At 40.4% G+C, this 144,179-nt stretch overlaps 1 protein-coding gene and 1 long non-coding RNA gene across 2 annotated transcripts; both read right to left on the reverse strand.

The window, feature by feature from the left end:
* Nucleotides 1-21,097: 21,097 nt before the first annotated feature.
* On the reverse strand, nt 21,098-23,763 carry LOC135980838 (uncharacterized). Its single transcript, XM_065581069.1, has 2 exons — nt 22,838-23,763; nt 21,098-21,582 (listed from the first exon to the last, which is right to left on the reverse strand). Exons 1-2 carry the CDS (start codon nt 23,382-23,384, stop codon nt 21,098-21,100), a joined length of 1,032 nt encoding a protein of 343 aa, XP_065437141.1. The 5' UTR covers nt 23,385-23,763.
* A 7,228-nt stretch (nt 23,764-30,991) lies between these two features.
* Nucleotides 30,992-87,820, reverse strand: LOC135980839 (uncharacterized). The gene is made up of 3 exons (XR_010597735.1): nt 87,612-87,820; nt 49,734-50,129; nt 30,992-31,410 (listed from the first exon to the last, which is right to left on the reverse strand). It is a non-coding gene; the product is annotated as an uncharacterized LOC135980839 (long non-coding RNA).
* Between the last annotated feature and the right edge of the window lie 56,359 nt (nt 87,821-144,179).

Here is a 144,179-nt window from a genome sequence, read left to right on the forward strand (position 1 = left end):
GTATCTTTCACTTCCATGCCCATGCCAGTGATGAAGGGACTTGTCCAAGGTCACATCAGCGGTAGAGCCAAGAATAAAATGCAAGTCTCTTTTCCAGTGTTGCTCCCTCTGGTACTTATTACTATAGAATTACAAAGGATTAGTAAAATGGTTTTGCAGGATTCTAGGCTTTGATGAAACTGCTAAATGCTTGCTGTCTGATTAGAGATCCCCTTACTTTAAAGGGACTAAAAAGAGTAGAAAAATCCAAATTGAAGTCTAAAATGAGTATTTGACCAAGAGATTTAGTTCTTTTTGAGAGCTTAACATTTTTGTGGCGAGAGAGAGAAAAAAATCACCAAGCCATCACCAATGAAGGAAAAATGAAGAACATGCATCTCAGAACTACGCTTTTATTGTTTAGGATTCAGATTTGTTATGGTTTGTTGAGTCTTGCAGAAAATGAAGCATGAAGTGTGAAAAAACACAAATCTTATTTATATGGTCATTATGTATAAAGCATAAAACACAGCAAATATTCACTCTGCCAGTTTTTAATCCAGAAAAATAAATGGTGGGCTTATTTACCGCAATCTGAAGAATATTTTGCCAGATTTGTTGATCTTTTATGTTACAAAAGAATAATGAGTTTTAAATATTTCCCCTGTGAGAATGTGTGCTGGTTCATTTCCTGAGATCATACCAGTTTAATTTCTAGCAATTCATTAAATCTGAAAGGTAGTGGAGAATAAGAATACTAGTTTTAGTTGTAAATTAAGGGAAAATACATAGATACATCTGAGATATATCTCAGTTTGTGAATACTAATGTGTTAAGGCCTTTTCAAAACTCTGTGGGCAACATAACACAGATTATTGGGCAGAATTTAAAAAGACTTATTTGGGACTAAGTATAAAATAATTAATAATGAAATTGCTTGTCAACAGCTTCTGATAAGCAATCATTTAGAGAATGTATTACAATATGAGATTCAAAAATACTCCCATTCATCTCCAGTTGTGAAATGTAAGTTAAGGAAACAAACAAACAATACCCCTCACCTCACCCACCAAAAAACCAAGGAAAGTAAATGTATATTTTTTTTATTTTGCAGTTAAAATTTCACAGCTAAAATCCCCCAAACCAGGAAATAGAAATGTACATGTTTCAATAGTAATGTTAACATTAACAACTTTATTGCACACCTCTTATTTTGATATGTAAAAAGTAATTGTCCAACACTGATTTGTCACTTTCATCTTGTGCCAAATTCTAACATGAGATCTACATGTGCATAGAAACAAAAAAAAATTGAAATGAGATTGGTTCAAGGGTACTAGCAAACATGTTTTGAATAGACTTGGACTATTCAACTATAAATCATTGCACTGCAATAAAAGTATCAGAAATCATGGCACATACACAAGGTATTGTGCAAGTGTGGAGCAGAAAATAGGGTGGATGGGCCAAACTAAAATAAGGTCATCCCATTAGGGTTTGCCTAAGCAGCAGACAGTTCTGTTCATCCATAAATCATTCCACCTCTGACACGTAATAAAGCATACAAATAGATGTATGGAAATGATTCACCTAGGGCACATAGTTTGTAACAGATGATGGAATGAACCATCTGTTGACTCTTTAGAAGTTTGTAGGTTCATGCTTCTACCTAATTACACATACAGAGATGGCTGGGACTGGGCAAAAATCAGCAATAAACTTACACTAATTTTGCTTTTTTATATTTGAATTATTTTTCTCTAAGAGATGCATGTTTGCCCATTGATAAACTGATTTTTTTTTAAATTTTGCTCTGATTTTGAAAAGAATACCAGACTTTTTGATTTCTAATTTCTGAATTTACCCTTGTTCAGAGTAATTAATGATGCACCTGTCCCAAAATAAATTACAGCTATTTACCTATGGAGATAAGAGGGAATAATATTTTTCAGTTATTTTGATAATGTTCATAATTAATCATTCTTTATGGCTAGAATGTTCAGAATTCACTGATTCTGATCAATGATACATCTTAATTAATAAGCTAATTTTGCAAAGCCCAGACTTTATGAGTTGGAATCCAATTATTGGATTCTAGAATTAGAATTCTATGATCAGAAGAATTTTAAGTAGCTCTCCTGAAGGGAGCAAGTAATGTAGACAGCTTTTTAAACTTAACCATGTGTGCTTAATTCTTTGGAAGTTCAATAAGGAAGAAAAAAATAGAATGGAGTAGGGAATTGGGTCCCAGATCTACACTCTTAAAATTAAATGAGAGACTTGTCATCATCTTAATGGGAGCAGGACAGGATCTACAGAGGAGTGGTCTACACTGAAAACTTACATTGGCATAGCTATCTCTCTCAAGGGTGTGAAAAATCTCTACACCTGAGGGATGTAGCTATGCTGACCTAACCTCCAGTTTACACAGTGCTATGTCGATGGAAGTGTTCTACTATTGACTTAGCTACCACCTTTCAGGAAGGTGGATTAACTACAGTTGTGGGGGAACCCCTCCCATCACTGTACTGAGTGTTTAACTGGAAGGGCTACAGTAGCACAACTGCAGCACTACGATGGTGGGATAGCTGTATTTTAAATGTAGGCATGACGAGAGTTGAATTTATCCCTGGTGTAACTCTACTGATGTGAACAGAATTAAACAATGTATGAATTTGCCCATTGGTTTTAAAATGTTGCCAAAATCCATTGCTTTTATAAGAATAAAATATCTTCTAATGTACCTTGTGTGAGCAGAGAAATGACGTAGTCCTAAATATCTGCTTTTCAGAACAATTTCCTATTACATTTTCTAGACTAGAACATTTTCAAAACATGATTCGATGAATGTCCTGTAACTGTTTTCTCATCCTCTCTCATAACAGTGCCAACAGTCACCGCTAACAGCAACTGGGGTCAGGGTCTACCTGAACTCCCCCATGTACCCTCCCCACATCACCTACTCCAGGTAGTCAAGACTTTGGGAGCATATGGCCTCATGAGGCCTCCCCCTTTTCTTTTATGAAACACTATGTGGCTTGAAGACTTGCACAGAATTTCCCAGGGGAAGTGAGTGTTAGAAAAGGTACCAGAATCCTCCAGGAAGGAGAGATTCAAGCTATTTTCAGTAGTGCAGGAGCAGGCACAAGAAATCCACTGATCTTCCCTTTGTGTAGAAAACATAAATATTTTTCTTTAAACATGAGATAGATAAAAGGGAAAAGTGGAGAGTCGTAAAACTCAAGGTGCCTCAAGGTGAGCTTCATCTGTGATATCTTTCTGTTGCTTCATGGGTTCTTCTTTCAAGTGATAAGCCTACACCTGCATTTTTCTTAGAATAGAATCTTGCAGTTCACCCTGCTTTTAGAGTGGGTTACCAGGAGCCCACACCTGTTGACCTACCATATTTACCTCCAGCAGGCTCAACTGGGTTTGGCCCCTCCTATGTTAGATATATAGATATGAACATTAATAAAATTAATGCAGATAACTTCCACACTTTTCATCTTTGGTTAAGGTGAAAATGTAAAATGGAAATGAGGGTCTTCATTGCATTAATGGGTCCACAGCTGAAGCAAATACATAACTCCTCCAATTTCCTAATGTGTATATATGAGACTACATAACAAAACAAGTCTCTTGTTAAGATGGTCCACCAGCTCTTCTGTGCACTCTGAAAACCAACAAGGCCCATCAGTGTTCAAGAACAGACCAATAAAATAGATTCTATAAACTGAAGGGTACAAAGGTGAGCCCTGAATTCTTATGAAGGCAATGGGTCAGACCATGCATGACAAATATGTGGTGACCACACCCTCAGTCTCCACTTATAGACTGCAAATGAGATCTGGATTATGCTCAATTATGTGTAAATGTTCCACAATATAGCTGGGATAGTCCTGTTTGTCTTGTTAGCCTGTATATACTGAATTAATCTTACAATTGTAATCTTCATAAATCTTGAAATCATCCACAACATTAAGTATTGGTGACTCCAAAATCATGCCTGCTTGGACAGGAACGGTCAGACAAAGTGGAGCAATGTGTACACTGCTATATTTCCCTTTTTCATTCTACTGAGAGGGTGAAATTCTCGACCCTTTGAATCAGTGGCAAAATTCCCATTGATTTCAATGGTGGAGCCAGGATTTCATTCGTGGACATTCATACTAGATGGACTCACTCAAATGTATCCCGTTTTGGAGTGGATGACCTTTGCAGTGGAGGTTAGATTAAAAATAAACAAACAAACAAATAAGTGACAGCAACAACCATGTACCTGCCTCTGTCTTGACTCATGTTGAAATGATCCATCTGGAGACAGCTAGACCAACAATGATCCAGCATCTGCATCAAGGATGATCATGGTAATAAATGCAAATGTCAGGAATTGTGTTCTGGAAGGCAGTAACCTTACACTGACCTTATTTGTTCATATTGCTACTGACAGGTCATTAGGACAGTTCAGTGCTTCTGTTTCTAGAGCTCCATGGGTTATTAGCACTTGCAGAGAATGTAGGCTGCTAATTCAGCAGACCTCGATGTTACTAATAAGGAAAGACTGCAGGCAGGGTTCGGTGACAAAGGCAATCGGCCAGGTTCATTGCCCTCAAGACACAGTACTAGCACCTTGGCTCCATGGTTACAGGTGCACTAACATATGAGTGCCCAGTGGCAAGGAGTGGCTCAGTCAGCAGTGGGAGTCTCTGCTGTCAACTAGGCCACACAAAGGTGAAGTATCCCAACATTTATAGACTGAGACAACTTATGTACTACCTTGCGTGTTTCATGACATCTGTTTGTTACCTCCCCTTACTCCTTACTCCAGATGTCTTGGGCAAAGATCCCTGTTCATCACTTCTGTCAAATCCTCTTATCTTGTGTTGTGTTAGGATGTACCTGGAGTAATATTTTGGAATGTGTTCACAGACATACCCAGTATCCGTAGCTTCTTAGGAGCGCCTATGTTTTAGCAATACTAGCAGTGCCAAGTTAGTGTATTGGACAGTGAACTTGTAAGCATCTGTTTTAACACATGGCCTGACTTTGGTTCATGGTATGGCCTGACTTTGCTGCTTACGGTTTAGGCCTCAGGTCTACACCGGGCCCAGTGCTCTAGGTTCTCTCTCTCTCCTACAGTGCAGACTGAAATCCATCAGGGGATCAAGTAAACTGTACATTAGTCAGGGATGGCTAAATTGTATCTCCCCAATCCAACAGTTTTCTCTCTAGATTCCATCTCCAAATGATTTATATTTAAAATTAAATGTTCTGCTGCCAATTTCAGTGCATTGTCACCTGAACTTATGGACCTTCACTAATGTTCTACACTTTTCTGATGTCTGAAGCAACAAAATTTTATACAATGGGAAAGAACATTTCCCAGTTGATGTACCCTTAGACTATCAAGGCTAACTTGCTGCTGACTTAGGGTCAAAAAATGGTAGGTAGCAGCAGCAGCAGCAGATCACCATGAAGCAATTACAGCAGTTACTGCTGAGGACTAAAATTTGCCATGTATGCTTTCCTATGACTTCTAACAACACCACTTCTTTTCAAATATCTAAAATGCCAATGCAGCGTTCAAAAATAAATCTCTCATGCAGTTAAAAAAATAAACATGTTCATTTATTATACCTGTTAGGAGTCTTCAATACAAAAGTAAAGTCAATTCAGAGAAAAAGAAACAATGGTGTGCACAAATAACAACATAAAACCAAATTTCTCAGGGAAGCTAGGTGATTTTGTTAGGTTTGTAACACACAATAGGTAGTAAGTTCTTACAGAAACCAGATATTTTAAGTCAACAGGAACTTATTGCCAGCTTCCAGTGAAAAAGGTATTGTATTGAAAGGAAGATGCAGGTGGCATTGTGTTTGCCAAAATAAAAATAATTTTGAGCAGCTTTTTCAGTTTCTAGTTTATCTAATTCCTTTTTGTTAAAACCAATGACATTATGATTAGTTCATACGGTTCTGGAGTGGGTCTTTATTAAGGGGAAGTCCTTAGTCCTTCCATATTATAACAATAGTTATTATAGTTCTACTTTGCAGTCATATAGCACTTTTCAAGGCTCCAAGTTCATGGCAAGTCACTGATTACGGTGGCTGACTAAACTACAGAAAAATATGCAACAAAAGGCTTATCTCACTTCATCAGATACTCTGGGAAACTTCCATCTGGTATATGGTCCCAGCAACACCCAGCTGTGGTATGGTAAATTAGCACAGACTAAAGCAGCCACAGTGGGTTAGCATTGGGCAGAGAATCAAGGAGCCAATGTCAGCTTCCTAACAGCCCGACATCTCTGCTGAAACCCAACTCGGTAAGAAACTGATAAGCCAGGAAAAAGAAAATTGAATGATAACAAAGAAAAATAGTGAAGACAGAATGGCAGAGAACTTAATTATATCTAGCTGATAGTTGAGGCCACTCTTGGAAGTCAGGTGAGTAAAGGGAGAGCAATTCCTGAACAAATAATATTTGAGGGGAAAAAATAAAGATAGTGTTGTACTTACCGCCTTACTTAATGACATGAACATTTAAATGGTCCCAGCTATGCTTTCAAGTTAACAGCTCATTAAAATGAGTGAATGTGTTCAGAATTAACTATTAGGTACTAACTATACTCTACCACCCTGGTCAAACATGGCAATAATTTAAATAAAAATAACTTTTTTTTTCAAACAGCTAGACATTCCATGTCATGATGAAACATTGAAGTCAATTGGAATAAAAACTGTTGGACAAATCCTGAGGTTTTCACTCAGGGTCATAGGGGAGGAGAAACCAACATGTGCAGATCATAAAGGCACAATTGCCTTCAGTGTAAGTTTTGGCTGAGTAAAGCAGTGTAAAAACCTCCGTAACAATGCGGTTCTGGCGGGAGTGCCAACTGAGAGTGCCAATTCAGGACAAATCACTTAAAACAGGGCAGTTACAGCCCTAGGCTGGGGTTTTTCCACCTCTAACACAAACCAAACCAGCCAAAGAGGACGTGGGTCTCACCCCACTGGCTAACCACAAGTCACACAAGCAATTTCCTTGGACACTCCAGTTTCCCAGTATCACCATCAGTGCTACTTGTAATGAGGACAAATGGTTATGAAAACCAATACCGCATTAAAAAAAAAAAAAAGGTTCTCCTGATCCCAAAGGATCAAGCCCCAGACCCAGGTCAATATACAAATCAGATCTTACCCACAAATCACGCTGTTGCCAATCGTTTAGAATCTAAAATCTAAAGGTTTATTCATAAAAGGAAAAAAAAATAGATGAGAGCTAAAATTGGTTAAATGGAATCAATTACATACAGTAATGGCAAAGTTCTTGGTTCAGGCTTGTAGTAATGATGAAATAAACTGCAGGTTTAAATCAAGTCTCTGGAATACATCCCTAGCTGGGATGGGTCATCAGTCCTTTGTGTAGAGCTTCAGTTTGTAGCAAAGTCCCTCAAGAGGTAAGAAGCAGGACTGAAGACCAGATGGAGGGAGAGGCATCACCTTTTATATTCTTTTTGAGATGTAAGAACACCTCTTTGTCCTTACTGTGGAAAATTACAGCAAAATGGAGTCAGGAGTCGCATGGGCCAGTCCCTGCATACTTTGCTGAGTTGCAAGGTGTATCTGCCTTTTCTCAATGGGTCCATTGTATAGCTGATGGTCCTTAATGGGCCATCAAGCAGGCTAGGCAGAGCTAACATCAACTCGTCTGGGAAGTTTCCCAGAAGCATAGCATAAGTTTGAAATACAGACAGTATAGAGCCAATATTCATAACTTCAACTACAAAATTGATACACACATATAGACAGCATAATCATAACCAGCAAACCATAACCTTGTCTTAGACACCTCATTTGACCCCCTTTATACAAGATTTGGTGCCACTACAGGATTTTGGTTGCAACCATGTTCTATATGGTCCCAGTTCAAATCAATAACATGACAACCTCAATTTGCAAAATTTGTTTGTGCATATAGGTGTATGTGTGTCAAAGATTCAGGGAGTAGAATGCACTGCACCCATAACTGTTCAATGGCTCTTAAGTAATTAATGTTAAAAGGAGTGTATGATCAAATTTGATCATACTCTACAAAATTATATTATGAATAATTTTCCCCTGTAAATTGTCTCTTCATCCTAAATCTTCCATCTTTCTGCATTTATTTGATGGCCATATGCTGAGTCATCTCCAAGAGTTACACATAATCCACCTGACATCAAGATTTAAAGATCTTGTTCACATCTCCTTGTCGAATAAGTGGAAGAAATAAAATCCCAAATATGAACCTGCAAATGTATTTGTTAATATAGCTCATGTCTGTTTCATTTTTAGGGAGAATACATTTCTCTATTCATAAGAGATGTGTTCGGTGTGCTGGGATATATTCTAATTCCTGTACTGTTCTCAGAGATGACAACAAATCTTTTCACACATTAGTTTTACTGCTAAAAATAAAATGGAGGCCTTTTGCCTGCCAGAATTCCCTCTTTATATCTTTCTAAAAAAAGTAATAATCAAAAGGTGAAAAAGTACATTTAAAAATGTGTCATTGTTGTATAAGGATCTATTCCTGCACCACTGAAACCAGTGGAAGTTTTTCCTCATTACTGAGTTTGGGAGAGATGGGAATATGTCTCTTTATTCATAATATATGTGTGCCATTATTTTTAATGTCACATGACACTGTGCCAGTGTCAAGACATGACAAGTTTTTTGTATTTTCAGGAAAACAATAAGCAAAAAGATACAGATTCACATATCTTAGTTTATGACATTACTATCTGATCTCATTAAGTATGGGAGATGTCTAGATTCGTAATCACATGAAATTATATGGGACAAGCAGGAATCTTTGCTATTGCAATGCTTCCATATTCATTATTTGAGGTATCACAAGTGTCAGAGCTAACTACACACATCACACAGATGATGCTTCTTATGAGAGCATGAGGCCACCAAAAAGTTGTCTAATTATTGAAATTGGTGAACTGACTAACATCAAATAAGAATCAAGTCAACCCTTCATGCAAAATCTGAACACAACTTTTTGGAAGTTTTAAAAAGTTCATTTAGTTTTGTGTTTCTCTTATTGCTAGCCTCTGCATTTCAGATTTAAATATGAAAAAAGAAAAAAAAAACACTTATACACTTTTTGGAATTTGTGAAAGGGTAGGGTGAAAACACTTAAGGATACACTGTTTTAAGTCTGCTGTGTCAGAAACTGGATACATATATATCCATTTTTAATATATATAATTTAAAAAATTAAATGACTCTGCTCCTTTAAATAATCACAAAGGTATATAGATTATGTGTAATATTCTACTCTTACATACATCTGTGCAATTCACAGAGTGTTACATAGATGCAAAGGAAGGTTGAATTTGGCCCAAGCTCTTGGTAACTGTCATAGTAATTTACCAGCCTGAGATCAATCTATATTAGTCTTCCCTTTACCATGACAAATGACAACAACTTTTTTTCTTTTTCTTTTCCACCGCCCCCTAAATTAACAATATTCCTCATCTGTCGAAGGGGGAAAAAATCTTGTTTTGGCAAATAAGTGAGTAGAATATTGCAAAATGATATTAGATCTTGACAGGTTTTGCATTACAGATTATACAACATAAGTGTTTGTGTTGAATCCACCAGAGAGTGGGTTGGTTAGTCCACAAACTTAAATAGGGGACCTTTCTGAGCAGTACTTTGACATCATAAACAAATGGGCAAGAGAGAAGTCTACCCGGAAAAGTGGGCTTAATCACTTCTATATTGTTGGGTGTTAATACCAATACTTCAAGCACTTGTTTGCTTCCTTCCACACAAATTTACTTCTTACTCCTGGGAGAATTCTGCACCACTGCACAATGCAGAATGTGCAGAGAATTAATATTCTGTGCAGAATTTCATTTTTCCCTACAGAATTGGTGCTGCAGAGCTGCTGGCAGCCACTAGGGACCACTGGATCCAGCAGAACCTGATTCTCCAGCTCACAAATACAGGAAACTGCCAGGGGGAGGGGAAACTGGAGGGTTTCTGGAAGCTGCAGTTTTCAACTTGTCCTGAAGGAAGGAGGCAGTGTGCAGGAAATTCCATACAGGTCTGGCAGCCAGCATCAGGCTGTTTCTCTCTCTCTAGATCAGGGATCGTCAACCTTTGGCACGCGGCCTAACAGGGTAAGCACCCTGATGGGCCGGGCTGGTTTGTTTACCTGCCGCGTCCACAGGTTCGGACGATCGTGCCTCCCACTGGCCGCAGTTTGTCGCTCCAGGCCAATTTTAAAGTACTGTACACAGAATATGTAATTTTTGATGCAGAATTTTAATTGTTTTGGTGCAAAATTTTCCCAGGAGTAACTATGTGTAATATATCTAAATGTAAATGTATACACCTAGGAACAAAGAATACTTACATGATAGGGGACTCTTTCCTGGGAAACAGTGACTGAAAATCATTTGGGGGGGGAGGTGTGCGGAAATTCTTGAGTGGGCACAGAGAGGTTGTTTTACCTCTTTATTTGGCACCTGTGCAACCACTGGTGGAATAATATACCCAATTCTGGTGTCCACAATTCAAGAAGGATGTTAATAAACAAGAGAGGTTCAGAGAAGAGCCAAAAGAGTGATTAAAGGATTAGAAAACTTGATTTATAGTGATAGACTCAAGAAGCTCAAAGTACTTAGCTTACAAAGAGAAGATTAAGGGGTTGATTAAGGGGTTACAACTATTTTAAATGGTCTCTTCAGTCTAGCAAAGAAAGGTATAACAGGATTCAATTGGTATAACAGGCCGGATGTTGAAAGTAGACAAATTCAGATGGAAATAAAGATTACATTGTTAACACCATTGAATTAACCATTGAAACAATATACCACAAATGGTTGTGGATTTTTCCATGACAGACAATCTTAAAATCAAGACTTCATGTCTAAAAAATTTGCTCTAGGCATTTTGGGGGAAAGTTTTATGGTCTGTGTTACACAGGAGATCAGACTGGATGATCACAGTGATTTCTTTCTGGCCTTGCAATCTATGAATCAGCTTCTCTCCAGATGTATCTTTCTCCTCCTCCTGCTCAAATGGGTGGCAGAGGAGGAATTGTGTCTCTGAATCACAGTTAATCCTCTCCTCTGTTTCACACAGTTCTTGCCCTCTGATTTTATTTTAGACTGCAAGTGATTCAGTATCCAGCATGTGTAGTAACAAATTGGTAACCCAAGCTCTTTTTTTAATCTTATTTTCTTGGAAAACTGTGATGAATGTGACTTAGGTTAACCCCATATTTAGTTAAGAAATACAATTAGAGTGTGACCACAGAAATATTCTTATGTATCAGAATCTGGCCCTTATTTATACTTATTAATGGCTCTTATTAAACCTGAAATACCTGGCACAAAGGGTTATACAAATATTAGGGATAGTATAGATATTAACCATATAATATTGCCATTTTACTATTTTTAAGGCCTTTGTTTCACATATGAACTATGGTAGCTTGAAGAGTAAGCTGGTGATAACTGTGGTCACTTGTTCAGATGGTATTTGAGCTATCTCATTATTATTTATTAGACGAAGACTTTTATTTTCATAATGTACAATTTATTGTTTGCTGATTCTCTTTTGGCATTGGCTTGTGCAGCTGCAGAATAGAATTCAATTTCCTCTCAGTCCAGTACAACATGCAATTTAAAGGGTTTCTGTTTGTGTCAAGGGGTCTTAAAAAGCAATCTCTTTGTCTTGGACTTTATTCAATGCATTTGGAGCTTGCACGCTTCCTGAAAGTAGCATCACTGCTGATGTGTGTGACAGATTGCATTTTGACAGTCCACATTCCCCTTGGACAAAGTGATACTTTTCTGCATCTGAGGACGAGCTTGTAGCTCTTTGAAATATACTTAGACTTTTCATTATGCATTTTATTTTCTTGCAGTTTGGCTATGTTTGGCTATTTCTTTCCAAAAAGTTTATTCAAGCCCTTTTCTCTGAGACTGGTGGTTTTAAATACAGTAAGTCACTTCTGAAATCCAACTGCTGTTTTTTTTTTTAATAATTTCAAATTTCTTGTCTACATAAACAGTTTTTTCCCCTAAGGTTACACCACCATTGAGTTGTATTATGTAGGATATTCTGCCTCTCCAAGTCATCCTCAGTGTAGTAGGGTTGTTTAATAAGGAACTACTCATTATAATATTTCTAACCAAGAACATAAGAACATAAGAATGGCCGTACTGGGTCAGACCAAAGGTCCATCTAGCCCAGTATCTTGTCTACCAACAGTGGCCAATGCCAGGTGCCCCAGAGGGAATGAACCCAACAGGCAATGATCAAGCGATCTCTCTCCTGCCATCCATCTCCATCCTCTGACAAACAGAGGCTAGGGACACTCTTCCTTACCCATCCTGGCTAATATCCATTAATGGACTTAACCTCCATGAATTTATCCAGTTCTCTTTTAAACACTGTTATAGTCCTAGCCTTCACAACCTGATCAGGCAAGGAGTTCCACAAGTTGACTGTGCTCTGTGTGAAGAAGAACTTCCTTTTATTTGCTTTAAACCTGCTGCCCATTAATTTCATTGTTGGAATGATGGACTGTTTATAATCTTGTATGGTCAAGTGGGCTAGTGACCAGTATAAGACAGACATTTCTTGGGGGGGACAAGGCTGGGACTGAGGGATATGTGGGTGTCATCCTGTATATTATTCATGGAGGCTGGGTATAGTATTTATGTACTCAGCTGGGAGTGCTTTGCATGGTGGTGGCTATGAGAGAGCTCACTAGTAAAATAGTGTAAAATGCATCCCAGGCTGGAGAGGTAAGAGGACACAGCAGTTCAGGTTGCATCCTGGAGAATGGACTCACAAGTGCCAAGTGACTAGAACATAAGGAAAACCTGGCCCACAGAAAATAAAATAAACACCTATGATTTCTTTCTGAAGCTTAGTGTTTGATTTGACTCCACTGGGTTTAGTATAGTTTCATATTAAAACCTGAAAGACAATGCAGCAATAAAAATGTTTTATTCAACCTGCCATAACTACTTATTCTAAAAGTCATGCTCTATGACTGTACAATTCTCTTATTACCTGCAAGTTACCTCCACTATATATCACTCAGCCCTGAGGTGCTTATCCTGACTTATGCATGAATGCTATCATACTGATATGGTACTATTCTCACACTATTGCTTGTATAACCTATACATTTTTAAACTACCCTGGATTTTATTATAGAAACATTTTGATAACAAAAGTAAAACAAAATCCAAAAGAATTGTAATAGTTATTTAAAATTATAGGCTCTTCTTTCATGTTCCAAGGGACTACACTCTGTAAGGTCACTGTTTATTCCTTGTTTCTTTCTCAGAGAGTGCAATAGAGCTCTATTTAAAAAAAAAAAAAAAGCCTTATGGTGCTTTTAGGCCTTTTAGGCTCCCCACTCTATAGTTTCACTGCTGGGAGGGGAAACTAGGCTGAGACCTACTTGAGGAAGGATATACATGCGTGGCTCTCAGCAATGCTTAAAGACAAACTTTGCAAACTGCAAAGGAATGTTGAACTAACCTGATATTTTGTCCAGTACTGATACCAATTTGTGGATGAGACTTTTGATATCAAAGATGTTATGGAATAATGCATTCTGTAGAGAATGCAGAAAAGCAAAGATATGTCATGAAAGGGGGGAAATATTGTTAATGAAGTATTTTAAAAACTTATTTATGCAATAGACGTTCCCTACACTCTGGTTAGTACAATATTCAACATAAACATCTGGGATTAACTTTTTCTCACTATAATACATGTTGTGCTGGTAACACTGCCAATTATTAAAGTTGCCCAGCACTTTGCCTTTTAAAACCTTTTTTTTTTCCATCTGCTTATATCTTTGCCAAATTTTAACCATTTGGGTTAAAAAACCCAAAGAAATTCAATGGCAAAAAGCTATATTAACATGTAGTTAAGGTTCCTTGGTAGTATGTCATCCCGTTTTCCTTTTTGTCCTTTAAATGGACAAAGAGTTAAATAGACTCCTGTGGGTAAAAGTGAATGGGTTGTAAACTGAGGTGAAGAGATTGTACACTTCAGCAACTGTGTGGTTGGCAGACCAAAGGTATTTGTGTTAATGGGGTTTATTGGGATATTGCTGAAAGAGAGCAAAGTTAAGATTGCAGGGGCATACCTTAACTCTGCCCTCTTTCATCAATGGGCAACCTTAACTCTGCATTTCCTGGTTTTCAGAACTCTCAGTTCTGCTCAGCTCAGCATTCTGCAAGGGGCCGACATACCACCTAGCAACCTCAACTCAACATTTATTTATTGCCTTTCAGTGTGTGTGTGTATGTGTGTGTGAGACACACCTCCTGGGTGTGCTGTTTTGTCCCATCTAGTGGCACTTAGACCACTTAGTGAGGCCAATGGAGGCTGCGGGAAGTGGCACGGGCCAAGGGATGTTATATTTTTCAAAGATAAGAAGAGCACAGGCAGATGTCAGTGAAACAGCTTGATTAATTTCTGATAAGCATTTATTTTGGCAAAGAACAAAAAAATGGCTATTGAGTTGGACAAAATAGATTGTGATTTTTTGGATAAAAATCAATGTGTGGGGCTAATTTTGGCCACAGCTTTTGAAACATATGACAAGACTAACAAGGAGTCTGGTGGCACCTTAAAGACTAACAGATTTATTGGGCATAAGCTTTCGTGGGTAAAAACCTCACTTCTTCAGATGCATAGAGTGAAAGTTACAGATGCAGGCATTATATACTGACACATGGAGAGAAGGGAGTTACTTCGCAAGTGGAGAACCAGTGTTGACAGGGCCAATTCAATCAGGGTGGATGTAGTCCACTCCCAATAATAGATGAGGAGGTGTCAATTCCAGGAGAGGAAAAACTGCTTCTGTAATGAGCCAGCCACTCCCAGTCCCTATTCAAGCCCAGATTAATGGTGTTAAATTTGCAAATGAATTTTAGTTCTGCTGTTTCTCTTTGAAGTCTGTTTCTGAAGTTCTTTTGTTCAATGATAGTGACTTTTAAATCTGTAATAGAATGACCAGGGAGATTGAAGTGTTCACTTACTGGCTTTTGTATGTTACCATTCCTGATGTCCGATTTGTGTCCATTTATTCTTTTGCGGAGGGACTGTCCGGTTTGGCCAATGTACATGGCAGAGGGGCATTGCTGGCACATGATGGCATATATAACATTAGTAGATGTGCAGGTGAATGAGCCCTTGATGGTGTGGCTGATGTGGTTGGGTCCTCTGATGGTGTCGCTAGAGTAGATATGGGGACAGAGTAGGCAACGAGGTTTGCTACAGGGATTGGTTCCTGGGTTGGTGTTTCTGTGGTGTGGTGTATAGTTGCTGGTGAATATTTGCTTCAGGTTCGGGGGTTGTCTGTAAGCGAGGACTGGCCTGCCTCCCAAGGTCTGTGAGAGTGAAGGATCATTTTCCAGGATAGGTTGTAGATCGTGGATAATGCGCTGGAGAGGTTTTAGCTGGGGGCTGTATGTGATGGCCAGTGGTGTTCTGTTATTGTCCTTATTGGGCCTGTCCTGTAGTAGGTGATTTCTGGGTACCCGTCTTGCTCTGTCAATCTGTTTCCTCACTTCCCCAGGTGGGTATTGTAGTTTTACGAATGCTTGATAAAGATCTTGTAGGTGTTTGTCTCTGTCTGAGTGGTTGGAGCAAATTCGGTTGTATCTTAGGGCTTGGCTGTAGACAATGGATTGTGTGATGTGTCTTGGATGGAAGCTGGAGGCATGTAGTTACGTATAGCGGTCAGTAGGTTTCTGGTATAGGGTGGTGTTTATGTGACCATCACTTATTTGCACTGTAGTGTCCAGGGAGTGGATCTCTTGTGTGGACTCGTCCAGGCTGAGGTTGATGGTGGGGTGGAAATTGTTGAAGTCCAGGTAGAATTCTTCAAGGGCCTCCTTTCCATGGGTCCATATGATGAAGATGTCATCAACATAGCGCAAGTGGAGGAGGGGCACTAGGGGACGAGAGCTGAGGAAGCGTTGTTCTAAGTCAGCCATAAAAATGTTGGCATACTGTGGGGCCATGCGGGTACCCATAGCAGTGCCACTGACTTGAAGGTATAAGTTGTCCCCAAAACTGAAGTGGTTGTGGTTGAGGACAAAGTCACAAAGCTCAGCCACCAGGCATGCTGTGGCCTCATCAGGGATACTGTTCCTGACAGCTTGTAGTCCATCCTCATGTGGAATATTGGTGTAAAGTGCTTCTACATCATGGTGGCCAAGATGGTGTTTTCAGGAAGAACACCAATTCATTGTAGTTTCCTCAGGAAGTTGGTGGTGTCTCGAAGATAGCTGGGAGTACTGGTAGCGTAGGGTCTGAGGAGAGAGTCCAAATAGCCAGATAATCCTGCTGTAAGAGTGCCAATGCCTGAGATGATGGGGCATCCAGGGTTTCCAGGTTTAGGGATCTTGGGTAGCAGATAGAATATCCCAGGTCAGGGTTCTGGGGGGGTGTCCATGTAGATTTGTTCCCGTACTGTAGCTGGGAATTTCTTGAGCAGATGGTGTAGTTTCTTTTGGTATTCCTCAGTGGGATCAGACGATAGTGGCCTGTAGAATGTGGTCTTGGAAAGTTGCCTGGCAGCCTCCTTTTCATAATCTGACCTGTTCATTATGACTACAGCACCTCCTTTGTCAGCCTTATGACAAGAATATTACATATTCTACAACAACCTACTCATGACATCAGTTGACTATGTTGGGTTTACAACAAAAGCAGGCAGAATATGAATGTAAAACACCATTGTGTAAAATGCAAAACTAAAGGCATTTCCTGCTTACTAACTGAAACAGAAGACAAAGGGATGTAATCAGAAGAGAAAGGGAAGGAATGTGCATATGCACAAAGAAATCAATCAGTTACAAATAATCTAATAGCCTGTTCAGTTAAGGTGTACATGTAAGCTGCATTATGCCATACAAGGAAAATTGATATCCTTTGAAAGAATATATTGAGAATAAGAAGAAAACTTTGCCTTTATACAGCACTTTTCAACTAGAGGCTTCAAAGACCTTTACAAGCTGGGTACTGTTATGTCTGTTTTACAGATAGGTTAAGTGAGACATGAAAGTACAGATTTGTCAAAGATATTTAGGTGCCTCAATATGCAGATAGGCACCTAGCGGGGTTTTCAAAAGTGCCTAGGTGCATAACTCCCATTGATTGGAATTTAGGCACCTTCATGCTTTGAAAATCCACACTAAGCATATATTTGCATCTTGAGATGCCTAAATACCTTTGAAATCTAGCCCTATGGCCTTGTCCTCATCAGAAGAAAGGGTATGTTTTTACCTCTAGTTAGCTAACACATGATAACTGGCATGAGGTTAAAATACTTGTGACGAGAAGGCTGCTGTACTTTTAACTCTAGTTAATAGGCCAAGTGAAACACTAGGTTCCACCATAGCCTTTACCTTGAAACTGCTAACATGTGTTAAAACTAGAACCAGACTTGTCTTCACTAGGATTTCTCCTCATGTTAGTTGTGTTTTATTTAAAGCTACATAAGAAGACACTTTTTTCCTATGGCGATACAACCAAAAGAATGTTAAAATTTTCCAACTTTGGTGCCAAAAGATAAGTAACTAAATCTGTAGGCACCTAAATAAAAATGACCAAATTTTGAAATTTGCCAAGCATCTTGAGATCCTATTGACTTTGATTTGCTGCTCAACACCTCTGAAAATCAGGAAAATTAGTTCAGTGCTGAAATATGGTGTCAAGGCTGTATCCCCACTTTGAACTTTAGGGTACAAATATGGGGGCCTGCATGAAAACTTCTAAGCTTAACTACCAGCTTAGGTCTGGTCCGCTGCCACCATCCCAAAGCTAATTCCCTTCCCTGGGTAGCCTTGAGAGACCTTCACCAATTCCCTGGTGAATACAGATCCAAACCCCTTGGATCTTAAAACAAGGAGAAATTAACCACCCCCCCTTCTTTCTCCCACCAACTCCTGGTGAATACAGATCCAACCCCCTTGGATCTAAAACAAGGAGAAATTAACCATTCCCCCTCCTTCCTTTCACAAACTCCTGGTGAATACAGATCCAACCCCCTTGGATCTAAAAACAAGGAAAAATCAATCAGGTTCTTAAAAAGAAGGCTTTTAATTAAAGAAAAAGGTAAAAATCATCTCTGTAAAATCAGGATGGAAAATAACTTTACAGGGTAATCAAACTTAAAGAGCTCAGAGGACCTCCCTCTAGCCTCAGGTTCAAAGTATAGCAAACAAAGATAAACATTCTAGTAAAAGGTACATTTACAAGTTGAGAATACAAAGTAAAACTAAGACGCCTTGCCTGGCTTTTTACTTACAAGTTTGAAATAGGAGAGACTTGTTTAGAAAGATGTGGAGAACCTGGATTGATGTCTGGTCCTTCTCAGTCCCAAGAGAGAACGAACTCCCAAACAAAGAGCACAAACAAAAGCCTCCCCCCCCCAAGATTTGAAAGTATCTTGTCCCCTTATTGTTCCTTTGGGTCAGATGCCAGCCAGGTTACCTGAGCTTCTTAACCCTTTACAGGGAAAAGGATTTTGGAGTCTCTGGCCAGGAGGGATTTTATAGTACTGTACACAGGACAGCTGTTACCCTTCCCTTTATAGTTATGACATATGGATTTATCTTTCTAGCCCAAGTTTGAAAATGTAGATCTTAGAAGTTTGCCCAGTGCCAGAAAATGAGCTAGGGATACAGTCAAGAATGAACCGAAGTGTCCTTGATTCCCAGTCTCCTGCTCTAGTTTTAGTTGTTTTCCATATGATAGTAAAGCTAAAGTCAGCAAGCTCTCAGGAAACAATGGAAAATCACCTGAAGAAATTGCAACAGAAATCAGCTCTCTTTTTTGGGGGCATTTTGATGATGTATTTTGGTTTAAATTTATAGAGATAAATATAGTGATAATGTTACCCCTTTTGATTCGGTCAAATATTTGGCGACTTGCATGTTGTTTCCATTAGGAGGAGAAATGAATGGTGGAGTCAGGTATTTCTTTGATACATTCTTGTTTATATACAAAGACTGTACAATGTTCTATTTCCCTCAACACAGTATAATCAAATAGCAGGGGACATTTTCTTTGTGCACAGTTCCAAAAGTGCTCTAGTCAGCCAGCCAGCCAGCAAGCACTCTGCCCAAAGCATGCTCTCTCAACTTTGGGTATGTCTACACTACGGGATTAATCCGAATTTAGATAATTCGGATTTGAGAAACAGGTTGTATAAAGTCGAAATGAATGCGGCCACACTAGCACATTAATTCGGTGGTGTGCGTCCAAGTACTGGGGCTAGCGTCGATTTCTGCACCGTTGCACTGTGGGTAGCAATTCCATAGCTATCCCATAGTTCCCGCAGTCTCCCGCGCCCATTGGGATTGTGGGTTAAGATCCCAGTGCCTGATGGGACAAAAAACATTGTCGCAGGTGGTTCTGGGTACAGCCTCACTTCCTCCCTCCCTCCCTCCCTGCATGAAAGCAACGGACGGCAGACAACCATTTTCGCGCCTTTTTTCCTGGGTGGGTGAACACTGCAGACTCCATACCACAGCAAGCATGGAGCCCGCTGAGCTCAAGACAGCACTCATGAATATTGTAAACACCTCGCGCGTTCTCGTGGAGTTTATGCTCAGCCAGGACCAGAAAAACGAGGAGAGGAGGCAGCGGCAGCGCAGCGACAAGCATGATGAGGACATGGACACGGACACGGATACAGAATTCAGTGAAACCACAGGCCCCGGTGCTTTGGAGATCATGTTGTTAATGGGGCAGATTCTAAACATGGAACGCCGATTCTGGGCAAGGGAAACAAGCACAGACTGGTGGGACCGCATAGTGTTGCAGGTCTGGGACGATTCCCAGTGGCTGCGGAACTTTCGCATGCGTAAGGGCTGTCCCCTGCCTTGAAACGCCAGAATACCAAGATGAGAGCAGCCCTCACAGTTGAGAAGCGCGTGGCGATAGCCCTGTGGAAGCTTGCAACGCCAGACAGCTACCGGTCAGTCGGGAATCAATTTGGAGTGGGAAAATCTACTGTGGGGGCTGCTGTGATGCAAGTAGCCAAAGCAATCACTCAGGTGCTGCTACGAAAGTTTGTGACTCTGGGAAATGTGCAGGCTATAGTGGATGGTTTTGTTGCAATGGGATTCCCTAACTGTGGTGGGGCGATAGACGGAACCCATATCCCTATCTTGCCACCGGAGCACCAAGCCACCGAGTACATAAACCGCAAGGGGTACTTTTCAATGGTGCTGCAAGCACTTGTGGATCACAAGGGACGTTTCACCAACATCAATGCGGGCTGGGCGGGAAGGGTTCATGACGCTCGCGTCTTCAGGAACACAACTCTGTTTAAAGGGCTGCAGCAAGGGACTTACTTTCTGGACCAGAAAATAACCGTTGGGGATGTTGAAATGCCCATAGTTATTCTTGGGGACCCAGCCTACCCCTTAATGCCATGGCTCATGAAGCCATACACAGGCAGCCTGGACAGGAGTCAGGAGCTGTTTAACTACAGGCTAAGCAAGTGCAGAATGGTGGTAGAATGTGCATTTGGCCGTTTAAAAGGTCGCTGGCGTTCATTATTGACTCGCTCTGACCTCAGCCAAAGAAATCTCCCCATTGTTATTTCTGCTTGCTGTGTGCTCCACAATCTCTGTGAAAGTAAGGGGGAGACCTTTATGGCGGGGTGGGAGGCTGAGGCAAATCGCCTGGCTGCTGATTACGCGCAGCCAGACACCAGGGCGATTAGAAGAGCACACCATGAAGCGGTGTGCATCAGAGAAGCTTTAAAAACCAGTTTCATGGCTGGCCAGGCTACAGTGTGAAATATCTGTTTGTTTCTCCTTCATGAAAACCCGCCCCCTTTATTGACTGATTTTCTGTAAGGAACCCACCCTGCCCCTTCCCCCAGCTTTCTTTCAAACCAAATAAAGTCACTATCATTTAAAAATCATTTATTCTTTATTAATAGATTAGAAAAAGAGGGAGGGAACCCGGGTGGTATTTGGGAGGAGGATTACTGGGAAGGAAAAAGCCACAAAGAAAAGGTTAAAAAAATGACAGCCTTTTGCTTGGGCTGTCTACTGGGGTGGAATGGGAAGGTGTACGGAGCCTCCCCCCCCCCGCGTTCTTACACGTCTGGGTGAGGAGGATACGGAACATGGGGAGGGGGGAGGGTGGAACAGGGGCTGAAGCGGCAGTCTGTTTTCCAGCAGCCGTTCCTGAACCTCCACCAGACGCTGGAGCAGCCCCAGCGTTGCTTCCTTCATCCTGTGGTCTTCCTGACGCCACCTCTCATCTCGAGCGTCTCTCCTCTCCTCACGTTGGTCTCTCCTCTCCTCACGTTGGTCCCTCATGTCCTCACGTTGGTCCCTCATGTCCTCACGTTCACTGACTTCTTTCCTATACTTTGAAACTGTTTCCTTCCACTCATTCAGATGAGCTCTGTCACTTCTGCTGGATTCCATAATTTCCGAAAACATCTCTTCTCGCGTCTTCTTCTTACGACACCTTATCTGTGATAACCTTCGGGATGGAGGAGGGAGGCTTGAGGAATTTGCAGCTGCTGTAGGGAGGGGAAAAAAGAGAGAATTGTTTTAAAAGCTACATTTTGCAGAACAATGCTTATACTCTTTCACGGTGACCAACACTGTTCACATTACATAGCACATGTGATTTCTGTGCAAGGTCGCATTTTGCCTCTTAATGCTGAGTGCCTGTGGCTTTGCTGCTAGAGATCACAGGTCTGGGCAACAGAATTCTGCTTGCATGCGGCCATGGTAAGCCATTCTCTTACAGCTTCTGCGCCCTACTTTCCCACATACCAAGCATAGCTTGTAGAGTGCTGCAGAAGCCTGGCCAATCTCAGCCAGTTGGGGGGGAGGGCAGTGTGGTGGGGCTTGTCTGGGCCCCTTCAGGCAAGTAGAGTGCTGCGGTTTTTCTGTTAACATTCAGCAGCACCAGAAAACAAACTAACCACGGTACCCCTCCCCCCCACCGCGTGGATGGTATCAGGGAAGATCCCTACAGGCACCAAACTAACCCCCCCCCACCGCCACCTCCCCCCCTCGCCATGAATTCTCTGGGATGATCACGGTACCCCTCCCCCCACCGCGTGGCTGGTATCAGGGAAGATCCCTACAGGCACCAAACTAACTCCCCCCCCCCCCCCCCCCGCCGCCGCCCCCCCCTCCCCTCGCCATGAATTCTCTGGGATGATCACAGTACCCCTCCCCCCACCGCGTGGCTGGTAACAGGGAAGATCCCTGCTAGCCAAACGCGAAAAACTCAGGGCCAATTTCCCATCTGCGCTTGGCTAACTGCAGGGAAGGATTTATTTTCCGCCACAGGCAAACAGCCCAGTAGGAACGGCCACCTCTGTCCCCTTAATTAAGTTCCCATATTTCAACCAGGTTACCAGGAGTGATATCACTCTCCTGAGGATTACACAACAAGATAAAGAACGGATGTTGCTTGAATGCCAGCAAACACCGGGACCATACGCTGCCAGGCTTTGTCAGACAATGATACCAGATTACTTGCTGCAAGCATGGCGTGGTCAAGTGTCCTACCATGGAGGAGGGAATAAAGATGCACTGCCCAGAAACCTTCTGGCAAGGCTTTCGGAGTACCTCCAGGAGAGCTTCATTGAGATGTCCCTGGAGGATTTCCGCTCCATCCCCAGACACGTTAACAGACTTTTCCAGTAGCTACAGACTTTTCCAGTAGCTGAACTGACCGCGAATGCAAAGTCAGGCAAAGTAATCATTAAAAACCGTTTGCTTTTAAAACAAGTTTTATATTTTAAAAGGTAAACTCACCTGAGGTGCCTTCCATGGGGTCAGAGTCTTGGGTACTGGCTTGGGAGGCTTGGGAGGCTTGGGAGGGTACTTCAGTCGGGGTGATAAAAAGATCCTGGCTGTTGGGGAGAATGGAGTGCTGTGTGCTCTCTGCAAGCTCATCCTCCTCCTCCTCCTCCTCTACCCCATCGGCAGAATCCTCAGGCGTCGAGACTATCCCCGACCCAGAATCCACGAACACAGGTGGGTTAGTGGTGGCAGCCCCCCCTAGAATTGCATGCAGCTCGGCGTAGAAGCGGCATGTCCGCGGCTCTGACCCAGAGCGACCGTTTGCCTCCTTTGTTTTCTGATAGGCTTGTCTGAGCTCCTTGACTTTCACGAGGCACTGGTCTGAGTCCCTATTGTGGCCTCTCTCCATCATGCCCTTGGAGATTTTTTCAAAAATTTTTGCATTTCGTCTTTTAGAACGAAGTTCTGCAAGCACTGAATCCTCTCCCCATACAGCGATCAGATCCAGTACCTCCCTCACGGTCCATGCTGGTGCTCTTTTTCGATTATCAGCCTGCATGGTTACCTGTGCTGATGAGGTATCTGTGGTCACCTGTGCTCTCCACGCTGTGCAAACAGGAAATGAAATTCAAATGTTCGCGGGGCTTTTCCTGTCTACCTGGCCAGTGCATCCGAGTTCAGATTGCTGTCCAGAGCGGTCACAATGATGCACTGTGGGATAGCTCCCGGAGGCCAATACCATCGAATTGCGGCCACACTAACCCTAATTCGAATTGTTAAAATCGATTTTGGCACTACTCCGCTCGTTGGGGTGGAGTACAGAAATCGATTTAAAGGGCCCTTTACATCGAATTAACTAGCGTCGTTGTGTGGACGGTTACAGGGTTAATTCGAATTAAAGCTGATAAATCCGAATTAAAGTCGTAGTGTAGACCAGGCCTTTTTCTCAGTCAAATGAGAAGTGCTGTCTCTGGGACTTCCTGGTTGCCTTCTCTGTATGCTTCTGTAGCATTTCTGTTGCTTATGTCTTACACACATAGCTCCCTCAAACAATACGCAGCGCTGTGTGCTTGCATTCAATCTCCAGTCAAAGCCTAAGCTTCATAACCATCCTTATATATGGTATGTGTTTTGGATGGTAGCTCCTATTGTTTCAGTTATCTATTTCATAAAGGAGCAAAATTTATTTTTACATTTAGCCTTAATGAAGGGCACATCTTATGCTCCCCTTCAGCTTCAATGAGGTTTCACCCAACCTCTAGTGCATGTGTGTGCACTGTGGATGTTTCACTTACTCAACATACTAATTATATCATGCTCCTGCAGATTATTTTGTTGATCCAAAATTAAATGACATAGCCAGGGTTGTATGGATAGACTAAAACATGCCGAATACAAATCTGCCTGAAACCGGTGTTTATGCACTTAGCACTGCTCAGCTGTGCCTTTGCTGCTGCTACCCATGTTACCACAGGTACAATGCTATGTATACTTGTGCTAGCTTGAGGAGAACTATTGCAACTATGTGTATGTGAGCTTGTAGTGTAGACATCGCTTTAGTCACATAAGCAATCCTAGTGTCTTCAACTTCTGTGAATAACCTTTCAGGATCAGGCCTTTTGCAAACTTCAGGATTTCATCCACTCACTGTGACAGCTGGAGACATATTTTTTCCTTTCCCCCCAAACAGAAATGAAGCACTTCAAACTGTATGCAAGTCTGACTTCCCTGAAGGCAGCTATCTAAAAAACAACTGTCTCATTTCTCTTTAAATGAACCATTGGTTGCCAATGATCTTTTGGCTCTTATAGAAGATCTTTCCCTGCAGGAAACACTGGATGAGAACAAGCTGTTTAAAGATTACTCAGTCATCAGACCTTTCCTACTTGAGCTTATAAAACAGGATTTATCACCAATGGGAAAGTGTCAGGAGGTTTTCAACGGTGCTCACAGACTTTCAACTCAGTATTATGCTATATCCCAAATACTGAACTTGTTTCTGAAGAAAGAATTCTTCTGCCTTCCAGAGCCCTCTCTACACATACACAAAGGTAAACTATTTTACAACATGGTTTAACTTAATACTGCATGGTTAGCTGGGTTTTCATACAGTACCCAATATAACCTAATCCTAGATCTGATCCCCAATTCTTTAGCAGGCTATTGCATCTATTTTTTCTCATTAAGCATTGTTCTCTTGAATTTCACTATGTGAGTTTCAATTTCCACATAACAATTAAATGAACTTGATCATATCTCTTTATGCATTGGAAAATCAGTGACAGTGTTGCTTAATCAATTTCTAACAATTAAAGGAAAGCTTTTCCTATCACAAAGTTAAAGGAAATGATGTGTTAGCAACTGGGAATTTATGTGGAAATAGCAGCATTCTACCCTTTAAATCATTAGCTACAAAAATGTATCTCTATATTGCTTTGTCATTTTTTAAATATGTATTGGTTGAAACTGCATGAAAAGTAATTACATAACATTTTCCCAGAGTACTAACTCTGAAATTGTAACTATTTATGAAGAATGATGCAAAAAAAGGAAAATTATGTTTAACTATGGAAAGAAAGGGTATTTCTCACCTGTGTGTCGTATGCATGTGTAACTGAGGTGCTTCTACTGCTGCAATTGATTTTCTTTTTCTTTTTTTAAGTTAAGAGGGGAGAGAAGTGGTGGGGTGGAGACAGACTTTTGTTGGATCCTCTGTCCCGTCACATGTGCAGACAGCAGGACAAAGCACTTAGCTTCCTAAATCCTTATTTAAATCTAGCCCTATCTGCCACTTTAAGTGCTTAAATCCCAGAATCAGGTCCCACTGGGATTCACAAACCCCCCACTTCAGCTGCCTCTGAACCCTAAAATCTCTTGATGCCTATATTTTTTTGTAGTAAAGTTCCTTAGGCACCTATGTTTCTGCCTCTGCTCATGTGCACACCAGTCTCACACCAGGCATCTGGATGCCGAGGCCCCAGAGCAATGCACAAACGGGAAAAGACAAGTTTCCTTCACATAACTTGCCTGTGGGGACTGATCCAATATGAATGCTCTGAGCTTGCCTACCGGATTGAGCCTTTATAGATGAGTTTAGACCAAATGGCCTGGGTCAGGGGACAAGATAGCTTTTAACTCAGTGGTTAGAGTACTAACCGAGATGTGAGAGACCCAGGTTCCAGTCTTCCTGCTCCATTTTTAAAAACTATTTATCCACAGTGGAACAGCTTCAACAGGATAGCTTGAGATAACCCCACATCAGAATGTCCCATAGCTCAGTCATTAGGACACTCATCTGAGAGGTGATGAAGCCCTGTTCAAATCCCTTTGACCACTCTGGGGGCGTGAGATTTGAACCAGGTGAATATGCTAACCATGGGGCTAAAAGTTATAAGGGAGGCCATCCTCACCCCCAACTTCTTGCAAATGTGGCATAGGCACAAAACACCAAGACAGGGTTTGCAGCTGAAAATTCCCAGCAGAGAAAGTTGCTTCCCTGCAGCCCAGGTTTAGGCATCTATCTCCAGGAAAGGGACAGGGATTAAGACATCCCCCCTCAGCTTGACATCTTCCACTGGCTAGCTTAGGTGAGGAGCAGCCTAGCAGGCTGGCTTTTGTGTGTCCCATTCTAAGATGCCTATTCATTGTATAGGGAGCCCAGATGCCTAACACAGGCTTTGTGAATCCCAGTGATGTTCTAGGCTCCTAAAAGGTAGGCATAATAATGCCGAGCATCACCCTATCTAGGACTTTGGGGAGTGTGGTGGAAGGAAGGGTGGTGTTACTGAGCACATTGTCTATTAGACTCCAGTTAATGTGAGAATATCCTCAGCATAACAGACTGTTTATTTCTAAGCAGGTAATTAAGCATGTGCTAAATGGAATTTCACCTGCTTGTGACATCCAGAATCAGTTGGTTAACAACTAGACTTAATTCTTTTTTTATGCTGTGCAGCTCAGAGACAGTGAAAGAAGTATTTTTGCAATGGTGACCAACTTCTGATTGACCATGACTGAGTGTGCCATGGAGAGTTATTTTAATGAAGCATCAGTGAAGAAGCGCTTCAATGTACGTATGAAGCTTCTTCAAGTGGTACTATTATGGCTCTATTATGCTATGTCCATTATCTCAAGGCACCCTGTGTGCACTATCTTTTGGAATCTGTCATTTTTGCAAGCAAGCCAATAAATGCCTCTGAAATAGGGACACCATCTCTGTTTGCTTTTGAAAGCAATTTTTGTTTTGTTTTCTGTACCTGAGAACAATGAGGACACCCTCAGTTAGCATTGGAAGAAATTATTTAGATGCTAGTTCTACAATTGTGAAGAATATAGATTTTAACAAGATCAGGAAAGGGTTATGGAAGATTACAAGAGTATAGGAAGCAGCAAGGAAATGAGCAAGTTCAATAAATATTTAAAGCTTGTCTATACAGATGTTAAATCAGATTAACTTGAGTTTGCTCACCAAGTGCCATGGGGGTCTGACCAGGAGGTGATTTATCTGGGCAGCCAAGAGCTATATAACATAGAGATTACACAACCTATGGAAAGCCTCATTTTGGAGGAGAACTTTACCAGAAGCCAGCCTGAAAATGTAGTGAAAGGGAGCTCTACCAATAAGTATTATGAACTGTATTACAATATAACTACATAGGGTGATTTAACCAGCCTTTTTTTTGCATACTAGCTGTTCATCACCATATTGGGCAGAATTAGGAACTTCTCTCCACCTGCTCAGCATTTAACCTCCCCCTCCCAAATATTTTCAACATGTCAATCCACTCCAGATATTTAAATCTATACAGTTTTGTTTCCCCAGAGTATTAAATTTTACACCCATTGGTTATGCTTTCCTCCTCCATACCCCCTTTCTCAACCTGGTTTTGCTCCCTCTCTACACACCTATCCACCCACCATCCCCCAGAATTCTCCCTGTAACAGGATCAGGACTCACCACCGCTGGCACCTCCTGCTGATTGCTCCGGGAATTAGCTCTTGTCAGCTGTGGAGCGCCCTCTGCATATGGTGTCTCGTCCATTGTCTGCTCTGCTGATTTGGGAACTGCTTTGCTCCCCACCTGGCAGTATCCGCTTCAGGACACTGCCATCCGGCAGCGCCCACTACTCCATTTTCACCCTCTTCCGAGTGGGGGAAGAGGGGGTGTTAATGACAGTCCTTCGGCTTGCACCTGCCTCAGTGGCCAACCACAACCCCAAAGTCTAGCTCCTCACCTCAGGGGCAAGTTGCAGTCTGTCTCAGCCACACTCCTCTGTGGCCAGGTACAGTGCAAGGGGGGAAAGGCGGGACCCAGGCCCACATGCTACTCTGGGTCCTGACCCAGGGACCCTCTAACACAGGTAAATAAACCAGCCCGGCCCGCCAGGGAGCTTACCCTGGCGGGCCGCATGCCAAAGGTTGCCGATTCCTGCTTTATATTAATGTTCTTATTCATGATTGTCATGATCACAACACTAGCGTGCCCTCCATGCTTCCTGACAGCAGTTGAAAATTGCCTGGCAAAGTTACTGGATACCAGAAGAGCAATTATGGGAGTTTGTCAGTTTGACCCCTGGTCTCAGAATTCCTGTAGTTTCTGGTAGACATCTCTCAGCGTACTGCAAGAGAAACCATAGAGCTTACAGCTGAACAGCAGAATGTTGCATCATGGAATATATGCTGTGCGGTTAATTTGAACAAGTTCAGAGCTATGTGACTGAAATTATTAACAAGGAAAGTACTTTAATTTGGCATAACAATGTTATATGGATGCACTTCAGTTCATTATAGTTTAATTGCTGCATTTATTGTGAATAAACCAATACAATAACATTGTATTATTCTGCTAGGCTAGCTAATACTAAATATATATATTATTTGCTTTGGAGTACAATACAGCTGGGAATGTACACTGGACATCCTAACAACTCTTTGTGGATTTGAATGTCATCCAATCAGGCAGAAGAGCTAATACAATATTATTTAATGACCACTCACTCAGTGCAAATAGCCAACACCTGAAGAAAAAATGTTGCAAATACTTTGATTTCTTTTTCAAATAATTTCAAATTTGGGAAAAATAACGCTTTGTGGCTATTTCATGAACAGAAAGAAGTTGTTTATTAAATAAACTGTTTATTGTGAATAGTTCACCCAGATTTAGATTACAATGAATTAGGAGTCAGGAGATCAAGAAGGAAGAAAAGGAGTAGAAATGTGCTCCTGAGGAATTTTTTAAGCCACGTGCATTACCAATTACTACAGACAGTCAATACAGCACAAAGGCAGATATCATCAAGATGATGATTTACTCACAGCACAGTTGTCTTGCTGTTTAAAGCCAATGAGGACAATAGTTGTCAGTGCACAGGTACCACAGTCATTGCATCACAGCCACCTTTGTCCATGGCATAGAAATGGTTGTCATTACAATTACCATGGGATGGGGTTTGATAAAAAGAATAAGTAGTAGCTAGCAGTGTTGCAGGAACATATCCATCTGATCCAATGCTTTGGCCAGTAGCGACAGATGTACTTTGTGAATATTTTATTAGTAACAAAACCTGTCAAAATATTTCTCCAAATCTGTATAAATTATGAAGACATCAAAGAAAATCTGAGAGTGTCAAAAGAAGCTTGTCTATTCTCCAGCAAATGGTTCAGTTCACTCAGATGTTAACCATTTTTTCAACATCTCTGAAGAACAATATGCTCCACAGCTCCACGAGACAATACAACAGATCATCTCAATAATTGGAAGGGTTTTTCATCTCCTATAGGCAGGAAGCTTGCACCTGTCCTTGACCATCTATATGCACTGATTGCAAACACTTGAAGTATGAAGATGGATTCAACTACTGGTATACAGAAGTGGAGAGACAGGTCATATTTATACAATAGTTTGGTGCAGAACGGTTTTTATTTTTCTGGTGACAATGAATATCTTTGTTCTTCTGAAAAAAGAGAAAGTATTTTGGTAGACCCTGAATTAAAAATTCTGTTGATATCAGTGGAAAACCACAAAGTAAGATAATACTCAATGTGAGAAAGGGTGTCAGAATCCTGCTCATAAAGTTCTGAAGATTGATTGATATTAATGGGTTAAGGCTCACACACTCCCCTGGTACAGTAGTAAGTATTATGATTCTCATGTGTAAAATGGGGAGACTGAGGGTATGTCTATCCTGCAGTGGGGGGTGTAATTTCCAGCTTGGGTAGGGCACACACATGCTAGCTTTGCTCAAGCTAGTATACTAAAAAATAACAGTGTAGCTGCAGCCAAATAAAGTCCTGTCCAAGACTCTCGGTAAATACTTAGGTGCTTAGACCATGTTACCACCCACATCTCTGTGGCTACATTGATATTTTTAGCACACCAACTCAATCAAAGCTCAGCATGTGTATGGCTATCCATGCTGGAAATTACACCTCCCTCTGCAGGATTGATGTATCTTGAGACAAAGATAGGTCACACAAGGTCAAACACAAAGTTTATGGCAGAGTTGGTAATGGAACAGAGATCTCTTGGCTCCCAGTCTTGTGTGTGACCCATCTGACCAGCCTTCCTATTTAACAGTCGTCTGTATCTTTTGTTATAGTTTGGCATTAACATTGGTGATGAGAGGGGTAAGGGTTATGTGACAATTCCAATCATATAGCAGGCAAGTATATGGGCCTGCAAATGTAACTGGAAATTAAAAAAACAACAACAAAAAACAAACAAAAAAATTACTTATGAAAATGAATTTATGAAGTATTAGTATATGAGTTTCTATTATGTAAAATGTGTGACACAGAGACTTAGGGACCTCAGGTGAGCTGAAAACAAACAAACGAACAAACAAACAAACAGGAACAGGTGGGTAAGACAGAGACTGTCAAAAATTGAAGAGAGAGGAGGGAAAAAGTGAAATCTGAATGTAGACATTGTGTTGGTGAATATATTACCACTTCCACCCTCTTTCATACATCTCTTAACTGTTCCCTAAATCACAGGCCAGAGTCCTATCTTTTCAGGACCTTTCAGAAATCATTATTCAGATTAAACCTCAGGGCTACTGTATATATATATATACACCTTGCAGTAGCTGTTAATAATAGTTCCCAGTCAGTTTCAAAGAGACAGTACCATACAATTTATTAGTAAACAAATGTTTAATACTCACAGAAAACATTGTAAATACTATTTGGAATACTTATAACATCTTAAACAAAAGCTATTAGATAGTAAATCTACTGGTGTTCCTTATTCAGACTTTACCACTTTGTTGCTGTTACATATATTTAAATGTAAGCTTTCCACATAATTTACACTTCTCTCCTTTAGTACACACATAAACACATTCTCCTCTAATTTACTTTCAGAGATGATTTCTGGTCTCTATAATGTGGCCATGACATGTAGCATGTGTAACCAGGACTCTTCAGACTTTGAGAGGAATGGCAGCATCTCAGTTCATTTCCATACTTCAAAGCCTTGTCAGTAAAACAAAAGTCTGGGGATCCTTACAACTGGCACCATGCCAGCCCTTGGGTTAATAGTTGACTGGTCTCCTCAGTTGCTGGTAAGATAGGAAATCTGTAGCCTGTATCAAAAGCAGCACAAGTGTTAGGTTGAGCATATAAAACATCCATTCCCTAGATTTCCAAAAGGCTCTCACTATAGATTCATAGATAAATTCTAGGACTGGAAGGGACCTCAAGAGGTCATCGAGTCCAGTCCCCTGTCCGCATGGCTGGACCAAATACAGTCTAGACCATCCCTGATAGACTTTTATCTAACCTACTCTTAAATATCTCCAGAGATGGAGATTCCACAACCTCCCTAGGCAATTTATTCCAGTGTTTAACCACCCTGACAGTTAGGAACTTTTTCCTAATGTCCAACCTACACCTCCCTTGCTGCAGTTTATGCCCATTGCATTGCTTCTTGTACTATCCTTAGAGGCTAAGGTGAACAAGTTTTCTCCCTCCTCCTTTTAGATACCTGAAAACTGCTATCGTGTCCCCTCTCAGTCTTCTCATTTCCAAACTAAACAAACCCAATTCTTTCAGCCTTCCTTCATAGGTCATGTTCTCAAGACCTTCAATCATTCTTGTTGCTCTTCTCTGGACCCTCTCCAATTTTTCCACATCTTTCTTGAAATGCGGTGCCCAGAACTGGACACAATACTCCAGCTGAGGCCTAACCAGAGCAGAGTAGAGTGGAAGAATGACTTCTCGTATCTTGCTCACAACACATCTGTTAATACATCCCAGAATCATGTTTGCTTTTTTTTGCAACAGCATCACACTGTTGACTCATATTTAGCTGGTGGTCCACTATAAACCCTAGATCCCTTTCTGCCGTATCCCTTCCTAGACAGTCTCTTCCCATTCTGTATGTGTGAAACTGATTTTTCCTTCGTAAGTGGAGCACTTTGCATTTGTCTTTGTTAAACTTCATCCTGTTTAACTCAGACCATTTCTCCAATTTGTCCAGATCATTTTGAATTATGACCTTGTCCTCCAAAGCAGTTGCAATCCCTCCCAGTTTGGTATCATCCGCTAATTTAATAAGCGTACTTTCTATGCCAATATCTAAATCGTTATTGAAGATATTGAACAGAACAAACAAACCCCTGCAGAACCCCACTCGTTATGCCTTTCCAGCAGGATTGGGAACCATTAATAACAACTCTCTGAGTACGGTTATCCAGCCAGTTATGCACCCACCTTATAGTAGCCCCATCTAAATTGTATTTGCCTAGTTTATCGAAAAGAATATCATATGAGACCGTATCAAATGCCTTACTAAAGTCTAGGTATACCACATCCACAGCTTCTCCCTTATCCACAAGACTTGTTATCCTATCAAAGAAAGCTATCAGATTGGTTTGACATGATTTGTTCTTTACAAATCCATGCTGGCTATTCCCTATCACCTTACCACCTTCCAAGTGTTTGCAGATGATTTCCTTAATTACTTGCTCCATTATCTTCCCTGGCACAGATATTAAACTAACTGGTTTGTAGTTTCCTGGGTTGTTTTTATTTCCCTTTTTATAGATGGGCACTATATTTGCTCTTTTCCAGTCTTCTGGAATCTCTCCCGTCTCCCATGATTTTCCAAAGATAATAGCTAGAGGCTCAGATACCTCCTCTATTAGCTCCTTGAGTATTCTAGGATGCATTTCATCAGGCCCTGGTGACTTGCAGGCATCTAACTTTTCTAAGTGATTTTTAACTTGTTCTTTTTTTATTTTATGTGCTAAACCTACCCCCTTCCCATTAGCATTCACTATGTTAGGCGTTCCTTCAGACTTCTCGGTGAAGTCATTAAGCATCTCTGCCATTTCCAAGTTTCCTGTTACTGTTTCTCCCTCTTCACTGAGCAGTGGACCTACCCTGTCTTTGGTTTTCCTCTTGCTTCTAATGTATTGATAAAAAGTCTTCTTGTTTCGCTTTATTCCCGTAGCTAGTTTGAGATCATTTTGTGCCTTTGCCTTTCTAATCTTGCCCCTGCATTCCTGTGTTGTTTGCCTATATTCATCCTTTGTAATCTGTCCTAGTTTCCATTTTTTATATGACTCCTTTTTATTTTTTAGATCATGCAAGATCTCGTGGTTAAACCAAGGTGGTCTTTTGCCACATTTTCTATCTTTCCTAACCAGCAGAATAGCTTGCTTTTGGGCCCTTAATAGTGTCTCTTTGAAAAACTGCCAACTCTCCTCAGTTGTTTTTCCCCTCAGTCTTGATTCCCATGGGACCTTACCTATCAGCTCTCTGAGCTTACCAAAATCCGCCTTCCTGAAATCCATTGTCTCTATTTTGCTGTTCTCCATTCTACCCTTCCTTAGAATTGCAAAATCTATGATTTCATGACCACTTTCACCCAAGCTGCCTTCTACTTTCAAATTTTCAACGAGTTCCTCCCTATTTGTTAAAATCAAGTCTAGAACAGCTTCCCCCTTAGTAGCTTTTTCAATCTTCTGAAATAAAAAGTTGTCTGCAATGCAGTCCAAGAATTTATTGGATAGTCTGTGCCCCGCTGTGTTATTTTCCCAACATATATTTGGATAGTTGAAGTCCCGCATCACCACCAAATCTTGGGCTTTGGATGATTTTGTTAGTTGTTTAAAAAAAGCCTCATCCACCTCTTCCACCTGGTTAGGTGACCTGTAGTAGACTCCTAGCATGACATCACCCTTGTTTTGTTACCCCTTTTAGCCTTACCCAGAGACTCTCAACACTTCCGTCTCCTATGTCTATCTCTACCTCAGTCCAAGTGTATACATTTTTAATATATAAGGCAACACCTCCTTTTTTCCCCTGTCTATCCTTCCTGAGCAAGCTGTACCCATCCACACCAACATTTCAATCATGTGTATTATCCCGCCAAGTTTCAGTGATGCCAACAATGTCATAGTTTTATTTATTTATTAGCTCTTCCAGTTCTTCCTGCTTATTACCCATACTTCTCGCATTTGTATATAGGCATCTAAGATACTGGTTTGAGCTTGCCTCCCAGTTTTGTCCTGACCCTCCTTTCTCTCTGACAATATAGCCCACACTCCCTCTTGTTTCCGACCCATCTCCCAGGTCTCCATGTTCCCCACTTACCTGTGAGCTTTGCTCACCTGTCCCCGTCGAACCTAGTTTAAAGCCCTCTATCTTCTCAGTTTATCTATCTTAGTCCATCTAAGTCAGGTAAGAAAGTTCAAATCTTCACCTCACTGAACTTTCCCCCTATTCTTTACATAATTGGTACATGTAAAAGCTAAATGTATAAATTCAACAGGCTGTGTATCCTTTAGGAGTGACAAGTGCTTCCCCTCCTTCCCCCAGTTCTCTCTCTAGGTCCATACAAGACCGTGTGGTGAACCAAATGTTACCCTAATCAAGGGCTTTGCCAGTAAATAAAACTGGAATAGCACTGAACTGTATCCAATGTGTTACAGGGATTGGGACCCAGTCTTCAGAGCAGACCCATCTCTTGGCCCTGTGTGGATCAGCAGGTGAGTCCACAGGGCTGTATTTGCGTATGTCTATGCTGCAGTGTGGATTCACATACTGGCTTGTGGACATGTGGAAACATGTTAGCAAAGCCTGCCTCCAAGATTCCACATTGCAGAGCTACACATCCCCACATCCGGTATACCCACAGCCATACTGGTGCTGCAGTTACACAAGTTTTGTGCTAGGATTTTGGGAGATGTATCTCATGGTCCTTACCACCTGGCCAGCTGTAGCTGCTCTAGGAATTGGTTCACAGAGCATTGTGGAAGACCTTGTCGGTTCTGTCCGAATCCCTGTTTGGAGGTGGTTTTAGCCCACAAAGCCATTTAGCTGAGGCACCTCTGGCTCTATGCACTCCTCACTTCTGTCCCTTCCAACCAGGGGACAAATCAGTAGTGTAGTCAAGGGTAAACAGTGATTATCCATTTATCATTTGGGGAATATGGAGTTTAATTTAGGTTAGTTTACCACCTTTTTTTTTAACCACTACACCACTGGGACAAGCCAAGGAATGAATTGCTTCTATAACTCTTATATTTGTTAACCTCTGCCCCTCTGAGCTCTGATAGGTTCTGCTCTCAAAAGGTGTGTGATGTACAAGATTGTTTGACATAAATGAAAGCTTATACATCTTCAGAAACAGCTACTGGGCATGTCCAGTAACTGTCACAGATGTTTTGGGGCTCTTCTAGATGAGCCCTAAACACTGCACATGTGCAGAGATAGTTCTACCAATTAATGTATTCAAATAAAAAAAATCTCTCTTTCTTTGGACTTAAAAAAAAAAAAAAGCATAGACTACAGTTTAAAGCAAATGGGAAGGATTAAAGGCATAACACCAGTTGTTGATTGTGTTCCCTATCTGCCCAGTCTCTCAACTTGGTCTGTTTTCACATGGCTGAACTGTGACCTTATGCTTTTTCATTTTTCAGTATGCTTCAAACCCGTTTTTCTGCCTAAACAGTAAGGCAAATCCTAATGAAGGAGCTAGAAAAGGCATGTTGGAAGCAAAGATTGACTATGACATAAAGTAGGTTCATGAGGAACAGCTGAAACTGGTGCCAGAAAAGCTTTGAAAAAGGAAACAGAGAGGTTCAAAAAGCCCTGGAAGAGTGACAATGATCCACCTACAGGAAGGAGCACAATAGAACCAAAAGAAATATTAGGATGTCTCAAAGCAAATGGTGGAGAGGGAGAAAACAGTCTCTACACTTTTCCCTTAGGTGTTTTCTTCCTGTCTCAACTCCTTACTACTGGCTTCTCCACCATTTCCACAGATCCATTGCTTTTAACTATTTAGACAAGTGTGGTCCTCATTCCCATGTTCTTTTTTATGTATTCTGCCGCCCTTTTCCTCCTTGTTCTTGTCACAACCGCACAGATCTTGAATCTAGGTCCACAGCATTCCCAGATGACTGTTGCCTCCTTGAACCTATCCAGAAGCATACTATGAACTAGCCGAGCAGGAGAGACTATGAAACCTGAAGTTACATCAGGAAGTGCTTCCCTGGACCTGACTAGAGGGACACCATGACCTCTGATTGGTCAAGGCTTCCTATTTAAATACTAAGAGAGACACAGGATTTTGAGGGGGGTGTCAGTTACTTTGAGTTGTGTGTGATGCATTTATTACAACATCAATGTGCATGCTAGAGATAGCTTCTAGTGAAACGACAGTTACACTACAAATTAAACTACTGGACGTAACTTTCTGAGCCAAAGTTAATGAGAACCACAATGATGAACGTATCAAATAAATATATGAGGAATGTTAGGAATTCAATAGGTGAACTACAGCACACAATGTTAGAATGCCAAATGCTGTTCCAGTTAAAGTGTGGATGAAGGATTTGAAAGATAAGGAAAAGTTGAATGAAGTCAAAACTTTTAGTTATGGAAAAAATTGTTGTGAATGGAAATTGCATATCCAAATGTAGATTTAGATTTATTTTATAAAGTTAAGGGTAAAAAAGAGACAGTATTACAAATAAAATGTACCAGTATATACATGAAAAGTGGAGTCAGTTTTGTCAAATATATATAGATGGGTCCAAAAAGGGGAGGGGGGGGGGGAACAATAACAAAAAACAGGAAGAGTAGGGATGGCAGAGTGCATACCAAAATCGGGAAATAATACATCTAAAAGAATATCTAATTATATAGCTGTCATGACAGCTGACCTAGTAGCAAAAATGCTAGCATTAAATTGGATCTGGGATGTATACCCAGCAGCAGGTCATTTTTTTAAATTCAATCTCAGGCCTTATGGCGATAAAAAAGTGTGTCATAGTATGTAGAAATTATTTAATCAATGAAATTATATTTTTAATAACAGAGTTAGTATAGATGGGGATACATGTAGCATGGAGATACATGTAGCTTGGATCCCAGTGCATATTGGAGTAATGGAACAAAATGGTGGGCAAAACAGCTAAAAATGCTGTCAGAAATGGAAGGAGTGACATAGAAATGCCCGTGAGTAAATCCTAATACAGAACAATTTAAAGAGGAACGGCAGAAAACTTGAATTAAAGAAAAACAGGAAAAAGGTTTTTTTTGTATTGTGCCCTAGCGTTGAGGATTATGACTAAGGCTAAGTTTTTTCTCATGGATATTTATAATAAAAGTCATGGACAGGTCAGGGGAATAAACAAAAAAATCACTGAAGCCTGTGACCTGTCCATGACTTTCACTAAAAATATCCCTGAAAAAAGGGGTAGGTGGATTCAGCACCCACTGCTGCTGGGGTGGTGCCTGGGAGCTCTGGGGTCCCCTTTCCCTCAGGGCAGCTTGGAGCTGCGTGTCCCCCAGCAGCTGGCTGTGGCTGGGTAGCTGCAGGGAGTCCCCGCTGCCTGCCCTAACTAGGCAGCTACAGGGGCTGGACAACTGCAGGGATTACCATCCCCCCTGACACAGCTGGACAGCTGCAGGGTGACCCCAACAGGGTGGGAGGCTGGGAGCTGCGGGGGTGGGGCTGGCTGGGAACTCCACCCCGAGACAGAAAATGTCATGGAGGTCAATGGAAGTCATGGATTCCGTGACTTCTGTGACCTCCATGATATAATCAAAGCCTTAATTATGTCATGCTTCAGGGCCTGTGTAGAACTAATGAAGTGCTTTAGTTTAGAGTGCTAGCTGGCCATTGTGGCTTAAACAAAAATCTTTTTCAAATAAATAAACACAAAGATGGATTGTGTGTACTACATAAGGTGGAAGAAACAATTGATCACCTTTTATGGGTGTGTAAGGACTTTGATAAAGAAAGGGAAAAGCTTTTAGAGAAGTTCATTCATCTTAAGGTTAAAAAAAATATATGTTATTTAGTAAAAACTTCAGGGAAAAGGAGTATATTATTAAAAAGGCACTGTTACATTATCTGCAAGGGCAGAGAGAAAGGATATAAACCACCAAGTATTGAGGAATTATAGTTGGTGGCAGGTATAGATTATTCAGTTAAGTCTGCTTCGCCATCAAAAAGAGAAAAAGAAAAAGAAAGGAAGTTGTCCACACAACTGGGCTTTTCCTGGCTGGTATATTGGACTCTGTTTTCTCTCCTGACTCCTAAAACCAGTTTGCCTGCCTTGCTCCTGGTTCCCCCTTTTCTGTCTTGTTCCTGATTCTTGCCTCGGTCTCCAGCGTTGACCCTTGGCTCAACTGTCAATGTTCTATGCTTTTGTATCAGATTTCTTTTTTGGAGGGGGGAGGGGGGGGGAAGGGGAGTTGTTTTTGTTTTTATTGTATCCATGTTTCTTCTGCTGGATCTTGCCCCTACCGTATAATCTATACTCTCCTTTTTACTCCTACCTACATCTCACCCTGCCTATCTTCTCTCCACTAAAAGTTTGTGGGTGTGTCTTTCTGCTCCCATTCCTCACCCAAATGTCTGGGCACATTTCTTTGTATCTCAGACCTTAAATCTATATTTTTCTCTTTCTGCCCTAACATCCTCTTGGCATCATGTAAAAGTCCCTTAGATGGACCTCCAAGAAATTGACTCCATGGAATTTGGGGCACTTGAGGGGTTGGAACAGGGGAAAAGCCTCTTTCTACAACAGTATTATTCCTTGCAAACCACATGGCTTTTTTTTTTTTTTTTTTAATCCATGCAGGAATTGATGAAGCTTCAGAGTTCCCTCTGACATCCCTTCCTACTAACATCACTACACTTTCAGTTCTGCCTCTTCTCTTCCCCAGATATCCCCAGATCTACAGGCAGACCCCTACCTCTGCCCACTATATACCTATCCACCCTGAAAACTTCACTCTTAAAACACTTTTATTCTGAGGTGCTTCCCGCAGCTCTCATTGGCTGAGAACGGCGAACCATGACCACTGGGAGCTGCGAGCGAATGTACCTGTGGACGCGCAGGTAAACAAAGGGTCTCGCGGCCTGCCAGGGGCTTACCCTGAACAAGCCGCAAACCAAGTTTGGGAACCCCTAGCTTAGATGAAGCTGGCTTAGAAGCACATGGGTAAGGTTAGGTCCAAAGGTTAGGTCCAATTGCAACAGACTAGTGACCATCTACTAGGGGGCCTCAGCCAGATCTGTAACACCTTTTATTTTAATTGGCTCACCCTTAGGAAGGAAAACAATTCAACCAACCAACCAACTAACGGAAACACATTTAAATGACATCAGCTACATAAAAACTGAGAGAAGGAAACAGAGAGAGTCCAAAGACATTAAACATAAACAACATCTAACTAGTTTTCTGAACTCTTAAATGCAAAATACAATTTGATGTGTGTGGTTCCAGAAAACACTAACTCTGTGAAATTGTTCCATTCCTAACAAAGATGTTAAATGGCTAATATATGCTGCATTAGAGAAATTGTAAAACGTAGTGTCAGATGAGAAAAACCTTGGAAATGAATAGAGAAGAAGCTGGAGTCCAAGCCTTCCTGTCTGAAAAAGAAAGCAGTTGGGCTACCTGCATGGATCCCAAGGAGAATCCTCTACATTTATGGGGATCTGCACATGGTGACAGGGTGGAAAGGAAAGAGGGGAAGGCAGGAACACACTACATTTAACTTCCTCTATGGCAGCCAAGAGGAAAATCAATGTGAAAGTGTAAGTTTTTCACAGGACACTTGAACACTGTGGGACTTCCTTTAGGGAAATGTGTTCAGGGCAGAGGAAAGAAAAGGGAGTCTCTGGCAGAGTGATTACAAGGAAGCAGGGAACAGCATGAAGGATAAAGGTATGGTGCAGAGGCACACAGAGCTAGATTCAAGGGGTCTTAGGCACTTAGAGTGGTAATTAAGCACTTATGTCCATCAGGCCACTGGCCTACAGAACCAGTCTCCCTGTGGCCCATGAGTATTTATTTGTACAAAGTAGAACAGTTTCAGCAGGAAAGACTGAGAGAAACCCTCTCCATTATATCAACTAGCCTGTTAGTACACTCTCCTGGGAGGCAGGAGACATGGATTTGAGTCCCGGCTTCATATCCCAGGGATTCAAATCGGCATGTCCCACATCCTAAGTGACTGTTCTAACTGCTGGGCTTTTGGCTGTCTTGGGGCAGGGGTCTCATTCTCCTTTCTCATCCCTATCCTCTCCCAGGAAAGGACTGACATGGCTTAGGTGCCTAACTCAAGGAGATAGTTCATACCTGAGAATCCCAAATGGAGAGAGATGCTTCCCTCTGGATCTGAGTTAGTCACTTAACATCCTTTGAGGGGAGGGGCTTAGGCCTCACCACTCTCCTTAGAATTTCCTACTCTCTGGATTAGGTGGCTCCCCACTTAGTTTGCTGGTTTCTGAAAAACCCATTGTCAGGTGACTAACTCTCCCCATCCACTGTACGGAAAGCTGGCTACCTAGACTCAGGAATTCCATGGCTGGAGAATGCCTAAAAGGTCGGTGTTGCAACCCCTAATCCAGATGTACCTCAGATCCTCTTGACTAATAGCCCTGCCCTTAAGTTGATATCCTGAGATCCATGTGTATAGATGGCTGCATATTCTTTTCCTGCACATTCCATGAGTGATAAAGTCTAGCTCCCAACAGAACAATGTGGTTATTACTACCTCTTCCTTTAGGTATTTGCACAGGATTGGACCCCTGTCTCATAGTTGGAGCACTTAGGACATGGATTCTGGGTTCTGTCATTTGGATATGTAGCTTTCCTCCTCACTGTTATGCATGGATCCATCTACAAATGCATCATGGTAACTATTTCTGTAAAGTCTCTCCCAAATATCTGATACAGTCTGTATGCATTCACCCAAGTGTTCTTATAATATTTGTCAAATAATAACTTACTATTATTTCAATTGTTGTGTTGAGTAGTCACAAATTATTTTTCTTCCACAACAGTTGGATTCTTGGTTAGCAGAGACGGAAGAAAAAAACCCCAAACCTGAGAATAATTTTTTTTACAGTTTAAACTGCATTGTGTACTTTAGCTATTTTCTTTCAAGATGATATTTTAAACACATTTAGCTGAAGAAATTGTTTCAGTATTTATTAGAGTCTTCTTTGAGATTCTATCTCATGTTTCTGTCATTTTGAATTTGTGACCAAGGAAAATTGTTGTATTTCTGGATACAACATTTCTGGATGCAACCTCTTGTTTGCTCTTGCTACATGCATCACCATTCTACCATTTACACAGTCTAAATCCTTTGTCCAGCCCTTGAATAGGGAAGTTCAAAGGAAACTCTCCTTTTCAAGATGCTATGAAGGGATTGAGCACAGTCATAATCCTAACACTGAAGTATGATTTTATGCTTATAGTGTTATCAGCTAGCCAAATGGGAGTGAGGGATCAGGGCTATAGCCCAGCCCTTCTTTTCACATCCACTATTAGATCTGACTAGCTAAAGAATGGGGTTCACACTCTACCCCCAATATGCATTAGATAACTCCAGATGGATGGATGTCCTCAATCTGCCTTTCTTTCCATTCTGTAAAGGCTCTTGAGCTTTATTCTCCCCTTTCCTGAGATCATTATTACTAGCTCCCACTACAGTGATCTACCAGGTCCCATAAGATGAGAGTGGGAATAGAACTCCTCCTTTAACAACAATCCTAAATTAGGCTGCATACACTGGTCAATGGGATGGTATTGGAAAAATGGTTTAATATAGATTCTGAATTCTCAAACTCCCCCTCGGCCCCTTCTTTACACCAGCCTGGATATTGACAACCCCAGATTTGTGTCCAAAGACAGGTCTATTACAAGGCACCATCATTAGGGATGGATGGATAGTTTTAGTTACAAATAAGAAACCTTCCAAAGATTTTCCAGAACATATTTATTGCTAATTATTTATTATTCATTAAGTAGTGCCAATATTTTTCTAGGTGCTTTTGCAGACTAGTAGGAAGGCAAGGCATAAGCTGAATCCATTCTGAGCCTGATATCCCATTTTCTACTGATGTCCCTGATTTGCATTTTTACGCTATACATACTCTTTCCAAGCAGACAAACAATGTTTAATGAACTGAAATAAATTGAAACTTTCATAATCTCTTTAAAAATGTATACAGTGTTCTCTGTCTGAATGTTTGATGACCTTCCATTTCAAAGAAATTGAAAGAAAAATGTTTTAAGAGGTAAATGTATTATAGTATGCAAAAAGAAATCTTGTTTCTACACTAAAGGATGTCAGCTTTCTACTATACATGGGAGACATGTAGAATGGGGACACACCTCAGGACTCCTGCTTCCCTGGCAAGTGAAGACCCCTGCCATGTTGAAGGTGAAGTGACCTATTTCTTTCCCTTTAAGCCAGAGACTATTTCCCACAAAACACTCCAATTTATATTCATATCAGCCTCAGTGAATGACAGAGGTATTGTATAATGCTACTAATGCTAGCTAGTTAATGGAGGGTAATGGAGCAGAAAATATGTTCATTATTGAAAAGGTGGAGAAGAGATGCTTTTATGCTTTTAGCCTCAACATCCCAAATAGAATGACTAAAAGTAGTTGTCTGCAGTGTGCAAAAAAAAAGCTTTAAGGCATTTGTTACCACAAAATAACTCTCTTATTACTGCAGTTTCCCCTGTCTCATTTTCCTTCCTTTTCCTCTTTGATTGGTTTAATATTTTTTTTATGAATGTGTATAATCATTTGACTCCAGGGCAACACTTGATACTCATGCACACTGCCAATATCTCCACATAAATATAATTAATCAAATTAGCTATTAGCTGCCAATTTATTATGTATTAAGTATAAAAATAAAATGAAACTGCATTTATTATTATTACATTTATACCCAGAATATTTATAGTATAGTCTGAATATTCAAATATCAGTTTTGTGCTATAGACAGAACCAAACCCTGAAAATGTAGATTGCCACAAAAAAAATAGATGTACATTTTCCCCCTCTCTTAATTGATGGTAGTTATAGCCAGCTATAGCTAGTTTCTGACTTCTAAAATGTATATAATACTTTTTTTCTTTTACAGCTGTTAAGGAGAACCATATATTTCCATGTTAAAGTGAGCTCCCTGACAAAAAAGGAAGCATGTAATAGACTTTGTTGAACTTATAAGTGAGAATATGACATAACCTTGCTACAACATGTATCACTAAAGTTGTCTAGCGAAGGGGCACTTTAATGTGTCTAGTTTCTGTCTTTTAGATCCTGCTTTCATTGACTTAATTAGGAACAGGATTGGGCCTTATATGTTTTTGACTGATAGTTGAGCCTGTTTATGTCAGTACTATTAAACCCAGAGGCAGCAATTTTCTTTGCAATGTTGTCTTAATCGCTTTTTAAAATCTTCTTTAAATGACTGTGGCAAAATACTTGCTGATATCTCCCACAAAGATAAATTAGCTCAGGGATCATGGCAAATTAAACTGCCATCTTTTATGTTTGATGCAATTAACTGTGCTTTTCCTGCTAACATTTTGATGCTCAAAGGAGTCATTGAATATCACCACTTGTGTTCACCATCTCACAGCCATCATTAAAAATAAAGACTACATGTGGAGACATTCTTTTATCTTCCTTTATCAGCTACTAATAGAACAAAATTATACAGGTATAAAGAAAGCTGTAAAATAACAAATACAAGAAACTTTATTGCATTTGTTAAGTCAATTTTTAGATATGTTTGTTTAATTTCTATCTAAACTTTTGCACCTATGTCAGTGTGTTGATTAGCACACATTAATCAGATAATAAATAAAAGTTATATTCTAGCATTGTACCAATGTATGAGGCTCTGTGATCAGGTGTGTACACCACATAGGCACTGAAAGGGTCAATATGGGTCTGAGGCTAATTATACTACCTGGCTGCACTTGGAGGATGGGCCAGGTATAATTAAAGATGACGTACAGCAGGGGAAGGTGCTGAGTCATGATTACAAATAAGGGAACTACAGATTAGGAAGGGGGTGCAGGGAAAAAATTGAAGTCATTCTTTAAGACTAGAGAGGAGAGTGGCTGGCAGGATCAGGGAGAAATCTTAGGGGAGAATTGGCCCTGAGATCCTCTCCTTGGTAGCAGAGTCTGTCAAGAGGCCAAAAGAGACCTGGAGCAGCCAGCAAGGAGGAGGACGTAGTTTCTGGCCTTCCAGGGAGATATTCAGCTGGGGAACTGAGAGAGATGAAAAGTTAAGCCTGCAGAGGGAAGAAGTGGGTTCAAATTTATATTTTTGTTTTGGGATTTGTTAGTGGATTCCAGGGGAGAGCCCTGGCCCTCCAAGAAAGGTGAACTTAGAGAGGCTCTGGGAGAAGCCTGTTGTCAGGCTACAGTAAGAAGAAGTCCAAGGAGGCAGCAGCAAGAAGACTGAAGGAACAGACCTTAGCTGCTGGTTATAGACTGAAAATCAGGGTAGTGCCTGGATTCCCTCTACCAGCCCTTGGGAAAGGTGATGAGAGGCCCTTAAAAAAGGAATAAGAACAAAGTCACAGGGACCAGAGCTGGGGGCTAAAGAACTTTTGTAAGAGTCTTAGTTTTGTACAGTTGCCCTGATAGGGGTGGAACTAAACATAACCTGGCCGGACGGCTGAGCCATGGAAGAGGTAGACCACTGTGGGGTAGGAGTGTCCTCGGCAGGGGATGCTAGAGGAAGAGAGCTTGCTATGCCATACCTAATAATGAGGTGGTGGTCCAGAAGTGAGTATACTCTTCCACAGTCTACCATGGTGGGGTAGGTGAGTGTGAGAAGCCCACATTAGAGACTTAATTGATTATTATCCTCTCACTACAGTTCATATTTGGACCAATCTAATTCCCACTAAAATCAGTGGAAATTGGAATGGTCTTATGGTGCATGTTGTAATAGATTGCAAACTGCCTGTATTGGGACTTCTGAATGCTGCTACAACAGAGATAATAGTAAGTCTATTTATGCTATAAAGCCTAAGAAGAGTCAATCTCTCTCTCTCTCTCTCTCTCTCTTTGTTTCAAGGTTTTCATCTGTTTTATGTTTTACCTTAGAAGTATGTCTGGTCTTCTGTTTTTCTAAAGGGAATTTTTGGATGAGTCACAAATGTGAACTGGAAGCTGTCTCAGCCCTTAATTGAAAGCAGGACTGCAGCAACATTAACAAAGACATCTTTTGATACATTGTTTAAGTTAAAATAGAGGTTGACAAAACAACCCCAAAAAAGAGCTTTAACAGTTTGAATAAAAGCCTCGTATTCTCCAGTTGTCCATTGCATATTTTAATACTAAAAAAACCCAAAAACAATATTTTCTGGACTTTTTATATGTAAATAAAGCAAAAAAGGGCACATGCTTTTCTCCCCCCCCCCTTTTTTTTTTATTTTGCAGGTCACATTTAGAATCCTCACATACTTTCTCTCTGCATTTCTTATCTGTTTGTTTGTTTCTTACATTGTATTTTTCTAAGAATGTGTCTAAACTAAACATTAATGTCCCATAAGCCATGCATGTGCTCTAGCTAACCCTGGATTCAGATTTTGCAGTTGGCCACTTTTTTTTTTTTTTTTACAGCGGGATGAACCGAAACCCAGGATTCAAGTTCCCCTAATTTTAGTGGATCTGTGATTCAGATCTATATATTAAAGCTCTTGCCCATCCACACATGAGACACATCTTTTCAGACTCCTTTCATAAATTAACTTTGAAGAAATAAATCAAAGTATTATAATGCATTCTTCCCTATAAGCATGAGAAACAGTTAATTCAAGGTCCATTCGTTCAATGCTTCCTCCAGTGATTTTTCCATATTTAACATATATTCTTTTCTGTTCCTTAGTCCCCATACGTAGAGAAATATTTCAGGAGTTCCCCTAAACTTTCATCTTTCCATAGATTAATCCTCCCAAGAAGTCTGCAATAATTATCTAAAAATAGTATATATTATCCAATACTTATTCAAGCTGAATTCCCCATCTGATTTCTAAAGTTCGGCTTGAAAGTGAATGGCACAATATGCCTCAATATTATTGTGTTAAAAAAGAGGGCGGGGGCACAGGGGTGTCTAAATCCTGTCTTATTCTTTAACATGTTCTGGTCCCAGACATAGAATATTCAGGTTGGAAGAGACCTCAGGAGGTCATCTAGTCCAATCCCCTGCTCAAAGCAGGACCAACACCAACTAAATCTGAAAATTTGCTGAAAATATGTATTGAATGGGTACTTGATTTTTTTGTGATTGTTTCTGAATAGAAGAAATATTGTAGGTAGGAGCTAGGTGAAAGAAAACGTTAGAAATCAATTTTCTTTCCAGAGAGCAGGACCTAGCACTAACAAGAAAAATTCTGAGCTGAAAGAGACTTACATAACTACACACAAATGAAACAATTCTGAATTTTATAGCTCTCTGAACATTTTTGATTTATGTATTTTACAACAGCTTGACTTTTGCAAGCTGCTTTGCTCAGTTTGTTTGTGGTAGTACCGCAGCACACATGCGTGTGTATTTCAGTATTATCGGTGTTCTGGGTTTAGACTCTTGCATACTTCAAGAGACAATTTGGCCCTTCCATGTCAGCTTGTCTAGTCATTTGCATCAAGTTCCATTCCATGAGTTGCATATATTTGCAATTTCTCACTCAATCAGGATATTTTCTGTGTTCATTTTTGTTAGCAGTTGGTCACTTGTTTAGCTACAAGTGCATAAGGAAAATCAACTAGTCTAACACTTATGATAGAATTTCTTCTTAAGCAATTTATTTCTACTTTATCACATCTATCTGGTACTGCTTATCAGAATGCTTATTGCTGTCTTTTCTATGTTGCTTTTGCTAAAGCAGTATCTCTGATCCATGGAAAAGTACTCACAAATATATTATATACAACATCTAATCTATTAGCTGATGTGTTAACCAAAGGTCCTTGATCCTTGTTTAGAGTGGTATTTACCTTCTACATAGCTGTCATTTATTATAGCAGCTAGCCATCCTTGTCATGGACTAGGACTCGACTGTGCTAGGCACTGTACAAACACAGAACACAAAGATGGTCCCTGCCCCAAAGAGATTATAATCTAAATATAAAATAAGAGACAACAGCTGGATGCAGACAGGTGAGTACAAAGAAACAGATCAGCAGAGGCTGTGGTTTTAGCATGCCAGTGACCTAACCATTGTCAAGTATTCTGTTGCAGGCATCATGGCAAAGGAGAGATAATGCAGTAGCTTTGCAGATGTTAATAGGAGTTTCTCCCAAGAGTGAGGGGCAGCATGGGAGAAAGCATGAAGGTGCTTGTTAGAAAAGCTAACAAGTGGGAAGTGGCATCTGGCATCACTGGCTAATTGGTGGCATGATTTGATACATTGATAGTGAATGAGAAATGATGAAAACAGTGGTGATAGGTTTTTAAGTGAAGATCAGTACAGTATGTTTAATACAATGGAAAAAGAGCAAACAGAGGGATGCAAAGAAAAGGATAATATGGTCAAAGTGATGGGTTAGGAGAATGATTGTCGCAATAATATTCTAAATGGATACAAGTGGGGCAGGATTGCTAGACTCTTGGTCTCTGGACTAATTAATATTTAATTATTTGATACAAATTAAATATTAATTATGCCAGAGAGCAAGACTGGCTTTACAGGCTAGCGGTAGGGCACTCACTTGAGAGATGGCAGAAAGTGAGCCTAAATGTTAGATAGTGCAGCATTGATTAATGTTTAAACCCCTTTGTGGATCCACCAAACAGCAGGGCTGCCCAGAGGATTCAGGGGGCCTGGGGCAAAACAATTTCGGGGGCCCCTTACATAAAAAAATGTTGCAATACTATAGAATACTATATTCTCATGGGGGGGCCCTGTGGGGCCCAGGGCCTCGGGCAAATTGCCCCACTTTCCCCCTTCCCTCCCCCCCCCCGGTGGCCCTGCCAAACTGCTAACATGAGGAATGTAATATAAGCATAAGACTCTTACTACACCCAGCACAATAACATTTTTACCCACTTGTGGAGTGTTAGTATGCTTGTGCCTCAACACAACACATGTTCCTGTCTGGCTCTAGATAACTGCTCAGGCAAGTTGGAAAATCACCTAGCTTTGTCTACAATTCAAAAAATTGTAACAGCACTTCTAAAAGTTGATGATCATTTATATTCCACTACACTTATAATCATCTGAAATGTTAAAAAAGAATCAGAGGATTAAAATGACACCAAATGTGCAAGTGGTTACAGTGATAGAGATGTATACATTCTTTGAAATACTTCATTGTTTTAGTGCCTGATTTTTATTAAAGATTGTCTCCTCCCAGATGAACACAGCTTTCCACATCCATTTTCTTGCACATGCACTTTTCATGCACAAATACATATGTGTAAAACTACATTTTACTCACAGGTATTTTTAGAATAAGTCATGGACAGGTCATGGGCAGTAAACAAAAAATCACGGCCCATGACCTGTCCATGACTTGTACTATATACTGCTAACTAAAACGTGGGCGGGGGGCTGTGAGTGCCAGGTGTTTCTGTGGCACGGAACCCCTGCTGGTGCTGAGTGGGGCAGGCTGCACGCGCAGACCGGAACCCCTGCTGGTGCTGGGGGGAGGGCAGCGGTGTGTGTCCTGGGACCCCCGCTGGTGCTGGGGGGAAGGGGGAAGGATTGGCAGAGCTGGCAGGTTTCCTATCTGGCTCCATGTGTTCCTGCAGTTCCAAGGGGGAGGGAAGGCCAGGGGGGCTCCGCGCACTGCCCCCACCATGAGCTCTGGCTTCACAGCTCCCATTGGCCAGGAACCCCCTGGACCCTCCACCTAGAAGCTGCAGGGACATGCCGGCCACTTCCAGGGAGCCCCCCCAAGGTAAGTGCCGCTCTGCACCCCAACACCCTGCCCCAGCCATGAACCCCCTCCCACACACAAATTTTCCCAGCAGTGGCCAGTGTAGCTGGCCCAGGGCTGCCTGATCTGCTCAGGCAGCCCCAGAGCCAGCTGCACCGGCCTGGAGGTCACAGAAAGTCACTGAATCTGTAACTCCCGTGACCTGCATAACAAACACGCAGCCTTACCTATGTATATAAGTGATATACAAAAGCAATTGGTCCAAGCATTCATTTGTCTAAATTGAGGTTCCACTGAAAATCTGGCTTAAGAGTGTTATCACTAATTTTAAAATTCAGAATCAGTTGTTGGGAAGAATGAGGGTAAACCAAGTTTTCACCAAAAATTACAATAAAAATTGTCTTGATTGTCTAAGAAGCTAGTGTCCACTCATAACCTGTCAGTCAGGTGCAGCATTGCAAACTTCCTCCTTCAGAGCTAGTCTCCTTTTCTTGTTGTTCACTCATATTGCATGAACTTCTTGACTTCTCTCTTCACCCTTCACTTGTTTCCTCCTGAGACAGAGCCAAATTCTGACGTTCTCACTCAGTCCCCTCTCAGACAAATTCACTAGGAATTCAATAGTTTGCCTGAATGACAACTGAGGGCCAGACTGTAACCTGCAGAACTCTCTGAGGAAGGAATATTATGTGATTGATTTTCCATGAGTGATTCACCTACCTCCTTTCCATTAACTTCCTTTCAGAGCCCCCTCTATGCTGTAGAACCTCATTAAATATGGTGCAGTGAATTTCCAGGGGTTTCACTGGTTGTGGAGTCCCTGGTAATACAGTTCCATTGAAAGAAAAAAAGAACAGTGGTTGCACTCACCATACAAAACAAATGCATACCATACAAAATGACAAACATATCTTGCCCCAGCTAGGACTGTAATAAGATTTACCACAAATGCAATATCCAACGCTACATTCCCAGAGTCACTATATTCCATGGGGTGAAGCATATGTTGGCTCTTACTGTCACACACATAGTAATGGAGAGAGTGGAAAAATCACCGGAGATGTTGGTTGCCTGGAGAGATCCAATGCCTCAGACCCAGATTTAGCCATCTGGATCCTACAAATGGGAAAGCAGAAGAGAAGGGTAAAGAACCCAGGTTATAATCACACCAATTCCAAACTCATAATCAACACAAGACTTTGGGCTCAGGTACAGCTCAAAACACAAAAAGAAAATGCATGACGACAAATTGAAGTAGCACTATTTAAAAAAAAAATCTCAAGAAGATGCCCCAGTGAACAGAAATTAACATCAGATTTTTACTGTAATCTAAATGTCATTTGATGACTAACAATGCAACAGTGAATTTTATATTAAAATCAACTACAAATAAATGATGACCTAAAGTTCTGTAAATACCGATGCTATCCCTTTTATCCCAAAGGTGATTCTATGGTTGACCAGATTTTTAAGACAAACGATCCTTTGCCAAAAGGCAGAACAAAGACAGTAAGGGGGAAGGACTGGTTTTATAGCTAAGGCATAAAAATCTGGGTTTAATTTTGCCAGCAAATTCCTGTACAATATTGAGCAAGTTATCTGTTTTCTCTGGGCCTCAGCTGCCCATCTTTAAGTTGTATAGTAATACTCCTTCCCTTTTAAAGTGGTTGTGAGGATAAGTTCATGAATACTTGGATGGTGCCAACTATAGAACCAGTAATTAATTAGGTTAAGACAACATCCATTGAACAAAAGTATCTTGGTGCACTTCAAAGTAATAATTAAAACCAAGTAGTCTTAGAATATTCAAATATGATGATATAACATGTTTGTGAATCTATGAGTCTATGAAACTCTCCATTAATTTCTATAGGGGGTTCACTTCTAAACATCAGTAGTATAATGCTGCCTGGAGTTATTGGATTCTAAGAGGATGTTGAACATATGACTTCTAAAGTTTGTTGGCTGCAATCTAGCCCACTGGAATGAGCAAAAGGCATTATGATGCAGCAGCTGTTTGGTGGCTTATGTGAAATGGAGTGATGCTTTTTTTCCAGTGGCCAAAGGTCCACATCACAAAAATCACTATCAGATTGGCACCCATTTTGGTAGTCTCAAGAATTAAGTGGGACTGGGGATTAAACCATTCTTCACTTCAGTGGAGTTAAGCTGATTTACAACAGCTGAGGATCTGGCCGTGTATCTTTACTGTAGAAAAACTGATGGCTTCAGATAAGACAGCTGTCAATTTAGCACTTCTTATGCCCAGTTATTTCACTTTATAAAAGCATAATAGAATATACTAAAAGATTGAAAAATACTAGGCATTATAGCTCTCAAATTTATCCTGTAAATCTGAGTTAGTTAGAAAATATAAGAGACGGTGTCAAAAAAGAGGCAGAACATTAAAACAAAAAAATTACAAAAATTCAAAACCCTTGAGTCATAATTCTTTTTTTTCCATTTGAAAGGAAAAAAAATCACAAGACATTGATCAGAGGGGTGAAATTGCTGGTAGGGCATGTGTTTTGCTGGAAGTTCTGAGATATATGGGGATTCAAGTTCATTTAATGACTTAAAAATAGAATTAATACCTGTAGATAATTCTAGTTGAAACAGAAAGCTAATATAAATCTCCCAGGATAAAACTAATATGCTGTCTCTTACCGGTGAAAGTTAAAATATGAGCCAAGGAGTTTTCGACATGCAGTAATCTGGAGATAGCCTTATCCAGCAGGCCATAAAAGAGAGAATTACAATAATCTGTTCTTGCAGCTAATAGGTTGTGAAATAAACTGTACAGAAAAAAAGTGTAAAGTATAGTAGACCCCATAAAATTTGCAATAAGATTCCCAAATCAAAGGTGGTATTTACTGAATCAAACTCTGTTTCACATACAGTGGTTCTCAGCCAGCGATATGTGTACTCTTCGAGATATGCAGAGATCTTCCAGGCAGGGCTGGCTCCAGGCACCAGCTGAGCAACCTGGTGCTTGGGGCAGCAGATTGTTGGAGGCGGCATTCCACCCAATCCTAGGGTAGCACGAACGCTTTTTTTTGTTTGTTTTTTGTTCTTGTTCCTCTCCGGCCGCCCTGTAGGGGGCAGCAGTGCGGAGAACCAGAGCGCCCTGCACGGTAGTCCTCTTCCTTCCCTCCCCGCCGACCAAAGCGGAGCCCTCGCGGCAGGTGGCGACGCAGCGGGAGGGGCCGTGTGGCAGCGCCCCTGCTGTAGCCTTGGCCGCCCCCTTCTCTCTGTCTCCCACCTGCTTCCTCCCCCCCCCCCCCCCCCCCGCAGCCAGTCCCCCTCCACCCATGCCTTTTTTTTTGCTTTGCTGTTCTGGCCACCCCGTTTTTTTTTTTTTTTTTTTTGCTTGGGGCGGCCAAAAAGCCAGAGCCGGCCTTGCTTCCAGGGGGAACATCAAGCCATCTAGATATTTGCCTAGTTTTATAACAGGCTACATAAAAAGTATTAGCCAAGTCAGTATAAAATTTAATTTCATAGACAATAACTTGTTTATACTGCTCTATATACTATTCACTGAAATGTAAGTACAATATTTATATTCCAATTGATGTATTTTATAATTATATGATAAAAATGAGAAAGTAAGCAATTTTTCACTAATAGCATGCTGTGACACTTTTGTATTTTTAGGTCTAATTTTGTAAGCAAGTGGGTTTTAAGTGAAGTGTAACTTGGGGGTACACAAAATAAATCAGACTCCTGAAAGGGGTACAGTTGTCTGGAAAGCTTGAGAACCATTGTGCTATCCTATGTAATGACATCTATTAAAACTTTAGCATCAGTCTTGCAAAGAACTTTGTACAGTTCTCGTAACCCTGGGTCCTCACTGACCAAGGATAACCACTGTGAGTGGGGTATGGTGAGGGAGCAGAGAAAGGCACAGAAAAGGAACTTTTAGGTTGTAGAACTCAAGAACATGATGCACAAGGCACTGCCCCACACACTCTGGGATGGGTGTTCTGCTCACAGTTTTATGTTTATGAATCCCAGTTGTGGCATTTTCCCTAATTAATGTTGTGTGACTTCCCTCCTTGCATGAAAAGTTTCTTTTCTGCACTCACTCAGACTCTGTGATTGTGAGTGGGGAAGTTTTGCTTCTCAGAGGTACCCAGGGGTGGTGTGTAATTTTCCCAGGTTACTGGGTAGGGGCTCAAGCCAGCTCTGTTTTGTATTGTTGAAAAGGAACCCCTAGATATTGAACCCGGCCCTGGTTGCTGCCAGCTCCACCTGGCAGAAGGGCTACACACTCATTTCCAATGCCTTACTCTACCTCCTTCAGCTGCTTTTGCCTTGCTTTCCCTAACCTCTCCACTTCCTCTCCCTACTCCTTCTCCCCACCAAACTGGGAGTACCACGCTGGCCCCTGACTTCTGTTCTGTAGAGTCCCCTTGTATCTTTGCTTTGCTGGCTCCTGACTGCTTTCTCCCCACTTCCCCAATAATGCCTCTGCCCTATGACCCTCCATACCAGATCGTTTGTGCCTTGATGCTCCTTCAGGGTAATCCCCCATCTTCTCTTTCAGACAGCAGTTTTGCTTTCTCTGTTCCCATCCCCTGCTTTTTTTTGTACTTCTAACTTACTGCACCTTTCTCAACTCCCCATCTTCCACCTCTGCTTTACTGTTCTTCAAGACCTTCTTAGTCTTTCTGACCCCTAAATACTAACTCCTCCAGTATATCCTTACCCCATAGAACTACTAGCCTTGGCAATATTAGTCTCCAGAGTGCCTGTGGAAGGAAAGACAGAGACAGATAGGGATCCAGGGTGAACAAAGAGGGTGCATTAGCTCCTTGCTTCTTTCTGAGTCTGCAGATCATAGCTGCCGTTTACCAAAGGAGTCTGATAATCCTAAGGATCGATCACACTGTTGCTGAGCTCACCTGTCATGGAGTAAGACACTTTTATGCCCCATAGGATTTGGTCATTTGTTTTGAAGAACAGTTAGCCAAAAACTCAAAAGGTAATAACAAAATGTTTTTTTAAGTACATCAGAAGCAGAAAGCTTGCTAAACAACCAGTGGGGCCCCTGGGCGATCAAGATACAAAAGGAGCACTTAAAGACAAAGTCATTGCAGAGAAACTAAATGAATTCTTTGCTTCAGTCTTCACGACTGAGGATGTTAGGGAGATTCCCAAACCTGAGCCGTCCTTTGTAGGCAACATATATGAGGAATTGTCATATATTGAAGTGTCACTAGAGGAAGTTATGGAATTAATTGATAAACTTAACAGTAACAAGTCATCAGGACCAGATGGCATTCACCCAAGAGTTCTGAAAGAACTCAAATGTGAAATTGTGGAACTATTAACTATGGTTTGTAACCTGTCCTTTAAATCAGCTTCTGTATCCAATGACTGGAAGATAACTAATGTAACGCCAATATTTAAAAAGGGCTCTAGAGGGGATCACGGCAATTATAGACCGTTAAGTCTAACATCAGTACTGAGCAAATTAGCTGAAACAATACTAAAGAATAAAATTGTCAGACACATAGAAGAACATACATTGTTGGACAAAAGTCAACATGGTTTCTGTAAAGGGAAATCATGTCTTACTAATCTATTAGAGTTCTTTGAAGGGGTCAACAAACATGTGGACAAAGGAGATCTAAGTGTACTTAGATTTTCAGAAGGCCTTTGACAAGGTCCATCACCAAAGTTTCTTAGGTAAATTAAGTTGTCATGGGATAAGACGGAAGATCCTTTCATGGATTGAGAACTGGTTAAAAGACAGGGAACAAAGGGTAGGAATAAATGGTAAATTTTGAGAATGGAGAGGGGTAACTAGTGATGTTCCCCAAGGGCCAGTCCTAGGACCAATCCTATTCAACTTATTCATAAATCATCTGGAGAAAAGACTAAACAGTGAGGTGGCAAAGTTTACAGATGATATTAAACTGCTCAAGCTAGTTAAGACCAAAGCAGACTGTGAAGAACTTCAAAAAGATCTCACAAAACTAAGTGATTGTGAAACAAAATGGCAAATTAAATTTAATGTGGATAAATGCACTTTGGAAAAAATAACCCTAACTATACATACAATATGATGGGGGCTAATTTAGCTACAACTAATCAGGAAAGAGATCTTGGAGTCATCGTGGATATTTCTCTGAAGACGTCCACGCAGTGTGCAGTGGCACTCAAAAAAGCAAACAGGATGTTAGTGTAATGGGGTCAGGACTCACCACCGCTGGTGCCTCCTGCTGGTTGCTCCAGGAATTAGTTCTTGTCAGCTGTGGAGTGCCCTCTGCACGTGGTGTCTCACCCATTGTCTGCTCTGGTGATTTGGGAACCACCTTGCTCCCCACTGGGTGGTGTCCGCTTCTGGACATTGCCCTCCGGCAATGCCCACTACTCCATTCTCACCCCCTTCTGGGGGAGGAGGGGGACTTTAACGGCAGTCCTTTGGCTTGCACCTGCCTCAGTGGCCATCCACGACTCCAATGTCTAGCCCCTCACCTCAGGGCAAGTTGCAGTCTGTCTTAGCCACACACCTCTGTGGCCAGGTGCAGTGCAAGGGGGGAAGAGGGGGACCCAGGCCCACCCACTACTCTGGGTCCCATTCCAGGGACTCTCTAGACACAGCCTCTCTCTGCCATCCTTCTCTCCCCTCTTGTCTACCTATCTTCCCTGGGCCACTTCCCCTGTGACCCCATGCACCTCCTTGACCCATTTTAACAGGGGCCACAGCCTGGCAACTGGGCCGGAGCTATCCTCTGCTCCCCGGACCGCACAGCACTGCTCTGTCCAAGGTGTTACCTCCTTACCTCAGGAGCCAGTCCTCTTCCCTTGCTAGTCAGGGAGAGACTGCCCTCTCCTTTGCTAGGCAGTTTTTATATAGGGCCCAGCCTGGCCCTGATTGGCTCTCCACAGGCCTTTTCTGATTGGCTGCTGCCGCCCCACTACAGTTAGGAATCATTACAAATGGTATAGAGAACAAGATGGAGAATATCTTATTGCCCTTATATAAATCCATGGTACGCCCAGATCTTGAATACTCAATACAGATGTGGTCTCCCCATCTCAAAAAATATATACTAGCATCGGAAAAGGTTCAGAGAAGGGCAAGTAAAATGATTAGGGGTTTGGAACAGGTCCCATATGAGAAGAGATTAAAGAGGCTAGGACTTTTCAGCTTAGAAAAGAGGAGACTAAGGGGTGATATGATAGAGGTATATAAAATCATGAGTAGTGTGGAGAAAGTGAATAAGGAAAAAATATTTACTTGTTCCCATAATATAAGAACTAGGGGCCACCAAATGAAATTGATGGGCAGCAGGTTTAAAACAAATGAAAGGAATTTCTTTTTCACACAGTGCACAGTCAACCTGTGGAACTCCTTGCCGGAGGAGGTTGTCAAGGCTAGGACTATAACAGGGTTTAAAAGAGAACTGGATAAATTCATGGAGGTTAAGTCCATTAATGGATAGTAGCCAGAATGGGTAAGGAGTCACTGTTTGTCAGAGGGTGGAGATGGATGGCAGGAGAGAGATCACTTGATTATTACCTGTTAGGTTCACTCCCTCTGGGACACCTGGCATTGGTCACTGTTGGTACACAGAATACTGGGCTGGATGGACTTTTGGTCTGACCCAGTATGGCCATTCTTATGTTCTTATGTCATTTGAGAAGATTATTTGTGTATTCTGCCTGTACTATCCCTATTCCACTGGTTGGTGAGAAAGGGAGTGGGATCATTACTGATATTAGATACCTCTTGACTTTCTATGCCACAGTGAATGCATCCAAGTTTGCATGCTCTGCCCCCATCCAACTACCATTTTAGCTGATACACAGGGAACTGAACCAGGGAAATCCATGACTAAAAAGCATGAGCTGGAACAGATTCATGTCCTCCTGGGCCAGACTAGGCCCAGGGGGGAGTGGCAACACACACTCAAACAGGGGTTACACGCTCATGTAGGGCTAGTTAAAATTTATATCATTTTTTAAAAATAATGAATGCTTTATTTTAGGTTTGAAAGTGTATTTAAAATATCTAACCCATTGTAATTGAAAACCTCTGAACACAATTCTGGATTATTAAAAAAAAAAACCCACAGGTTAGCCTATATGTTATAGCTAAGGTTTTATTAAGTTTGTGTTATCATTCTTTTACTGAGAAATAGATCTTCCCTTAAACTCTGCTGTGAAACTGATTTCTTTTAGGTGGGTTTTCGCCTGTTTGGAGAAATCATTAACTTCAAAACCAATGTAACTGCACCCTAAAATGCAGTTCTGGTGGTTAAATGTTTTTTCTGATGAACACCAAATAATTCTGTGCAGAATGAATGGAGAAAAATTGTTCAGTGCAAGGGTGGGCATGAAGTGGTTTGCAAAGAAGTCAATAGGGCACTCAGTAACACACACACACACAATAAATTAAATATAAATGAGTATAATGAATCCCTTTGTGTAGATTAGAGTGATGGACTGATATCCTGATCTTGCACTTGAATCCAATTTCAGACTCTTTCAGAATTTAACATGAAGAATGGAATCTGCCTAAAACTGTAATTGTGGGATCTGTATGCCACTTCCACACTGAGCAAAGTGCTCAATAAGCTTTGGCATACAGATCCCACAGTTTGCTTCCACCCAATTGCTTTTAATCAAATATTTTGACACGAGTTTTACATGCTGCACTCTTTATTTAGGCAAAGCTCCCACTGAATCCAATACTCGTGTATATAATGCCATAATGTTTATCCAGCTACAGATCTTGGTAAATCTTGTCACATCATTTTTAATAACAATTACATGCAGTTATAGAACACAAATTGCCCACTTTTCATTGTCAGATTACCATACTATTAAAGCCAGTAATAATTCATTTTTGCCTAATCAAGATAACAGTATGTAGTTACCTTGTAGTACTAATCGTGTATCATAGCAATGCATATAATTGATGTACTATGTTAAATTTGTAGCCTTGAGTGAAAGCAGTGATACCCTTTTCACTAAAGCTTGAGACTCATTATAGAACTGTGTCTTTTACAAGCACTGCATTTGGAAAGAATTGAGAGAGAACATAAAATGTAAACAGAAAATATTTTAAAACTTCATAAAGCATCATTGGATATATTTCTCTAAAAGTCTTTTTAGTATTAATTTCTAAAATTTTACAGAGCTTTCTTAGGGTATGGTGGGACACACCTTTTGATTTGAAGATGTGCTTTGCTCTTTTTATTTTAAATGCAATGCTTGTGTCAAAATATCTTAATTGGAAGCAGTGTAAAACAGCTGACAGTATAGTGCCAAATTGATGTCTATATAAAAATAGATGTATTTGAGAAATGAAGCATGACTAATTGCACAACAGAACTGCTTTCTAGAGCTGGTGAAAGCTTGGAATTTCTGTCCTATAAGAAATTCTGATATTTCAAAATTTCCTTTTCTCCTGATTCTGAATAAGGAGTCAAAACTTTCCAAAAATTGAAATATTTTCAAAATCGTTGGGCCTTGTTAAAAGGAAACATTGATTTTGTTGTTGTTGTTGTTGAAAAACTTTAAGAAAATCTTTATGTTCCCAGGAAATGTTTTGATTTCATTGAAGCTGTATTCTAGAATGCTGCATTTTTGGAAAATTGTAGGCCAGCTCTTCTGTTTACTAAGGTGCTGAATTCTTTTTTGGACCAGTTTTTTGTCATTAAGGCATGGTCATGTGTTGGGGTTGACATGCAGGCATATTGCCCTGCATGTATTTCACAAGATATTAGAGAGATGCAAGGATTCCTCGAGCTCCCATGTGGGCATGGGGAATACTGTCCAGCTGTACTGAAAGAAGGCAAGAGACACTTGATATGGATTTAATCAGGCCACAATTCTATTATTACATGTCAGGGACTACCCGGTAGATAAAACTGTACAGTGCAGGCAACTCCATGTTCCTGCAAATAACTACCCCGGGCTTCCACCAGCCCCCCTTCATTTTCCATCCAGGTCCCTCAGTCAACCCATGGCTTGGACCTTACCATCAACCTAGGGGACTATAAGAAAGGGGGATTTGCTCTGTGCCCTAACAATCATATGAACCACACCCCTGTTCTGTTTCTTTAACCAGCACCTCCTTTTTAAGTCCTTTATCAGGCCATTTATCTGGTCACTGGATGCCTTATCTATGTAGTACCTGCACTTGACATCTGCTTGGCTGCCTCCCACCGCCCAAACCCAGTTGCATTGCCAGACATATCCTAAAGGCCACTTTTATAGCAGCCAAAAACATGTCAGCCCCCAAGTGTGACACATGAACCCCCATCCTCCCAAAAGAACTCAGTTGTCCCTTGCACTATGCCAGGATCATCGAGGACACCAGCAGCCAGATAGCCAATGACCATGTACCACAGCACCTACCCTGCTGTGATGGGCCATATCGATGACCAGCATTCAGGATCCTGAAATTGGAAGAACACATTAAAACTTCCTTCACAGCTCAGCCGCATGGCCAGAGCCAAAGAACTCCATGCCACTAACAACATCATACACTGAGGCTCTATAGCATCAGTGGCATCCACTCAGGTTATTTGCTAGCTCCTGGTGTAAACTCCTCAAATCTGTCAAACTGAAAACAAGACAAGGCATCTGCTATGCTATTATCCAACATGGGAACATGCTTGGAATAAACAGATGTTAAGGCTTAAACATTCTAGCACAAATGCCCTCACTAAATTCATAATCCTGTGTAATCTGGAAGTTTGGCAATTGATAACATGAACCACCACCATGTTGTCGCACAAGAAACACACCCTTTTATTAGCCAACTCAGGTCCTCCAATAACCACTGCAACTAAAATGGGGAAAAGTTCCAGGGAAGTCATGTCACACATTACCCTATTTTACATCCAGATGGTGGGCCATTTCTGGGCACAACACCCACCTTGGTAAACACCCCAAAACCCATACCGCCTGAAGAATCTGAATGGATTTTCAAACCTGCCTTTAATAACCATTCCTTCATCTATAATGACACCACATAAAATTGACTCAAAATCCATTCCCACACCTTCAAGTTTTCCTTCATCTTTCTAATAACTTGTATGTATGTAATGGTGTGGCCTGGCTATTCCCACTATTGCTGCCACAAGCCAGGTACAGAATACCTGCCCCAGAGCAATAACCCTGCAGGCATAGTTCAGGTGCCCCATAATAGCCTGAAGGTCTCGTAGCATGAGTTTCTTGGCTCCTACAGCTCTCCAAAGCCATCCCAATTGCTTCTGAATGTTATCCTGGGGAAGCTGCGATATGCCCGCCCTTGTATCCAGCTCGATCCATGGATAGATAAATCTAGTGGAAGGGCCCTCTGTTTTCTTTTTCACTGGGGGTATCCCTAAATGTTTAGCCAGGGCCTAAAATGTGTCCAACAGCTGAGCACTCATCCAACCCTGCTTGTCCCACAAACAAAATGTCATCTGAATAATGCACTATGTGGCATAGTCCAGCTTCCCACACCACTGCCCAGTGCAACATTGTACTATATTTTTCAAATGCTGAACAGGATTACAACATATCATAAGGTGTGTCCCACTGGATCCCAGTTTGTGTTGCTGCCCTCAATCAAAATGCTTATCGTAATTAAACCAAGACATGCCCCTGATTGTATTATAAGTCCACCTGATTATATCCATATTCTTAAACAACACCTGCACAGATAAGGAAGACAGCCTCCCAATTTCCTCAAATTCTAGGTATCCTTGGCCACTTGGGCAGCTCCCTATTCTGTTTGCTCTGCCCTGGATTACTATCGGTCAACATCTCCCTGTGCAACACGGATAAAATGTCCACATATTCACCTCTCAGGATTTTATCCATCCTTAGTCGTATTAAGAAAGTGAGCTCCCATCGGGTCAGCCACCCCAGCATAACTTATTCAGAACTGACTGATGGGGCATCCTCTAGGCCCTGTTGCCCCACAGCCTCTCCCCCTCCAATCCTCAACCCTATCCCAGGACCAGTGAGTCGAAATGTGCCCAGGGGTTTCATCCCTGCTGCGGGCTCTCATACCCAGGCACGGATCTGCCCCATCTGCCCATCTCCTGCCTCTCAAATTCATGTCCTCCTGTTACCCCATCCAGGCCCCCTCACCCCTGAATGCCCAAAGTTGTTGCAAAAATTGCATATTAGTTTGCAGCAGCTGTGTAATGTCATTAGTGTCCCCACCTGGGATGCCCCCAGATGGGTCTGATATGGCTTCAGGGTCTCCAACTCCTAGTCCCAACCTATTTATTACCCATCCAGGACCCATTAAAGTCCTAGGGGGCGCAATTTGAGCTCAAACCTGCATCTTACTGAGGCCCCTGGAACCACCACCAGTTGCCACACTGTGTGGCAGGCTATCACATGTGCTACTTATGCCCCTGTAACCATGCCTCCATGGGTCACAATTGAGAATACCAAATTCCTGACAAACTGCTAAGAAATAGGGCAGTTACACCCAAAAACTGGAGATTATTCTCCCATGAGATATACCAAACCAGCAATAAAAGTAAACTTATGTTTCACCACACTGGCTAACAACTCAGAAGAGCAGGTTTCAGAGTAGCAGCCACGAAAGCTTATGCTCTAATAAATTTGTTAGTCTCTAAGGTGCCACAAGTACTTCAGAAGAGCAGTTTCCTTAGGCATTCCAGTCCTTGCATCACCACCAAAAACAGACTTTAGGAAGAATAGTTCTTTAAAACCAATTTTATCAAATAAAAGGCTCTTCTGATCCTAAAGGACCAGGCACACACCCAGGTCAATGTACAACTCAGATTTTAACCCCCACCCCCGCAAAAAATAACTGTTGCCAATTCTTTAGTATCTAAAATCTAAAGGTTTGTTTATAAAAAGAAAGAAAGGTGAGAGCTAAAATTGGTGAAAGGAATTAAATACATACAATAAATGCAAAGTTTTTGGTTCAGGCTTGTAGCAGTGATGGAATAAACTGCTGGTTTCAGTAAAGTCTCTGGTTGATTCCAAATCATTGGAAGGTCCTCAATTCCTTGGTTAGAATGCTCCCATTAGTATAAGTCCATAGTCCATAGCTTGAGCAGGAAAGAGGCAAAACGGAGATGTTTCCTTTGCCTTTTATAGCTTCTGCCATGTGGAGGGAAATCCATTGTTTCAAAAAAAGCCTTCAGCACAGATAGTGGAACATCAAAGGTATAAAAAGGAGTTTGGAGTCACATGGGCCCATGCCTGATTCCGCATAGTCATAGCAGGAAATCATTACCTATACTTCAAACAGCACGTTCACAGGGAAGTCCATTCAGAGTAGGTGGGCGTCTTCCATTATGAGTTAAATGTTCTTTTGATGGGCCACTCAATTTGAATAGTCACTCCAAGATGTGCTGGCTAACTACCTTGTGCGAGCTACCTAGGAGCAAACATTTTGAAATATAGGTATAGATCCAGCAGTCCTAACTTCAAATACCAAAATGGTACATGAATACAAATAGCATAATCATAACCAGCAAATCATACAATTTCTATTGACACCTTACTTAACACACTTTGTATAAGATTTGTTGCAATTATATAACAGTGGTAGCAACAATGATTTGCATGATCAGATTTTAATCACATTATGTCACACCCACCAACCTCTGTCTGTTGCAGATTACATCCACTCCTGAAGGCAAAGTCACCCCCCATCTGCATTCAGTGGAGAAAGATGTCCCATTTCTGGGTGACCAAGTACACTTCGGAAGTCCCACAATGTTGTTGAAACAACCTCAGAAACAACATCACTGACCACTTGCAGCAAATCACTGCTGACTGTCCCACTGGCAAACAAAGCCAGCTCACCTGCATGTGTGGTTGCTTCCTTTGGAACATCCCCATCCTCAGTCTATGAAGCTGCCTTGGCGGACCCAACACATCACCCTAGGATCCACCAGCCCCATCCTGGTATCAAGTCCTTACCCCTCTTGCAATGATCCTATCCCTGGGTCACCATCTGCCTCTTCAACCCCACTTGCACTGCCCTGTGCAGTGTTTGTTTTCCCCCTTCACAGTGAAGGTACTTTCCTCCCAGCCCTAATCTGCCACAGCAGGAGAAAAAGTGAAACCAGATCCCCAATGCCTCTATTCACAACAGGGTTGTGAGGCGAGGGAGGAAAGCTCCCTTCCCCCTCCCTGCTGATCATATCCCGCACCTGCAATCTTACTTGCTGACTCACCATCCCTGTCTCCTCCTTTTGCCCTGTCTCTGCCTGTCCCTTACCAGAGAAGGGGGAAATCCCCCCTCCCATCCCCACTCTCAATTTCCTGCATCCATGTGGTGCCATGCTGCCTAGTTTGCCTGTAACCTCTGCTCACTGCTGCTGCATTTCTTGCTGCCTGGAGAAAGGGCTTCTTATGCCAGGGAATGCACCATTTAAAACCTTACACTGTTAAGTTCCCTGGGGGTTCATCAGTGTCACCAAATTGACCCTCCAGCCACCTTTTTGCAGTAGTTTCTGACCTCCTTCCCCCACACCCATAAAGCACGGCTACCTTCCTCTGGCAAGTCTGGACAATATCCCCCCACCCCCCGCTTCAGGTGCAGTATGGTCATTATTGCTGCTGCACCTATAAAAAGAGTGCTCCTTGTGCAGAGGGGATCAGAGCCATGATTCTGCCCCCTCTACGTTTCTGTTGTGTTGTTTTTGACCCTAGAGATTGGTAACTTCGTAAATTTCTAGGTTTTAAAGCCATTGTGGTCTTCTAGACTGACCACCTATGTAACAGAAGCCATGGAAAATGTTACACGGTGATTTGTGTATCTAGCTCAAATTCTAAGAGCTTGAGCTTGACCATATCTTGAAGACGTACATCAAATCTTGATGTACAGAGAACAAGACACAGATCATTTACCACATGTCTAGGTAATCTATTAACAGTATATATTATTTTCATTTTACTAAATTTGCTCATAGACCTGGTATGAACAAGTGGTCTTTTAACCAAACATATGGTTACAATTTCTGCAAGGTGATCAACATTTACATGGTAAAATGAAGACTTATTGAATGATTTTAAATTACAACTGTACTTTCCCCCAAAATCCTATCTCACTAAAGATTTCTGAAAATGCTAAGTTTCAATTTTGTAACATAAAGCCATTTTTAATTAGTGTTTAAAAGAAGAAAAATCCAAACCTATTTTGATCTATAGCAAAAATGTAGTTTAAACATTTGCACCATTTTTGTTGAAATGCATCAGAATTGACAATTATGCCAAGTTCACTTCAATATTTTGACATTTGTAAAGATATTCTTCTGTATTTACACTCTGATAATCAGTTTATTGAAAGACCTGAGTCCCTACGCAATACCTGTGCTAGCAAGTGTCACTAATTTAAAACTAGATGATACAGAGAGTTTGAAACGTCAGTTATTAGTCATCGGGGGTAACATACAGAGTATAGGGGATGTTAGTATTTTGGTATTGAATAGTACATAAAATATACAGTCTGCAATATCCCCAATATGGTGGGTGAGATCAAGGTACAGTCAGCAAGCAATGAGGGTACATCACTCATACACGAATTACAGACAATTGTGGGTATAAATAAGCGGGCTGGGTAATGGGGATAGGATGACCCTCATATGGTCAGTTTGGTTTGGTGGGTTCAGGGCTCAGGGAATAAGGTCCAACAGAGGAAGTCTACAGGTCTCTTCCTCATTGTGGGTGCACGAAGTCACGCCGGCTCACTCTCGGTATTGGCGGTGGCCGGTGATGTGCTCTGTATAGATGTCTCGGGACAGTGAATGTATTCCCAATTAAATAGAGGGAACTGTATTGAGTATTTATTGACCAAGGAACTAAGTCACTATGTTAGTTTGTTATTTAAGCGTAGCTAGAGGTAATTTCTCATGCAGAGATCTGAATTGGGCAGGATGACAGATCTCATGCATAGAAGGATATGAAAGGGAACTTTTTTTTTCAAAATGTAAAAGTGTTTTCTATCATGCCACTGGAAATCTGAATGACTTTTCACGTGGATTTAATGTAAAATTTGGAAAATCTGTGGAATTCTTAATTATAATTATTTCAGAATACATGTGGAAATACTGTTCCCCTTTTTGTCCGAAATGATTAGCCAACATTTGTGGATTTGCTGTGTTGTTTCCATTAGAAGGAGAAACTGGTTACATGAGCCAGCTATTTCTTTGGTGAAATCCTGTTTATTTACAAAGAACATACACAATGTCCTATGTTCCTGAACACAGTAAGAACAAACAACAGCAGGCAGTTTCCTTGCTCAGACATCCAAGTCTGACTTCTCAGTATCTTCTGTGACAAAAATAGTTCTCTTTCCAAGCATCATCTCAGGGCCACACTAATGTCTGCTTCTCTCAGTGTATCTGTTCTGCTTCTCACACACACAGCTGCAACCAATCATTCTCCCAGTCCCCGTGTTTTAAAATCAGTCACAGGGAACCCATTCAGCCCACATGGCTCAACTTCACTATATGTTCTGTTGTCTTGGGTGGTGGCTTACTATTGTTTCCAATTATCACGACATAGATGGACATTTAATTGCTTGACTAGCACAACCATCAGTTTTAGTGACCTCTGTGATGGTCTACAGATCAAAGACCCCCTTGATGACAGCCATTAACACCTTCTAACATAACAATACTAATGAACAGCTGTGCAAGTTCCTCCCAGGAACAGCTACACAAAGATCCCTTATAACTAAACAGGACATCATGAACACATTTTCAGCTCACTCACATCTGTAGAAGCAAATCCATATAAATCCATTTTCTGTCATGGCTATTTTTTTATTTTCCTTCACAGGTCTTCTGCATTTATATTCTTCTAACTATATTCTCTCTTTTGTGCCAGCTTCTAAACATGGGATGAAATCCCGGGTCTATTAAAGTCAATGGCAAAACTCCCATTGACTTCAAAGTGGGGTCAGAATTTTATCGAGTCTCTTTTGTGCTTATAAATATGAGTCTATGCATGTAATTGTAAAATTGTTTTTACACTTACCAATAATCATGAGAAGAGTGCTCAAACTTTAAGAAATTCAACTCAATAAGAGAGAGGACCTTGTGTTTTACCCTAAACAGCAGCACCAAAAAACTTCTCTTATGCTGGCCCATTTACCAACTAAATTACTGACATTCTGTTGTGTTTTCAATAATCCTTTCTTTAGCATAGAAACTTCAGTGAAGGCCAGCAGGGATGCCCTTAAAACACCTAACACTGGAGAAACAAGAAATGATAAGGAATGAAAGCCAAAACAGAATTATAAATAGAAAAGAAGGTTTAAAGGTTTTCATCACTAAATTGTGGGTTAAAAATGACCTGAATGCATTTTCACATCCCAAGTATAAAGTAATCCTGACATAAGACGCTAATAGCAAAGTTTGTGCTGGATGAAATTATAAGCATGCTATATAATTATAGTTTGCAAGAAACTCCACATGATTACAATCTGAGGACCTTAAAAAAGCCAAATCAGTTTGTCACATTTTATGAAAAATCTTTGCTGCATGAAAACTGACTCTCTCTGACCTTTTAGAAGACAAGGTGATTATAGATCAATGTTAAAACATAAGTGATGGTAAAATGTTGCAATAAGGAAAAAGTCTCTTAAATGCAATAATTTATTATTAGTCACACAATTCTTAGTATCCCAATATTATTAACGAAAGTCAAAAATGCACATAGCAAAAGTACTCAATTTACTTAATTAATGACTTTGAATGAGATAGTATATATATATTTTTTCCTTTTCTTACAATTATAATTGGTTTAATTAAGTGCAGCACTTCATTGCTAGGAAGGACAGACTTGTGCTGGAGTAGCACCCTGGCCTACAAATTTAGGTCGACAGAAGCTGCCTTAAGTCAAGCTAATAATGTATGAATCTACACAACTAGGTCCCTTCAGCTGACCTAAGTCAAATGTAATGTTCACTTCTGTACTCCATCACTGCGAGAGGCATAGCACTTACTTCACTGTTCATAGGTCAACATAGAGGTAGTGTAGATGTAATTTGACTTAACTGGCCTTCCGTAGGTGTCCCACAATGCTCCACTGTGACCGCTCTGGAGAGTCTTTTCAACTCCACTGCACAGCATTCAGGTACGCAGGAAAAAACGCTTCCCCTGGTAAAGCCCCAGGAACTTTTGAAATCCCATTTTCTGTTTGATCATTATGGAGAGCTCGCCAGCACAGCTGATTATGGAGACTCAATACCCCAAACGCACTCCAGCCTGGAGTACACAGGAGGTAGTGGATCTTCTTGCTGTGTGGAGAGAAGAATTTGTGCAGACATAGCTCCAATCCAGCAGAAGAAACACTGATAACTATGCAAAGATTGGGTGGGGCATGGGGGAGAAGAGCTATACCAGGCACATGCAGCAGTGCCATGTGAAAATAAAGGAGCTTCAGCAACCGTACCAGAAGACAAGGGAGGTGAACCAGTCGTTCTGGTTCTGCCATACAGACATGCCACTTTTCCAATGAGCTGCATGTGATTCTCGGTGGCGACCCCACCACTAGCCCTAAATGCAGCCTCGATTCCTCCCAGGAGTCCGAATCCTGGGCCATGTCAGGCAACAATAAAGAGGACATTTTGGATGAGGAAGAGAAGGAGGAGAATAGGAGACAGGTAAGAGGTGGATCAATTCTCCCCAGGAGCCAGAAGCTGTTTTTAACCATGGAGCCCACCCAGTTGTGGAACAGAATGGTAGCAGAGTGTGATGCCATGGAAGGCACCTCTAATGAGTTTACATTTACAATTAAACTGTAGTGGTTACATGCTATTATATTTTATGTATAATCAGAGCAAAAAATTAGATGTGGTGGGTATCTGCTTCCCCATGGCCACTCCAGCTATGCAGAGGGTGCTCCCCAGAAAAGACTGTTTATGTACACATTGATGACCAGGAATCCTCCATGGAGATCTCTAGGAAACTTTCATGGAGGTACTCTGCATTCCTTTGCAGAAGGCTTCTGGGGAGGGCTGCCATATTTCCTCCACCATGGTAGGACATTTTGCCATGCCACTCATGTATTAACTCTGCTGTCATCATTGTGGTACACACAGTGGCAGATTAGCCACTGGGACAGTGGGACCCATGCTCAGGGGCTCCAGCCAATTGGGAGCCCCTGGAAAAATGGACACCCCCACGCCCTGACCTGCTCTGCCCACCTGCCCAGCACTCCTGCCGGGGAACAGGATTGGGGCGCAGGGGTTTGCTCCACCATCCCGGTTCTCGAGCGAGGGAGTGGCAGGAGCACCAACTGGGTGAAGCAGGACAAGCCCCCATGCCCCGCCCCCTAGCAGGAGAGCTGGGTAGGTAGGCAGAGCAAGCCCCTGAACCCCGACCCCATTTCCTCAGCAGGAGCATGAGGCAGGAGAAGACTGCAGACAGAAGGGTTGGGGAGAGCCCTCCACTTACTTTGCCCAGGGCTCCACAAAACCCTAATCCGCCCCTGGGTAAACAGCACAGCATCATGAGGACCAGGTCTATACCTTGCAGCATCTGCTCCCTTGCTGCCGCTGTCACCCTCTGGAGACTGATATCACATAAGGTCACCTAGGGGAAATGGGGAAAGTTCTCATTACAAGTGCTTGCACTGCAAACAGTCGAGCATATGATTCCTCCCCCCCACTCCCCCACTCACACACGTTGAATTCTGGGTCTCTCAACCGTGCTTTCCATGAGCAGTGTTAAAGGATGGGCTGGGAAGATTTCCTGTGTCTTCCCCCTCCCCCACCACCTTCCCCCAGAAGACAGCAATTTGGGAGTGTAAATGCTGTTCCCTGTTCGCAAGCAACATCCATGTTGCTAGGGGGAGGGGACATTGTTCAAATGCCCAACTGTAGTGCTGATATGAGTTTGCCACAATTTACATCACAAAGCCTGTTCCCCATGACTTGGGGCCATAATCACTATGGCTGAAACAGAAAACCAGTTCATAGAATAGCTAGGGATTCTGATTATGTTCTGGCTAGCAGTGGAGTGTAGTAAAGGGATTCTTTTTTAATAGCAGCCTTGCACCAGAAACAATGTCTGCACTGTCGATGGTTGCATTGTTCTTTGCATGCCTTACAGTGGAAAGCTTGGCCTTCAGGGCATCTTCCACAATGGGAAAGAAGCTTTCATAGATAAGAAGTCAGAAAAAGAGGATGCAGGATGACATGTTCAACAAGATAATGAATGCCTCGGGAAAGCTGAGACAGAGCTCAGAGCCTGGAAGATTTCACTCTCTGAGAATCTGGACATCAACATGGAGAGAAGGAGAGCCTCCCAGGAATAAGACTGTGCCACACAAGATGAGATTCTGCTAGGCCCCCTCAGCAGATCCTGCAGAACTGCCTGCAAGCATCACCTCATTCACAATCCTCCTCCCCCAAACATTCCATGAGGCTGGGCAGGGGAGTGCAATATCACTTCCGCTCAATCCTAGGGAAGGTTCAAAGAACAGAAGGCACCCATTCCAAGATCTTTGATAGTCAAAAGTATCGTGTTTTAGGGTACGTCTACACTTACCAGAGGGTCCGGCGGCAGGCAATCGATGTTCTGGGATCGATCCCGGAAGTGCTCGCCGTCGACGCCGGTACTCCAGCTCGGCGAGAGGAGTACGCGGCATCGACGGGGGAGCCTTCCTGCCGCGTCTGGACCCGCGGTAAGTTCGGACTAAGGTACTTCAAATTCAGCTACGTTATTAACGTAGATGAATTTGTGTACCTTAGTCCGAAGTGGGGGCTTAGTGGGGACCAGGCCTTAGAAAAGAAGCTGACTTTGTTTCTCCCCTCCTGTTTGCCCAAGGTTAACTTATTTTTCTGTTCTTTTCAGTTTCTTCATGTCTACATAATAAAAGTAAATGCTTCGAGAAAGAAATGCTCATTATTTTTTCCATTCACAGGGGTTGGGGGGGAGGGGAGTTTACAGGGAAATTGATCCAAGGGAGGGATGGTATGGGAAGACACAGAATAGATAAGCATTACGCATTACTGTGGCTCATTACTGAAACAGGTTTTTAAAGCCTCATGGAGATGCAGAACCCCTTGCAGGGCTGCTCTTATTGCCCTAGTATCTGGCTGCTCAAAATTAGCTGACAACCCATCTGCCTCCACGCCCAACCTCAGCAGAAACTTTTCACCCTTCACAGCTGAAGATAAGAAAGCTCAAACAGGAAAAAACCTTAACATTTGGTAGATGTCTTTGTTTAACTATAATTTGATGGGCTTTTTTGTTTGTTGGCAAGACAGGCTTGTTGAACAGTCCCTACTATCATGCCACTTTAGAGTGGATGAGAGTTTTTGAAATTTTGACAAAATAAAAAAAAATTGCACAAATTTTAGTGAAGCTTTTTTGACCTGTTGTATTCTTCTTTTCTTTCTGATTTCCAGATACTACTATTTTTCTTGCCATTTCACTCTCATTTTTTGACAGATGGTTAAGATGGAGATTTTTATTTTCTATTAAAAAGAACAGGAGTACTTGTGGCACCTTAGAGACTAACAAATTTATCATGAAGTTGATGGATTTCCACTCCATACGGCTAAATGCAGTTCCTTGCATAATGACAGGTTTCAGAGTAGCAGCTGTGTTAGTCTGTATCTGCACTGCATTTAGCCGTATGGAGTGGAAATCCATCAACTTCATGATAAATTTGTTAGTCTCTAAGGTGCCACAAGTACTCCTGTTCTTTTTGCGGATACAGACTAACACGGCTGCTACTCTGAAACCTGTCATTATTTTCTATTGTTGATTTCCTATGGAAATGTGTGTCTGGACTGTCTGTCAGGGTGGGGTTTTTTTGTTCATTTTTTTAATTTATTTTGGACCTACTCTTTCTTAATTGATTTGTATAACATGGTCAGGACATACTAGGATTTAAAGCATATGAATGGTTAAATGAAGTGCATTTCAAAGTTTTGATAAAAATTGCAAACAGTTTCCCCTCATTAAAGACTGGGAGAATGATCCCCCAAAAATGTGGTTCATTTAATCTATACTTTAAATCCTAATTTATGTTCAGCTACCATCAACTCTCATTAAGTTTAAAAAGTGGTATTAAAATATAAAAGATAATTTCATTAAAATTATTCAAGTGGAGTGGAGATAGATTTTAGGCATAGTTGGGTATTTTACTAGATAACTTTAAAGCCATAAAACGATAATTTGTGGATTTAAAGAGGCATCAAGAAAGGAATATTTTTACAAAAAATTCTTTTTCTGAAAAATATGCTGAATGAAAAATTAACCCATTATGAATTTGATGAAAGCTCTGTTTCCCTTTACAAATAATTAACACTAGGATTATTTCAGGTAATTTTGGGGTTGAGCAAGTCTTTAGCTCATTTAGTTTTTGGTAATTTTTTTTTAAATTTTGGGAAGGAAAACATCAGTTTATCCCTGAAATTTTGAACAAATGATTGATTCAGGAAAATGAGGTTAATTTATTTCAGGAATATTATGCAGCCTACTTTAATTATATAGCGATGAACTGATATTTCTTAAAACTGATCATACTATGTATACCAAATGGTCAGCCCTATTCTGCATTGTTTTGTTGGAATGGTCTTAAAAAGTAACCTCATGTAAAATACACTACAGTGTAAAATCAAAGTGACAAAGGCATGGACAACTGATTAGGTTCACATGCATAAAAAATGGCTGCAACCTTCTCAAGCATGATGGGGTGGGCATGTTTCATTAAAAAAAAATGAAGCTGAATGCAGGTTACACTGAATAACTGGAATTTGATTAGAATCATAGAAGAGTAGGGTTGGAAGAGACTTCAGGAGATCATCTAGTCCAACTCCCTGCTCAAAGCAGGACCAATACCAACTAAATCATCCCAGCCAGGGCTTTGTCAAGTCAGGCCTTAGAAACCTCTACGGATTGAGATTCCATCATCTCCCTAGGTAACCCATTCCAGTGCTCCACCACCCTCCTAGTGAAATAGTTTTTCCTAATATCCAGCCTAGATCTCCCCCACTGTACCTTGAGACCATTGTTCTTTGTTCTGTCATCTGCCACCAGTGAGAACAGCCGAGCTCCAACCTCTTTGAAACCCCCCTTCAGGTAGTTGAAGGCTGCTATCAAATCTCCCCTCACTCTTCTCTTCTGCAGACTAAATAAGCCCAGTTCCCTCAGCCTCTTCTCGTAAGTCATGTGCCCCAGACCCCTAATCATTTTTGTTGCCCTCCACTGGACTCTCCAATTTGTCCACATCCTTTCTGTAGACTAATCCCTGTGGATTGCTGTTTTCATGTGCCTGCATTGCCTACAGACTAGCTCCACGTTTTTCCATTTCCTGTTAATGATACTCTCTCTAGGGAACTTTGGTCCTCTGACTCCACTTCCACTGATCAGGATACAACTTCTCTATTATATAAAAATGCTTTTAAAATATTAAATACAAATAATGGATGCCCAGACTCCCACCCGGTATTCCTTCAACCTGAATCAGGGAGTTTGTAAAGTCCCCTTAGAATTGCTATCTAATGGAAAACCTGTGTCACTCCACAGTTTTGTTCTGCTTTGGAGAGCAATGGTTCCCCAGGGATCCTAGGACCACGGAGGCCTGAGGCAATGGTAAGTACTGGAGTGCTGCAGACCTCACTGGCTATTTCCCCAATAAGGTAAAATAATAGTTTTACTTTCCTGCTGTTGTTGTCGTCCTCCTATATGGCCAGGTCTGTTTACAGCATGAAAGCCTCCTTCCACCAGGTCCACTGTTGGCCTAGGTTTCTGTCTGCAAAATCCAGGGCTTTGGGAGGCTTCAGACAGAGTTCCATGTCTCCTGCTACCAGCTGCTGCACTTCAGAGAATTCACAGCTCAGACACTGCCACCATGTTTCATTTGCAAAGAGTGAACCCGAATGTAGGTTAAGTTGAACAAGTGGAACTTTATTAATCCCTGTTGATCTCTCTGTTTGTGGTTCCGTGGTTTTCAGACTAACTTCTTCAGTTTCCAGTTCCCCTCGTATCCAATCAATAATTGTCCCTGAAGGAACATGGGCCCTTCATTTCCACTGACTATGGCACATTGCTGTCCCTGTGAAAATTTGCCTAACTTGACCACGTTATAAGCAGAAGAGTTGGTATCTGGAAGACTGTCTATCCTGTATTATTAATTATAAACCTGCTGGTGCCCAGACAGTGTGAAGGAGAAGGAGGAGGCATCCTGACTCATGCATCGGGGTGGAGGCTGAAAGGAATATTGGGAGGAAAACAAGGGACAGGAGGTTGGGGGAGGAGTTAGGATCAAGAACTGGGAGTATGAGGGAAAAGCTGAAGGAAAAGAGTGACAGGAGCAGAAAGAAGGGGGAGGAGCTGGGAGTGCAAGATAGAAGCAGAGTGGGAGGGGATGAAGACGGGCAGGAGCCCTTAGCAAAGGGGTTAAAAATAGAAAAAAGGGGTACATGGGCAGGAGCCAGAGACAGGAGGAGTATCATATGGCATTGTGTGAAGGGGGCAAGAGTTGGGGTGGTGGCAATACAAGGGGACAGAGAGAATCAGAAGGATCTGTAACCATTAGAGAACACACCTCTACAATACCTGGCCTAGAACACAGTATTTCTGAATCTCAGCGTTCCTTTGGCTGTCCAGCAAGTAGCTGTGAAACCCATTGGCAAAACGTGTGAGGATCTGGGGAGTCAAATGTTTCATGCAATAGCAATTTTATATTTTTCAATTTAAGTCTTTTAAAAACTTAGGAAATTGCATAAAAGGAACATTAAGTTTGCAGAGTCAGATACTCAAAGGTTAGAAAATGCCAGAATTAAGGTGCAACCTTAATTTGGCCTCATTCTGCAAATATATTAGGATACAGTCTTTCATTACAGAATCACATACTACTTTTTACAAAAAAATATTAATGAACCGAGGCACCATGAAACAAAGCCCAAAACTGTCCACTAATTTTGGGTACTTGGGATGGTGTGCACTCACCTCTCGAGAGTGCCTCCTGTTGGATGGGTGTGACTCTGCACTGTCTCTCTCTTGGCGGTGCCTCCTGCCAGCTGTTGTCCTTGTCAGAAGTCTCCTCAGTGGATCAGCTTCCAACCAAGTCACACACAGTCAATATGCATGAACGCACAAGCCCTTTCTGGGCTCAGAGGTCCAACAGGGCCTGTCCCTGTGCCATTGGTAATCTCTTTAGCCCTGTCTCTGGGCTCAGGTTGGATATTTGGGGGGGGGGGAAGAATCTAAATATAAGGAAATTTAAGTACTGTAACAAGTTATCTAGGAAGGTTGTCTAACCTGTTCTTAAAAACCTGCAATGGCGGGGATTCCATGAACATCTGCCAGGGATGGTCCAGGTGCACTTCATCCTGCCTCAGTGCAGGGAGATGGCACTGGATCACAATGAACTATCCAACTCTACATTTCTATGATTTCTACAGATAATATCCTTATTAATTATAGAATCCTGATTCATTCCCAGAACACAGTCCATCTGTGTACTGCACAATGAAGGGATCCGGTTAAAAAAGAGTACGTGATCATGTAATTAAAAATTATCCACTCTTCAGTAAGAATGGTTTGGGTATTTTTTTAATGGAGAGGTTCTGGAGAAGAGTCACAAGAACGATGAAAGGGTTGGAAAACATGTCTGATAGATTCAGCGAGCTCCATCTACTTAAATTATCCAAAAGAAAGTTAAGGGGTGATTTGATCAATCTCTATGTCAGTGGTAGGAAACCTGCAGGACCCTCAAGCCGCACGTGGCCCGTCAGGGTAATCCGCTGGTGGACCATGAGACAGTTTGTTTACATTGACCATCTGCTGTGGCCACAGCTTGCCATTCTTCACCAACGGGAGCCATGGGAAGCATTATGTACCTACATGTACTGCTTTATGTACCTACATGCAGAACAGAAATTTGCCAATAGAGGATTCTCCAATCTAGAAAACAAAAGTATAACATGGGAGGAGCGGTGTTTATATCTAATTTAATATATGTATTAGGATTGAGGCCTCATTTTGCTAAGGATTGTAAAAACACATCTGAAGACACAGACCCTGCTCTGAACAGCATGTCAGTGATACTTGAGGTGTCAATGATACTAACCTAAATTTCCTACATTAAAATAATAAATAAAGATCTGGTAAGTGTAAAAGTGGTGGACGCACCAGTACTGTACTGTACTCTGTAAAATACATTCTCACATTGCTTTTTCACTGAAGCTAAGACGGCTAAATGTGCCCACGCAGTCATGTATAACAATAGCCATGCCATGTGGGAAGAGTTACTTGTCACTTTAATTTAGGAATTACCAAATGATATTGGATATAATTTACACAAAGATTATGAGCCATGGTACATGTGAATCACTTTGCTACTTGACTTCTAAAAATGCCCTTGTTCATAAGCTTAAAAATGTTCTTTTTGGATAAGAGCTCACCATTATTTTTGACAGCTTTCCTGATATCAAACGAGTAGGTCAAGTAAGTGGCAAAGGATAATTTAAAATCTGGAACAAAGAAATAATAATAATGCCAATCTTTCCACAACATTCTCTCCTCTACTCCCAGAGACCCACTCTGACTAGAACTCTACACTCGTAAGAATCTGAGCACTTCAGAAGTAAGGATACACAGCACTTTGCAGAATCAGGCCCTTGATCACTTCACAGTAGTCTAAGATGTCAGAAGGACATCTTTATATTTGTTAATGAAGGGATGGAATATTTTAAGATAGTGATATGCTGCCAAATTTCTAACAAGGGGATGCCTCAAAAGCTTTTCAACTCAGCTGCCAATACATGTGATATAAAATATCTTCCTCCTTCCAAAATCCATCAATTCCATATTTTCCCACAACATTTTCTACTCTTTATTTCCTCTCTCTCCACACACACATTTCATTTAATTAATTCCTCACTTTCAAATGTCACTTGGCTGGGGGCAGTGTGTCAGAGGGAGGGATGGTTGTATCATGTGTTTAGGCTACAGCTTGTCATAAAACAAACATTTTTCATTAAAATATTGTTGAAACTTTTTGACCAGCTGTATCCAGGGCTTAAATTAACCACTAGATAATGGGTCAGAAAGAAACTTCACAAGACTCTGAATAATGTAGGCTTTCTAGTACTTTCTACTGAACTATTTCTGCTGGGGACTGTCAAAGGCTAAATAAGTCACAATACTCTGATACAGCAGCTCCTATGATCCTGGGTGGAGAGGTGGTCATACCTGGAGGGAGGGAGTTTCTAGATTCTCTGCTATTGCTAGCTTCTCAAAACACAGAACTGGACATACAAAGGTAATTTTTCAGTTGAGGAATTCACAGCTATGATATACCAGTGATATACCAAAAGTTAAGCACCTTGCAAATATAAATAAATAAAAATTGACATTTGTACGGATAATAAAAACAGGCATAATTACACTGTAGGTGGTAAAAGCTGGTATGTCAGTCAAGATGGCAGCCATCACATAAGTATGGGTTCATCAGGGACTCAAACAGCTCAGGATGACCTTCCATTGACTAGAGGTAGCATGTATCCCACTGGCGAGTGTGTTACAGGGCCTCCTCTGTGCCAAATCACAGAGGTTATGAGTTTCTACAGTCAGCAGCTTTTGAGCATTAGCTCAAGCTCAGTGGCTTAGGCTTTTTTAACTTTGGAGGTTCCCGATTCAGTTTCTGGTGTATTGACCAAGATGATGGCCATCATGCTAGCATTTCAACCAGTTCCTGGGGGCATACATCTCTTTCCCCACGAGACCTCTGCTGCTGAATATTTGACATTATGTCAAGTAGTCCTGATGTAAACAAAGTTGAATGAGGATGAGTCAATGTCCGTTATCCTCTCCACCAGATTACTTGTGTTGTTTTTTCTCAAAAATTTCAGTTAAGACAGACAGTATTGTATTTTAAAAATATTTCTGTTGTAATCATAACACATTCAAGTAGTTTGAGATATTGAGTACTTAGCTCTTGTCTGTAGGGCACTTTTGTTCTTTTGCAATTATCTATTACCTCCCTGGCTTTCACTTCAATATCTGTCCCATTTCTAGGAGTTGTCAAAAAGAGCACTTGCAATTTCTAAGATTTTCTTACTGGAGCTTTTTAATATACACATAGATGACCTTACAAAGAGATTTTTCTCATCAGTGTGTACGTGGTCCCATTTTGATTCATGATAAGGACTATATACTGGATCTGGTTATTTCTAGCTTTCAGTGGCTTGATACTATGTATTTGGACAATTTCCTGGTCTTCTTTCCAGTTTTAATATTATTCTCATATTCTCAATTTTTTTCTTCTCTTGTGGTATTTGGTATATTTCTTAAGGCCCTAGCCCTGGATCCATGGGAATACATGAGAATATCAGCTTTCATTAAAAATAAAATAAAAAAGTAAGTTTCTAGTCCTCATGGTTGTAGAGAAAAGCTTTAGAATGAGTCAAGGGCACCTAAAGTTTCAGATCCAGAAGGTAAATAAAAAGAATCTTAAATATAATCTAATGTTATGATTTTGAGACAATCTCATGATTTGGAAAGAAATGATTTAATGGTATGTATACATTTGCAATTACATAATAGGCTCTTGCTGGGTGATGGTGATGGTTGGTGCCAATGAGCTGTCGCTGCCTGGGGATGGCACTGCTGTTGCCCAGGGCTGGGTGGGGAGCTGGGCTCTAGGTCGGGGGTGCCCGGCTCAGAGGGGCTGGGCTCAGAGCTGGGGATCAGGGCTGTGGGGGGGATAGGGTGTCCGGCTCAGAGGAGCTTACCATGCTGCTTACCCCCACCTCCCCCATCCCCTGGTGCCTCAGCGCGCCACATCCAAGATCAGCCCTGGACAGCGCTGCAGCGGCGTGACTCCAGTGGGACCTTAGCTCCCGCCGCTCGGCAGGAGTGCGCAGCCCCACCCCCTTACCACGTGGCTCTGAGAGGGGGGAGCTCAGTCCCCGCTTGAGCCACACCGCTGCAGCGCTGTCCAAGGCCGCTCCTGGATGCAGCACAGGGGGATGGGGGAAGGCAGAGGTGGGGGGAGCCTCCGAAATTCTCGTGGGGGCCCCTGCGGGGCCTGGGGCAAATTGCCCCATTCGCCCTCCCTTCTGGGCAGCCCTGCCATCTCCCCCAAATTCCTAATTTAAAGCTCTCAATCAGTTGTGCCAGCCTCCATCCTAGAAATCTATTTCCCTCCCTACTCAGATCAAGTCCATCCTGAGAGAAGTCCTCTGTCCATGAATGCTTCCCAGTGGCCATACATCCCAAAGCCTTCCTTATAGCACCACTTCCTGAGCCATCTGTTGATCATCATCTTGTCACACCTTTGTTGCCCTTCTCTAGGAACAAGCAGAATTCTACTGAAGATCACCTGAGTCTCGATTTCCCTAAGCGTCTTCCCCAGTCTGGCACAGTCTCCCTTGGTACGTTCCAGCAAGAATCTAGCCTTATCATTTGTCCCCACATGAAGGACAATCAGTGGATTCTTTCCCGTTTGGATCCTCTTCAGCCTCAGGTCCACATCCCGTATCTTAGCATCCAGCAGACAGCACATCCTTCTGTTCTCTGGATCAGCTCTAGTTACAGGCCTGTCTATTCTTCTCAGTAAGGAGTCCCCAATCACCTAGACCTGCCTTTTCCTGGTGATGGTGTAATTCTCTGGTCTATCCCCTGTTCCCTCTGGCTGTAAGTCCTCTCAATTCCTATTGTCCCTTGCAATCCTCCACAACCCATCTCGTATCCTCATGGGGCTCATAGTTGGTGTTATCTCCATTGACTCTTCCCCTCTTCCTATAGGACTAGCTGCTCTTCTCTTCTTCCTTGCCCTCTCACCTTCAGTGACCACCTGCTGTGCCCTTTCTTCATTTTCCAGCTCTGCAAACCTGTTCCTGAGCTCTATTTCTCCTTCTCTAGCCAGTCTTTTCCACTGCCTGGTTCTCTTAGTCACATGCTTCCACTGTCCACTTTCCTCACCCAGCGGTTTCCCCTCAGAGTTCTTTGGTCCCACTTCCATCTGCAAGTCTGAGCTTTTCCCTTCAGCCTCCTCATGTCTTTGCTCCATCATCCGCTCAAACCCCCTTCTAAACTCAGAGTTTCCACCTGCATTTCCAATCCTCAGATCTATTCTTCAATCAGCTCTACCAGGCGGCACTTCATGCAGACAAAACTCTTTTCAGGTATCCCCTCCAGGATCATGTACATAAATAAATAAATGGAGATATCCTATCTCCTAGAACTGGAAGGTACCTTGTAAGATCATTGAGTCCAGCCCCCTGCCTTCACTAGCAGGACCAAGTACTGATTTTACCCCAGATCCCTAAGTGGCCCCCTTAAGGATTGAACTCACAACCCTGGGTTTAGCAGGCCAATGCTCAAACCACTGAGCTATCCATCCCCCCTACATACTGCAGCTTCCACATCCAGTCATCTTCACTGTGTCTTCCACAGCTTGGGTCAGTACCACTGCTGCCTCTGTATCTATCATAGCCTTCTCACCTAAGTTCTGTTAGTCTGGGAAACACAAATCAAACCACCACCACCCACAAACCTCCAACGAGCACCAAAACACTGCCAGACCACCACATACTCCCTTCACTAGCCTGTCTGTTCCTCTGCCTGGCTCTCTCAGTCTTCCCCTCAAACTCCCCTTGCAAACTCCCACTCAAACTCCTGTTTACAGCTCTGTTTGCTATCTCCTGATGGAGCACTTTAGTCTTCTCAATATTGAGTGAGAGTCCTAGGCTTTGGTAAGCCTGTGCAAAAAAATCCACTGTGGACTGAAGGTCATTCTCAGTGTGCACGAAAATGGCACAATCATCAGTATTCTGAAATCACTAATGGATACCCTGAGGACTTTAGACTTCGAACAGAGATGCTGAAGATTAAAATGTAGCCCATCCATTCTGTACTGAATGTTAACTCCACTGGGGAGTCAGTCTTTAACGAGGACAAAAATGACTGCTAAATAGATGGAGAAAAGGGTTGGGGCAATAATGCATCCTTGCTTAACCCCAGTTTTGATGATGAAAGGGTCTATCTCCAGGCCATTAGAGAGAACAGTGGCAGTCATCTGATCATGGAGAAGCCTTAGGACCTTAATAAATTTTGGAGGGCAGCCGAATCTGGCCAGCACCTTCCAAAGGCCTTCATGATTGACAGAGTCGAAGACCTTATCAAATCGATGAAGGCCATGTACAGGTCCTGATTTTGCTCCCAGGATTTGACGGGCAACAGAGATCATGTCAGTTGCTGCACAGAAAGTCTAAAACTGCTCTTCAATTCCGGCAATATTTCCTTAGCAAGGGGAAGTAATCGGTTTAAGGGGATATGAGAGAGAATTTCCCCTGTGGTAGATAGCAAGGCACACATTTCCATACTTCAACTTATCTCCTTTCTTAAAGATTGTAACAATGTTGACTTTTCTCAAGTCTTCCAGAATCTTCTCATTATACCAGATATGTAGAAAAAGTTTGTGGAGCTTCCTTAACATTCTTCAAATCCAAACTTGACATCATCTGGTATGCCATCTGGCCCTGCTGCCTTGTTGTTCCTGGTTTGCATAATGGCTTGTGTTACTCAAAATGCTCCTTCCATCTGGCTTTCATGGCTTTGCTGTCCTTAAAATAGAAGTGTAACTCAGTGACCTGATGTGTTTACCTGGAATGTTCCTGTTTTTAGTGTCTTTAGCTAATGTGCCATCTTTCACTGTAATAAATATGATTTCAATCTCTCTTTGCAATGCTCATTTGAAAACCAGAAATCCTGTTTAAATTAAGGATAAATAGTCCTCAAGAGTCCAGCAATATTCCAGCAGATAAAGACAAAAATAATCCTAAAGACCCTCCTAATACATTGTGGCTTTCCTTGGGAAGCAATTATTCTGTCCTTAGAGCAGTGGCGGGCAACCTGCAGCCCATGGGCTACACACGGCCCATCAGGGTAATCTGCTGGCGGGCCGCGAGACAGTTTGTTTACTTTGCGCGACCACAGCTTCCAGTGGCCACGGTTTGCCATTCTTGGTCAATGGGAGCTGTGGGAAGTGCACAGTCCCTGTGGGCTGCATATTGCTCAGCACTGCCTTAGAGCTTCTAGCATGCTTTCTGAATCTATACCTAACATGTGGTTTAGAGCTCACTGTTTCTGTACGTGCCACAAAATACTGCCCTGTGTTTAAAAGTATTTACATATCTTATCTGGACACTATATAGAACACCTATTTCATTTAAATATAATATTGAACATCAGTAATCTCATAATATTATATTATTATTATAATATTGAACATCCTTCAATATCTACAGTTTTTTTTCATTACACTATCTTAACAAATGGAAATTTATATCTCAGCTGAAGTGTCAAACAAATGTCTCACTGGACTACTGAAATCTGGCAAAAAGCATGTAGTGAAGAACATCCATAAAATGAAATATTTGAAAGATAATCCAAAGGGACTGAGGTTGAATTTCTAGCTTTGAATGATGGGATATAAAGTGATTTTTTAAGTTTTTATTATGCTATTCATATTTAAAACTACATTGAAAACATTACAGTTGTAGTTTAAACTTCCCAGAAGGATGGGCATTCAGAGTCAAGCCTCAAATCTTCATTATGTAGCCTCAACGGAGCACAGTAGAGTATATGAGTATTTCAATAATTTTGAAATAGGTCCTGGAAATGTGATCTTTAACAGAGAACTCTCACCTGTCAATGATTTTCCTAAAATTAGTGTTTTCCAGGTGAAATTCTTTTTTTAATTTTAAAGGAATAGCACACATTATTATGCTATGTGGTGATAAATTAAATAAAATGAAAAAAAAATGCTCATCCCCTAACACCTTGTAAGGAAAGGATATTGATATAAGAAAGACAAGATAAATGTGATAATATCTTTTATTGGACCAACTTCTGTTGGCAAGAGAGACAAGGAAACACAGCAATGCTCGTGAATATGGATTTGCAAGATATCAGCTCTTTTGTGTAGAAGTAAATACTTTTTCTTGTAGATGTTGGCTTTGTTGACTCAGGAGACCTTTCCAGTTCCTATTATCTATGGCTTGATAGGAAGACTATAGGTTTTTCATACTATAATTCTAATTCTTACCATGAGTATTACTGCAGGACATAAAGTCCCCAATTAAGATTAGGACCTCATTGTGCTAAATATTGTACAAATATGTACTGACTGTTGCTGCCCCATAGAGCTTACAGTATATATTTAAAAAAAAAAGATTGGGAAGTCAAGGACATACAAAGTTGTATTGACTTGAACAGATCTGTGGAAGAGCCAGGAATAGAATTCAGGTCACTTGAATCCCTTACCAGTAGCCTATCTGCTACACCACATGGAAAATATTTTGCAATTTAGGGTATCGCTACCCACTACAAATTTCTACCTTTGATAAAACCACTCCAAAGCTGTTAGTTAAAGAACCCAACCATAGTCTCTAAAAGTAAAGACCTTCAATTAAATAAAGATGGAAGAAAATGTGTATTGAACTGCAATCAACTGGGCCTCACCACAGTTTTGTAATATAATACATATTCAGCACCGTATAGACTATTTTAGTAAATGTAATCCAAAAGGCACCTCCATAATTACAAAACAAAGTAAATATTGATACACTGACAGAGATGTCTGTCAATTTCAGTTATTACACTGAGATACAAATACCATAGTCAACATAATTGCTTGAAAGATGCCAACACTCACCTTTTTTAGACTCTTCCTATCTAGTTTCTGAACGGAGTTTGGCATGGATAACATGCTCTGTCATATTGACAGATTATTCCCTTCATGGTATGGACAAAGGGTATGAATTCAGTGGAGCTATGACAATTTGTACCACCTGAGTATCTGCCACCAAATGTCCATACTAGTGTTCTTAGGCCTACTGGCAACCTTTGGCACTGTCTATCACAAAGTTCTGCTGATACATCTGTGGCTCTTTGCAGAGTTGGCAGAGTTGAGAAATACTGCATTGGTTTCAGAGAGATAACAAAGGGCAGTAGTGGGCAGATATGCATCCCCACAAAGATCCTCAATTGTGGATGCAGCTACCCTGCAGTCCCAATATAGGAAGTAAATAGTGATTTAGATGAAAAATAACAGGCTCATTTTACACCTAGATGAGACAAACAAAATGCTGGTGGGCAGGGAGAAGCACTTGGAATGACCCATAAGGTGTTTTGGGGGGATGAGGGGAAAGTACATTTTTGGGGTTTTTTGGGTTTACCCCAAAAGTCAGGACTAATTTTTTTTTCTTTGTTTAATTTCCAGTGGCAGGTGCCTGTACTTTTAGAGCATTAAGATCTGAGTTCTGTCTATGCTGCTATCACAGAGTCCCAGGTAGCCATAGTATTCAGCAGAATGACAATCAGTAAGTTGCTATATGGTCATGGATTTCTTACATTAATTTAAAATCCATGTTTCTACTTGTTACTTTCTCTTTCTGTTGTATGGCAATGAAACCTTCTTTCACATTTTACCTTCTTTTTTCACCACCCTCTCCCATGAGTATTAATGCATTTCTGAACATGGGAGCCAATTTACAGAGATTGTTTTGATTAATTCAGACCTTGCCTAGTTTGCGGCTTTTTCATTAGAGAACATACTTGCAGATTGAGAAAAAAAATGTTTTAAAATAACTTTAAGATTTATTCTCCCTGCCCACACATTTATTGTCACCCTCATTTTTGTCAATGAGATTTCCTGCCATACTGAGGTCATAGTTCTAACATTTATGCTGGAAGCCAGCTCTCAGGCTGCACAGCTGGGTTTACATTTTGCTTGATGTTACTTGAAGGCACAGTAACACAGACACTGCACAGGCTCCTCAACATGAATTAGTGCCATTAGCATCTCTTCAGACTGCTTTGGGGAGTAGCATCTTTACAGCTATTGTGCTCTGGCTTGGTGGGTTGATAAATGCTACTGTCTTAAGGTGAAGCTCCTGTCTTCAGAGGTTTCAGAGTAGCAGCCGTGTTAGTCTGTGTCCGTAAAAAGAACAGGAGTACTTGTGGCACCTTAGAGACTAACAAATTTATTAGAGCATAAGCTTTTGTGGACTACAGCCCACTTCTTCGGATGCATACAGAGTGGAATAAATATTGAGGATATATATATACACACATACAGAGAGCATAAACAGGTGGGAGTTGTCTGACAGACCTGTCCTCGCTTACAGACAACCCCCCAACCTAAAGCAAATACTGACCAGCAACCACACATCACTGAACAAAAACCACTGACCCAGGAACCTATCCTTGTAACAAAGCCCGATGCAAACTCTGTCCACATATCTATTCAAGTGACATCATCATAGGACCTAATCACATCAGCCATACCATCAGGGGCTCGTTCACCTGCACATCTACCAATGTGATATATGCCATCATGTGCCGCAATGCCCCTCTACCATGTACATTGGCCAAACCGGACAGTCTCTCCGCAAAAGAATTAATGGACACAAATCTGACATCAGGAATCATAATACTCAAAAACCAGTGGGAGAATACTTTAACCTGTCTGGTCATTCAATGACAGACCTGCGGGAGGCTATATTACAACAGAAAAACTTCAAAAACAGACTCCAACGAGAGACTGCTGAGCTGGAATTGATATGCAAACTAGACACAATCAACTCAGGATTGAATAAGGACTGGGAATGGCTGAGCCATTACAAACATTGAATCTATCTCCCCTTGTAAGTATTCTCACACTTCTTATCAAACTGTCTGTACTGGGCTAGCTTGATTATCACTTCAAAAGTTTTTTTTCTCTTACTTAATTGGCCTCTCAGAGTTGGTAAGACAACTCCCACCTGTTTATGCTCTCTGTATGTGTGTATATATATATCCTCAATATTTATTCCACTCTGTATGCATCGGAAGAAGTGGGCTGTAGTCCACGAAAGCTTATGCTCTAATAAATTTGTTAGTCTCTAAGGTGCCACAAGTACTCCTGTTCTGTCTTCAGAGGCTTTCTGCCACCCTGCAATGTGTTGAAATGCTCCTCACAGCTATAACAGACCATTTCAGACTGCATCTCACCTTTGTAATCTCCATTCTTCTGCCATGCCCAAAGGATGATTGACTAGTTTTTCAGTAAACATTCGTGTTAAAAATAAAATCTCACTTCATTGCTTGAAATGTGAAAATATTGCAATTAAAAATGCTGAACTAAAATTCATGGTAGTCTGCCATCTGAAACCTACTTTAAAAATCATTAAGTATTCCACCTTTGCATATATTATCATGTCAACCCTCTCCATGAACATTTATCACAAAATATTATAATCCCTTAAAATGAATTCTCATTTCTTATTCTCTTATCAGTGGGGTTTAATGCAAATCTGATTTTAATTTTAAGTTAGCTAAAAGAATGAAAGAAGTGATACTTGTTGTTGTTATCCACAAGATAATTCAGAAACAATTTGTGATGCCAGACTGTTTTTTTTCTTTTATATTCTTAGTCTATCACAGTGCACAGACATTAATTTGGGAATACAAAAAACACAATCAAGGTTGAAAAGGCATTGCTTAGATTGTTTGTGAGATGAGAGTATATCTCATGAGTATAATGATCTCTAATGAGATCCAAAACTCGTAAAGACATGGCAATATAGCTAATTCACAGCTGGAAGAATTCACTTGCTTAAAGGAAAATCATGGACATTCAGGCACCTCCAAGGGGAAAAAATACAGTAAATCATCCCATAATGTTTTAACTAGAGATTAACATGCCACTCATGTCATCTGACACAGCAAGTAATTTGAAAGAAATGCTTACTCCTTATATATAACTGATGCCTGTTATATTTATTTAATCAGAGTAGATTCTAAAGTCTAGTCTCCTGTTTACCTGCCATGGGTATATCATAGGGACACTGGTACTTTAAAGGCACAGATACAACTGGTCGAGTAAATACAGCCACTATTCTTTTGGCTAAGAAAGAAAAGTCACATAATTTAGTTGAGCTTTTCCTATTTTTAGCATTCTTTATTTGATAAGATCCATGTCTAATCAGAATCACACAATTCATGTTATGAAGATAATACATATTACCATAATGTTAACATTTGATTACCTCTCCAAATTAATTACAAATATGGTTGTATAAGACCTGTATTAGGATAATTAGGTATTACAGATGCTTAAGTTGTAAGAGTATTAGTCTGCAATTATTAATCATTTTAATTTAGCGTCAGATATTTTTGTCATTGTAAATTCCATGACTGATGCTAAATAGTAATGACCAGAGATCAAATCGAGAAGGATTTATGGGGCTAGATAATTATCTGATGTAAATCAGCATAGCTCCATCAAAGTCAGTAGAGCTGTGCTGCCATATACCCATGGAGAATCTGGATCATGTAATCTAATTCTCTTTGGTAAATATTGGTATTTAAGAGAACTTCATACTGCAAATAATTTTACCAATTTTAAACATTATAGTGGGCACAACTGATTCTTATTACTGTTAAGGTTGTATTAGGACTGTCATCAAAGCTCTTATATGTGGTAAGTGCCATTTTGTAAATGGTTTAGCCTCCCTGTCTTGCTGCACCACACAGTCAATGTTTCTGAAGACAGGAACTTGCAGCCTGCAGCTCTGGATCTCCTCTATGCCACTCCTCTCCACCACCAGTAGTAGAAAAAGACCTGTGAGAGAACTGCCCAGGAATTCATAGTAGATTTCAGATAGGGAATGGATGAGAAGGCAGAACTCAGAAGGCAGGAATAGAGCTGGAGGGAGTGTCTGGCCCTGGAGATGCTTTCTCTGCCTCCTCCCCAACTCCCTCCTATGAAAATCAACAGGGACACCCTCTCTCTTTGAGAAGACCAGGCTGGCTTCTCCATCCCCAAATGTCCTACCCTCTATCTGGGCCCCCAATGCACATAATATGAAACATCTGGGTTTTGTTGGGCTAATGGACAAGTTATATTTTTTTTATGTATAAAACCTCTTTAAGGATTTTTTATTTTGTGTATGAATCAAACCACGTTTGGAATCTGCAACAGATTAATGGTCAAGGTGGGAGAGAAGGCCAAGGAAGGGAGCATGGTGTGTTACCAATGCCAGTACTGTTTTATTTTATTAATGCAATGAGAAAATGTCCTTAACAACAGATAAAACCTATTATAATCTGTTAATTATTGCCTGATGAACAAGAAAAGAGACTTCTATGTTTTGGTCAGTTGGCACATATTTCAACATCTTGTGTCACACACATTGGCAGGTTTGAAGGTTGAGAGATAATGACTCATTATAACCTCCTTTGTTCAGTTGCTCAGTTATAGAGTTAGTTGAATGAAAATTATTCACAAATTCTTTCAGAAATGTAAGTAACAAGTTGAGTTCTCTTTTATTTGTTCATGAATACTGGTATGGCTGCTGGCTGGTCATGAAACTGTTTACAACTCCCCAAAGTCTCACAACACTTTTAATTATGATTATTAATTCAATCCAAAAGAACATTATTCAGTATTAATTGCTAATCATTTGTTATTTTCATCTAAAAAATTTTTTTTATCCACTCAGTATTACTTAGGTGACTAATCACACACTACAAATAATAAATAGCAAATGGTAAAAGGAAACAACTTTCTTTTTTTAAGAAACAAACACAAAACAGAATGCAAAATAAATAAAACATTGTGGCAAGGTACCTTCTCGGTCTCACCAGCCTCAGCTGTTTTTAGCCTTGGTGAGACAGGCTTGGGTAAAATAGTCCTTGGCTGCACAGAGACAGTCTATTCCTTCTCTCAGCCAGTCTTTTGGGCTTGTTTTTCTCCCTTATGGGAGGGAATGCAGCCTCCCCTCCTGGTGACACTACCACTATCTTACTGCTCCTAGCCTACTAGCACACACACATACACCTACCTTCCTTCCTTCCTTTTCCTAAGGGAGGAGGGTTTAAAAAGGTCTCAGGCAGCCCTTAGTTGGAATCAGCTGATCCTAATTGACCTCAGGTAACTCCCGCTCAGCTGATCCTAATTGATCTTTGGTAACCCCTTCTCAGCCGAACCAGATTGACCTGTAGTCGCCCCTCCTCAGTTGATAGGGAGGAGGGCCTTTTAACAGTCTGGGACTGTTTTCTACCACCCCATTACAGCTGTCTGTCCTGAGTTTAGCACATAGTGTAAATAACCTTTGAGTTCATAGGGAAATGGTGCAAAAGTAGTGTTGTTTATGCACTATATAATGTATGGAGGATAAAAGAGGTGTTGTTACCCGGAATTTGACATTCCTGCATGTACCCCAGAACTTGACTGTACTACAGTCAGTCATTTAGTATATTCAGCTACTGCCTTCTATAAACCAAACATCACATAGCTAGGAATAGTCTTAGGCCTTTGTGAGACAAGGTCAGACAACTGTATACTTGCAGGATGTGATAGAACGTTATGGAAGAGAGTGAGTGAATAGTGACCTTGGTTTTAGGTGCCCCTAACATGTTGTTGTTATGGCTAGAAATATTAGAGATGTTTTGAGATAATGAGTATTTTGTTGAAATTAGGAGAATTGGTGACCCAGTAGAGGTTGTTATGCTGACCCACTAGGAGTCAATATAGGTTATGTGCTTTGTTAGACTTAGCTATCAAAAAATTAGGTGAAAGTAAATACCTTGGAGCAGTCCAAGGGAGCTTTTGTTTGGGCAAGGAACTGTAATCTGAACTTTCCATCAGCTGAATGGAAAGAGGGCCCCTGGAAGTTCAGCTGGTGATCACTAGAAACCATCTCAGACTGTGGGTAACTATATATGGGATGTCCTAAACCTATTGTGCATGTGTGTGTGCTTAATATCTAATAAATAGTAGTTTTGTATAAGTGCAAGATCACTTGTATCAATCATTTATCAAATGGAAGCGCTGTGTTTCCATTGATTTATTCCCAATACTGCCTGGAGAGAAACAGTTAAATTATCAATACTTTGGGTTCTGAAAAACTCTGGGTAACAGTGTCAAATTCTTCTTGAAGCCTGTATTTAAAATGTCCTCTGCTGTACATTAGTTCTACATATTTTTTATTAAATCAGCGCTTAGGTACCTAAATATGGAATTAGGTGAGTAGAGTGCCCAAGTGTGATTTTACTTACATTTGTAATATATTTAACTGTCTCTATTGATATAGCTATTAAATTGTGTATGTGTGTGTGTTTGCTAAAACTCAACTTTCAACTGCACTAAGCTGCTATATAGTGTTTAAAATTAAAATGTCCTGCACCAGATACAATTCTCTATAGAAGGAATTCCAAGGCCCGTATCTACTAATTTAAAATCTGAGTCCAAGGAAAGTCACTAATGTAGTACAGGGACTGTCTATGCCTTAACAGTATAATCTGTCAGTAACCTCCCAAAATCACATTTCATTATAACTTAAATATATTGCTAGCAGTAGTCCATTCTGTTGGCAGCTTTGTAAATCCCATTTTAATTTAGGTCAAACAGTTTTCATAAGACTAAAGCCTTTTTTTCACTCCAATCTGCTTTTTCTTCAACATATGGGAAACGGCAGACACTCTGGGAATAGTTTTGTTTATTTCAAATACAAGCAGAGGCATATGTGCACTTTATTTATTTAGTTAGTTTTAAATTATGATGGGAAATTCACATCTGTCATGGACACCAAATTTCTTATTTTTATGTTTTAAGAAAGTATGTAACCTTTTCCACATTTTAAGATTTGCGTGCAGGAGAGTGGATATGATAATGGAGTTCACTCAATTTATTCGTGAGACCGGCACGTGGAGAAAAAATGTTCTTCTGCTTTAGATACTTTGTTATGAGAGAGATCTGTATCTCTATCATAGAACTGTAGAAATGTCAGGCCTTGGCTACACTTGCAGCTGTACAGTGCTGTGAGGTAAACCTGTCTTCGTACAGCTGAGTAGGGAAAGAGCTACAGACTGTCCACACCGACAGCTGCCAGCGCAGTGGCGTGGCCACACTTGCAACATTTGCAGCTGTGTTGAGAGCGGTGCATTATGGGCAGCTATCCCAGCATTCATGTGGCTGCAACATGCTTTTCAAAATGGGGGAGAGGGGTGGAGTGTGACAGGGAGAGTGGGGGGGAGAGAGAGTGCTTTTTGGAGCGTGTCAGCACTCTATTTTGCAAGTTCTGAACTCCCGGCCCCCTGCTCATTCATTCATTCACTCACTCACTCAAAGCAAACAACAAACTCTTTGCTTTTTCTCTGAGGTACGAGCTTTGAAACCGGCACTTCCGCATTCCTGCAGCTGGTCACAACAATGGAGAGGATTAGCCACTTGACAAGGTGATTAGTACAGAGCTGCAAGTGTTTACACTCACACCCATGAGTCGTAGCCACTCTGCTGTATCTCTTATGCTTCTCGGGGAGGTGGAGTACCTGCAGCGGTGTACCCAGGGAGATACAGCACTGTAAGTGCCCTGCCAGTGTGGATGGGGAGTGAGTTACAGCGCTGGGGAGACTTTACAGCGCTGTAACTTGCAACTGTAGCCAAGGCCTCAGACTAAAAGGGACCATCTAGTCCAGTTCCCTGCACTGAAGCAGGTCTAAGTATTATCTGGACCATCCCTGACAGTTGCTTGTCTAATGTGTGCTTAAAAACCTGCAATGATGGAGATTGCACAATATCACTAGGTAATTTTTTCCAGGGTGCAACTACCCATACAGTTAAGAAGATTTTCCCAATGTCTAACTTAAATCTTCCTGGCTGTAATTTAAGACCATTACTTCTTTTCCTGTTCTCAGTGGATATGGAGAATAGTTTGTCAATCTTCTCTTTATAACAACCTTCTACATACTTGAAAACTTTTGTCAGTCCCTCTCCCCCCACCTCCAAGTCTTCTCTTGTCCAGACTAAACAAACCCAGTTTTTTTCACTTTTCTTTAGGTCATGTTTTCTGGACCCTTAAATATTTTTGTTGCTCTCCTCTGGAATTTCTCCAGTTTGTCCACATCTTTCCCACAGTGTGGTGCACAGAACTGGACACAGTACTCTAGTTGAGGCCTTATCGGTACTTAGTAGAGTGGAAGAATTTCTTCTCATGTCTTTCTTGCAGCACTCCTGCTATTACAGCCCAGAAAGATGTTTGTTTGTTTTTTGCAATAGTATTACATTGTTGACTCATATTTAGCTTGTGATCCACTGTAACTCCCAGATCCTTTGCAGTACTCCTTCCTAGGCAGTCATTTCCAATTTTGTATGTGTGCAATTGATTATTTATTCCTAAATGTAGTACTTAACATTTGGCCTTATTGAATTTCATCCCATTTTTTCCAGACCAGGGATCGGCAACCTTTGGCATGCGGCCCGCCAGGGTAAGCCCCCTGGCGGGCTGGGCCGGTTTGTTTACCTGCCGCATCTGCAGGTTCGGCCGATCTCAGGTCCCACTGGCCACGGTTCACTGCTCCAGGCCAATGGGGGCGGCAGGAAGCAGCGTGAGTCGAGGGATGTGCTGGTGCAGCTTTATGCAGATACTGATTAGAACCAAACCCAGGACAGATCCTTTCAGGATCCCACTTGATATGCCCTTCAAGCTTGACAGTGAATGATTGACAACTACTCTCAGAGCATGGTTGTCCAACCAGTTGTGCACCTACTTTAAAGTAGGTTAATCTAGGCTATATTTCCCCAGTTTGCTTATGAGAAGCTCAGGTGAGACAGTATCAAAAAAGCCTTACTAAAGTCAACATATATCCCATCTCCTAGAACTGGAAGGGACCTTGAAAGGTCATCAAGTCTAGCCCCCTGCCTTCACTAGCAGGCCCAAGTACTGATTTTGCCCTAGATCCCTCAGTGGCCCCCTCAAGGATTGAACTCACAACCCTGGGTTTAGCAGACCAATGCTTAAACCACTGAGCTATCCCTCCCCCCTAAGGTCACCTGTTAGGGTATATTGCCTTACAGGATTTATATTTACAACTTTAAGAAGACAAGATGGTCCAGTTGTTAGGATACTCCACTGTAATTTGGGAGACCCAGGCTCAAGTTCCTGCTCTGCAACAGACTTTCTGTGTGGTGTTGGGCTAGTCACATAATCTGCCAGGGCGCTATCTGTAAAATGGGGATAATAGCAGTGCTATACCTCACAGGGCTGTTGTGAAAATAAATATATTCAAAATTGTCAGGGATGCCAGGGTGATAGAGCCCATATAAGTATTCTAAATAGATGAATGCTTGTTTAACTAATTATTTTGTCTGGGAATGTTCTATTTTACTCGTTCTTCCTTTTATATTGTCATATACAAGACTGGTCATGAGAGTATCAAAATAAACTGCCTCAGCTGACACTGAACCAGTGCTCAACTCTATTCTCCTTTTATGTTTTTTCTTTATAGTGATAGGAGCTTGTGGGTGATTTTTTTTTCTGTAATGTGTGTCATTTACTATGTGTGGTGTGTGTTTGGCTTTTGTTTGTTTGTTTTCTTTATGTTTGTTTCTTTTTGAGGAGAAAATGCTTTTGTTAGCAAGAATAACTTGTAACATTATCTAATGATGTGGAGACTTAGGCAGGTTGTTAAGATAAATGGGGTTCACTCAGTGCAGTGACTCATTCTGCATCAGCATTTTCTCATATGGGGATCCCTTATAGGTGTTGAAGGAAAAGAGTTGGAGGAGATGATTCTACAAAGCCTTCCCTTATTTCCTGCCCACCAACAATGGTCCCAAGCTCTATTAGAACAATTGAAGAGGAGATTTCATAGAGTTGCACAGGATGAAGCCATGGCCTAAATGTTGTCCAGTACTGTAGCTCCCTTTCCCGGGGTCCCCTCCAAGTGTATAACCACTAGATCTGGGTTCCTTTTGCTCACAGAGATGAAGGAATCTGGCCCATAGTAATGAGAAAATTCATCTGAATGAATTAGGCCTAAACACAAGGTCTCAGATCCCTGTTGTTTTATTTAGGAAATAATGGTTCACATTTAGCATAAACTATTGCAGGAAATTTGTCAAAAAGCTCCCACTATCCTATGGTTGGTATGCTGTTCACGTGGGTTGCCACAATAAATCTTACACTAATAAGGGTATCATTATGCACTAGTCAGGACACGATAAGGTATAGAAAATTATGAGGGGAAGAGACACTACATGATCAGACTTGTAGAAATCACTCTTTGGGAAAGCTGTGCTTACTTTTCTGTGTTCACTGGGAGGCAGATCAAAGCACAAAGGGAATTTTACAGAGACATTAGCTTTGATTAAAAAGTTAAATGCCATCCAATGTCCAATCGCTCAGGATAAGCACGAAATGAATTCATTCAGTGCCCTGCAAGTTATATTACTGACACAATTGAAAGTCAAATAATACATTTCAAATGTATTGTGGCTTTAGCCAATATGTTTTGGCCTATTTCATGTCAGGTATAAATCAGTATTTGTGTCAGATATTGATTAATATCTAGTCACTTAGGACTCTCTACAAGTCTCTTTCAAATTGTTTGAGCTGGAAATAAACAGGCACCAGTGATATCATCAAATTCCAGATCTTTAGTGTTTGTTAGCTCTGCAATAACTTAGCCTTGGTCTTTTTAATAGTTTGATCATGTGGTCACAAGAGAACTGAGAAGTACAGTAGACACTTATCACTGTTTAATTAAATGTAAACAGATCTCTTACTCCTAAGTGAAGTTGTGTAAATATGACACCAGTTCACAAAGGCTCACTGTTTCAAAGATGTGAAGATGGTGTCATACACAGGATATTTTTTTCCAAGACAATCCAAGAATGCATTAGATAATCATGTCGGCTTTTTTGTGTTTTTTTTGCTACCCAGTGGGTCCAGTCCTGAAATATGTGCAGCATAAGTGGGCTCAAGGTGTTGTATGCACTTAACTTGCAGTGAAGTCAAATGGGAGTTGAAGATGCTTAGCAACTTGTTGAGCCCTACGTGAAACAACAAGGTATTGAGTTATTTTAAATTTTAACTTGGCTACATGTATATACAGAAAATACTGCAGTAGTAATAATCAAATCACAGTGCAGATAGTAATGTTCTGCAGATATGTCTCTCTCTTTTGTAGGAAAGCAAATCTCTTTTGTAGGAAATGGTAACTGACTTTTTAAATTTTTCTTCATGAAATAAATTATGGATTTAAAAATCAAGTTAGATATTTTGAATATATAGACATTTAAAATAAGAAATTTCACAGATATGAATATTTTCATAAGATTTATAAATAAAATCAAATGTAGTTACTATCTGAAATATAATTTGGTTAATGTTTGTTTCATCATCGTAAATGCTGTTACTACTGATAGTGAGTGACTAGCAGCACTGGACAGTGTGGGCAGTTATTGGGTAAGCACCTTTGGACATTTTTTTCCATACCTCTCATTCCTGATCAGCAATGATACCCAAGCTATTCCAGTCCAGGGGCTCTGCCTTGTACCAAACTGTGCAGTGACTTTATGATGTGGAAAATAATTCAGAAAGAAACCTGAGACCATTAAATTTACTTTTACTTGTCACCTAAATCAGATTTAAACTCGTGGTTCTAGATATGACAGACAGGTGCCATAAGGCTGTATGCTTCCTTGGCTTTCATGCAAAAACAAGTATAGCGACTTACTACAAATTCCCCATATTCTATGCACAAGCCAAAATGTCTATTAGTCCTATACATTATTTTGCCTTACCCATTATCCTCCTTAAAACCCTCCTGCTGTGATGCCTACCAAAAAAAAATGAAAATGATTAGGATGTTGGCATGCTGAGACCACTGCCTCTCATGCTGACCAATATTCTTACATTTGTTCCTTGTAGTCCCATGTCTGTATCCATCTGTGGTATCTTCTCCTATACTTAGACTGTAAGCTTTTTAGGGCGGGGACCATCTTGTGTTCTGTGTTAGCACAATGCCTAGTGCAATGGGGTCCAGATCCTTGACTAGGATTCCTAGGCACTACGGTAACACAAATACATAAATAAATAAATAACCATAATACTAATACCTAACTTCTACATAGTATTTTTCATCAATAGATCTCCAAGCACATCACAAAGAGAAGTAAGTAGCATTATCATTATCCCAATTTTACAGATGGGAAAACTGAGACATGGACATTATTAATGATAATAATTATATAAAGAGGAAGAAAAGGCCTATTCAGGTGTTCTGAAGCTCAGGAAAACAAAGCCTGCTTATGAGAATGGGGGACAAATCAGGGCAAATCTAAAATACAATAAAAGAATGTTCTGATCCTGTGCCATATTGTGAATGGAACCCTCATATGTTTAATGTTATTCATACAAGTGTTTGTAGTGTTGGGGCCTTAATATTTAGCATTAGCGATAATAAAACTATGTGTTGTATTTAGTAACTGATCACTAACTTAAAAAAAATCATGCATTTATAAAAGGGAGGGACTGTCACCTCTCCATTATATCCCCTCCATTGTTAATGTTGAAGCTACCTCTTACTGAACTATTTTTTAATTTTCTTCTCCCCCTTCCAATTTTACATAAACAAACTGAACCTTCACATGCCACATATCAGGGTAGAATAGTTTAGGAACAGTCACAAGCCATTGAGATTACTTGAATACATGAAGTTACCCATATGGATAGGTGTTTTCAGATCAGACCCCAAGTGTTCCCTGACTAATGGAAAAACATACAGGATATTATAGTAATACAGTGCAGTAGGTAAGTTGCTAGGTAGTTGTTTTTTTGTGGGGTTTTTTGGTGGGGGGTGTTGTTTTTTGCATGCCAAGACAAGCTAGACCAGTATAAGCCAGGGTTAAACCTAATAATATGTGTGCACACTAGGTGTTTCCATCAGCTTAATTACACAGCTTTTTTAAAAATTCATTTTGCCGAATTTAGCACTTTTCTAGCATAGACAAGACCATGTTAATAGATAGTCCTTGTTCTGAAGAGCTTTTATACTCTTAGTAGACGAAAACACAGAGGCAGACAGAGGTGAAGTGACATGCCTCCAAAATTACAAAGCTGGTCACTGGTCCAGTAAACAGAACCCAAGTCTTCTGAAACCAAGTGTAATACCTTACCCACGGAACTAGAACCCTCTCTTTTAAATATCAGTGTTCATGTAACCGTTGTGACAATAAAAATTATTAAAAAGGACATCTAAAATAGCAATGAAGACCTAAAATGTATTGATGTTTAAATATTTGTTTTGGAATACACTGAATGAAAGAGTAATATACTAACTTCTGATATTTTAAAAAAGGATACGTATGAATACATTTGGAGAAATTTTCTTTGTTCCATAATTTATTTTTGTTACAGTAAAGTGCCTAGTTAATTACCCCTTATATATATAAATACTTGATACTATATAGAATGGTCTTTCACAAAAATGAACTGAAATTAGTAGTGAAATATCTATTTTTATATGTATACTGCATGTATACCTTAAAAGACTTTCACCATCAGTAAAATACCAATGAAAAAAAGACATTTTATTTCAAACAGCAACAAAAAAATACCCCCCCCCCAAAAAAAAAAAATTACAATATTAAATAAACATGTATTTCAAGTCCATCAATAGCAAGGAAAATAGGAAAGTACAGGCAGAACTGTTTAAGCAGATATTAAGATGTTTAGCCTTTGGGATGCCTTTCTTGGGTCATACACTTGTTGCCACATAGACCTAGTTTAAACCTCACAATGTCCAATAACAGCATGTCAAATCGATGTTCACCGTTGAATAATGTTTTAGGGTATCCAGAAGATCACATTCCCTTGCAATTCATTGAGCATCTCATTTAAAAGCACTACAGCAAAGTATATTTCTTACATAGGGTTTTTCTTTTTAATGTAACCTGCATATAAGATATATATATAATATTCAATATATGGAAATAATGGTGTTAGGGGGCTTATATTTTTATCCTCTCACTTCTCTGGTCCTTCTCGCATGAACAGAGAGCAACAATACCCAAAGTTGAAAGGCGTAAACAATTTGATGTTTATTGGGGTGAACTTTTAGCAAGCATGATTTTAGTTTTCTTTTTTAGTGTTCCGCTTCCCAGCTCTGACACCACAGAGCCATTTTTGTTCCCATTTTCCCCTTAGCAAAACATGATTTCAATTTTCCCACCCGCATTCTCCCCCTTACTTCCTGATTGACTGCAGACTATATAGTAAAACTTGAGTTTTGCTTAGCTATACCTTAACCAATTATTTTACTGAAATTTAACTAACCAATTTTAACATACTGTAACATGGTTATTTAACCAATTATATTTTACCACCTTAATTAGTTTACACCTAGCAAAATTAATTATACAGCAGACAGAAACAATTACAGAACCAGACAGAGACCATGCAAATAAACATACAAAACAATACAGAAGTGAGGATTTTACAACTACATTTATTCAGACATAAGGGTTTTTCAGCTGTGTTTATTAATAAGTAAGTTTTTCCCATCAAAAAACTATTAAACTAATTTTTTTACATGTTTTAGGCTCTTTCCTTTCTCTGGAGGTAATAAAAATATTAGAACAAAATTGTATTTTTAACAGCCCAATAGAACCTTATTTTCATGTAATTAGTTTAAAATGTAAGAATGTAACCGTTTACTTTTCAGCTTATGGCTGCCTTTGCTGCTTAGCCAAAGGCCTTACTTAGCCTAAAAACTAAGCCTCAAACTATCCCTTACACATACAAAAAGTAATTTTAATTCTTTTTTTTGTACCTCTATAACTAGCTAAGTAATAAAAATACACCTAAATTTTTAAAGTATAGGCCTTTACAAACAGGCCTAAATATCTATATTCTAACAAATGGGTATACATAGTAAGTGATTATCCTGCTAAAATATGTGACATCTCAAAGGGTATGCTTGAAGGATAAAGTCAAATTCAGTTTATCTGTAAGGCTTTACTTATGTGATTGAAGGATATTGTTGTTGTTGCTTTTTGTTTTTGTTTTTTCTTGTTTATGGATATCATAATAATATGGTTCAGTGCTGGGGCAGAATATGATCATTTAAATGTCATCTCTTTGTGTGCTTAGAGTGAAATTCTTCCAGGAAAGGACAGCCTGTGCATGGATGTAAGATCAATGGGGTGAAATGAGGAAGGAGTAGTCCCTCAGGGTAGGTGGGTAGTGGAGGGTACTGACATCCTTGCTAGCCCTGCACAGGAGAACATAGGAAGCTGAGAGTTACAGATAGATAAGGTGAGTGGAGGCTGAGTGCCCTCAGTTTCAATCATAGTGACCCTAACACTCTGTGCTATTGGTACAAAGCGATTGTGGTCATTACTCCCATCTGGAAGCTGTATTAGAATCCATGGGGCTTCAGAAGAGGCAAAGCTTGTGCTTCAGTCCTACATTCTAGCCCTGGGCAGGAATGATAGATACTCTCCCCCCCCCCACAGCTCCAGTGCACTTAACAATATAAATCCTAATGACTTCAGCTTTGTGTATGTGAAATAAATTATGATAGAGCTGGGATATTACATATCAGCAGGAGTTAGTGTAACTTTATACACCTTGATATAGAAAAAGGGTCTGAACCAAAACTCGAGATCAAAACGTACATAAAAATGGTTCAACATAAAGATATTGCCAACAGAAAAAGGAACTAAACACAGGAAAGAAGCAGACTTGATTCATCTCTCATGTCAGACTTTGGGTCCCATCCTGGTGCTGAACACATACATATGATACTGACTGCCCTCAATTCCTATTGACTTATGTGGGAGTTCAGGCTGCTCTGAACCTTGCAAGATTAGACCAATGTTTTTTAAGACATAAATATAAGTTTTCTTCCAAATAGGTATCTGGACAATTATTATGGAAATATTGTTAGAAATGGAGTGTAAGTATTGGTATCAGTGAAACCATCAAATTGGCCTTTGGCAGTTAGCAGAAGTTCTTTAGAGATTCTGTCAACTCCAGGGGATATAGTCAAACTTTTCCTTGTTCCCCAGTGATGCCTGCAAACCAGTCTGGCACTAGACCAAAGTGGAGCAGATCTGATAATAGGAAGATCTGTTAAGCTTTCAACCAGAACTAAGTGGTGTAATGAAAAGCCTATTAAAGACAAGAGGAAAGGATACAAGGGGATTGGAAAAAATAGACCTTTTATACGTGCCTTCCAGGCCTTAAATTAAAATATGAAGTCGGTAGCAAGAATTTTATGACTCCAGCCTTGCGGTCACATATCATATTTCCATTTTTATCATAATTTCCAACTTGTAAATTATAGAAGACATTTTATAGTGTACAGTAATTATATAACAGTTATATAATCTATACAAACTAACATGATAACTATTTATAAAGCATCTTTACTTTCAAGACTCTTGAGGTGTTTTACAATTCAATAAAGTATTCAATCACTAAATTAGTCATTTAATCCTGATATAATAAAGCAACCCTCTTCAAGCTAAAGTATAGGAGGAGATACACCATAGGAAAAAAGAAGGAGAGAAGGGGTGCTGGAACAATTTTTATAGTGGGGTGCTGCTGATGGAAACCATGGAAACCATGTATTTGATATTAACACTTCAAGCCCAGGGAGAGGGGAGCACTCCTCGTTCCAGCACCACTGAAGGATAGAGACTCTAAATAAGTGGCCAATGAAGCCCATAATAATCAACACACTTGCAATAGGGTTCAGGTGTTGCTCGAGACAACACACTTGAGTATGTTCAGGTCAGATACACTGCTATTTCTAGTGAATACATATTTCTGTATGAATTGGCATTTTACAGTTGTCAGGGTTTTATTTTTTACAAGCAAGGAATGACAAGGAACTTTTTTCTGTTATGGAATAGGGTCCAATTCTGGAATGAGTTGAGCTCCTTCAGATGCTGTTCAGATTAATGGAAGTCAAAAGGATTCACTCCTTTGGGGTTAGTTGCAAAAATACTCACTGCTTGAATATTTAGGAGGAGAATTATAAGCTGAACAGATAATTATTTTTGGTATCCCCAGATATATGCAAATTATTTTATGGCTACCAAAAAAGTGGATAATTGTGAAGCTTTCCCTAGAAACTTGTTAAAAAAACCTGCTTTTGTATAATCAGTTTTTTTCTCTTTTGTTTATTCTTATAGCCTCTTAAGTTCTGTATATGGCAACCATAAGAAATAGAAGTAAAAGGGGTCAACGAAACATAAAGATTGACTCGCACCTCCAGTTATCCCATGATTCCAGCCTCTATCATCATTTGTTAAATTTTCCAAAAAAAAATCTTCATTCTTTCTCCCATGTTGTCCCTAATGCTTAGGAGAAGCTCCCCATAAACATCCACAAAACTGACTCGTGATCCTCTTTCAGAACACTCCTTAAAACTCTCCTTTGCCATATTGTCTACAAAAAACTTGATAAGTATTGGGCTGCTGGTGTGTTCAGACCACTGCCTTTCATGATGACAGATACTGTCTCATTGTTTCCTTGTATTCCTCCATGTGTCTGTATCCATCTGTTTTCTCTTGCCTTATACTTATGTTGTAAGTTCTTTTGGCAGGTACTGTCTCTTTGTTCTGTATTTGTACAGCACAAACCACAGTGGGGTTCTGGTCCACGAGTGGGCCCCTAGGCACTATAGTAATACAAATAATAAAGGCAATAAGAAAAGTAAATATTTTACCCATTAAGAAAACGTTCACTTTAAATAGACAAAACATACATAAAACTAAGTGTACTGAAATATACGTTACACCAACAAGTATTCCATGAGCCTGTGGCCATGGAATTTGACTCAAAATTCACACCCTGCTCCTGAATTTTTGTAAACAAAAATAGTCATATCCTTGAGTGAAGCTGTCCTGTGCTCAGCATCGAACCCAAGGTGGGGTTACAGAGATGCTATTATGCCTTATCCACTCCTCAGTCTGAGGAGAGCCTGGAACTGCACATCGGATGCAGGGAGGGTGTGTGGCAAGACAAGTCCCTTTGTACTGCAGGAACAGTCCAGGAGATCTTTCCCAATGATTCTAGCCCTCCAGGTTAAAAAGTAAACCTTGAAAAGCTGAGCTAAATATACCCCAATGTAGTGTTGAAATAGTTGTGCGCTATTTCAGTGCTGATTATTTTGACAGACCCACCCAACTATTGTGCTTAGCCATAGTTCCAAACTGCCTTCAAAATACCCTCAGGAGACAAAAGCCTCAGCTACACTTTATATAACTGTCAAAATCTCCACTTTATCCCTAAGAACATCTGTAATGCAATTACTCATTGCCAGAATAAGAATTTGTAATGTATCAAAAATGAGATTATGAGGCCAGCCTAAAATAAATGTACCGTAAATCAATATCTAAATAGCATAAGGGCCTATTGTACCGATTTACATGTTTAATTCATTAAACATTTCCTTTTAAAATTAAATTTAGATGCTACATAATGCCTACATCAGATTGCCACAAAATCCAGGGTTCTTGCTGCAGAATTTTGGCTCATCTTGCTGGAGAGTATGTGGGACCTTGAACATATTGCTTATTAAGGGTGCTTATCACCTCCAGCAAATTGCTGTGTAGCTTGAACTAATAATCGACATTATGGAGAACTGAGGGCACCCAGATCCATGCAGGATCTGCCTTGTGAAGGGAAAGCTTACTGCATGTAACAATTCTATCTGCTTTTAAGTTTTTTCTGCCTCTGCAGTATCTGAGTACTTTGGCGTTTCTATAGTTGAATTAGAAATACAGTGAAAAATTATCTATTACTAAATCCATTTGGCTCACACTCCCTCTGGGCTTTGTTTTGTTTTGCTGAAGTATTGCTTTTCAAATTTACTGAACTGGATTTGACTAGCATCCTCCTGGGCTTAGTCTATATCTGCAAAAAGGGAAAATCTAAAGACACTGGGGAAGAGAGCATACATTTTTTTCCCCATCCTCTGCCTTTTAATGTTCCTGGAAATTGCAAAATGCAAGGTGGAGGAGTCGTGGAGTTATAGCTTGTGATGGGTGTCAGCCTTTTGGGGATTCTCGTGGGCTGGAAGCACTTTTCCCTGATTCCACCATTGAGGAAAACAGGTCAATCCTATAAATGGTGCAGTGAAGTATACAGGCCAAGTGTTGCTTGCAGGGAGTCCATGTGGATTGGTTCATAATCTAGATCCCAGAAGGCTCATGTGGGTCCCTGGGAGTGAAATTCCAGTGCAGAGGGAGTCCTGAGGGGTAGATAGCTATGCGTCTAGCTGAGCTATTCGCTTGTAGGTAGATGACTTGCATTACCCTGATAACTTATCATGATATATAAATGGCTGACTTCTTTTCTGGTGGAGGAAGACCAGAGCATGAATAGACAGGCTTTTGAGAAGAGAAACAGTGCTGCCTTCCTCCCCTTCCTCCCCCCTCGGTGTGTTTTTGAAATGGAAGGCTATTGGGGCACTCAGGCAGAGACAATTTATGAAAAAAAAATAGTTTTGTTCAGAAGAGTGAGGCAAGCAGCCCGAGGAATCCCCAGTTAGCCACACCACACACCTTTACTCATTGAGTGAGTACTGTGATTTTGTGCTGCTGCTGCTAAGTAAACCTGTATTGAAGAGAATGAAACTTTTATGTAGAAAAATTACTTCAATATTATATACCAATTGCACCTGCCAGATGTACACCTTTTAAGGTATGTATCAGTTATATCAATCTAATTACATTTGAGATTGTAAACACCTTAGGACAGTCATTATAGTTGTACACTCTTGTTTCTCAGTAACATAGCAATGATCTTGAGAGTGGAGAAAGAGACTTTAGATATTGAGATGCTCATTTCTATAGTGTCTTCCATTTGAGGATTTCAGAATGCTTCCAAAACATTAATGTAGAGTTTCTCAAACTTAATATAGCAAGATCTTCCACAAGGACTACATCCCCACCCACTTAAAAGAGAACATCATCCCGCCCACTTGCTAGTTAATTGCATTATTGGAGCTGAAAGCTGTAGTCCTTACTTAGGCAAAACTACCTTTGAAATCAGTGATGTTTTTGCCTGAGGAAAGACTGCACAATTTGACCTTTAGAAAGGTGTTTGACACTGCTGCTTCATTTGCTGATTTATGAAGCTAAAAGTCTAGACACAAGTGTGAGTGATGGGACAGATTGTGATACAGACAAGGGTTACACAATATTTACTTGCCTTCAAACTCTTTCATGGCAGTGAAATATTTCCCTAGAGTTCAAAAACCCTATGTTCTGCCAAGCCGTTTGTATTAAAGGTGTGAAGCCAGCCTGTCTTGTTTATTTCTGGGTATATATTTCGAAGAAATCATTATTTCACTATGTTTTGTGAATAATTAGTTGATTTACCAAAACCCATCTTGACACTGTTTTACAATTATGTTAGGTGTCTTACCATAGTCTTGTACTGATACCTTTCTACTATTGTCCTGACATCAAGGTTATGAATCATGAGATCTAGGTCACAGACTCCCTATATGACTTTGGTAAGTCACTTTCCCTAGGGTCTAGGTCACAGACTCCCTATATGACTTTGGTAAGTCACTTAAAACTTTCTCTGCCTCAATTTCCTCAACTGTAAAATAATAATTCCCTTTTCACAAAATATGTGATATAGCTTAATCAACACATTCTGGGATGCAATCCAGACCAGTGAAGGGTTGTGTCACCACCTGCCCTGCAATCTGGGATGCCTTACAATGCTTTGCTGCAGTAGCTTCCAATCTGGGCTCCTCACAAATGGCTGCAGCCTGCCAGAAGTGGCCCCAGCAGACTTGGTTACTACCTGCAGAATGACCCCAAAACACTCCAACTTCTGAATTTTCCAAAAATAATGCATGTTGCACTGGCCAGCCCTCTCCTGGGGGTGGTCCCTGTAAGGGCTCAATGTACAACAATTTGGTACCTTTAATAGAGTTTCCCAGACAGTTCAGTTTTAACACAACACTGGATTAGTATTGATTCAAGAATAAAACAAATTTATTTAACTACAAAGAGATAGATTTTAAGTGAGTACAAGTACAAGGCACTAAAGTCAGAAATGGCTGCAAAAGAAATAAAGTTAAAACACTTTCTAGTGCTGAATCTTAACAAACTAAACTTGGTTCAAGATAAAATTCTTACCATATGCTCCCAGCTAACCAAATAGGCTAACCAAATTTTAGCTCAGAATCTCTCCAAAGTCAAATGGCTTCTTCCTTTGGTTTCTTAGGTGAAAGAGAAAGAGGGCTAGTTAGGGAGAGATACATTTGGGTGTTTTTGCCCTTCACTGTTATACACCCGTCACCATCTGAAATACATTTTACTGAGGGTTACCCCTAGATAAAGTTCATCCCCTCTGTGAGGTCGGAACCATGTACAAAAATTATTGCAACAGTCTGTAGGGTGTGAAGACAGGCTGCATTCAGTCACATCTATTAAATTTTGTAAAGCTCATTGAGCACCTTGGATGCAAGACACTATATAAGTGCAAATTATTAAGACAGAGTTGCATTGATGAAACTTTGTGGCCATGGGAGTTCTCTTCACATTTCCACTGATGAAAATCATATAATTTTATCTTATAATTATGACATTCTCTCAACTGACTTGTATTTACATTATAAATTGAGACATTACTAAGCTCTGTTTTAGGTCAGGTCTATGCTAAATAATTAGGTCAACCCAGCTATGTCCCTCAGGGGTGTGAAAAATCCACACCATGACCAGTTTAGATAAGCTGACTAATGTAGACAGTGCTATGTTGACAGAAGAATTTTTCCACCAACTTAGCTACCACCTCTTTGGGATTAACTACATTGATGAGAGCGCTCCTCCCTTTGCTGTAGTGACTACATTGAAGTGCTACAGGGACACAGCTGTGCTGCTGCAATGTTTTTAGTGAAGACATAGCCTCAGTGACTGGTAAAGTACAGTAATTTGGGGGATGGGAAGAGTCTATATGCACAATGGATGTGTGATAAGACCCTTAGTGATGGACAGGTGTTTTTGTTTTTTTGTCTGTTTGTTTAAATAGTCTAGCCTGTACTGTAAAACTTGTCTTTAAAAACGGTTAGATAATAGGCTTCTTAGTCATTTTTAGAATATAGTGCTAATGTGACCTACACTGATATTTTCTGAAGTTAATGCTATTTTAAATCCGTAACCATGAACTCACTGTAAACTTTTTGTTTTAATTTGAACTCAGGCTAAAAGAAGCACAAAAGGGATCCCTGAAACCCAAATGCAATTCACAATTTATATAAAGTGTTTAATTACAAGGTGATGTAGATATATTCTGATATAACAAAGGACTGGCTTTCCCACTGACCATGTCTTAACAAAAAGTATTATTTCTATCCTGTATATAACAATGAAAGAAAAGTTGAGGCCATAAAAGATGAGAAGCAGGATCTATAACATAGCAACACTAGGTCTCCCATAAGATTTCCAAGACACTTATCTCATTCTGTTCTTTGAGAAATGAAACCTGAGATTCTGTAAATTGAAACAAAGCAAGAAAGCTTAAAAGCTGCATACTGCTCCTTCTCAGTGTGGCCTTGGAATAATGAAAGGTCAAGACCAGTGATCATCCGTCTCCATAATTTCACTAGCAATTGGCAAACACAATTTAGAAACTGCCAGGAAGTGAAATTGATCTCACTCCTGGAGAAAAGAGTGTCTATCTCTTAAGATTTCTTTACTTTGGTATAATGACAACAACAAAAAATCAACCACATTCATTGCAACTTTATGAAGTCCACACGGCTTGTACTACAACCTACATTCAGAGAATGTTACCTATCAAACCAAAATTTTAATGACGTTAAAGTTGTCTGTGAGAAACCTAAGGAAAGCAAGTAAAGTTACACTTGAGAATGGATCTCTATCAAGCTTTACAATTTGTATGACCACAATACAGATTATGTGGCTGAATTTGTGGAGTGGATCCATAGCAACATTTAATTATTTTTATCAGTGAATATAACTTTTTGCTACAAACATGGTAAAATTTCACCATAGACAAGAGGTAAGCATTTTCCTGTAAATTGCCATGTTTTGCAAAGAAATTTTGCTATTTTAATGACAAATTGATAGCTTCTATAAACCATTTTTTTATTATTTTCAAAGAAAACCCATTTGAAAAAAAAGTTGTAAATCATACATTTTACTGTCATACTACATAGTGAGGAGTTGTGGGTGAGTGCACTTGAAATGAACAGAGAAGAGCAGAAAAATGTCTGGAGTCTATGTATGCATTATAGGTGGAGATGGCAGTACTGGGTATATTTAAGTCTATGCCTTAGCTATGGAAACTATGCCAACATAGCTATTTTGGCTTAGCTATGTTAGCATAACCCTGTAGCTAGACACAGCCTACACTAGCAAAAGGGGTATTTCCACTGGAGTAGAACCACCATCACCTCAAACTAAGGCTATGTCTACACTTAAATCGCTACCACAGCACAACCACAGTGCTGAAGCTGCACACCTGTAGTGCTGCAGTGTAGTACTCCTGGGGGAATTCTGTGCTACTGCATGCACACATAATTAATGAGCCACGGGTGGTGGCTGAGTGTGGGCACAGAGACACATAGGGACAGGGGAGGAGGGTACAGAGCTACATAGGGACATGGGGAGGGGGTGTAGGGCCACATGGGGATGGGGGCAGTGAGTGTCTGAGTGGAGGTGCAGGGACACATGGGGATGCAGGGACACATGGGGACAGGGCAGATGTGCCTGAGTGAATGGAAGAGACAAGGGGTCAACCAGGGGCTATACGGGGGAAGCTCCCTAACAATCCCCCTCCGCCCCCGAAAAAATCCTGTTCCATATTTTTCCCACCCATATCCAACAACCCTCCAAGTTCACACCAGGCTCCTTCCCAGAAATTTAGTCCCTCTCCCTCAGCTCCTCTATTACCTCTGATTCCCCTAAGGCTTTGCACTGCTTCTGAGGGATGCCAGAAATATGATTCTGTATTGTAGATTACATGAATTATTACTCAGAGTTCTGTACTAATATGCCTAGTAAGGAATCTATTTGTCAAAAAACATTTCCTGAATCTTTTTTGTTGTTTGTATTGTCACAGACATACTTGCAGACAGGTATTTTGAAATAAATGACTAAAAATAATTGAAACTGGTATGATTATATTGTGTTATTTTAACAAATGAAATATGCAGAATTTTTCAGAATTTTACAATATTGTATGCAGAATATTTATTTTTTGTTCCAACATTTTTAATTTTTTGGTGAAGAATTCCCCCACGAGTATTGTAGATATTTGCTACAGTGACAGGAAGGGTAGTTAATCTACCTCCCTGAGAGGCAGTAGCTAGGTAGATGGAAGAATTCTTCCTTCAATACCTCACTGTCTACACTGGCGGGGGGGTAGATCGGCATAGCTACAACACTCGGGGTGTGGATTTTTCTGACCTCTCAGAGATGAAACTATGTAAATATATGTTTTCAGTATAGACCAGCCCTATTGATGGAAGCATTTGTTCATCAACAAATCTGTGTTTACGCTGGGGGTTAGGCTGGCATAGCTATGTTGGTCAGGAATCTGTATTTCCCCCCCCACAACTCTGAATGACATAGCTATGATGACCTAACTTTTAAGTGAAAACCAAGCCTAATGTTGTCTGACGCTTTCCATTATAAGACACTGCTTTCAGTTGCTTATCACATCTCCAAACTTTAACAATTCAGGCTGCAATTTTCCATGTGAGGTGTCTACCTCGTGCTGATTTTTGGGGGGACATTTTAGTTAAAATGATTCAGTCATTAAAGAGAATGATATTAAGGGGAAAATGCATTGTTTTACCCATGAAGAAGTTAAATTGTTATTAAATGTTAAATGTTTCTATGAATCAAATCCACAAATACAACCATATCAACTCTATTTTGTTCATACTCATCATGAAGTTCTCACAGCTCCATTATCAACTGTAACTTTCTTTTATTTGTGTGTGGATGATAGTAGAGGAAGATAGGGGAAAGAGCTGGATTTGGTGAATAGGAGCCCAGGGAGAGTGTGGGTGGATCGGAGAAGAAGGGGGTGGATCAGGAGCTATAAATGGATAGAGATAGGGGTGGAAGTAGGAAGGGGGTGGGGAACTTCCTCAAAACTACACAAAACTTCAATTAGGCCACTAGTGTGCTCAAGCCACTGTTTATCATGGTGACTAATACTGTCTCATTGTTTCCTTGTACTCCTCCATCAATCTGTCTGTATCCATTTGTCCCTTTTCTTATTCTTAGAATATAAGCTCTTTGGGAAAGGGTCCTTTTTTATATTTGTGTTTATACAGTGCCTAGTACAATGGGGTCTGGTCCATGACTAAGCCTTTTAGGTGTTACAATAATACAAATAATAAGTAAGTGTTGTGGTAAACAGATACAGACTTGGGGGATGAGTAACAAGGGCAGAAGAGTCAACTAACGCCCCTACTTTACTTGCGCTACATTGATGACATCTTCATCATCTGGACTCATGGAAAAGAAGCCCTTGAGGAATTTCACCATGATTTCAATCATTTCCATCCCACCATCAACCTCAGCCTAGATCAATCCACACAAGCGGTCCATTTCCTGGACACTACTGTGCTAATAAGCGATGGTCACATAAATACTACCCTATACTGGAAACCTACTGACTGCTACACTTACCTACAAGCCTCCAGCTTCCATCCAGGACACACCACACGATCCATTGTCTACAGCCAAGCTCTAAGATATAACCGCATTTGCTCCAATCCCTCAGATAGAGACAAGCACCTACAAGATCTCTATCAAGCATTCTTAAAACTACAATACCCACCTGCTGAAGTGAAAAAACAGATTGACAGAGCCAGACAAGTACCCAGAAGTCACCTCCTACAAGACAGGCCCAACAAAGAAAATAACAGAACACCACTAGCTGTCACCTTCAGCCCCCAACTAAAACCTCTCCAGCGCATCATCAGAGATCTACAACCTATCCTGAAAGATGATCCTTTACTCTCACAGATCTTGGGAGACAGACCTGTCCTCACTTACAGACAACCCCCCAACCTAAAGCAAATACTCACCAGCAACCACACATCACTGAACAAAACCATTGACCCAGGAACCTATCCTTGTAACAAAGCCCGATGCAAACTCTGTCCACATATCTATTCAAGTGACATCATCATAGGACCTAATCACATCAGCCATACCATCAGGGGCTCATTCACCTGCACATCTACCAATGTGATATATGCCATCATGTGCCAGCAATGCCCCTCTGCCATGTACATTTACCAAACCAGACAGTCTCTACGCAAAAGAATTAATGGACACAAATCTGACATCAGGAATCATAATACTCAAAAACCAGTGGGAGAACACTTTAACCTGTCTGGTCATTCAATGACAGACCTGCGGGTGGCTATCTTACAACAGAAAAACTTCAAAAACAGACGCCAACGAGAGACTGCTGAGCTGGAATTGATATGCGAACTAGACACAATCAACTCAGGATTGAATAAGGACTGGGAATGGCTGAGCCATTACAAACATTGAATCTATCTCCCCTTGTAAGTATTCTCACACTTCTTATCAAACTGTCTGTACTGGGCTAGCTTGATTATCACTTCAAAAGTTTTTTTTTCCCTCTTACTTAATTGGCCTCTCAAAGTTGGTAAGACAACTCCCACCTGTTTATGCTCTCTGTATGTGTGTATATATATCTCCTCAATATTTATTCCACTCTATATGCATCTGAAGAAGTGGGCTGTAGTCCACGAAAGCTTATGCTCTAATAAATTTGTTAGTCTCTAAGGTGCCACAAGTACTCCTGTTCTTTTTGCAGAAATGGTGTTATATCTAATAATATAATCAAGTGGAATACAAAGAAATAAGCTATAGTATGGAGGATGGTAATCCTGAAGATACTCTCTGAGATAATGAAAAATGTGAAAGGATAACATTGTTGAAAAATGGATGAAAATAGAAATAGCTATAACAGACACAGTAATGCAGAGCTGACTGAATTATTTTAAAGAGAAATAAAAGAATAATGTAGTGTTTTTATTATTATTATTTTAATTTTTATTTTATTTATTATTACTACAGGAAAATACATTAAATCAAAGGAAAAATAAAAATATTTTTCTTTAGGTTTTAAGAGGTGTGAAACTAAACCAGTCTAAATGTATGCAAATGTTAAGGTAATTACTTGCTCAGAGTAATCCCTCACAAAATAGTTCATAAAACATGCTCACCAATAATGATTCCATAATGTAGGTAATATTCATATTCTTAAAAGCTGCTAATGACCCAATTTTACAATAGTTAGTGTTGCCTAAATTGAGAGTACAGAGCAGAACCCTAAATGTGGCTTTAATTCTAAGAAGGTCTATCCTCAAAAGAATGCAGACTGAAGAATCTAATAGGATGGTGATTTTTTTTTTACTTGTTTGTATTCTATATAATGAAACATATAATCAATCTGTTGTCCTTTTGTTGATTTAAGTACAGATTGTCTGGCTATATCAAAAGAAGGACAGGAGACTTTACATATGATTTTAATCAGGCTTCAACTTTGCTATTAGATGTCTGGGACTACCTGGCACATAAAAGTATATGGTGCAGGTTAATTCAATAACTTCCTAGAGGGCTTCCATCAGTCTATGCTCCCCCACCCACCTTCTTCCATCCAGGTCACCCAGCCAACCCATTGCTGGGACCTTACCATTCACACAGACCCCATGTAGGGGGGTTAAGGTGAGCTATAAGAAAAGCTCTCTTCCGTGCCAATCATAGAATTCCCCTGCGCCCCGTTCGTTCCTGTAACAATCACCTCCTTTTTAAGTCCTTTCCCAAGCCATTTATCCAGTCACTATATACCTTCCACATGGAGTAGCCACACTGGACATCTGCCACAAGGAGGCTCCAGCAATTAGCTTGGCTGCCTTCTCCCCAAACCCTGTCGGGTTCCCAGAAATCTCCCAATGCTTTCTTTTGTATCAGTCAAAAACATGTTAGCACGTAAATCTGACAAGTGAATTCCATCCTCCTGAAATAACTCTGGTGCTCCATACACTATCCCAGAATGCTAAGTTACCACCCCTCCTATGGTCCCAAAGAATTTGACCACCTCCCTGTTCACAGAACTCCTTGCCCTGCATTTAAGCATGTCTGACCATACAATTTTAACTCTTGGAAAAAGTTCAAGGATCGATTTTCATGCCATTAGATATTTTACTCTACAATATTGATAATCCTAACATTAGCTTAATTTACAATAGCAAGAGTTAATTTCCTGAGTCAATTATTAAATTGTTATTGTGATATAATCATCAATCTTTGTCGCTTCATCAAAAGAGTGTCCATATTCTACTCTAGTGTCATACAAAACACAATATGCTAGGAATACTTACAGACTTTAGAAGGAGAGAAAATATCCTGGTTATCTTGTAATTTAACTTTGCAAAATACTAGAACATTTTAAACCTTTACCATCAGAAGGTTTTCTCACTGTAGTGAGTCGGTGTGGCTCCCCGCCGCCCCGGAAGGGGAAGAGCCCATCCGGAGGCCGGAGGGTCAGGCAGCGACCCGGAAGTATAAAACCGGGCCCTCAGAACTCAGTCTGGCCCCAACATCCGGAGAGACCAGACGTCTCCAGCCTAGCTCGGTGCTGGGAAACCTCCGCGGCCCGGAGTGACCGCCAGGAGCCGCCGGGCCTGCCCTGCGCCCGCTACCCCAAGGAGCCGCTGGGCCTGCCCTGCGCTCGCTACCCCGAGGAGCCGCCGAGCCTGCCCGGCACCTACTACCCAGAGGAGCCGCTGGGCCTGCCCTGCACCTCCTATCTGGAGGAGCTCCCGGACTTGCCAAATGATCCCTGGCTGGACAAACCCATGGTCCAGGATCCCCCCGAGGCCGACGCCAGCACCCAGGTAGGCCCAGAGGGGGGAGTCTGGAAGTAGCCCGGGGGCAGCCGACCCCAGTCTGGCTGCAGCACTGCCAGAGCCGATGTCAGTGTGTTGCGGCCAGGATCCCCACTGACGAAGCAGCGGGTCTTCTGCTGCTGCTAGGGCCCCGGGCTGGGACGCAGTGGAGTGTGAGGGCCTGCGTCCCCCCTGCCACGCAACCTGTGGGTGGCAGTCTCCCCCTCTCCCAGGCCTGTTGAGGCTCAGGCCAATTACTGTGGCTCAGCCCTGCCTGAGGGCCTGAGCTCTGCCTCAGCGTTTGTTGCCCCGCCCTGACCTAGGGCCTGGGATTAAATACTTTATTTACTGTGGCTCAGCCCTGACTAAGGGTCTGAGCCCTGACCTAACGCTGGTACCCGCCTTGAGCCAGGGTCAGGCTTCCTGTATCTTTCAGGATGGCAAGGGCTGCCGGGCGAGACCGGCAGCCAGACAAAGCACTCAAGCCCCAGCAGGTAGTGAGTCGGTGTGGCTCCCCGCCGCCCCGGAGCGGGTCGAGCCCCGGCCAACTCCTGTACATCATGATAAACACTTTTACATGCCAGAAAAGTGATGACCTTATATTATTCTGCTTTAAAAACAAACAAATAAAAAAAACCCCTAAATCTTAACTAATAACCCACCTTCTCATATTAATGAATGAAACTTCCAAAACATACAAAACGTGAGCAGGACATCAAGTTTATCTGATCATTAATCATGATATGACACTAAATGTTTGCTCCCTCAGTAGTAGTGTTATACTTGATGTTTGATTTTACCTGAATATTTAAGGAATCAATTGTCTTGTGTTGTTTTTGTAGTTTTGTGTTGTCATATCATTCTGATATGACTGAGATAGACATATGGATAGACTCAAACCTGTGAAGGATAGTGATGTCATAATATTATTTCGGGACACTGTATGGCACTGACATATTTGTTTTCATATGGTAGAAGGTGTGCGTAAACCTTACAAATAAATAAGAAATCAAAGACATTGCCCTGAAGAGTTTATAATCTAATTTATACATATAACAAAAGGCCCAGGTCTTTAACTGGAAGTCCACAGTACACTTCATGGTGGCCCGAGGAGAGATGGCTGGTCACTTTGTGCTGGTTGTCCTCCTTAGATGAGCAAAGGTAAGATTCTACAAATAGCTTTATCTCTGCCTTATGCCCAACAACAACAGAAATATCCACTTAATATAAATATCTGTAAATATTAATAATTTCAAAAAACTGAACGATATATGAAATGTCAAACAAATGTATTGTAAGCAAATGTCAACTCCTTTCTAAGATCTGGGGGATGGGAAGTTGGTAAGGTTCTGGAGAATTAAGTAGCCTGTGGTCTTCTAAAGGGTATACAGATTAGATGTGGTCAAAGTGCTTATCCTAACTGCACTTTGGTAATGGGATTTTGAACATCTGTAAGGAAGGTGAATAAGGTAAGCATGGTGGTGTTTTCAGTCTGTGTGTGGGTGTGGACCAGAGGGTAAATCTCTCCTCCAAAACTAGGAATTTCTGCTTCTGATATGGTATTATGATGAGATAATCTTTGATAATATTATATTAATTGTAGAAATAATAGTGAACTTGGGTGTCTAAAAAATGATGGTAAATAGTAATTTAGTCAGGAAACACAGTAGAATAGAAAAGAGGGGAGGAAACGCTAAAAAAAGTCATTTGTTGCTTTTGACAATGTATTTGTATACATGCAATGTTTTAGCTCAGAGTGAAAAGAAGAGAGAAGTCATCAGGGGTTCTCAAACTTCATTGCACCGCAACCGCCATCTGACAACAAAAATTACTAAAGGACCCCAGGAGGAGGGATCAAAGCCTGAGCCTGCCCAAGCTCTGCTACCGCAGGGGGAGAAGCTAGAGCCCCACCTCACCAGGACAGGGGCCAAAGCCAAAGACCAAGGGCTTCACATAGGCATGGGGCCTGTAACCTAAGCCCCACCGCCCAGGGCTAAAGCCCTCGGGCTTGGGCTTTGGCACCGGGCCCCAACTAGTGTAAACCAGCCCTGGCAACCCCATTAAAACAGGGTTGTGACCCACTTTGAGGACCTGACCCAAAGCTTGAGAACTGCTGAGCTAGGCCAATTGTTGAACATGGGAGCAGTGAAGTTCATCCCAAAATGAGGCTGTGTCTTATCCACTTTCTCTCAATAACTTCCATGCTTTATCCCAGGATGATCCTATTTGAGAGAAAAACAATCCATCACAATTCATAAATGTCCTGCCTTACCGTTATTTAAATTCATCCCTCAAACCTATGGCTTCTCTGCTGCCTACAAACCATTACTGTTTGGCCCTGGTTGGGTAAGGGCTGAGCCAAGGCTAGCTGTTTTTACTAAACTCTTATCATTTTAGTATGTATTCCACTATCCCCACCCAATTTAGCTGTTGAAGCCTATCTAACACTTAAACTAACCCCTTTGGGCAAGAACTGTCTTTTTATACTTGCCTATACAATGCCTAGCACAATGGGACCCTGACCTTCATGAGAGTTCCTAGGTGCTAATATTCTACTACTGATAATAGGAATGACAGTTACAATTTAGGTAAGCACAGGGAATACCCAAGAAGCTGCAGAATGGCAACGTCATTATGAGTTAAAGATACTATTTTCATACCTTAGGCACAAAAGATAAGAAAACTATCAATGTCAGGTTAGGAGGGAATTGAAGAAGCCATGAGTCAGTCTGTCTCACTGTCCCAGATACAGTAACTCCTCACTTAATGTTGTACTTATGTTCCTGAAAAATGCGACTTTAAATGAAACAATGTTAAACGAATCCAATTGTCCCATAAGTTATCATGTAAATGCGGGGGATGAGGTTCCAAGGAAACTTTTTGGGGGTAGACAAGAGGCATTATACTGTATACTGTACAGTACTGTACTGTGGTTAGGAAGTGCCCCTGACTTACCGCAAACAGGCACAGCCCGCTGCAGGCAAGGACGCTAGGAAGCACCTTTGGTGCAACAGTGGCAGCTTCCCCGGAGAACAGGCTCGGATTTTGCCGGGAATGCTCCAGGCCCGCCTCTTCCTGTCCCCGCTCCACTCCAGTCCCACCTCTTCCCACCCCCACTCCACCTCCTCTCCAGAGCACGCCACATCCCTCCCCCCACCCCAAAGTCCTTAGCGGCGCTTAGGACTTTCTGGGAGGAAGGAGGAGGAGCGGAGACGCAGCACTTCCCTGCTCCTGCCCCTCCCTCCCAGAAAGTCCTAAGCGTGAAGTTCTAGGAGGGAGGGGGAGGAGCAGGGAAGCCCCGTGTCTCCACTCCTCGCCCCCTCCAGAAAATCCTAAGCGTCGCTAAACAGCTGTTTGGCAGTGTTTAGGATTTTCTGGGAGGGAGGGGCAGGAGTGGGGAAGCGCCGTGTCTCTGCTGCTGCCCCTCCCTCCCAGAAAGTCCTAAGTGCTGCCAAACAGCTGTTTGGCGGTGGGGGAAGCACTGGGAGGAAGAGGGAGGAGGCAGAGAAGTGGAACTTGTGCAATGCTCCCTTGTAAACAAGCAGGCAGCCAAACAATGTTATAAGGGACCATTGCACAACTTTAAACTAGCATGTTCCCTAATTGAGCAGGGACATGACATTGAAACAACGTTAAGTGGGACAACATTAAATGAGGAGTTACTGTACTTTACTATGTCTATAGTCAGTCAGAGGAGGTTGTACTTAGATTTATAATCTTATACTGAAAGCCCACTGGATCTCACAAGATAGACACATGGTTGGGTTCACTTATTGGGTGGAAGGCTATGTAAGGTAGGAGCTTGTAATGAATCTATCTTGCCTAGTTTTTTCAGTAGACAGGGAAAAGGAACAGTTTACATTTTTATGACAGGATTAACAAGATGGAAGGAAGGCTCCAGTTCACCCCAGAGATGGAGGAGGAATTTAGTTTTTGGCTTAGAGGTCTAGTAGAAGGGGATCTGGCATGGTTATCCTGTTTCTTCTGTTGAGTATTGCTCAGAATGGGGCATCTATGATAGAAGCTTGTTTCTTCCTTCCCTAGAGTAAGTGAGAGTTTGCAAGTAGACCCTACCTAGTAGTGTAAAAGATGATGTGCGCAGAAAATACTGTGCATATGTTCTACCTGGGTATTGAGCAAAACAGGAGAGATAATAGAGATGTGATCCAGATTTCTGCAAGAAAATTTTGTGATGTTGGAGACATTGCCTAATAGCTCTCAAGTTGATTAAAATATATGGTCATAGCCTCTTGGTCTTTGTCCTTTTTGGGACCCAGCCTAACTGTCACTCCCCCTCGCCCCCCGCATCCTGATAGGTGCCTGTATTTCCTAAGTTAATACACATGGAGATGGCAGTTTGGTGTGTTTGCTATGGCCCAGATTCAGGAAAGTACTTAAGTGCATGCTTAACTGTCCTTCCCAAATAGGAATTCTTTCCTAAACTAGGGCCTGTACTGGGAATATTATACACTTTAGATGAAACTTGGCTTCTCTAAAGTCAGTGGCAATAGTTCTACTGAATTCAGTAGGGCCAGAATTTCACCCGGTTAATTGCTCACCCCTACTGATAGCAGCATGGTCTGTCACCTCTATCAGAGAATTGCTGCATTCATCTAGCAAACCCTTACTGCTTCTCTGGAGCATTGCTGTACAGAGCACTTCAAAAACACGTACTTAAATTTTAGAGCAAAGTTCCTACATTTTGTCTAGGATGTCTGGAATTATATAATTTTGGGACAAATAGGAACCTTAATTAATGACACTACCGACAGGCTAGTTCCACTCACAGTTCTGTGCATGAAAGTATATGTGGATTGGCAACTTCCATATCCAGTAAGAAATTATCAGTATTGTTTATTAAACTCAGAAAATCAGATGGTGTAGGGCTTTAAAAAAAAAAAAAAAAAAAAAAAAGCTTGTGCATCAATCCTAAATATAGTGGTGGTGTCTTGAACATGTAATAATGAATAACGTTAATAGGTAAATGTCACATTGACAGACGGAGGTAGTAATAGCTGTATTGTGCAAAAGTATATTTCATCTGCCAGAATCAAAGTTAAAAGGATGAACTATGTACTTTACAGGCTTAAGTAAAAGAAAGAATCTGTCCCAATTCTTAATGGACATCACCAAAGGTATTACAGCTCAAAGTGCATGATGAATTTAGTGGTTTGGTGGTTACAGGAAATTGCACATTACCACCAGAAATAAAAAGTACTATTTTATTAGATTGACACTTGCTAGAGTTTTAAGTAAAACTGCCAAGTTCCCTTTCTGCATTAGCACTTTAGACCTATCTACTTGCTTCAGGGTAGTGTTTCTAATAACATAGAGATGATTTTATATATCACTTTAATCCCAGTTCATAGTTTTTGCAATATAAAATATAGTATTATGTATCTGCAAAGTTTCAGAGAATAACATTGTCTAGGGAGGTTCAATTTGTAGTGCAGTGGCATGCTGTTCAAAGCCAGCCTTAAAAATGATGAGCCAGGTACAAATTACCAAGATAACTGGGACTTGGAAACTGTTTTTAAAAATGGAATATTTTAAGTAATATGTTCTAAGCCCCAATATTCAGGAAGGTACTTATGCACGTCCCTAACTTTAAGCATGAAAGTAGCCCATTGACTTCAATTTAAAGTTACATCCAAATGTAGGTACTTTCTTCAATTATGGACAAAGTTAGTTTACAGGGATGGACAGCATAGTATAGGAAAAAAACACACACACACATTTATCAATCTGGAATAAATATTAGCATATCATGGAACCACTGCTCTAAAAGAGAAAATATTTGCATAGTATACAATGCAGTAGTTAAGATAGAAATATTACCTAGTTATTTTGCATTGTTGAGATGATATGTAGGTAAAGTGATAGTCAGGAACGTAATGTGGCTCAACTACTTTGTTCATCATAGATAATGACTATGGATATGTCTACACTTCAGCAGGGAGCATGTTTTTCAAATCATGATGCATGTATAGCTCTTATTGAGGATAATGACAGCATCATGTGCTCAACACATTTGAAAATCAGGCTTCGTAATTATAATGTGTGGCACAGAAGACCATATGTGGTTCACTAATCTGTGTCAGCAATTCTTGCCAGGCCTGACATACTCACTATACCTAACACATGGTTGTCATAATCTGTATCTAAAAGGTGACATGCAAGATATCATTGAAAAACACATAATTCACTGATCATTAATAATCTTGCATTATGTGTGCACTGGGTGTGTACAAAGAGTTATTAATATATGCTAGAATAATGTTCTTAAAATGTGTTTGAAAAGCAATCCATAAGCCCAGTCTGCCCTTGACAAAGGAAAGTGTATTTGTTTGTTCAATTTGGGCATCAGGCAGAGACAAGGAAGATCCATTTACATATAAGATAAAAAAGCCATCAAGCAGGGGAGATGACAGGAGAGAGAAACATTATCTAGGCTATAAAAAAGGGAATCTGAAACTCAAAATCAACTTATTGTGTACGTTGCAGGCCATAGAACCTCACCCTCCACTCCTGTAATAGGCCCCCAACCTCTGGCTGAGTTTCTGAAGTCTTCAAATTACGGTTTAAAGACTTCAAGGTATGGAGAATTCACCATCTATGCTAAGTTAAACTTGCAAGTGACCAATGCCCCATGTTGCAGAGGAAGGTGAAAACCCCTTCCCCCAGGGTCTCTGCCAATCTGGCCCCAAATTCCTTCCCTACCCCAAATATGATGATCAGTTAGACTCAGAGCATGTGGGCAAGACCCACCAGGAAGATACCCGAGAAAAAATTCTCTGTAGTAACTCAGAGCCCTCCCCATCTAGTGTCAGCAGGGGGATGGGAAGTCCACAGGAAAGGATAAGCAGCATGAGGTGGTCCAGAGTCTGGGGACAAACAGTAATTCTGGGAAGATATAAGGAGAGAGGGGAAGTCATCTTGGCATCCATCACTAGACAGACATAAGGGAACAGAGCACACAGTTTGGGGAAAATCTGGGATTGATAAGTGTTTGCTTACACTTGGAAAAATGACCCTCAGTGGGGCTATTGTGTTGTAGTCAGGCTGCTGGGGTCAGAGTGCTGAACCAAGGCATAACACATAGACATTAAGTGCATGCTTATATGATGGCTGGAAGCATCCAGGCAAGAGAATCACAGCAGCCGAGCATTTTGAGGTACTTAGGGTTACATGATGACAAAAACCTGTACTGGTCTTGATTGCAACTGGGAACATGACAATATGTCATAATTAATTATTTAGCAACTTTAAATTTAAGCACTGAGAAATTACAGTGATAGGAGTCATACACATACCTAGACTGATAAAATGTTGATGTCTACATAGTAGGTTTCATCCTGGAACAGGAAAATATCAAATACTCTGAGGCTACAGGTGATGTTATTTTCCTTCTTCTAATTGGTGTAGATTCTTGGACCAGAGGAACTAATCAAGTATCAAAGGAATTTGAAAATGGACATGATAAATCAGGGGTCATATTTTGATCTCAGTTATATTATACTGGTATAAATCCAGAGCAGTTCTATTGACTCCAAACAGTAGCAGAAGGAAATTCATCTCTTCAGTGCTGTGGATAAGATAAAAAGAATAATAATCACTTTAAATTTAAAAAAAGAAGAACAGGAGGACTTGTGGCACCTTAGAGACTAACAAATTTTTAAATTTAAACTATTTTAAAATACTTCTTTTTTCACTGCTGTTTTAAAGTATGTAGTATCTAGAGGAAGATTGTATTCTTTACAGGTTCAGGCTTTCTCTTGTGCAGAACAGGGAGTGAGCAAATAAAAAAAAATAGATAGATAGATAAACCTGATATTATAATTAAATCAAGCCACTGACTCAGATTTCCTACAGTTTTACACCTCGTTTAATCATTTACATGTATACATATGTGATATAGATGCAAAACACTTCTAGATGAGAATGATATATTACACACCCTTTTTCACAGATGTAAACAATTACACTAGGTGCAAGGTATTGGATTATCATTTAACTTTATATAACCTTGCAGAAACTCACCTTTGTTAAGTCTGACATTTTTTCAAAATAACCTCTGTAGTAGAGGCTCCCATCTCTGCTAAGCTTCTCCTTCACTCATCTACCACATTCCTTCTCTCTCTGTGCTAAACAACCTCAATTTGTCTCTGTCATCAGGCTTCCTTTCTTCTCCATCTTATTTCTACCACCAGATTTTCATTTCAGCTGAGTTGCTTCATATTTCCAATGCCATTATTTTTGCATTTCTGCTGTGCATCTTATCACCTTGATTAAGTAGTTCAGGTGAAACACCACCTTTTGCCAGCCTAAATGCATAGTATCTGTCAACAAATTCAACAATAATAGTTTAATTAATTTGGAACATTTGGTGTCCATGGTGTTGGAAGAGTTTGTGATATTTCAGAGTGTGTTATTCACTCTTATCTGGAATGTGCCATGTGTTTAACTATGACGAAAGTGGACCTTTGATGTATTGAGGATCAGACTTTGGAACAAAGCAATTAATGAAGTACAAAAAGGCAAAAGGAGAAAGATCCAGTTTGTGTTTTAGCAATGAGGCTGACACAAAAGAAAATTCAGTGATAGGGAAGTCAGCCAACAAAAAGGGAGTTACAAATCTGTCATCTTGAGACACAACTGCACTTGGTGGAAAATAGAGGACATTTTTAATGTGTGCTTATGTGCCTGGGATTGAAAGCTAAACAAAGGAAGAATGTGTTCTTTTACTTAACTTTATTGATACTTACATATTTCATCAAATTTGTGTTTGTCACCAACAACTGTGACTCACTCTGACTATATTCTTACGTTGTGATCAAGTAATATCACTATATGCTCAAAGTTTAACCTTTTGAAGAGTTACCTATACCACCCATATTAGCCCCCTCCATTCTCATTCTCTGTGTGTGTGAGGTTTCTTGAGTTGCAAAAGTGGTGTTGGGCATAGCATATGTTCTTCACACAAAAAAGCTTATTATTCCCCTACGCTCTCATTCATCAAACACACATGAATCCACACTATATATAGTGGGCTTCAGACAGACTAGTTGAATTATGCCAGCAGAAGTATGTAAGTATTATTTATGTATTTGTATTGTGGCAGAGCTTAAAGGTCAGGTGGAACAAAAAAAAAAAAATCTTACAGTATAACTTTAAAATGAGGCAACGGGTGACTAGGATAAAGACAGTGGGACCACAAGGTAAAGATGAGATGACCAGGAGTGTGATACATTGTGGTCACAGTGGACCATACCACCTCTGCAGGGTCTTACAAAATCACAGGTGAGGTGTTTGCCATGCTGTGGTGGCTAAACAGAAGATCCAGAAAACTTTGGGAAGGGTGTTCAGTTAATTAGAGGCTCTAATTGTGAATTATATTAAATCTGGTATAAATTCGATGATATAGAAACAACTGCCACTAAAGGACCTAATCTAGGACTGCAGCATACATTACCCAAAATCAGAAGTGCCCACTTTAGAGCACTTACACTAAATTCCATAGTTAGTGCTTTAATAACAGTAATAATATTAGTAGTAATATGTAGATTATAAACTCTAATAGTCAGAGACCTTCTAGTCATACTTGTTCATAATGTGCCAAGCACACTATTGAGTCTATATAAATAATCATACATCATGGTACCAATACCTTTCTCATATTGTAAGAGCCACATAGCTATCATTTCTTTTTCACTGGGAGTAGCAGACCACAGATACTTACCATTTCTGCAGTTAGGTCATTTGTTGGGATTGAACCTGGGATTTATAATCCTGAGCTTCTATAACTTGATCTGAAAGGCCAGCTCCACTAGCTTGATGGCAATAGTGGATTCATAAACCTCCTCAGATGACTAATAGTGCTGAAGTATGCCACTAGACTTAAAAATGATAAACTATAATTAATTATCCCATATAAAAACTACATTAAGTTAAAGTTAAAAGTACATATTAGTAATTTAGGGTCAAATTCATTACAGCAGCTGTTCTCAAACTGTGGGTCGGAAGTGGGTTGTGACCCTATTTTAATGGGGTTGACAGGGCTGGCGTTAGACTTGCTGGGGCCCCTGGCCAAAGCCAAAGCCCGAGCCCCACTGCCCGGGGCGGCAGAGCTCTGGCTTTGGTTTCACCCCTGGGCAGCAGAGCTCAGGTTACAGGCCCCCCGCCTGGGGCTGAAGTCCTTGTGCTTTGTCCTCCTCTCGCCTGAGGCAGCTGGGCTCGGTCAGATTCAGTCTTCGGTTCCCCCCTCCTGGTGTTGTGTGATAATTTTTGTTGTCAGAAGGGTGTCAGGTGCAATGAAGTTTGAGAACCGCTGCATTACAGGGTTGTTGTAATTAACCCCAAAACAAACAGCATATGCCCAAGCGATCGGGCTCAGTAAGTGTGCATTAATTGTGCATGAACTTTAACTTGTTTCATTTTTATGGTTAATTTTTCTCTCAAATAGCATTAACCCTTCCCTGTATTGATCCATGAAATAAACATACAATTATGGTTAGTGCCATGGTCAAACTGGGGAACTGAAAAAGATGGTAGTATTCTTCCAGGTTCTAAATACAAAATAAGCACTGCCCCCCCACCCCCAGGGCATCTTTCACAAGGGAGATGTTCAAAATATGATCGTGCATGTTCTCTGGGCTCTTTGGGCTTGGATCAGCTCCCACTCATTAGTGTCCAAGTACACCGAGGGTCTCTTCTATGCTCCTCTTGTGAAGCTCCCATATGAACTGGGCTTCCTGAGCTTCACTCCTCCTTGCAGGGGCTCAGATGCGCCCGTGGGCTCTGCTGGCTCCCCTTCTTGATTGGGAAAGCTCTCCACAATGAGCTGTCACCAACAGAAGACTGTTTAGATCTTCCTAGAATGATCCTGCCTCTTCTCCCTTAGATACTGTGATGAGCTGTGAAAAAGTTACCAATGTTGACATTTAAATTGTCATTAGGCCTCTGAGTTAGCCCCCCGCTGAGATGAATGGGGCAGGTCACACCTCTCAAAATCATGTTTGTAGGTTCTGCAAATACAATCAAATGTCACTGAATCAGTTCTGCTTGGCTCACAGTTTTGAGATTGTCTCTGCGACTATAAGAGACAGAGGACAGGTCAACACTACAACTTTGCATTGGAGCAGCAGCACCAATGCAGCTGTGCCGCTGTAGCGCTACTGGTGAAGACACTCTAAGCTAACGTGAGAGAGCTCTCTCTCAGCTTAATAACTCCACCTTTGTGAGTGTGGTAGTTAATTTGCTGGGAGAAGCTCTCCTGCCAACACAGTACTGTCTATATGCGGTGGGAGGGGTAAGGTCAGTTAACTAAGTTGCACATCCCTGAGTCATGTAGTTATACCAAAGTAAGTTAGTAGTTTTTTGTTTTGTTTTGGTTGGTTGATTTTTGTTTTGTTTTGTTAATTTGCAATTAATAACATTTATTTAGCAGTACTGGTGACTCTTTTTCCAGAATCTAATCTTTTATGTAAAAAAACAAAACAAAAATCAACCAACCAAAACAAAACAAAAAACTACTAACTTACTTTGGTATAACTACACTGGACTGAGCCAGAGGTCAGAGCCAGAACGAGGAACTAGATATCAACAAGGGGGGGAGGGATAGCTCAGTGGTTTGAGCATTGGCCTGCAAAACCCAGGGTTGTGAGTTCAATCCTTGAGAGGGCCACTTGAGAATCTGGGGCAAAATCAGTACTTGGTCCTGCTAGTGAAGGCAGGGGGCTGGACTCAATGACCTTTCAAGGTCCCTTCCAGTTCTAGGAGATGGGATATCTCCATTAATTATAAATTATAATTATTATACCTCATGCACTGGCATAGTCTATGTCTGGCTTTATGTATAACAGTGTTTCTTGTCCTAATATAGATTACATTGATTTTGAAAGACACATTAGATTGTCTTTTTTCCTTTTTCTTTATAGTGTCACTAACAGGTTAAGAATTAAGGGTATATTAACTGTATATTTTATCTTGGCATGTCAGGATTTCTTTTATGGTTAACCTTAAGTATGAACTTTCTCGGGGTATAATGTTTGATTTTGGGAGGCAAATTAAAGTGCATTGTATTGCATTAGACTCCGAGGAAGCTAGGTGATACGGTTTGGAATAATCACCCAGGCCAACTAATACAGGCCAACTAATAACAATGAGGGATTTAAAATGTGTGTGTGTGTGTGTGTGTGTGTGTGTGGAAAAATATCTTGAATTAGTAGAGGTAATTAAGATCCTGGAAGGCAAACATAAATAGATAAATTAAAGAAATAAACAAGGAGGTGCAAGTAACTTGAGAGAACAGAGAAATGCCTGGGGTAAACTTTAATGTTCTGTTGATTAGACAATTTCCCCCCCCCTCAGGCTAAATAAGCAAACATGAGAAAAAGTTGGACAAAATTCTTTCAGTTTAGATAAAAGGCCAATCAAAACCATTAAGTAACTAGGTCCATTAAGAATAAAAAACACAAACCGCTTATTAAAACTGAAGAGATTAAGAGACATAAGAAGATATGCTGTGCAACTCACACATCTGAGGGCTAACCAGCTAGGGGCCTATAGCAGGCTTAGGTGAAGAATGCAATTAATAACATCAACAACAAACTCCTTTGATAAGCCAATGCCTTTGGAAATCCCAATTTCTGGAGCAGAAATCCATAATGCTATTACAGATCATCCAAGTAAAAAGTCCCACGGGCTGGATTGTGAAGCTTCATAAAACATTTGAAACAATCAATTTTCTTGCTGGTTAGTGTCTATTACAAGGTCTTATATCTGATATAACAGATTCTGATTTCAGTTACACCTGAGTAAATAAATGCAGACTAACTCCATCAAGATCAATCATTCTTGATAAGCATGATAATTCTTTTCATAGAGTATCTATGGAGCACTCTTGCTATTAAACAATCCTTCACAATATTAAATAATTTTCTTGTATTTGCTTTGACCATTCACTTTGGCCCCCAATTCAGACAGAATTGAAGCAAGTGCTTAAATCCATCCATACTCTATTAACTATTAACTTGAAGTGCTATAAGAATGCATTCCTAAATCAGGTTTTGTACTCTCATGGTTTGCTCCATGTTTGGATTACTTTGAGGGAATATTAAATAGCAGATAACAAAAATTGTACTTTGGTTAAAATATTTAGATAATTATTTGTGATAAAATTGGTGAAGCTTGTGGGACCAGAAAATATTTTGTCAAATGCTTGTGTTTATTCAAATATACAAGACTAACAAACATGACACCATGAACTAGAGCAAACTGAACTCAGCACTTTTATTCAAAAACAATTACAAATCATTTAAACTATTTGACCAGCTCTATTCTCCCATATTAGACTCTGAGAAGGCATTTGAGAATCAAGGCTAGGATTGCTTATATATTTTGCATTAAAAGCTTAATTGCCATATACTGAGTTTTTTTAAAGCTCTTTGCAGAAAACTTAAGGCTACATTGTGAATGACTAATACTTTGGGAATATAGGAGAAACAAAGAGGTATATTATCTGCAGCCTATTTTCTGTTTGTTCTTTTTATAGAGGCACTGATTTCAACTATGATGCCTAGAATTGAATTTCCGAGGTTGAATATTGGAGGAAGGTTATGTGAACACAATATGACATTACGTGAAGATATCAACTTTTTAATTCTTTTAAATTCCTACGCTAGAAAAATATTTGTACTTAATTCATACTTAACTTAGATAAACCTGTTATGAGTTTTAAATCTCATTAAATTTTCAAATGTCCTTTGTCAAAATGGAAGCCTCTTGACATTGTTTTTGTAATTACAGGCACATTTGGGTTCAATTAGATGGAAATGTCTATTAAATATCTTGTGGTGGAGGGATGGATTTAATTTTTGCTAGATAAGGATATTAAAGAAGACATGGATTGATTTTTCAAAATTGCACCTGGATAGGTTACACTAATGCATTTAAGTAAATGTATACCCATACTGAATTATTCAGCACAAAACATAAAGCAAAGTTCCTGTCATTATTAAATATAATCATAGAAAACTCTGGATTCTTTTCAGCTTTCAGATGAACTCTCAATAAAACTGACCTCCAATTAGCCAAAACACTAGGTGAATGGAAACTGGGTTGTGTGTCTCTAGGACTGCCTTCTGGAGTCAGCTTCATACCTTCAGAACTCCTATTCTTCAGTTGAGCCACACACAAAGTTAAGCACGATATGTGATAGTGACTGTTTGCAGGATTATGCCCTAAATGCTATGCTGGACATTTTTGTTTTATGGAGATTGTTAACTAATCATTTTAGTTTCAGTAAGCCACTAAATTAAGTAATTTAGCCTAAGGATTTATCTAAATAAAAGGAGAGCTAGGCATAACCAGTGTTCCAAATTTTGGTATGTTAATTGTGCCACAAATTTGGGCTGCAACTAAGCAAGGAAGATTTCAGCCCAATGTGCAATTCAATTTAGGCTTAGACACAGAGGACAAGCTAATTTTCTGTAATGTAATATTGTATTCTTAAAACTTGTAACTTACGTTAGATGTATCTACAATCACTTTCTGGCTCTCTCTTTGAATCTGTCTATAATAACTGTCTTTTAGAACTAAGTATGCTTCATTTTGTCATCTTTTTATTCTTGTGGGAGTCTTGTACTGTCAGAAAGCTAAGAAAACTGAAAAAAATATATAGCAATTGTAGAAGTTGGCAGTAAACTAAATAAAGGAGTCACGTAAAGTTTTTTTTTTAACTCTGTGCTCAATTTTAAGTTCCCTATTTTGTTTTCCTTTTGGAGGGGAAAGGTTTCTTAAATATTAGTTAGTACATCTGCTTTGTATTGTACATATTGTACCTTAATAAAATCTGAACCATTTATTTGAGCCTGTAGATTCTTAAGTGAATTTACTGCTAGTGAAAGAAGTCAGATTGACTGAGAAAAAGACTGAATACTGTAATTGGACCTGTCAAGGGTGCTTCCCCACTTTGAACTTTAGGGTACAGATGTGGGGGCCTGCATGAAAACTTCTAAGCTTAACTACCAGCTTAGATCTGGTCCGCTGCCACCACTCCCAATGTGCTAATTCCCTTCCCTGGGTAGCCTTGAGAGACTCTTCACCAATTCCCTGGTGAATACAGATCCAAACCCCTTGGATCTTAAAACAAGGAGAAATTAACCATCCCCCCTCCTTTCTCCCACCAACTCCTGGTGGATCAAGATCCAACCCCCTTGGATCTAAAAACAAGGAAAATCAATCAGGTTCTTAAAAAGAAGGCTTTTAATTAAAGAAAAAGGTAAAAATCATCTCTGTAAAATCAGGATGGAAAATAACTTTACAGGGTAATCAAACTTAAAGAGCCCAGAGGACCCCCCTCTAGCCTTAGGTTCAAAGTTACAGCAAACAGAGACAAACACTCTAGCAAAAAGGTACATTTACAAGTTGAGAAAACAAAGATAAAACTAACATGCCTTGCCTGGCTGTTTACTTACAAATTTGAAATATGACAGACTTGTTCAGAAAGATTTGGAGAGCCTGGATTGATGTCTGGTCCCTCTCAGTTCCAAGAGCGCACAACCACCAAAACAAAGAGCACAAACAAAAGCCTTCCCCACACCAAGATTTAAAAGTATCTTGTCCCCTTATTGGTCCTTTGGGTCAGGTGTCAGCCAGGTTACCTGAGCTTCTTAACCCTTTACAGGTAAAAGGATTTTGGAGTCTCTGGCCAGGAGGAATTTTATAATATTGTACACAGGAGGGCTGTTACCCTTCCCTTTACAATTATGACAGGACCTTAATATGCTCCTTTTGGAGGCAATGGTAAAACTCCTATTGCGATCAATGGCAGCAGGCTTGGGCTATATGTGAATGGAACAGATATGATATAGGCAGTGGGAAGCTTCCCTTGTCAATGTACCTTAACCCAAACTTGGATAAACCTGCTCCTAGGAATGAAAGGTTCATCATTCTCCATCTCTCTCTCTCTAACACACACTGTGAGAATATGAGTCTTTGTCTCCCTCTAGAGGTTGGTCTACATAAGAGGATAAAAGTCTACAACAGCTGCTGGCAATTAAGCCATGAGTGGGACCCAAAAGATCTGGATTATTTTCCAACCTCTGCTACAGAACTCCCAAATGACTTCAGGCAAGTTACACATTTTTTCTGTGCCTCAATTCTGTTTCTGTAAAATGAGGATTCTAATAATTCCTGACTTTGCAAGTATGTTGGAAGAATAAATTCAGTGATGTTTGTGAAACTCCTGGTTAGTACATTTATGTGCACCATAAAAAAGGTTATATAGAGAAAATATTCTCTATGAAATATAGATTTTGTGTGATGTGAAGTAATGGCCTTCCAAAGCACTCTGAATTGAATGAGACTATTTCCTCTGACTTCAGTAGGCTTTAGATCAGGTTCTAAATGAGGTATGAAACTGTATGTTAATATAAGGATAAAAAGAAATATTCAATGGCTGCCTTGTTAAATGAATGAAGCAGAGGTCCTGCGGAAAAATACTGCATGATTAGAATAAAAAATACTGTCATAAGGCATACACACAAGAAGGCAGAGTGAAAGTTGCATAAACAACCTTAATTTTGTCATTTTTGAGTTTTGATTGCTTAATTTTTCAATCCTGATTTTAGTGCAATTATTTTATATTGAATATAAAATAATATCATGCAGACAATTTAGACTGAAACCAGTGAGATTCTTCTCAATACACGTGAGATGAAATGTTGATCCCAGCACAGAGGATTTCAGGATATATGACTTGTGTTCAGTTTTAGGGATGTGACAGAAAGTATTCCTAATTTTTTTGTTCTGAATCAGTTGATTGACATCTGTTGTAATTTCTCTAACAATTGTGTTGCCAAACTTGAAAATAAAGATGTTTGATAATCTAATTTGAACATCACAAAAGCATGTTACAAAAGTTTCCACAGTCACTGAAGTCTGGATGAATTACATCTAGCTACCCAGTTTATTTTTTCAAATATATTTTTGGATAAGTTTACTAAAGGAAAGCATGAACTAAAAATATCCCATTTCTTGCTGCTATTGATTTTTTTTTAAAACCTCTATATTTGATACAGGTGATTTTTCAAAAGTCAATTTTTTATTCAAATTTAATTTAAGATGGCTAGAAATCATTCAGCCTTGAGTATTCCAAAAAAACAGTTAGGCAAAATGCAAGACTACTTGCATAAAGTACGATTTAAAGCTCTAAATGCTTAACAAGCTATAATCTGAAAACAATGAAAACCTAAATAATACACATCAATGGCTGACCCCAAGGGAAATATACAGTATAAATAGAAAACAAAAATGGTATAAAAAGATGCTCTACAGTTCAAATATACTACTGGTAAACGATATTGAGCCAAATTAACAAACCACATACGAGCACAGACTCTCAACCAAACTGGCAATGACCAATGCAATTGAGAGGAATCACATTTCATCCAAAACACAGCTACTTAGAAAAGAATTCTGGTGAGTCAGATAGATATGATCATATTGATGATACCTGTCTAAAATAATATTCTATTTATTCAGATTAGGGTTTGGAAAGGGAAATGGCAAATTCTTTCCCCTTCCAGTTATTCTCCTGTTTACACATGACTGCATATGATGCGCACACACACACAAACACGGATAAAGTAGTTATGTATAAAAAAATACATTGGCTTTCTCTGTTAGGAATTTTGAAACAATGTTAACAGCAGCCTGCTGGAGAATCATGTTGGGTGGGGTAGAAAGGCTAAATGTTAAATTAGCGTTAATCTTAAAAAAATACTAAATTTATTTTTTTTGTCATTAACATTGTGGTGTTCAAGGTAATAATATTTAAATAACATTACCAGTGCTCATTACTGAACAACAAATTTTTAGTTAATGTTTTAAAGGAATAACTGCAAGTCCATGGAAGTACATGAATACGAGAATAACGAATGAACTGGTTGATCAAATCAACAACATTTACCCTGAGTAAATTCAGAGGTCAATGCAACTAAAAAATTAGAAACTGCACTACCAACTAGGTAACATGATATCTTTTGGGGAGTAAATTATGTGTCCTTGTGTATCCCACTCAAGGTGCACATGGGTCCTCTGCATGTAAAATTGAAATCTTTGAATAGTAGTGTCTGGTGGGTCATGCCTGTGCTGTGCGTGTCCTTGTGTACCGCTACACAAGGACATAAAGGAAAGAGTGGCCCCAACTGTCCTTCAGTTCCTTCTTATCACTTGTGGCAGAGACAGAATGAATGGTGTTCTCCTGCTACCCCTTAGGAGAGCATACTTCTAAGAAATTAGGTACTTACATCATGTTAATTACCTTTAAATTTCTCCTTTGTTTATTTCTGTTTTATAATAATAATAAAACTAGTTTAAATTTAGTTTTTCTCCTTAGTGCGCCATGCCACTATCCAGGCCTAATATGGGAGATTCAAACTGTGCCTGTCCTGTGACAGACTCACTCTTCTCACAGACAGCCATAATCACTGTCTGTTTTACCTTGATGAAAGTCATATGTCAGACTGCTGCTCAGAGTGTCACTCCTTTTCAGTGAGGAAGAGAAAATCTAGGAACACTCTACTGATGTTATAGCTCCTCGAACAATCAATAAGAAGGATTCCAAACCCCAAAGAGTGAGGATCAACTTTCAAGATTGATTTGGTCCATTTTACGTTCCAATCAGTCAGTTCAATTGATAGCCAATATGCAAGACCCAAAAACAGTCCTGACAAAAAATCCTCAGCACCATCTGGCAAGGCCAGGATCATCAAAGACCACCTCAGTAGTGACTACCATCTGCCACCGAAGACTGGTGCTGTCCCGTCACTGAAGCAAGGGATATCTGAACACCAGGATAGATATGGCTCCCGTTCTGATCCTCCTCTTCCCATAAAGAGAGGTTCCATGTTGTAATATATATATATATATATATATATATATATATATATATATATATATATATATATATATATATATATATATATATATTTATATACATATATGTATAGTGAGATAAAACATTGTACATGTATGACAACTCTCCCTAGATTCTCCTCCTTTTCACCATGGAGAGATGAAAAATGCTTTTTACACCCCTACCCCCACAACACCAAGTAAAAAGTCTCCACCCGCAAACATAATACACCACAGCCAGCCAATAAGAGCAGAACAAAATGGACTTTCAGTCAGAGTGGAGGAGAAAAAAGCACAGGGGTATGCCAACTCCTGGGAGTTAGCCCCCAACTCCTAGAACCGGCCATGTTAGCAACTAACATATGCTAAAGCATCCATAATCCTATGTGTGAGGGGGACAGTAACCATTCTGCAACTCAGGTACATGGAAGTGCAAAAAGTTACCTATAAGACACTTTTACTCCTTTCCTCCGCATCGAGCATAGCTCACCTGGGCCCAAGGATCTTAGCCTTAATCTTTTGTACAAATACCTGTTGCAGTGAATCAAAATCATGCAGGAATAGCACTCAGACATAAGCCCACATGCTTCATAGATTCACACATTCTAGGACTGGAAGGGACCTCGAGAGGTCATCGAGTCCAGCCCCCTGCCCTCATGGCAGGACCCAATACTGTCTAGACCATCCCGGATAGACATTTATCTAACCTACTCTTAAATATCTCCACAGATGGAGATTCCACAACCTCCCTAGGCAGTTTATTTCAGTGTTTAACCACCCTGACAGTTAGGAACTTTTTCCTAATGTCCAGCCTAAACCTCCCTTGCTGCAGTTTAAGCCCATTGCTTCTTGTTCTATCCTTAGAGGCTAAGATGAACAAGTTTTCTCCCACCTCCTTATGATACCCTTTTAGATACATGAAAACTGCTATCATGTCCCCTCCCAGTCTTCTCTTTTCGAAACTAAACAAACCCAATTCTTTCAGCCTTCCTTCATAGAACATGTTCTCAAGACTTTTAATCATTCTTGTTGCTGTTCTCTGGACTCTCTCCAATTTCTCCACATCTTTCTTGAAATGCGGTGCCCAGAACTGGACATAATACTCCAGTTGAGGCCTAACCAGCGCAGAGTAGAGTGGAAGAATGACTTCTCGTGTCTTGCTCACAACATACCTGTTAATGCATCCCAGAATCATGTTTTCTTTTTTTGCAACTGCATCACACTGTTGACTCATATTTAGTTTGTGGTCCACTATAACCCCTAGATCCCTTTCTGCCATACTCCTTCCTAGACAGTCTCTTCCCATTCTGTATGTGTGAAACTGATTGTTCCTTCCTAAGTGGAGCACTTTGCATTTGCCTTTGTTAAACTTCATCCTGTTTACCTCAAACCATTTCTCCAATTTGTCGAGATCATTTTGAATTTTGACCCTATCCTCCAAAGCAGTTGCAATCCCTCCCAGCTTGGTATCATCTGCAAACTTAATAAGCATACATTCTATGCCAATATCTAAGTCTTTGATGAAGATATTGAACAGAGCCTGTCCCAAAACAGACCCCTGCAGAACCCCACTTGTTATACCTTTCCAGCAGGACTGGGAACCATTAATAACTACTCTCTGAGTACGGTTATCCAGCTGGTTATGCACCTACCTTATAGTAGCCCCATCTAAGTTGTATTTGCCTAATTTATTGATAAGAATATCATGCGAGACCGTATCAAATGCCTTACTAAAGTCTAGGTATACCACATCCACCACTTCTCCCTTATCCACAAGACTCATTATCCTATCAAAGAAAGCTATCAGATTGGTTTGACATGATTTGTTCTTTACAAATCCATGCTGGCTATTCCCTATCACCTTACCACCTTCCAAGTGTTTGCAGATCATTTCCTTAATTACTTGCTCCATTATCTTCCCTGACACAGAAGTTAAATTAACCGGTCTGTAGTTCCCTGGCATAGTTTTATTTCCCTTTTTATAGATGGGCACTATATTTGCCCTTTTCCAGTCTTCTGGAATCTCTCCCGTCTCCCATGATTTTCCAAAGATAATAGCTAGAGGCTCAGATACCTCCATTAGCTCCTTGAGTATCCTAGGATGCATTTCATCAGTCCTTGGTGACTTGCAGGCATCTAATTTTTCTAAGTGATTTTTAACTTGTTCTTTTTTTTATTTTATCTTCTAAACCTTCTCCCTTCCCATTAGCATTCACTATGTTAGGCATTCCTTCAGACTTCTCAGTGAAGACTGAAACAAAGAAGTCATTAAGCATCTCTGCCATTTCCAAGTTTCCTGTTACTGTATCTCCCTCCTCACTGAGCAGTGGGCCTAGCCTGTCCTTGGTCTTCCTCTTGCTTCTAATGTATTGATAAAAAGTCTTCTTGTTTCCCTTTATTCCCGTAGCCAGTTTGAGCTCATTTTGTGTCTTTGCCTTTCTAATCTTGCCCCTACATTCCTGTGTTGTTTGCCTATATTCATCCTTTGTAATCTGTCCTAGTTTCCATTTTTTATATGACTCCTTTTTATTTTTTAGATCATGCAAGATCTCGTGGTTAAGCCAAGGAGGTCTTTTGCCACATTTTCTATCTTTCCTACTCAGCAGAATAGCTTGCTTTTGGGCCCTTAATAGTGTCCCTTTGAAAAACTGCCAACTCTCCTCAGTTGTTTTTCCCCTCAGTTTTGATTCCCATGGGACCTTACCTATCAGCTCTCTGAGCTTACCAAAATCCGCCTTCCTGAAATCTATTGTCTCTATTTTGCTGTACTCCCTTCTACCCTTCCTTAGAATTGTGATCTCTATGCTTTCATGATCAGTTTCACTCAAGCTGCCTTCCACTTTCAAATTCTCAACGAGTTCCTCCCTATTTGTTAAATTCAAGTCTAGAACAGCTTCCCCCCAGTTGCTTTTTCAACCTTCTAAAATAAAAAGTTGTCTGCAATGCAGTCCAAGAACTTATTGGATGGTCTGTGCCCCGCTGTGTTATTTTCCCAATTTATGTCCGGATAGTTGAAGTCCCACATCACCACCAAATCTTGGGCTTTGGATGATTTTGTTAGTTGTTTAAAAAACTAACATGACAAAGCATTATGTCTATCCCCTATCTCCTAGCCTTTTCTTCTTCATTCATATTCTTCATACCACCTTTATTGAAAATCATTTTCCCATCATTTTTTTTCAATTTCCTACTCTTTTTCCTCTTCTAGTTTTTATTTTCATTCCTCTTTTAATCTCAATATGTCTTCTTTGTTTATTTACTTCCAGGACTATACAAATGTAGCTCTCATGGAAATGATGCAGTAAATTGATACTAGTATGCGTTTAGTTTCCAGTGGTACATGTTTCTTGCTGATACTTACTTTCAAGCTGAGCAGTTGGGAGCTGCCAGAAAGGCAAGTTTTTCTAATGATGCTGTGATAGACATGCAATCAAACATTTGACAACTAGTCTATATATCAGTGGAGATGTGAATGTGATGGCCCAGAGCTTTCTTAAGATAACACATAGCTCTTCTGTGCACTGTTTCATAAAGCTGTAGAAACATTTTTTTTCTAAAAAGGAACTTTCAAACTGATATAGGCTAATATGAGTCAACTGTATCCATAAACATGAAAGAAACTTTATTTACTTGCAAATGTATCCAATAACATTACCAGGAATCCATTATGTACCTTTTTGTTATTATTATTATTCCAAGCCTCTACGTTCCTATCATGGACACTATTCCAAGCAGTCCCATTTACTTTGTACCTGTATCATAAGTCTTGTTGTATTGTTAAGTTTCTCTGGTTAATAATTTATTGTAATTTATTTGGTTCTGTGATTGCTTTTCAGAGTCAGCCTCCTGAGGGTCAGCCTTCTGGGCACACAACGTGAGATATTAACCATACTACAAAAAGGCCCTCATTTGCATAGCCATGAGCTTGCTCAACATGCTTTCAGAATAAATGTAAAATATTACTATTATTACATCTATCTAATTTGCTATTGCCCGTCTTCCATGTATATAGAGATAGCAAGTGGCATCGTCAGTAAATAAATTGAAATTTTACAGATTTTTAGGCAAATAACTTTGGAATACAAAATAGGAACATATTATTTCTGTTCCAGAGCATATTATAGTGCTCTACGTAGTGTGATGCATCAAACTTTGTAATTTATCCACTAAGTGTGCAATACAAGTGGAATTGTTCCCTTTCTGTTCCTTTTGGTTAGAAGGAACAAGTATCCGAGATATCATAATAATGGAAATGCATAGTTCTTCACCGCTGGCTTTTAACCCTTTTAATTTCACCAGTTTTCCTTGTGTTCAAACTGAAAACGTCATGTTTTGCTTGTTTTCTTGTCCACTTGAAATATACCATGGCTTAGAATTGAAAACTTGTGCCACGATTTTTAAAAGTGACACGAGTTTTTTCAGTGCTTCAATTTTTATTTCCAACTTGACACAACTTACAGGGCCTGATTTTCATAAAGTGTTGAGCACCCAAGCTGTAATCATATATGCTATACATTTTCTTGTTTAAAATGGTGAGAGAATATCAATATCTGTGGTGATACTGTCTATGGAATAGTGGAGAATTGGTTCATTGTTCAAGGCCTCCCTCTTGATGTATCTGGCATCAGACACTGGTGAACACAGAACACTGGACTTAGGGCCAGCTTTGGCATTGGTTCTGACAGTGTGGACCCTTTCTCCTTGGTGTCACAAAGGAATACTAGTGTTCATGCTTCACCATTCTGTGATGTACTGTAAGAGGTGTGGAGTGAGAGTGTAAGGCTGTGGTGCTAATAACATGAGCCCCTTTTATGTAACAGCCCTGGCTGGGACAAATTACACATTTCCCACTTCCTGACCCAGAAAACTCCATTATCTTCCCATAACTACTTCTAAGGACAAATGCATCACTTCTGGGCGGGGGGGAGATATTCCTCCCCCCACCATCACCACCCTCACCTAAGTCAGACTGAATCCTCCCTTCTCCTCAAATAGTATAACATAGGGACATGAGAACGTAAAAATGGCCATTCTGGGTCAGATCAATGGTCCAAATAGCCCAATGTCCTGTCTTCTGAGAGTGAGCAGTGCCAGATGCTTCAGTGGGAATGAACAGAACAGAGCAGTTATTAAGTGATCCATCCCCTGTTGCCTAGTCCCAGCTTCTGGCAGTCAGAAGCTTAGAGACACCTAGAGAATGTGGTTGTGTCCCTAATCATCTTGTTAATAACCATCGATAGAGTATCCTCCATGAATTTATCTAATTCCTTTTTTAACCCAGTTACACTTTTGGTCTTCACAACATCCCATAGCAACAAGTTTTACAGTTGGCTGTGTGATGTGTGAAGAAGTACTTTCTTATGTTTGTTTTAAACCTGCTGCCTATTAATTTCATTGGGTGACTTCTGGTTCATGTGTTATTTGAAGGGATAACAGACATTTACTTATTCATTTCTCCACGCCATTCATGCTTGTATAGCCCAGGGATTGGCAACCTTTGGCATGTGGCTCGCCAGGGTAAGCACCCTGGCCCGTGCCGCTTCCCGCAGCCCCCATTGGCCTGGGACGGCAAACCGCAGCCAGTGGGAGCCACAATCGGACAAACCTGCGGACGTGGCAGGTAAACAAACCGGCCCTGCCCACCAGGGTGCTTACCCTGGCGAGCCGCATGCCAAAGGTTGCAGATCCCTGGTGTAGACCTCTATCATATCCATGAGTTGTCTCTTTTCAAAACTGAACAGTCCCCATCTCTTTAATTTGTCCTCACATTGAAGCTGTTCCATATCGCTGATCAATTTTGTTGCCCTTCTCTGGACCTTTTCCAATTCTAATATAACTTTTATGTGATAGGACAACAAGAAATGCATGCACCATTCAAGATGTGGGCATACCATGGAATTATATAATGGCATTATGAAATGTTCTTATTATCTATCCCTTTTTTAGTGGTTCCTGACATTGTTAGCATTTCTTACTGCCAGAGTTTGAGGATAATACTGTAGTGGTTACATACAGATCATGCAGCCAAAGGATTGTCCCTCCTTAAAATTGACCTTTGCTATACAGAAATGTATACAGAAAATTGCCATTTGATAATGACAAGGCACAAAGTGAGATGTGATTTCTGCTACTGGTTGGCTAAGATCTCTATATTCGGCTATTATATGCTAACTATCCTATTTTTATTATCACCCCCTCATCCAACCCATCCTCTGCCTGCTAGTTTGTCTCAACCAGCTGTTATCTCTTGTTTTCTGGACAGCAAGCTCTTTAAAGAAGAAATTTTCCTTTTTGGAGGCCTGAACCAAAGACCATGGATGTTAATTGAAGTTTTTCCTATGACTTGAACCAGCTTTGGTTCAGATCCCGTGGGACACACTCAAGTCCCATTGAAGTCAATGCAGGTTTTGCCAGTAGCTTCAGTGGGGCCAGGATTTTTTTGTATGTTTTTGTATAATACCTAGCACAAGTGGGGCCTGGGTCTGGTTTATGCCACTAAGCACTACTGAAATATAAATGTATATAAATTTTAATAATAATTTGAGGCAGGTTCAAGATTTGCATAAACCAGTGCAAGTGAGGAGAGGAATCGACTCTCTCTCTCTCTCTCTGTATATATATATGTATTTAATTAGAACTAGTGTGTATATATATATATATATATATATGTATTTAATTAGAACTAGTGTATATATATATATATATGTACACACTAGTTCTAATTATATATATATATATATATATATATATATATATATATATATATATATATATATATATATATACACTAGTTCTAATTAAATACATTTTTTGCTTTTAGAGCTCGAGTCTGACTTCACTTACGCCTGTGTAAGTGGGATTAAAATCAGTCTCATTATCGTCTTTGTATCATCACTTGAAAGACCACTTTTATAAGGGTAGAGTATCAAAGAAGCTATTAATTATGCTTCTGTGGTGGATATTTTGCCCCAGAAATATACATGAAAGCAGGTATCATGCTTCAAGGAAATGCCTACTGAAAATATATTAAGACAAAACTACAGAGAAATAAATGAATTCAGATTTATTTATTTTTTCGACATTCTGTCCCTTTGATACAAGTGTTTAAAACTATTTATTTTTTTCCACTGAAAGGGTAATGTACTGTATTAGGTAGAATTAGTCATACCAGAAATTTAATGCAACAGAAACATGAAGCAGAGTACTAATCTGTGGCCCTTTGTTGGTGTTCATCATACCATTCCCCTTAGTCCAGCCACTCACTGCAGACATATTTCTATTAAGTCATTTTCAGTTTGTTTTGCTGCTGATTAAGGCATGTTTTCTCATGGAGAGATTCTCCTGTGAACTTTTGTTTGATAGTAGTTATGTTAGATCCATTCTATGCAGTTGTGAGTTAATTTGTGCTATTTCCTAACATTTTGCATGAATGTGTCTTCTTAAATCCTGGCATTGTGGGCAGCACCATAAATAAGGAGAAACCTGAGGAAGTAAATGGACTTATTTCATTGTTACTGAGAAAATGAGAAAATAATCATTCCCTGGGTTTTTACATTGCTAAAATACAACCTTGATGATACCTGAAATAGTCAACTTTTGGCATGGCAGCTTAAATTACACTTGTTATTTCTAACACCAGAATACTCTGAAGAGTGTTCTATTCTGGTCACGCTGGAAAAGCACAATTTTCCACCACACCAAAATTTCAAATAGGGTAGGAAGTGTTTCTCTCCATATAACAAGAAAGCAATACTTGGAAAAGGGGAATTTTATTCCTATTTATTCCCCATTTGTGTTTTCCTTTCAGAAATGAGGTATATACATAACTTGAAATTAGATCTGGAGAGGATACAGTTAACACATCAAGATTTAGTCTAGTTCCAAGAGTTCTAATAAATTCTAGAAGACTACTTCTCTGACTTGGTGTTCTAGGCAGTGAAGTATCAGGGTTAGACGATTCAGAAAGCAAGCTGGAGGTCAACACAAATAAACCTGTAATCACGTACTCAGATTCTTTTGTTTGTTGGTTTGGGTGGGTTGGGTTGGAATTTTTGCACTAAATTTCATGACAAATAATTGTCTAATTTTTCAGAAGTGTCTAATGATTTTGAGTTTATCAATTTTTGGGTACCCTATTTGAGACACCTGTAAAGGGCCTGATTTACAGCAAGTCAGTGCTGTGAGCTCTAAGTACTTCCTACAGATTGAGTTCTTCTGAGATGTCTCAATTTGGCCATCCAAAATCGCTAGTAACTTAAGTACATCTACACTGCAATAAAAGCCCCACAGCACAGCCATGGCTTGCACAGGTCAGCTGACTCAGGCTCAGAGGACTTCAGCTGTGGGACTATGAAATTTCAGTGTAGACATTCAAGTTCAGACTGGAGTCTGGGACCCCATGAGCAGAGATGGGTCTCAGAACCAGGACTCAGACCTGGGCCCAAACTTCTATGCTGCTATTTTTAGCCTCACAGCCCAAGGCCCGCAAGCCTGAGTCAAGTGACCCAGACTCTGAGACAATGTCATGTTTGGGGGTTTTTTTAGAATATTGTCATAGGCCTATTACCCTATGTGGTATAATAAATAGAGAGAGTGAAAGCCTTGTCTTATAGAGACAATGTTACGAATGATAAATATTAATAGAGCAAAATTCTGTCTTGTCTTCCATGTTTCAGGAATGTGTTTGAATTATACTAATTTTTCTCAATGTGAGATACACCTCTACCCCGATATAACGCAACCCGATATAACACAAATTCGGATACAACGCGGTAAAGCAGTGCTCCGGGGGGGGCAGGGCTGTGCACTCCAGTGGATCAAAGCAAGTTCGATATAATGCGATTTCACCTATAATGCGGTAAGATTTTTTGGCTCCCAAGGACAGCGTTATATCGGGGTAGAGGTATATTTGTTTTATAGGCATTCAGAATACACTGAAGATATGTATCAAAAGAACTCATTGTTAGCACTGTTTAGAATATCTAGAATTTGAAGACCATCCTTAGTAACTTGTCTGTTCTTTTGTATTTTAAATATTAAAGCACATACTAAAGTTCTACAGTGTGACAATTTACAACATTGTATTTCATATTGCAATGCAACTTTTTTTAAAAGCTCATTTGGGATCATTCAGTCTCTCTTTCTTGTTTTTCTCTATCAGCGCAATTACAGGGGGATTTATTAAAGATGGTGATCCACTGGATTTCTGAGGGTCTTTTTTGCCATGCATCCAATAAAAAGAAGAAATAATAGTTTCTGAGTCGCTAAAGACATAATGCCATCAAGACTGGTGCTAATTAATCTTATGGGAATATAGTTGCTAGTGCAATTGATACATTTATTATTAAAGAATTGCTTCATAAGATTAAACTGCTAGTGCAATTTTGAACGTACTCTAAAATACTTTGGCAGATCTAGAACACTGGGCCTGATGTTCCTCTCAGTTACACCAGTATAATGCTGAGTACCTCAGTTGATTTCCTTGGAGTTACTTCAGATCTACTCCTGTGGAAGTGAGAGAAGACTTTGCTCTGGTGACTGAACTACAAAAGATTAATAATTTTTCATTATATGTGTGGAAATGGAAGTCTAAATTTGTAGAGCTCCTTACTCAGGAGTTCTGGGAAAATAATATGTTAAAAAAGATTTGAGGAAACAACATCACCTTAAAGAATATATTTATCTTCAGTTTATGGTATCAGAACATTGGAACGTAGGGCTATATTTTACAATAAATGGGTCAATACCTTGTAGGCAATCTACTTATTCTAAAGCAAGAGATATGTAGAATACATTAATTATCTTAAAAATAAACCAGGTGAAATTCTTACCATGAGCTCTTTATTTTGGTACTTGGCTCCCAATAATGAAATGGTCTAACCATATGCATGGGAGATGTATTGCAGCTAAGAAGCACTGCCCAGAGAGGAACATGGGGCCTGAAATATTCTAACAATTTCAGTGGGGCATCATAGGAGCCTTGCTGGATGGTTTTCAGGTGTTCACTTTTTCAATGAAAGTCAAAATTTTCTGTGGAAAAAAATTATGAAAAAAATTGTTTAATTGAAAACCCAATTTTCTATCAAAACATTTTTGACAGAAAATTTTCAACCGGTCCTATTGTTCTGGTTGAGTAAGGGTGGCAGAATCTAGGCCTAAATAATATGTTGGTGTAAAGCTTAAGAAATATTTTGTTTCTTCCAAATTTTAAAATTGCAGTATAGATGCCTGCTAAAGAACTCCAGCAGATGTTCTGTTCTTGGCTGTTTCTCTGGAAACAGCATACCTGGTAAGTACACTGAAGTTAGAAAACAAGCTATTCTACATGGCATGCGTATTGAAATATACTATTAGGTTTGTTTATGAAAGCCACACACAGCTCTTGAGGCATGTGAGTGTATCATTGGGTCAGATGTTTAATGAGACCTGCTTGAAGTCCTTCTCTGTCCAAAATAAAGCCATGGGTCACTCTACGCAAAATATATATTCTAAAGAATATGTGTTATGACACTAAATGATGAGTTGAAGAAACACATGACTGAGTGCAAAAGAGAGAATTACACCTTGTTAGTTTACCACTTTCTCTTTCTTCAAGATCACAGAAAATGAAAATAAAAAAGAAACTTTCAAATAGTTATTGGAATATTTAGCATCCCACAGATTTATCCATCAGTCACCTCTCTTTTCCATGTAATCTGAAGTTTTTTATTTACTTTGGATAAGAGACTGTCAGTTCTCTTAATACTGCACCTAGTATAAAGGAATGAAATTAATGACTGTACCATACTTAACACTTCATTTTCTCTAGACTAGAGTCTAGACTAATGAAGGCAGAGAGAGCAATGTATATGGATTAGAGTGACCAAATAGCAAGGGTGAAAAATCGGGACAGGGAGTGAGAGGTAATTGGCACCTATGTAAGACAAAGCCCCAAATGTCGGGACTGTCCCTATAAAATTGGGACATCTGGCCACCCTAATATGGATATAGACTTCCAGCTTTCTTTGAAGTGTTCATGATTAAGAAATAGGCTGAGCCTGAGGGTAGTACCCTAGGAGAACCAGCCTCCAAATTTTACCATCTCTATTAATCGCTCTCATGTGATTCATCTAAAGCAGTCCCCTATTACTTTAGTGTGTGTGCTTTTTGGAGTGTCATAATTATTTCAGTTATGGTAACTAATGAAATACACTCACAGAAACATTTCTCCTCATGATTGGTTGTTCCCTGATGGCTGTGTGTGTCATGGTTTCAAGTCTGTCTTTATCCTCCAGCTGTTGTGCTCTTTTCAGTAATCAGTTAAACATTTTAAAGTTGTTTGAAAGTTATTAAGAAGTTTTGCTTGTTTGTTTGTTTGAATCATATCTGCTTTGGAAGGGACAAAAAGCCCCTCCTTTGTGGCAATATGGTATAAGAATATAAGAATGTACACACAGGGTCAGACCAATTGTCCATCTAGACCAGTATCCTGTCTTCCAACAGTGGTCAGTGTCAGATGTTTCAGAGGGAATGAACAGAACAGGGACATTTTAAGTGATCCATCCCCTGTTGTTCAGTCCCAGCTTTTCTCAGTCAGAGGTTTAAGAACACCCAGAGCATGGAGTTGCATCCCTGACAGTCTTGGCTAATAGCCATTGATGGACCTATCCTTCATGAACTTATCTAATCTTCTTTTGGCCTTTGGCTTTTTTAGTAGTAGTTTTGGCTTTCAGAACGATTTCCGTAGGTTGACAGTAAGTTGTGTGGTGCCACATATAGTTACTGCAACAGAAAATATTACTGAGGCACACCACTGCAATAAAATTAAACCTGATTCTTTATTTCCAAAATTTCGGTGGCAGCGTTTGCAATAGAGCTTTGTTAATACACCCTACCACACCCCCCATTTGGTTTTGGCCAGGCTGCCTCTCAACCCTGCGGTGAACCCGAAGCAAGGAAAGAGTCCCCAATAGACTGCACGACCTTATTAGGGCATCGTGCTTATCACAGGAAACTTATGAGGGATGTATCCATAGTGTTTACCGCAAAAAAACATTTCTGCAGTTTCAGCATTATATTGTTCTTCCTAATAAGGGGAAGACAGTTTGGGCACTAAAAGCCAATCAACGCATGCCACATTTACTTTCTGAACTATATACTTAGTCGCCCCTGTATAGCAATTAGAGGTGTCCCGAAACGCTTCAACGTCACTGCCAGTCCAGGTCTGATCAACCTGGGCTTGACCCTCCCACTTCCGAATCCTGCCCGAGCGTGCGTCGTGTAGCTGGCTTGAATTCACTATGTATATGCTCTCCCATCTGGCTGTTATTTGCATGGTCATAAGTAATTAGTTAAACATCATTTTTTATGTGTTTTTGTCTGTAGTTATCTTGCTTATTATCCCCTATTGTGTTTAGTTGGGAAAGGGCTTTATTTTCTTATGTGCTTCCTTCCCCTTACTTTGCTTGCTTAAATTTTGTCCTTCCCCGAGAATCCCTAAAGGACCCCTAGCCTCAATTGGGCAGAACAAACTTTACCCAAAAACTCATGCTCTCTGAGAAGAAAATACTGTTTTGATTTGGCAAAGGGGGTGAAAAAATCTAGGGGTTAATGCAGAGGATTTGAGAGTCAGGAGAGTCAGTTGTATAGGAATATAATCTCACTCACAGATTTACTGCATGATCTTGGGCAATTTGCTTAACACTTGTGCATGTCAGTTTCCCCATCTAAAAATTGTAAATATTTATCTCATGAAGTCAGTGAAAAAACTGTCACAGAGATCAGTGGATATCAGAATGGGCAATATGCCATTAATTTTTGAGATCCGCAGATGGAACAGTGTATAGAAATACAAAATATTTTTATGTTAAGGAGTACTAGTGAGAAAAAATTCAAAAGGTATTGATATTCAACGTAGTTAAATTTCCAAAAAAGTTATTTTAACTTCTCCAGATCTCCTTGGTCTAAAAATCAGCCTATTAATCTTACAAGAGCAGTTTCTTACAAGATTTCTCTTTCTTATTAGCCTGGGTTGAGCTGGAAAGATTATAAAATCATCTGATCTCTCCTTTTTTTGCACATTTGCTTCTGGCCCAAATCAGGAAGTGCAAAGATTAATACTTAGTCCTGCCATGAGTGCAAGAGATGGGACTAGATGACCTCTTGAGGTCCCTTCAAGTCCTAAGGTTCTATGATTCTATGCACATACATGAAAAACAAATAAACTAACAAAAACCACAAATAAATAGCCAAATCTTTTCAAACCAGAACTAAGTTTCAGAATTCAGTGGAAAGGTTCAGGTTGGCTGCTAGTTTCTGTGAGCCACTTGGTCCTATTTTAATATATTCAGTGGACATATTTTTAAAAAAGCAATATTTTACAATGGTATGGTGTCTGATATTACTATATTATATGTGAAATTTCTTAATTTAAATTGAATACCAGAAATGCTGTGGCAAAGGAAAATGCAAAACGCAGCAGTGATATAATAAGTATGTGTGTATGTGTATTTGCCTTCTTTATTCTTATATCTTCCTTTAAAATATTAACTTCTATTCAGACTTTCACTTAATA

The sequence above is a fragment of the Chrysemys picta genome, chromosome 1, assembly GCF_011386835.1.
Source record: "Chrysemys picta bellii isolate R12L10 chromosome 1, ASM1138683v2, whole genome shotgun sequence".
In the NCBI taxonomy this organism is placed as follows: Eukaryota; Metazoa; Chordata; order Testudines; family Emydidae; genus Chrysemys; species Chrysemys picta.

What these genes read in the sequence shown, in the direction of transcription:
- LOC135980838 (XM_065581069.1), bottom strand. Translation starts at nt 23,384, where the DNA reads ATGCAGGCTGATAATCGAAAAAGAGCACCAGCATGGACCGTGAGGGAG. An exon ending in CCCCATGGAAGGCACCTCAG is followed by an intron (nt 21,583 to 22,837) that starts GTGAGTTTACCT and finishes CCCTCCCTACAG; the next exon opens with CAGCTGCAAATTCCTCAAGC.